The following is a 144179-nucleotide window of genomic DNA, read 5'->3' as shown; positions in this document are numbered from 1 at the left end:
TCCTGGTAGATTCAGGGGCGGAGATTTCTGTAATTCCTCCAACGCTCACGGAAAGAAAAAATGTACATAAGTTTGAACTATTTGCAGCAAACCATTCGAAAATTAAAACTTTTGGGCAGAAACTGTTACGACTCGATCTTGGCCTCAGACGAGACTTTGTATGGCCGTTCATAGTAGCCGATGTCGACAAGCCAATCATCGGGATAGATTTTCTGGCAAATTTCAACCTTTTAATCGACAGCAAAAATCAAATGCTAATAGATGGAAATACAAAACTGTCAACAAAGGGAACGTTTTTTTCAACGAGAAGACCAGTCATCACCGAAATAGAAACGCAACAGCCATATATGTACATAGTCTCAAAATTCCCTGATCTGCTAAGACCTAATATTGTAAATACTAAAATTGTAAATCATAATATTGAACATTTCATCACCACACAGGGACCACCGGTATATAGTAAAGCGCGCAGACTTTCGGCAGAAAAATCACGTCCGGGTCACCACTGTAGCTTTAGTGTTGTGGTTGATTCAGTAAACACTATCATCTGACTCCATATTATTTATTAATCTTACAATGATACACACCAAATCAAACGCGTCTGTTCGATCGCCGAATTGTTTTCGTTCCACTCCTGCTCTCCGCTCGAGTTGAGTTGCTCGCTCGCAGGAATCAGTGACTTCACTTCAACCCTTTTGTGTGTGGGGTTTTTTTCGTATTGTGTGTATTTCAATGTTTTTTTTTAATTTAAAGCTAGTTGAAATTTCTTTCCGGAGAGACGATGCTTATCCAATATTAACATCATTTTCTCTTGAACAGAAGGGGTTCGTGTCTACTTTTTATTAGCGATTTAGTTTGAAATTTACGATAAACGTGACTAAATTTGATCTTGTTGGTTTCTCTTATTCGTTTTAGCTTACTTTTCAAAATTCTTTGCAATTATATCTACGTAAATATATGAAAATATCTTTGAATTCGTCGAACATATTTATGATTTTCCTCTATCCAAATTTTCAATTCATTATAAAGGGTGTCCCAAAATTAACGCAAGATTTGAATTTGCCACCATTTTTTCCATAAATTGTTGGCAGCCATGAAAAAAGAACAATTTGACAGTTGAGAGTTTAGGGTTAGTAAAAATGGGGTGTTATTGTACCATACAGCTAGAGAGAGTGAAACATTTCAATTACTGCATAAGGCATTTCCTAGTCGCGTACTCTCTCATTTCGGTGATCAGAATCGGCACCCTAGATCGTGTGATTTAACATTATTAAATTTCTTCTTATGGGGCTATTTGAATTCAAAGGTATATGCCAACAAGCCCACAACCACCCGTGCATTACCGTGTTGCGATACCGAGCGCCAATAACAGTAACTGCTTGACCAGCCTCAACTTTCATTATTTTTGGAACAATTGTTCAATAATGAAAGCGCGTTATTGTATCGTATAACGCTCCATTTTTTTTAAACCCTAACCTCTCAGCTATCAATTGTTTTTTTTTTCAGATATGCCAACACTATTTTGCACAAATGGCAACAAAATCAAATCTTGCGTTAATTTTGGGACACCCTTTATAACTTCTAATTATTATCTTGCCAAGTATGAAGCCAAATAGCAAGACAGCACAACAAAACAATACTGGTGCCAACAAATTGCTATTTGTAATGCTAGCAAGATATAGTTTTTGTCAAAATTTAGTCTAGTTGAGACAAATATTTAAGAAAACAATTGTTTTTTGCATTAAAGCTATAGTAAATCTTTGAAAGAGATGATAGTTAATAACCTTTTTCTCAGGTAAGATGCTGCAATATTAATTGCGAACAAAAGCGAACAGCAAAATAAAACTCGTATATACTAAGCTTGATTGATGTTCTTTGTCAGTTTGCAACATTTCAAAAAAAAGAAAGTAAGAGAAAAGGAACAAAATATTTAACATGTAACTTCTTTTACTACATTTAGCATTTTTAAGCTTGAAACTTGTTCAAGAATTAAAAAGGTATAAATACTGTAACTTTTATTAAACATTATGCAGCAGCTTAACGAGGATATTAATTATATGAGAAGGTGCTTGGGAACAACCATATTACTTTCAGGAATGAATAGTTTCATCGTAAAAGATGCTACGTAGGATTTCTTGGATATAAGCTACATTTATAGAGTTTCCCTTTTTTACACTAATTGTTAATATATGAAGTATTTTTCAGTTAAATGGAAAAGAGGGAAAGTAGCTATTCAAGAGCTTAATAAATTGTATGCATGTATTTTATTTGATTGTAATTTAAAGCGTTTTTCAGCACATCAATTATATTTGCATAACAATCAGTTTTATGTACATGAGAAAGTGCGAGTGAGATTTTTATTTTCTCAAATTCAATATCTAAAACATTTTCATCACAATTGATCAAACTCAATCATTAAAAAAGATTGATTTATCATACAACAAATGAAACATGACAGGGACCTGAGTGTTCATAACTCGGCTTATTTGACGGGGTGAAGCACCCTGTTGCCTTTGTTTAGCAATATGTTCCCTTCTTAATGACTTTACTTTTTCAAACTATATGTATAAGTACTATTTATGTGATTTTACCATTTAGAAGAGATAAAATGGAGGGGAGTGAAGACTTTCATTCGTGAAAATAAGACCCCATGTCACGTGATAGATTTTAAAGCTAAGCATTGGAAGAAATCCGGTTTCTTTCTCTTGTTTCACGCAAAAACGTGCCAACCATTCGTCGTTGTTGAATCACATGACTTGGGGGTCTTTGGGTCAGCTTTTGCCAAGCCAATAATTGGACTTGCTCCCTCCATTTTAATTCCCGCTTTAAGGGTTTCACCCTTTTTCCCTCTCTTGTGCGTTTTTTTTTTTTTTTTTTTTTTTAAACTTTGACATTCAGAGAACTGGGCAGAAATTGCATTGATTATACCGGTCACCGTAATGCTTTGTTTTAAATGAACTGTCGGATTGTGCGAGATTTGATTTGACAGCTAAATGCTTATTTCAATACGTATATATTCCAGCATGTACGGAATCATTCAACTACGGATTTACGTCACAACTCCTCCCTCAAACCATCCCCGCGCAGAAATTCCGCCAACTGAGACTATGACGTCAATCCGAAGCTTAATGCAACCGATAATTTGCTGGAATAGTGCTCTTTTATTCTCTACAATACGCCGAGGCTCCTACGTACATTTTTGGATTTCAATCCTATAGGCTGAAAGGAACCTATACTTCAGTGTTGTATACAGTACACGCATACCGACCATTAGTGACATACCCAACGACACCCTATCCCCTGAAACCTTTCTCCAAAAAAAAAAAAAAAAAAGAAAGAAAAAATAACAAATGGACGCAAAAATTATGGACAGAAAATTGCTTTCCTCCAAGGAATCTTTTTTCCTTGGAGGAATTTTTCTTTTTTCCTTTTTTCAAGGAAGAAAAAAAAATTCAACATTTACTTCGCAGTCCCTTTCTTCTCGACCACAGCACCATTACAGATCGTCTGACATTGCGTTTTTGGAACTTCAATTTTGATAAATCGCTAGAAAGAGTTAAAATATAATATAACTCTCTAATTTTACCAAGCAAAAAAATGCTTGCAATCGCGTTTTAAAGGTAATTTATTTATAACACTAAAAAAAATATATATTTACAAAAATCGCAAACATAACGGTCACTTTCAGTCCCGCGCAATCTAAGTGCCCATGGTTGGCACACTTAGACTTTGCTGGATGTAAGGCACAAATTTCACCCACACCTCTTCCCGAGTGGCTTCAAGGAACATTCCATCCCGAAAGATGCAAGTTGCATCGATTGAGAAATAATTTTTGATGTTTTAAAAAAAGATGTATTATAGTGAGGGGCACTCTTTAAGTGGGGGGGGGGTCCATATTTACAATAACTAAACCGAAGTAATATGGCCACTCTCACATGTAACGCAAAAGATTGCGTTACTGAAGGCATGTTTCCAAAAATAGTTTAAAATATCCGCTTTCCGGTGTTACTGTGAAGTTGTTTTTAACTAAACATAAGAACCTGAAAAGAAAGCGATTTCACATACCTCTTAAAAGTTTGCAGTCTAAAAAAAACACCAGTTTGCACAGTAACTCAAGTTGCATATAAACTACTTGAAATAATGTTCCCAACTGCTCTCTGTTATCTTATATTAGTAAATGGCACCAGATACAGTCCTCACCGTCAGCCACTAAAGAGGGGTACCCATATTTACCCCTGTTCCCACTTTTACACCTTTTCCTCTATTAGTCAACTCGTTTTGCACTACAAGAGTTAAGTTCAGGCACTGAGAAGCAAAGGGATGTAAGAGACAAAATAAGGGTTTTGATGAAAACGACGTATTAAGTTCAAATCGAAATTAGATTTTCTTTGACACAAATCAAGCTGTATAGCAGCACATATAATGATACTATTACTATCTCTTTCCCCAAAAACGGAATCTCTCTTACCGTTTTACTAGTTATCTCCAAGCATTTAATTTTGTTTCTCAGCTCACTTTTTCATCTAGGTTAGTAACAACATCAGCTATGATATCATTACTTATGCTCTTAACATAATTGAAATAACCAAGTCATCAGAAATTCAATTTAATTCTCAATTATAGTAAAACATATAGTAATATTATGCATTTCTGCAATATTTCTGAATAAATTATGCAGAATGTCACATGTATGCAGCCTTTTTCAACAAATAAAGGCAAAATTTCAAGTAAAGACTAAGTTCTCACACTGTAAAAAAAATCCGTAAAATTTACAGAAAAAAACTGTCAGCCAGGACGCCAGTTTTCTTCCGTTTATTTTACAGAAATCTTCCGTATTTTTATTATTTATTCAAGCTGATTTATTATTTTATGAAGATTAAAAAATGAAACTATACTTTCATAAATCCATTTCAATATTTACTATACTACTACGAAATACATGTATACAAAGGTAAATTTATGAATATGCCTCTGTAACAGATGACAAAAAAACATAATAATAAAATATTGATTAGGATGCAATGAAATGGAAGTTGCAAACGATTTAAGACTTACTCGCTTTAAATAAATATAAGATCAAAAACTCGAGCACGAGAAACAAAATCCAAACACGCGGGCGAAATTTCGAAGATTGGAAGAAAAACAAAGTATAACCGGTTACAGATTCAAAAAAAACAGAGAAATCCTGTATTTTATTACGAACAGTTTTTTTCTGTAAAAAATACGGATAACTTCTTCAAAATTTACAGTTTTTTTTTACAGTGCAATCGAAAAAGCAGTAGACACGTGATGCTATTACCGTAGATATCACAATGAAACACGGAACGTTTAAACTTTAAACTCTTCAAAGCATAGAATTACGCTAAATGTTCCATCACATTTAGAGTGCACTTCAAGTAGCAAGGTTAAAAGCGTGACTAGAAACTTTATTAGGAGTTTAAACCAACACTTCATTGCTACAGGGCTTTACGACAGCGTTTCAAAGTAAATTAGATGTAGCGGTGGTTTATTCGAGATTTCGTGACCATCAGTAAAATCACTGGGCGGTGTAGGATGATGATTTATACGATATATTGTTACCTCAACATTTAAAGAGACAAAATACGCATTTCGAATTTAGTTTTGTGGTAAGAACCAATCTAGCTTGCATATCAAACAATCTAATAACTTCCATGAATAAAAAGCAGAGTGAAATTTCGTTTCTTTTGTTACATTTGGAGTCTTGGTTTGAAAATACTTAACTAGTGTCTAAGTAAGAAAGTGGTTTGTTTATTGTACCAATGAGCATACAGGACCGACTTGTAATGGCAAACATTGCAAAATATGAGTCTCCGTGTGAATTTGCTTTTGTGTAATGAAGTTTAAAGTAGCGCTATTTCACTTTGCTTTTGACTCATTGATTTCAGAGAACTTTGCCTTCGTTATTAGGTTTCGACAAAACTTCCTCCTCAAAAATACAATAATTAATCACTGTTTGCATGTAACAAGCTGTGTTTCGGTTAGTTCAATTGCTTTTGATGCCACAACCCGTACTTGTACGCTTCATCTTTCTTGATTCCGTTTTCAATCATGTTTTCTCCAGAGCCAGCTCCTTTAACGTAGTTTGCATACAACATGCTGGGTGAAAAAGATGGTTGAATCAGTTTTAAAGCCAAAACTCGTACTAAATGTTTTACACTTTTTCATCATTGATAAGACGGCTTCCCCACCTGTTTGCTTCGCTCGCCACCTACAGCGGATTAATGGCACCGGCGGCGAGGGACACTTGATCATTTTGATTTTTTTACCCCTGGATATCGCTTATCTTCAGTCCGTTAAGGTTTAGATGTGTGAAGTAGGTCGAAATGGCTTTCCCTTGATGTTCTGTACCCAACGGTACCCGTATTGACGAGATAGACATTTGCAGTCTGGAAAAGATAGGGCTACAGACACACACACAGACAGACGAGCACAGGTTTTGACTTGTTAGATACCGTTTTTAAGGATGCTTTCTCCAGAATACTTAAGTCCTTTCATGAATGCTTGAAGTTGGTTTCATGCAACGTGATCTGTAATAAAGTTTGTTGAATTTAATGTGCATGTTATAATTCATTTTATATATACGTTATTTCACACTTGTTTGATATTGATTTCATAAAGATCTTTAACAAAATTGTTTTTTATACTTTCAGTTGGACAACCGATCTTGCACCAACCGCACACATAAATGTTTATGGACACTGATATTTAAATACTCCCTTCTTGAACATTCACCAAACGTTATCTCTCGTATCTTTACATTCCATAAAACGGTTTTGCCTATTTCTAATTTTAAAGCACTTATTATTATTATTATTATTATTATTATTATTATTATTATTATTATTATTATTATTATTATTATTATTATTATTGTTGTTATTATTATTATTATTATTATTATTATTAATACATATTTTTTTTGTTTTGCTACAAAATTTAGTGCAGCTGGAAACCCTTTGTTTCCAGTTGTATTTCATATTGACGGAGTTGTTCCCCCCCCCGGCATTTACTATTCAAATTTGTTTTTGTTTTTTTTTTCACTTACGATTACGTTCTTTCACCATTGTTTGATATTAATTTCATATAATTCACAATTTCTTATTTACTTTTGCACCCCTACACAAACTAAGCTGGGTGGCTTTTTCTTCAGAATTTCCGTTCACAAATACATTTGTAGCTGTACATTCCGTATTAATATTTGAAACCTTGCTTAGACAATGAATTATTGAATCTAACTAATTCATTTTACTTTTTGTTTTTTTGACAAAATGTCTGGTAGAGGTGAATTGCAAGGATTGAGACAGCTACATTTACATGCCAACATAAAATACGAAGCTCAATTCCTAGCTAATCCTGTTATGAGTCCTGAACATTTCTTAGCTAATCCTGTAGATGCAGCAGTTTTAGAGTCATCTAGCTATAGCTACTGGACAAGCTAGTAAAAATTATGACATTATATTTTGCAGTATAAAGACGGACCATTCCTCACGCCTCCTGTTCTTCCTCTATTTAATATTTGAAAATTTACTAGTATGTACTATTTGTGCATGTCACATATTACTCGTATTTTTACTAAGTTCGATATTCAAGTTTAAAAGCTAGCGAAACCTGAAAACATGAGAAAATTTCGTTTAATCGTCTATTATCTAAAGTTCTATTTTCATTAAATTAACAAAATTCTATATTTTTTCCTATTTTTGGAAGCAGAATAACTAAGTGCGTATTTAGCCATCTGTTTTTCAGTGTAAAAAAGTATAAAGTTAAAGAAAAAAATAATAAAACAAAATATTTCACATATAGTACAGACAACTAAATAAATGAATAAAAGAAAATTAATAAGTACGTTATGTATGTAATAAAAGCCATTTTATAGCAGAAGTTAAATGCAAATTTTTTTGCAAAAGCTTCAAGAACATTTAAACTGACCCTTTTTACAGAATTAAATCAATTTGCTTCTGTATTAGTGTTCTAAAATGAAAAATAGGGAGCTTATAAACGTTAAAAACAGGAAAAAATAGTTTTGCATATGTAAATATTTTAATTGATTACTAAAAAAAAATCTAAATTTTAAGTAACTATCTTGTACTACGCATTATTTTTAATTTTCGATGTTTTATTGTTGTTTTTTCATTAAATGTTTAAAAAAAAAGAGTTAATTAATCTAATGTCATCTTCTCATATTAGTATTTTAATCTATTAGAAATATTTAAATATTAGGTACCTTTATGTACTTTGCATTATTTTTCATTTTATGTTTTTTGCTGCTATGTTTTGCAGCTAATTTAATTAAATAAGACAAAATATCTAATTAAAGTTTTACGTTTTCAGCTTGTTTAAACACACATATGGCTAGAAGTTAATTAAAGAGATTTTTTTTTAATCAAATATATGTTTCCTCAGCATATACAGTCAATTTCGATAATTCCCTAACGGTGACCTTATAGTGAGGTTTGATTGTATATAATGCGATACTTAAATGTTTTTTTTTTTTTATAAATATTCGTTCGTCAGTGTTTTTTTATCATAATTCATCGTGAAAAAAAAAAACAATGTTTTTGTTTCTGCTTATTTAATATAATGTTTTAGTCGATTATATTATACAAATTTCCTTTTAGAGAAAATGAAGCATTATTGACACGTTTTGACAATTTTTTGAGTTTCTCCTTATTAAAGACAGAAATTGAACAATTTACAATTACAATTTGAAAGCATTTGTATATTTCAACAATAATTTTACAAATTGATGACAGTTGAACTAGAAATGTGTAGTTTAAAAAAAATTATGTACTATAACCTTCAGAAATAAGTCTGGAAATGAAGTGTCCTATCATGAGTTCTTCGTTGCAGACATTAAACAATCTAATATCCGAATGAAAGTGAAACAAGCACCTCCAGGAACTTTTTGTAAGTCCCTGACTTAAGCACCCGTGTTATGTCTAAAGCTTTTAATGTAGGCATTAAAATTTATATATATATATATATATATATATATATATATATATATATATATATATATATATATATATATATATATATATATATATATATATATATATATATATATATATATATATATATATATATATATATATACATAGGGTAATTATAATTAAAGTTCCACTTTCAAAACGCTGTAAAAAAAAAAAAAAAAAACACTGGTCAGAATGACGTCAAACTTCAACGGAATATTATCGAAGAAGGGGGGAACTTGATGGCAGAAGAAAAATAAGTAGTTGGAATTTTTAGCAATAGATGGCTCTGCAAGTATAATTTAATAGTGGTCGACTATGAATGACAAATAAATCATAAAATGTTACCTAAGGTGTAAACTATACTTTAAAAAGCCGTACTACTCAGCGTGCACGAGGGTACAGGTGTGATACTGTTAGTTAAGTAAGCCCATCCAACACGGCAAAGTCGTATCACATCGGATGGGAAAAATCGGTTTTTAATTGTCCTGAGGCCGAAAACCGCATAAAAAGCGTCAGTGAAAATCAAATCGGTCTTTAATTTTCGTAAAACTGGCGCAAAAGACGTTCAATATGATGTACCCCCGTTTTCTGTATCAAGTTGAAATCGAGAAACAGCATGTTCCACGACTGATTGAAGTGTTCCCGGGGTCACGTTTAGAATGTGTAGCGTAATGCATGCCTTCAGCTCAGTAAAGTTTGCAATCGGAGAACTGAACACAACAGCCCTCAGATAGCCTCTTATCCAGAAGTCACACGGGTTAAGATCAGGTGATCGGGACGGCCAGGTCTTTCATTGAGACAGTCATAGTGAACTTCTCAGATGAGAAATGAGGGGAAAAAAAACGTGTATTTGGCGTTTTTATAACAACTCTAATGAGTCGTGCGCATGACAGGTGTTTTGATTTACATATTCTGATACTTGCAGCGCCACTATTGCTAAAAATTCCAACAATTTATTTTTTTTCTGCCGTCATTCTGACCAGTGGTTTTATTTTTACAGCGTTTTGAAAGTGGAACTTTAATTATAATCAGCCTGTGTATATATATATATATATATATATATATATATATATATATATATATATATATATATATATATATATATATATATATATATATATATATATATACTTGACATTCACTAAATTTGTCGTCCAAAGAGAACACTAGCTTTGACTTTTGTTTCGGACACTTTTAGAAGCAGATGTTGTAGATGCTGGAACACTGCAGATTCCTTGTCAAAGATGTCATAAATTGCTTCACAAGTTCCAATTTTTTGCATAATGTGTCAACATAATCTTTTGAATGCATACGAGTGACTCCCGTTTCATGCTGTGCTGTCACACATCCTCTTAGGCCAATATAATTTATGGTGGTGTGTTTTGATGTTACCGGTACTCCACAAACAAAGAATATGTTTACAAAAAGACTTTTCAACTTTTTTTTTTAATTAGGAAGAAAATTTAAGAAAAATAGTATGAAAATACATTAAAAAAATCATAAATGTTGCTCGGGTGTAAAAACTATCGTGACAGCCCCATAAACAAAGTTTTTGAGGTAAAACTAACCTTTTATTCATACTTGTTGCACAATTAAACAGAAAACATTACTATCGAACGAGAAACAAAACTTTTTTGAAAATTTGTTTCAAAGTTATTGTTACACAGTATTATTATTGAAAAAATGTTAGAAAAAAGGACATGAACAGAAATTCGTGATTTTAAGATCCGAAACTTTAAAAGCTAAATTTAACTTCTACTCCGACTATTGTTCTTTCAAAAAGTTTCTCAAAAACACAAGAAAAATGAGTGCAATTAAAACTCGCTGAAGATTAATGGACGCTATAAAGCTGTGGATCGCCGTGTTTTACGTAAAGCAGAAAAATAATGTAAAACTTGCGTTCGGGTAAGTAAAAAATTTGGCGAAAAGTAGATTTTTTTTATTCAGAATGATGTATAATGAAGATAATCAGTATAAGAAATCTTGCTTAATGCCACTTTTTGGTCGTTATCTTATAAAGCAATTTTCTGCAGAAATTAAAGTTGTTAAAATATTGCCGCATAAAATCTAATCCGTACATTAACTTTGAAGAAGGCAATATTTTTTGTCATCCTGCTAAGCATCGGTGATTTTTGTTTTTGTCTTTAAGCTACAGTTTTTTCTTTAATGATTTCTGTAGAGGGCTAAAGCATTTTTAGACATTTTCTTTATGAGAAATATTGCATAAAACCAGCAATTTTTGAATAAATAAATTTTTCGTATAATTGCATTACTATGTACGGCATTAAGACAAAGTATTACACATTTATTGATGTTTAAAACACAATTAAAAATATTTAATCATAAAATTTTAATAATAACTAACGTATTTTGCGCATAATATTATTTGATTAGATCCCTTTCCTACTGGAAGAAACATTTAAAGCGTATGCAAAATACGCTTTTTGGTAATAAATATTAGGTGAAATGCATCATTGGTATACTACTCAAAGAATTAGTTTACAGAACTTTAACAGAAAATCCAGTAATGCTTCAAAAATATATTAGAACAGCTGGAGTTTTTAAACGTTTAAAACGAATGATTTAAACGTTTTATGAACAGTCCTATACTTAAGTCCACAGCTGAAACTATACCATCGAATTAAATTTGTTATACAAATGAAAAGTTTTGCTAGGTAATGCTGTAACTGCTGATTAACGCAAACATTAATTTGGACGAAAAACGCAGACTGATATTTTTTTAAACCAAAAATGTGGTACAAATGCATACGTGAAAACAAAGTGGTTATCAATAATTATAGAGGTTTCCCTGTTGGGAAATGTCTGGCAAAGATAAGTGGTGAAATTGAGTGAAGTGGTCTGTTTTTAGTATCACCTATTTGGTAATGTTTGCACATGCAGTTTATTCCAGTCAGGAAAATATTACTACTGCAAATCAAAATAATGATTATACAAACAGTTATTTAAAAATTAACTAATTGTAATAACTTGTTCTGAGTCAAAAACTATTTCTGTTAGTACGAAATGATAAATTACTTGTTATTAATATTTTCAGCATTAATAGAAACCTACTAATATTCGATGCAGTATTTATTAGCTTAATATTAAGCTTTTTTTTATTTTAAATTATTTGAACAATCAATTAAGTTAACGCGTGGTTAAGTGAAATGGTTTCATTCGTTTACATATTTGATTATTTAATTAATTCAATTGTTTTCCTACATACAAATTTACTCATTTAATTACTCATTAATTTAGTGTTTCATTATCTGTTAGTTTATTTATTTATTTTTTTATTTACTGATTCATTCGATCAAAAATATTTTAATCATCAAAATGAAAATGTTTTATTCAAAAAAAATTTTTTTATTTTTCTTTCTCCCGGAAAAAAGGGGGGAAGGAATTTTGAATTTTTTGAAGGTGCAAATTAACTGCCATTATCGAAAATAATGTTTCTATTATAGTTAAATTTTCCTGAAACTTATATCATAAAATTAATAATTACTACTGTCTAGGATGTTCTTTTTTTCTGTAATTTTCACATTAATCTCAGTTTAAAACATTTAGTTTCGATTGTTTTAAATAAAATACTTATTTACTTAGTCGAATGCAATAATATTGTCATTTGTACTTAGCCAGTTGATTCATTTTTCCTTCTTAAAATTTTGTAGTTAATGTTATCGCGCATGAAAATTAAAAAAGTTATTGTTTTAATAATGAAATTTAATTTTGAAATAGTCGTTACCTAATAATAAAACTATAACAGTTCAAATAGTAGGAAACCTTAAAATAGTAGGAAAAAATAATTTTTGTTCAAAAAAAGCGAATCGAGATGAGTGGAGACGAAATGCTATAAAATACAATCTCATCATAGATTAGTTCATTTATGACCTTGTATGCTTTTTTTTTCTTCTTTCCCAATTTCTCACATCGTTTGAGGAGGTTCATTATTGTGTGGGCCATGTTGCTAGTAAAATCAACAGAACAGCAGTACGTTATGCGGCTTCGCCTTCTTTCACCAAGAATATTCAAAGGAACGGGGACTTGTAGAGATATGACAACGACAAAAAAAAGTAGGCTAGCAAACAGTAAAGGAAGCCACTAATAGGCCCGAATCTCCCTAAGAGCATAATGCATTAGCGTAGGAGTACTCTTTCGACCAGAAAAACTAACATATTTCAGAACGCCTGGGAAAACATCAGAAACATATTTAGGTCATGTATCTGTTGTGTAATATTAGAAGAAAAAAATCTCACATAACCTTTCTTAATGAAAACTAACATTCAAAATTGCGTTTACGAGTTACAAATTTTTTCAGTGATAGTTATTATAATACATGTATGTACAGTCGAGTCCCGACTTACGCGAGGGATGCGTTCCAAGACTCCTCGCGTAAGTCGAAATTTCACGTTGTAGAAAAATGTATGTATACAATTTTTTTAGAAACATAGCAAATGCTTCTAGACACTGCTGAACACCCATTAAACTGCTTTAAAGCATTTCTCAACTATACATTACATTTTCTTACATAAAGACTTCTACTGTTTTTAAACAATAAAAAAGCCGTTTTATTCAACATAAAATATTTTAAGTACTAGTACTGCACAATAGACACAGTAATAATATTTATGAGTTGAAAAATAAAGATGGTGATGATTTATGCTCTATGATCAAATCGTTATTCTTTTTTAAAAGGAATTTTTAAATACGATTGCTTCACCTTTTCTTTTATAACGTTTCCATTTATGGCAACATCCTCTCTTCCAGATTTCTTTAATCTACAGTGCAAGAGAAGCTTCCATTTTCATAATTCATGTTAACTTTTCTTAAGCCACTACTCTGCAAGCTTCAATATTGAAACTAAGTTCTGACCTATTACGGATATCTTTTTGTTTTGACTTTTAATTGTAAGTATGGAAGATTCACTTGTATTTTTTGTCGTGCTACCGTTGACGTTTGGTATTTGTCCAAGCATATCGAGAATACTTATCTGTTTTTTTCGGCAGAAACTTCCTTTTTCTTTCCATTTTCAAACTTTGGATGAAACAGCGCACTAAGGTGTCAATATATTTCATCACAACTTTAATAATCAGAATGAAAAAAATATGTATATATAATTGAAAGAGTCTGAGTGGTTATGCACAAACAATGCAATGCGTAAACTAGTTTGGTGTGCTGTCAGTGATGCTAAAGGAATGTAATAACATTCACGAAATCAATATTTAGTGTCCAATTACGAAGCCGATACTTCCTTCCAAAAACATTCGTGTTGTCGACGAGGAATTCGCGTTAGCTCTAAAATTCGTTACAAGTGAAAAATTCGCGTTATAGCCCTTTCGCGTAAGTCGAATCAAGTTGTAGCGGGAGTCGACTGTGTATCAAATATTACCACAGTTGATTCTAAACATAAGTGGTAAACAGACATTTTAAATAAAAGCATTCAATTACTTAACCTGAAATTTAACCAACAACAAACCAAATATACTGAAACAAATAAATGAATATATATTTTTAAAACATACAAACAAGCAAGTAAAAATAAATTAAATAAACCCATTAAGATGTCTACTGCTTACTGTTTTTTCTTTTCTTTTCTTTTTTTTTTAACCTAATTGGATTAATGGATGGTTTCAGACGCTAATGATGCTTTCATTTTGCAATGAGGGAGTTTAGAGATTATTGGATGTACTGTGATGGGTATTTTTAGAGACTCTTGTGAATGTTGTGGGACTGTTGTTGTTGAAATGCAGTGGTGGGAATACTTTTTCTGCGTATTTCAGTTATATATGTAAAATGAGGATTTTTTTTCTTTGGCTGGTCTGAAAATATTCTGAAAATGTTAAGCTACTGCTTTTAAGCTCGTAGCAAGTGCAGGATTACTGCTAGCAGACTAACCGCTTTAAGGCAGCAAGTATACACTTTTTGTTTAAATATTATTTGATTTTATTGATCTCATTTGCATATGAGAAAGGCCTTATGATTTGGAATTGAAAAATCTTAAAAATTTGTTTATGCAAAAAAAAAAAAAATAAATAAAAAAAATAAATAAATAAAATAATTAAAACTGCATGGTAGAGTTTTTTCTGATGTTATAGACAGAACTTTGGTAAACCAACAAATCGTTTTGCAAGAGCGAAGTAATTCAACGTTTTATTTTAAGTCAAAACTTATGAATTGGAAAACCTTTATCAAAAATACAGGTATAGAATGTTAGACAGCGGAGGACATGACATTTAAAAATTTTAAAAGATAAAATACATTTCTTTTTATTTAACTAATAAATTTTGTTGACATTAGTATTATCAAATTCCTTTTTAATAATTGCAGTAAACGGTTTTTTTTTTTTTTTGCAATAAATTGAATAGTAGCTACTAGTTTTGGCAACAAAAGAAAAAATCAAAATAATGCTTTAAATCTTTTAACAGATTAGACTCATCAGCTGAACTTTTAACGAAAGAGAAGCTTTTATTAACACAATTACTAAGCATTTTAAGTTAAGGGGAGAAAATGACGTCAGTATTTCAGAAAGGCACAGAGAGGAGCAATAGCTTTATAAGATAATTTAAGTAATTCTTCCGAACATCGATTAAAAGCTTTAGAGATATTAATCAAATAATTTGGTTTGAGCTTATTACTGAGATTAGGAAGGATTTTAAAGTTTCTGTTTTGAATAAAATCTGTGTTTCCGGTCAGGGTGTGACCGTCTTTAAAATATGCGAAGGCAAGATAATAAGAATCTAATGAGAGGGTCTTTCTTTTTTACTTCCTTTTACAAAAAAGGAAGTATTGTATTCGCGAAAAATTTTCACTCAAAAATTGGCCTTAATTTTCATTTTTCTCATCCCCAAATGAATGTTAAGTTTTTTTCGACCGGACCACACATGGATATATAACTAGGAACCTACAGACACCCGAAATATCCATTTTGACGACCCCCGAGTTAATTACAACGAATTTTCTCATGACGTCCGTATGTACGTATGTATGTGCGTATGTGTGTATGTATCTCGCATAACTCAAAAACGGTATGTCCTAGAAAGTGGAAATTTAGTACGTAGACTCCTAGTGGAGCTTAGTTGTGCACCTTCCCTTTTGGTTGCATTCGGATGTTCCTAAGGGTTTTTTTGCCCCTTTTTGGGGGGAAATCATTGTTAATTTCGATGTAAACACAAGTGGTATTATAATTTGTCGGACACTTGGCGATATATCGCCAGTCTTTTGGTCGCCAAGTTTGGTCGCAAGTTTTTTTTTTTTCTTTTTAATTTGGTTTCAATTTGGCCACTGATGGTGTTATTTAGGGTCTGGTGGGGTAAAGTGGTCATAAAATAGTAGGTTTTCAACTTAGGTGGATAATAAATACAATAAATTCTTTAAATACTTCAACTTTTTTTGTTGTTATTTTACATTGCATTATTAAAGAACACGTACATTGAATTTCAGGGAAAAAAATATTGATTTAAGTAGTTTTATAACATTTTCATTTCCCTTTGTATTTATGACCACTTTGCCCCATGGGGTGGGGGAAAGTGGTCATAGCATGGGGTAAAGTGGTTATAGTTAAAAATAGCTGCAAAACTGTTACAAATAACCCTATTATTTGTATATTTCGGTTATTTTTATAGTTATAAGTATATGTACGAGTATATGCGGGTATGCACGAGTATATACGTGTCGTGTAAACAAGAGTAAACATGTTCATGTATGAATAAATACATGTATACATCAGAAACATGCATGCATGTGCCTACTCAAGTATATTCGTGTATACACGAGCATATAAGCATGTATACGTGATTGCCTACGGGAGTGTATACGTGTCTACACGAGTATACACGAGTCACGTGTATATGCGAGTATATACGCGCAAAACGAACATAATTTGAGTGTTTGCACATGTATCTCGAGTATATACGTGCATACCTGAGTTTCTGAGTATGTACGTGTATAGTCGACGTATATACGCATATATAAGTGTACATAGATACACTACTAGTCATTAAAATTGCTACACCAAGAAGAAATTGCCAGAATGAAGCTACATTTTACACACGTGATAATAAAATTTACATTAGAAAGTGATTACAAAATTAAAGCAATTCGATCATTTATAGTTGGAAAAATCTCGAATAAATGGAGGTTTAAGTACCCTGTTAAGCCACCTCTAGCGTGAATGTACGATGTACTTGAAGCGAAACAATCGGGCATTGAGACATAACAGTCTCCTACGATATCCTGCGTCATCACGTACCACAGTTGCTGTAAACGTGCCACTCATTCGATCAAACTCATACGTGTTAGCACTCACGACGGGGCTCCCAGGAACCATTTTTTAACATGACAATGCTCGGTCAAACACAGCAAGGGTGTAAAGGGATTTCCTCTTCCGCATTATCACTTTCTCTGGTCTGCGTGATGCTCTGGTCTGCGATTTGTGACTTGTCACAAATTGAGCATATCTGGGATCACTTGAGACGGTAAATTGGACAGCCTGTAAGTTTGATCAAATTAGTGGCGCGTTTACAGCAACTGTGGTACGAGATGACGTAAGACATCGTACGAAACTGCTGTACCGCAATGCTCGACCGTATCGGTTCTTCAATTCCAACTAGAGGTGGCGCAACAGGGTACTTAAACCTCTATTCATGTGAGATTTTTCCAGTAATAAATAATCATTTTGCTTTCATTTTGTAATCGTTTTCTAGTGTCAATGTTGCCATCACGTGTGCAAAATTTTGTTTCATTCAGACTATTCCTTCTTGGTGTAGCAATTTTAGCAACCAGTAGTGTACTTACATACACATACGGGTATACACGAGTTAATTTGTGGATATATCCAGTGCGTGTTTGGTACGTGTCTACTAACGTATATATATGTGGAAGCAAGAGTATATACGTATGCTTACGTGTAAATACGATTCTATATACTTGTTAGACGTACATACGTACATTTACGTGTAAACACCAGTACATGTATCCACGTATATCTACGAGTATATCCGCTAATATACATGTATGCTTACATAATGAATCCAAGATCTTGGGCAAAATCTAAGTGGTGTCAAAGGGGAGGATAAGAAGCAAAGAATCATAAGGAACTTTTTGTCGTTGACGCGCTACATGCACACAAAGCCAGAAATCGATGGAATGAAATCAGGTCACAAATTTGTTACACAAAGATGATTTTACCCGACATTTTAGTTCTTAAGAAATATTTAGACAGTTGTTAAAAAGTAAGGCCTGTAGTAAGTCTAATACACGCATCGCAACAAAGGCGCAGCGACTGATGAAAGTTCTTCAAGAGTCTCGTAATTGCAACAGAGTGATTGCGACGCATGTATTACAGATGCCGGCCGCAAGTTTCATCAATCACTTTAAAACTTTCTTAAGTCGTTGTGTAAAATTGTCTTTTTTGTAATAAATTTGTGACCTGTTTTGCATTCATTAGTTTCTGGCTTTGCGTGCATGTAGCGCGTCAGCGTTGAGTTTGTGGCCATATGTTTCTTATGATTCTTGCTTCTTATCTTCCTAACACCTTTTAAAAATTTGCCCAAGAGTTTAAACTCACCCCGCATACATGTATATCATATGCTAGTATGTAAGTGTCAGCTCGAGTACGTACGCGTATATACGTCGTGTCTACCTGAGTATATAAGTGTTCATATATGTACGAATATAAGCGGGTATATACGTGTATAGTTGAATGTATATCTGTATAGATAAAAAATACTACGAGATAAATACGTGTTTATTGGTGCATTTATGTAAATACGTATATATACGTGCCTACACGAGTATATGCGTATGCATGCGCATATACTCATATATTAAACCTTGTTTACTGTAAAAACAATACATGTTAGATGAAATTAATACTTAATTTATATCTGCCTTATACTTAAAGATTAAGTGATTTTAAAAGAACAATATTCGTTAAGCCTAATATTATGACCACTTTACCCCATCTTACTATAATTGTTCTAAAAAATTATTCAAAATAGATTCAGCTAACTGCTAATGAGTATGAGTTCTTGAGACATGTAGGAAGCTTCCTGCGCAGTCAATCTGTTCATAATTCTAACAAACAAAATTTCCCAAGGAAGTTAAAAAAGGTGTTTATATTTTAAAAAAATTCATAATCACACAAAATATTTTTTTTCACCGAATGAAATTTTGTCAGTTGTAAAATTTTGTATTCAAAATGTAGTTTCTAACTGCACTACTCTAAAATAAAATTTTCACATTCATTCGAACATTTATTTCAAAGGTATAGCCATTTATTTGAATTATGACCACTTTACCCCATTGACCACTTTCCCCCACCAAACCCTATAAAGTAAACAATTGAATCACATTAAAATTGCCAACAATGGGAAAATGACATTAAATCGGAGTAAAAGGAAGTCATGTGATGCACACATCAGCTTGTCTATTTTAATAGGAGCCTAAATATGAATTTTATCGAAAACTGTGTTAAACGGTATCTAAAAATATTATCCAAAAAGTCCAAAGGATAAATACCCAAATGTAGTGTTTAAAATAAAACAAACCACATTGAAAACGAGGTTTGCTGAAATAATACGCCATATGAGGTAGTGAGAAGCAAAGGGATGCAAGTGGCAAAATTAAAAATTTGTAGATAACCAGTACAAATGGTAGGTTAACCCCTTATCTATCTTGGGGCAAGATATAGTACTAGTAGCCCTGGTAGGTGCTGCTGTGCAGCATGATTTAGGGAAAAAATCAATGAAAGCCTACCTAGGATCTGATTTTTAAACCCGTTTTGCTCAAAACTTAAAAATATCCACTTGCATCCGCTTGCTTCTCACTGCCTCATATGGAAGATATAAAGATTATTGTTAAAAGTATTTAACAGACAAGTGAAAATACATTTAAAGTTTTCATCTATGGGTTCTTCTGCTTATAATATTGCTGCATTTGCGAAAATTTTAAAGTTATTGTTTTTTGTTCTTTTATTTATTTTTTGAGTTTTTGCTTTTCTTATAGCAATGTGTGGTATGTTTTCCAGTCATGTTATATGTATTTATACGTATGAGGCAGTGGAAAGCTAGGGGATGTAAGTCACAAAATTAGCAATTTGGAGCTAACCAGTGCAAATGGTCGGTGAACATCTTCTCTGTCTTGGGCTAAGAGAAGGTACTAGTAGCTATGGTAGGTGCTGCTATAGGTACAGCATTAAAATTTTGGATGAAAAAAATTTCGATGAAAGCCTACCTAGGACATTATATCTTTAAACGCACTTTACTCAAACCTTGAAAATGTCCACTTACATCCCTGTGCTTCTCGCTGCCTTACATCGACAGCATTGTTTGCTCGTATTTACTGCCAGATGAAGGCATCCATATAATATGACCATATTTTCCGTAATTCTTCTCTAATTTGCTCCAATGATATATATATATACCTTTATGTTGTATGCGTGCAGCAGTTATTATGAACGAAATTTAGTTGCCTTAATCATAAAGCGGTAAAGCACACATTAAAAATATATTTAATTAGTACTAAGGTAAAAACATCAGTAGTGGCCAATGCTAATAGTGCTTCAATAGTATCCTCTTCAAGGTATATATTTGAAACGTAGGATTTTACGGCTCCCAATGTATTTAAACGTGCAGGAGGTAAATATCCCTTGCACGTTTGATGTTGTTTTGAATTCATTGAGAGAACTAGAATCCTATTTTTTTTTTCCCAAATATTAACCTTAAAGTGCTGAACTGCTGAAGCACTGGCCGCTACCGCAGCACTGGCCACTACTGGTGTGTTTACCTTAGTTCTTAATTAATTTTACCTTGATTTCGTGATTATATTACATCCCACCTTAGTTACACATATTCGCGGTTTGTGCACAACCCAAAGTATTTTCAAAAACATGATTCGCAATAAGGGCAACAAAAACTCGTAATTATTTATTAGCACAAATATTTTTGTCTGCCATACAGGCGTAAATAATCATTTTCGTACAGAAACACAACATTTTGAAATTACAAATCCCTTTCGCACGCTAGAACCGACATATTAATTTATCTTTTCTCAATAGCAATCTACTATCGGGTAAACAACAATTATTAATCTTACCGGTGCACTAAATAGAACGCGGAATTGTAAATATCAATTATCTTTCTAAACAGTGTCATAAATAAACAGCTTGTCTTTTCTCCGAAACGGTCTGCTTTTTTTTCAACAAACTGACTGTTGCTTTGTTATCCGACATCAATTACAAGCGGTGCGAAAAACCTTTAAGTGATATCAGTCTATTTGACAAAATCCAGCTCTGTCGCACGCAACTTTATGTGTCTACACTGACAGAGATGGGCTTCCAAAAGAATATACGGCTTCTCCGCGAGTAATTACTCACGGAAATCGATCTCTGTCTTGATGTAATGTCAGCCTTCTGGGCAGACTCGAGCGTCAACAGTATGATTGGATGCTTTTGACTACAGATTGAGATATATCAGCCTGTTACGGTTTATGAGCTAAAACTGTACATCTAATATCGACATTGCATACTTAACCGCCTGTCACTCCTAAACTCGATTTTATTTTACGGATTCCATATAGTGTTATAAAATGAAAAAGAATTAGAGGTTTTCTGGATTTTTATTTCGTTTTATTATTTATGAGAACAATTACAAAACCGGGGGACTAAGCAAACACGAATTGGGGAAAAAATTAATAAAATACCTTCTGAAAAGTAATAAAATATGGTCTCTACATATTACTCTCAAAGTTTTTTTTTTTTTTTTTGTGTATACCATATGAGGCAGTGAGAAATAAAGGAATGTAAGTGAAAAAAATTAAAAATTCGGAGATAAACAGTACAAAATAGTAGGTAAACCTTTTCTCTGTCTTGGGGCAAGAGATAGTACTAGTAGCACTGGCAGGTGTTGCTGTACAGTATGACTAAGGAAAAAAAAATAATGAAAGCGTACCAAGGACCCTTATCTTTAAACGCGTTTTACTCAAAACTTTAAAATGTCCTTTCAAATCTTATTGCTTCTCACTGACTCATTTAACTTTAGTGTTCATATTATATATGTACGACCATTATGGATGAGGAGGTTTGACGATCTGGGCAGGCATCATGTTGGATGGCTGCACGCCCATCCATGTCTTTGAGGGAGGCTCTGTTACAGTTGTGAGGTATAGGGATGTGGTCTTAGAGCCCTACCTTCACTTCTTGAGGGGCGCTGTTAGCCCTGAGTTAATTTTAATGGATGTTCACACAAGACCACATAGAGTTTTTCTGGTCGACGAATTTCCTGAACAGGAGGATATTCACAGGATAGATTGGCAAAGCAGATCTCTAGACTCCAATCCTATAGAGCACGTCTGGGACGCTCTCGGGAGGGGAATAGCATCGAGCAATACCCCTCTACAGCCTGAGTATCGCGTTGTTGAACGAGGGGAAAATATTGCACCAGGATCCCATAAACTGCTTCATGTCGAGTAAGGAGTCACACTGCGAGGCCTATACGTCTGTTACTGGGGATCATATCTCCTACTAACCCTTTTTTTTTTTTTGAATTTTGCAACCGCTGTTTTATACCATCCGACTATAACGAGCGTATTTTATGACAATGCGTGTGTATTTTAAATTTTAGATGGCTGTTTGGTTTGTATTGTTTCAATGTATGTACATACTAAATTTCATTGAAATCGGTATAGTAGTTCTGGAAATAATTGACCAAATCTGAAAATTCTCTTAGTTTCTTACACCAGTGTATATATAAAAATTTTACAACTCAAGTACAGAAGCAAACTTGTGTGCGTGATTTTATTTTGCGTGTGCGTGTGTGTGATACATATACAAAAATCGAAAAAGAAGTTTCATAAAATATTTCAAAATGACGTTTGGAGTAACTTTTGTAAAATTATGATATAAAACTAATGAAAGTTCCATTTTATTAATGCATACGTCTTTTTGTTCAATTAGAATACATATTAAACATCTGAACTGCTCATCTTTAAACTTAAATTAAATTGCATTTCAAGCAAATGCTAAATATTCTACTTAAAAAAGACGTTTTTCGTTTTTATTTCAAAAAAGAAAATTCTCTCTTTTGTATGCAACGAAGAGATCAAAACTCTGTGCGAAGGTGAAAAAATTTAAATCGAGTTTCTGATGGTATTTCTCTGCAGTGATATCACAAGCGCGTATTTGACTGACAGTTATTTAACAACACGTCAACCCACTTCGCTTCAACTTCCATTTCATAATCCGCACTCAGCACCTTATCTAAACTGCAGATTTCCTTATAACATATTCTCGACAGTGGCTATTGTCGGGAAAGTTTACCTTTCCTGCTATCTACACCTCTATTTCCAAGCGGCATAATACGTCTTCATTATTTAATCAAACTCATGCTGTATAAATTTCGTATTTCGTGCCTCTTGGCACCTCCAATTGGGGTCCGGCAATTAGAGGAGAGGTCACGTAACGTACATCTGCAATTAAGGCGGAAGGTCAAATTGCTGATCATAATGCCATTTCCGATGTAGAGCACGTTGCGTCTTATTCGTAATAATTGGGGAGGATAATGGCTTGTAGGAAAGGCTTAACAATGTCCAATCAATTATATAACATGAAACTTTCTAATATTTGTTTGAATCAAATTGCCACAAAGCCAAAATTCTTGAATTAAAAGCTTTTCTCTCTCTCTCTCTCTCTCTCTCTCTCTCTATATATATATATATATATACACATATAAAACAAGAGATACAATTTAAGACAATTTTAAAATAGAAATTGAAAAAATCAACGACAGTAAAAACTGAAAGAATAAATACAAAAGTGTACCGTAATGCCAGCGCAAAGCTACTAGAAACAAAAACCGTACAAACATATTTACACAAACAGTCAAAATACAAATGACAAAGCAAATGAAAAAAGCGAGAACATCAAAATGGAAAATGAAAAAGGTGAACCCAGGACCAACACTTTCACAAGGGCGTCTTGTTGGTCCTGGGTTCACCTTTTTCATTTGTATTTTGATTGTTTGTGTCAATATATATATATATATATATATATATATATATATATATATATATATATATATATATATATATATATATATATATATATATATATATATATATTATATATATATATATATATATATATATATATATATATTATATATATATACATATATATATATATATATATATTATATATATATAAATATATTATATATACCTATATATATATATATATATATACTAGCTGACCCAGCCACGCGTTGCTGTGGCAAAGAAGTTGGATTAAAATAAACTTGAACTCATTATTTTGATAGAATCAAATAAATATTTTTAATAGAGCTTAAAATAGTATAGCCGATTTTATAACATATGAGATTGATAATGGGCGTTATTCAATATAAAAACGATTCCTAAATGTTCCTGGAAAATTATGGGCAGCTGATGTGGCCAATTTCTGCCAGTATCATGTCAAGCCAAAACCCGGAAAGTTTTCCGATAAAAGTTAATAACCTTCCTGAAATCATCTCGGAAGCCTCTTGAAAAATTCGAAGATCTTCCCGTTTGAAGTTAGTCGTGTTTCTGGAACTTTAGTGTAAACTTAGGAAGGGATTCAAAAAAAAAGCTTAGCACCTTTCTGATTTATTAAGGAACTTCTATAAGCAGTAATGCAAACATAGCCAAAGCTTAGCCAGAACTGCAAGCAATTATCGAAAATTTTTACTCAGTAACGTTTCGGATTTTTTTTTTTTTTTTTTACCGTGCAGGCTGAAGAAAGTACTTATTGAATTCAATAAGTACTAACTAAATTTTCTATGGAAAAAGCACTATACTTACGCTTAGTAAATTTTGTAAGTATAACTTCGGCAAAAAAAAAATGAAAGTGATAGTAAATATCGAAACTGATTGTAAAATAACCGAATGTAGAAACTAAACGTAAACCACCATACACTTTTAGATTCTACACTACATTTTATTCACATTAGCTTTCTCTATAGTTTGTAATCAATAACTTCTTTACAAAATACACTAACTAAATAAAAAATGTATAAAAATTAAATTTTTTTCAATGAAGTAGATAACATTGACTTCGAACTATTGTTTCTATTGAAATACACCGCCAGCTCAGTCAATTCCAGCCGAGGACTGCAGTTTCGTGCTTATTAGCACTCTTCAGCCCGGCATAGGACTAACTGAGCTGGAGGTGGAAAAACCTCTTAAGGAAGCCAAGAGAGCCAAACAAACTGGTAGCTAACATAGAGTCAGCACTGACCACTGTATTTCATGTATTTCTGCCTTAGCCCTGGCTATAGGGCGTAACTTACTGAATATTGTTTCTATTATTTGAAAACTGAAAACTGTCTAAGCACTAAGTTGTGCACAATGTTCTTGATCAACCAGTCTTTTGCTAATACGAAAAGTATGATAACTTTCCACGTGTGAGTAGGCAATATTTCGTTGCCCATAAGAGAAATATTTATGTTTCAAGAACAAACCGAAAGAAGACATTTTTTGTTCTTTAAATCTATTTATGGTCTTTGCAAAAACTAAGCGAATCAAAAATAGAAGCCTTTCAAATGTGTTTGAAAATTATGACGCTAATAATGGATTACGTGGCAACACAAACATTTCTCCTTAAACTTTTCCGACAAATATTGTTGACTTTATGTAGAAACGTGTACCGTTGCGTAATTTAGGTGGGTTTAAATCGCGAAATAGAATAAATTGTTGAGCCAATTTTCAACCGGAAATCGTGTAGACGCATTCCTGGTGTATCCAGGGAATTTAAAAATTCATTTGGAGTGTTTACTGCTTTGTTTTCATCGACAACTTGTTCAGCATCAATGGAGAGCTTTTTTTTAAAGCCGTCAGTAATGGCTCATTATTCGCAATAATTGTAGCTAAGACAGAGTCATTGCTCTGTTGTTATACGTTGCAAATCAGTGTTAATTAAGTCGGTGGCCCAACTATCAAGTGACGGCATATCATAATAACTAAGTGGTAAATTTGAAATTGAAACGCAAAAACCTTCAGTTAAAGCTAAAGCTTCATATTCATCTCTGGTGTAAAATCTGGATTTGGACATTTGTGTGTTTGTTAAACTTTATGAAATACGTCTTCAAACGTGAAAGTAATATAGTTTCTCCTTAAAAAATAATGATTGTGTTGGATAGTATGTCGTCAAAATTGTTTTAAACAGTTGACGAATACTGTTTCTCCTTATGTCAAACCTGCATTAGAAAGTGTCAACTCCCAATGACTTTGTGCTACCAATAAATACAACTTGCGACATGCATCAGGATATGTATTTGACAGTCGACAATTGACGATCCACAAATATTCCTGTCTGTTCGGGAATGTTTACCGAAAACAAACCTGCTACAAAACCAGCGCGATTACAGAGGCAATTATGATTTTTAAAAAATTAAATTTATCTAGAAATAGACTCTCAATTAGTTCACTTTTCGTCTCAACGGCAGTGCAGAAATTGTCTGGCTATTTCTTGTACTGTATATTTTGATAGATATATATATATCTATATATATAAAAATCTCGTGTCACGATGTTTGTTCGGGGTAAACTCCGAAACTACTCAACCGATTTTTCTCAAATTTCATATCAATGTGTCATTTGGTCCAACTTAAAAGATAGGATAGTTTTTGTAATTTTTTACTGCAAATTTCATATTAATTATGCAATAATAGTGTGAATTAATTGTTTAGTTCTAAAAATTCTTAATAGATGGCGGTGTAAGTTAATTAATCGATATAACTCTAACATCGTATGACTTACTGCTAAAAACACCATGATAAAAAAGCTCAGAGATGTTGCTTAGAATTTCCATATAACGTTTCGGGATATTACAGGTTATTATTTACTTCCTGAGAAAATCAACTATATTTTTCAAAACGTTTCCTTGAATTGCTACAAATTGAAGATTTCACACCGTTGTGAAAATTATTTTTCTCCACCAGTATCAAGATTAACTAAACGTATTTAATAGGTGTATCGGTTTCGGAGTGATTGCGGTTTGTCTAGATTGACTCAACACCCAATGAGTGCGAAAAGTTATCTGGATCACGAAGCTTTGCAAGAGTTGCAGCGGAACTACATTCGAGCTACTTGCTTTAGAGTCTGTCTTCGCGTTGGCAATGCGTGTATTAATGCTTTGAGAGCTTTCTTAGAAAAGCAGGAAGGTTCCAGGCTATTATATTAATCCTGCGTTAGGCTTCTCTGCAGGTGCCAGAATCATAACTGCCTTTTTAACCAAGAAGACTACTGAATTCTTCAAAAATTTTCCAGGTTTATTTCAGGAAAGTTAATGAATTTAAGCGGAAAACAATTTTTTTCTTTATTTTGTTCCCCAGAAAATTTTTAATATCATTAATTCTTGCAAAGATACATTCGCAACAGAAAATTGCAGTGACAATTGCATCGTCAGGCATTGCTGCTACTTTTTTCAGATGGTACACGAACAGCACATTCAGCTTTAAAGTTGCCTATTAAATATTCATAACAAACAAAACACAATGTGTACAATAAAGAAAAAAAAGACGTGGTATGGCTGTAGTGTTGCAAGAGAGTGAAATTATAATTTGGGATGAGTGTACTATGTCTCATGAGTAAAAGCATTCATTCGAAGCACATCATAGGATTATGCAAGATTTGAATGGCAACGATAAACTTTTAGGCGAAATTGTCTGAATACTGTCTGGGGACTTCCGGCAGACATTACCAGTTATTCCGATGAAATCAACGCATGTTTAAAAAAAACGTTTTTTATAGCGTAATGACGAGATAATGCGATTGGCCATGAACATGCGCGTATAAACGCAAAATAATCTAATCGCATAAGTATTTTCTAAGCAATTGCTGAGTATTGGAAACGGTGAAATTGAACTGTATCAAAATATACAGTACAAGAAATAGCCAGACAATTTCTGCACTGCCGTTGAGACGAAAAGTGAACTAATTGAGAGTCTATTTCTAGATAAATTTAATTTTTTAAAAATCATAATTGCCTCTGTAATCGCGCTGGTTTTGTAGCAGGTTTGTTTTCGGTAAACATTCCCGAACAGACAGGAATATTTGTGGATCGTCAATTGTCGACTGTCAAATACATATCCTGATGCATGTCGCAAGTTGTATTTATTGGTAGCACAAAGTCATTGGGAGTTGACACTTTCTAATGCAGGTTTGACATAAGGAGAAACAGTATTCGTCAACTGTTTAAAACAATTTTGACGACATACTATCCAACACAATCATTATTTTTTAAGGAGAAACTATATTACTTTCACGTTTGAAGACGTATTTCATAAAGTTTAACAAACACACAAATGTCCAAATCCAGATTTTACACCAGAGATGAATATGAAGCTTTAGCTTTAACTGAAGGTTTTTGCGTTTCAATTTCAAATTTACCACTTAGTTATTATGATATGCCGTCACTTGATAGTTGGGCCACCGACTTAATTAACACTGATTTGCAACGTATAACAACAGAGCAATGACTCTGTCTTAGCTACAATTATTGCGAATAATGAGCCATTACTGACGGCTTTAAAAAAAAGCTCTCCATTGATGCTGAACAAGTTGTCGATGAAAACAAAGCAGTAAACACTCCAAATGAATTTTTAAATTCCCTGGATACACCAGGAATGCGTCTACACGATTTCCGGTTGAAAATTGGCTCAACAATTTATTCTATTTCGCGATTTAAACCCACCTAAATTACGCAACGGTACACGTTTCTACATAAAGTCAACAATATTTGTCGGAAAAGTTTAAGGAGAAATGTTTGTGTTGCCACGTAATCCATTATTAGCGTCATAATTTTCAAACACATTTGAAAGGCTTCTATTTTTGATTCGCTTAGTTTTTGCAAAGACCATAAATAGATTTAAAGAACAAAAAATGTCTTCTTTCGGTTTGTTCTTGAAACATAAATATTTCTCTTATGGGCAACGAAATATTGCCTACTCACACGTGGAAAGTTATCATACTTTTCGTATTAGCAAAAGACTGGTTGATCAAGAACATTGTGCACAACTTAGTGCTTAGACAGTTTTCAGTTTTCAAATAATAGAAACAATATTCAGTAAGTTACGCCCTATAGCCAGGGCTAAGGCAGAAATACATGAAATACAGTGGTCAGTGCTGACTCTATGTTAGCTACCAGTTTGTTTGGCTCTCTTGGCTTCCTTAAGAGGTTTTTCCACCTCCAGCTCAGTTAGTCCTATGCCGGGCTGAAGAGTGCTAATAAGCACGAAACTGCAGTCCTCGGCTGGAATTGACTGAGCTGGCGGTGTATTTCAATAGAAACAATAGTTCGAAGTCAATGTTATCTACTTCATTGAAAAAAATTTAATTTTTATACATTTTTTATTTAGTTAGTGTATTTTGTAAAGAAGTTATTGATTACAAACTATAGAGAAAGCTAATGTGAATAAAATGTAGTGTAGAATCTAAAAGTGTATGGTGGTTTACGTTTAGTTTCTACATTCGGTTATTTTACAATCAGTTTCGATATTTACTATCACTTTCATTTTTTTTTTGCCGAAGTTATACTTACAAAATTTACTAAGCGTAAGTATAGTGCTTTTTCCATAGAAAATTTAGTTAGTACTTATTGAATTCAATAAGTACTTTCTTCAGCCTGCACGGTAAAAAAAAAAAAAAAAAATCCGAAACGTTACTGAGTAAAAATTTTCGATAATTGCTTGCAGTTCTGGCTAAGCTTTGGCTATGTTTGCATTACTGCTTATAGAAGTTCCTTAATAAATCAGAAAGGTGCTAAGCTTTTTTTTTGAATCCCTTCCTAAGTTTACACTAAAGTTCCAGAAACACGACTAACTTCAAACGGGAAGATCTTCGAATTTTTCAAGAGGCTTCCGAGATGATTTCAGGAAGGTTATTAACTTTTATCGGAAAACTTTCCGGGTTTTGGCTTGACATGATACTGGCAGAAATTGGCCACATCAGCTGCCCATAATTTTCCAGGAACATTTAGGAATCGTTTTTATATTGAATAACGCCCATTATCAATCTCATATGTTATAAAATCGGCTATACTATTTTAAGCTCTATTAAAAATATTTATTTGATTCTATCAAAATAATGAGTTCAAGTTTATTTTAATCCAACTTCTTTGCCACAGCAACGCGTGGCTGGGTCAGCTAGTATATATATATATATATATATATATATATATATATATATATATATATCTATATATATAAAAATCTCGTGTCACGATGTTTGTTCGGGGTAAACTCCGAAACTACTCAACCGATTTTTCTCAAATTTCATATCAATGTGTCATTTGGTCCAACTTAAAAGATAGGATAGTTTTTGTAATTTTTTACTGCAAATTTCATATTAATTATGCAATAATAGTGTGAATTAATTGTTTAGTTCTAAAAATTCTTAATAGATGGCGGTGTAAGTTAATTAATCGATATAACTCTAACATCGTATGACTTACTGCTAAAAACACCATGATAAAAAAGCTCAGAGATGTTGCTTAGAATTTCCATATAACGTTTCGGGATATTACAGGTTATTATTTACTTCCTGAGAAAATCAACTATATTTTTCAAAACGTTTCCTTGAATTGCTACAAATTGAAGATTTCACACCGTTGTGAAAATTATTTTTCTCCACCAGTATCAAGATTAACTAAACGTATTTAATAGGTGTATCGGTTTCGGAGTGATTGCGGTTTGTCTAGATTGACTCAACACCCAATGAGTGCGAAAAGTTATCTGGATCACGAAGCTTTGCAAGAGTTGCAGCGGAACTACATTCGAGCTACTTGCTTTAGAGTCTGTCTTCGCGTTGGCAATGCGTGTATTAATGCTTTGAGAGCTTTCTTAGAAAAGCAGGAAGGTTCCAGGCTATTATATTAATCCTGCGTTAGGCTTCTCTGCAGGTGCCAGAATCATAACTGCCTTTTTAACCAAGAAGACTACTGAATTCTTCAAAAATTTTCCAGGTTTATTTCAGGAAAGTTAATGAATTTAAGCGGAAAACAATTTTTTTCTTTATTTTGTTCCCCAGAAAATTTTTAATATCATTAATTCTTGCAAAGATACATTCGCAACAGAAAATTGCAGTGACAATTGCATCGTCAGGCATTGCTGCTACTTTTTTCAGATGGTACACGAACAGCACATTCAGCTTTAAAGTTGCCTATTAAATATTCATAACAAACAAAACACAATGTGTACAATAAAGAAAAAAAAGACGTGGTATGGCTGTAGTGTTGCAAGAGAGTGAAATTATAATTTGGGATGAGTGTACTATGTCTCATGAGTAAAAGCATTCATTCGAAGCACATCATAGGATTATGCAAGATTTGAATGGCAACGATAAACTTTTAGGCGAAATTGTCTGAATACTGTCTGGGGACTTCCGGCAGACATTACCAGTTATTCCGATGAAATCAACGCATGTTTAAAAAAAACGTTTTTTATAGCGTAATGACGAGATAATGCGATTGGCCATGAACATGCGCGTATAAACGCAAAATAATCTAATCGCATAAGTATTTTCTAAGCAATTGCTGAGTATTGGAAACGGTGAAATTGAACTGTATCAAAATATACAGTACAAGAAATAGCCAGACAATTTCTGCACTGCCGTTGAGACGAAAAGTGAACTAATTGAGAGTCTATTTCTAGATAAATTTAATTTTTTAAAAATCATAATTGCCTCTGTAATCGCGCTGGTTTTGTAGCAGGTTTGTTTTCGGTAAACATTCCCGAACAGACAGGAATATTTGTGGATCGTCAATTGTCGACTGTCAAATACATATCCTGATGCATGTCGCAAGTTGTATTTATTGGTAGCACAAAGTCATTGGGAGTTGACACTTTCTAATGCAGGTTTGACATAAGGAGAAACAGTATTCGTCAACTGTTTAAAACAATTTTGACGACATACTATCCAACACAATCATTATTTTTTAAGGAGAAACTATATTACTTTCACGTTTGAAGACGTATTTCATAAAGTTTAACAAACACACAAATGTCCAAATCCAGATTTTACACCAGAGATGAATATGAAGCTTTAGCTTTAACTGAAGGTTTTTGCGTTTCAATTTCAAATTTACCACTTAGTTATTATGATATGCCGTCACTTGATAGTTGGGCCACCGACTTAATTAACACTGATTTGCAACGTATAACAACAGAGCAATGACTCTGTCTTAGCTACAATTATTGCGAATAATGAGCCATTACTGACGGCTTTAAAAAAAAGCTCTCCATTGATGCTGAACAAGTTGTCGATGAAAACAAAGCAGTAAACACTCCAAATGAATTTTTAAATTCCCTGGATACACCAGGAATGCGTCTACACGATTTCCGGTTGAAAATTGGCTCAACAATTTATTCTATTTCGCGATTTAAACCCACCTAAATTACGCAACGGTACACGTTTCTACATAAAGTCAACAATATTTGTCGGAAAAGTTTAAGGAGAAATGTTTGTGTTGCCACGTAATCCATTATTAGCGTCATAATTTTCAAACACATTTGAAAGGCTTCTATTTTTGATTCGCTTAGTTTTTGCAAAGACCATAAATAGATTTAAAGAACAAAAAATGTCTTCTTTCGGTTTGTTCTTGAAACATAAATATTTCTCTTATGGGCAACGAAATATTGCCTACTCACACGTGGAAAGTTATCATACTTTTCGTATTAGCAAAAGACTGGTTGATCAAGAACATTGTGCACAACTTAGTGCTTAGACAGTTTTCAGTTTTCAAATAATAGAAACAATATTCAGTAAGTTACGCCCTATAGCCAGGGCTAAGGCAGAAATACATGAAATACAGTGGTCAGTGCTGACTCTATGTTAGCTACCAGTTTGTTTGGCTCTCTTGGCTTCCTTAAGAGGTTTTTCCACCTCCAGCTCAGTTAGTCCTATGCCGGGCTGAAGAGTGCTAATAAGCACGAAACTGCAGTCCTCGGCTGGAATTGACTGAGCTGGCGGTGTATTTCAATAGAAACAATAGTTCGAAGTCAATGTTATCTACTTCATTGAAAAAAATTTAATTTTTATACATTTTTTATTTAGTTAGTGTATTTTGTAAAGAAGTTATTGATTACAAACTATAGAGAAAGCTAATGTGAATAAAATGTAGTGTAGAATCTAAAAGTGTATGGTGGTTTACGTTTAGTTTCTACATTCGGTTATTTTACAATCAGTTTCGATATTTACTATCACTTTCATTTTTTTTTTGCCGAAGTTATACTTACAAAATTTACTAAGCGTAAGTATAGTGCTTTTTCCATAGAAAATTTAGTTAGTACTTATTGAATTCAATAAGTACTTTCTTCAGCCTGCACGGTAAAAAAAAAAAAAAAATCCGAAACGTTACTGAGTAAAAATTTTCGATAATTGCTTGCAGTTCTGGCTAAGCTTTGGCTATGTTTGCATTACTGCTTATAGAAGTTCCTTAATAAATCAGAAAGGTGCTAAGCTTTTTTTTTGAATCCCTTCCTAAGTTTACACTAAAGTTCCAGAAACACGACTAACTTCAAACGGGAAGATCTTCGAATTTTTCAAGAGGCTTCCGAGATGATTTCAGGAAGGTTATTAACTTTTATCGGAAAACTTTCCGGGTTTTGGCTTGACATGATACTGGCAGAAATTGGCCACATCAGCTGCCCATAATTTTCCAGGAACATTTAGGAATCGTTTTTATATTGAATAACGCCCATTATCAATCTCATATGTTATAAAATCGGCTATACTATTTTAAGCTCTATTAAAAATATTTATTTGATTCTATCAAAATAATGAGTTCAAGTTTATTTTAATCCAACTTCTTTGCCACAGCAACGCGTGGCTGGGTCAGCTAGTATATATATATATATATATATATATATATATATATATATATATATATATATATATATATATATATATATATATGTGTGTGTGTGTGTGTGTGTGTGTGTGTGTGTGTACATGTATATATACCTTTTTTGAAAACATAGATTTATTTACCAAAAATTAATCTTGTCTTAGTTAAATCTAACATTGTTTTTTGACTCTTACGTCTTTCAAGGGTTCACGACTCTTTGAAATGAAAAGGCGGATCCATGTACGCCCGATAAACATGTCTGCAATATTTTGTAAATTCGAACTTACATTCTTGGTCCTTGAAAATGTGCCTATGTTTATTTAAAGTTGATGAAAATTCTAAAACTTCACTAGGACCCTTTTAATAGCGGAGGGAACCCGGATAGAACGTTAATTACTAACACCCGGGGATATAGGGAGAGAGTGGGCACAGTGAGACCGTTGTGTGACGGGGGTACATTGAATGGGTACAGTTGACGGACGGTTGACGTCATTGTAGCAGATTTTTTTATTACTTCATGAAATATACTTGGAGTTTAGGTAACATTAAGTGTGCACCTGTGAATTTTAGTTAATAAAACATTTTATTAGCTATATTTTTTTTCTGTTTTGCTGTGGAAGGCTTGAACGTTGGTGGTTTGAAGAGTTTTTTATTTATTTATTTATTTATTTTTTTTGACCTTATAGCACAAGCACAGTTTTTCGGGTACATCTAGTAATTAAATAAATAAAAAGTACTCGTATATACCATCTAGGATCTAGCCCTAATCATCCAGCCTCCATCATTAATTTATATTTTAAAATCAGATTACAATTTTCCTAAACACGAATTGCGATAAGACCCTACTCGTTGGGTTTCTTGTTTCTATAAACGGCTCCTATTACAAACATAATTTTAATTCAAGTTATCAAAACTCAAATTTTGTCTAAAGAGGATTGTGAAATATTATAAAGTTGAGAGGGGTCTGGTATTAAGTGTTTTTTGAGGAACATGGACACCACCGTCCCGGAGGAGCACCGCTAGCTCAGGCTGATGGTCGTTGCGGCTTGCGGAGTTCCAGAATTCAAAAGGATTCGGAGCGTAATTTTCAATCAGTTGATGATAGTCAGAAATTCGTTTGATTTATTAATAAACAAATAAATGTAAAGTATATGCTACTAAAACCAAAACGAATCCGAAAATAATTTATTAAATCAAAAAAGTACTAAATGACCATTGAATGTCACTTAACGAAGTGCTACAATGTTGTGTGGTGGGACGCTAGACCCACCACACCAAATTGTCTGTCATAAAAAATGATTCGGTGAGCTCTTTTTATAATTTTAACTTTTTTCTCTTTTTTGGCTAAATTTTTTTGCTTGGACATCTACGTTCAATGTATACCTTTTCTTGTAAACTGGAAAAATTACGGAGTTAAACATTTACTTAAAAAAACTGAATTTGATGATGCAGGCCAAAAAAAAAAGAAGCATAATAAATGAATATCTACGGTGTATATTTTTTCTACACTGAAAGAACAAATATCGTCACGCCGTTTAACAATGAGAAAGTACCAGACAATGGACTTTCTTATTTTCAGTTGATTAGTATAGTAAATTTGGTCATGTTTTAATATTTTGTTTGGGTTTTTTTTGACTAGATTATGTGAGACAAAAAAAAAAAAAAAGAATCAATAAGAAGTTTATTGCTTGCATTTCATAAACTAAGGAAAAAAGCTCCTTGTTTTAATATTAAGCCACAAAAGCTCGGATGAAACTAATGACATTTTACTAAATACTATAAATAGTTTAAAATGTTTCTTTAAGAACGCTGCAAGATATGTTTTACCACCACCATTAATTTTTGTATTACAAATAGTTTGACCTTTTTATACAATTTCGTTTAGGTTTAGAAAAAATTTGGTTCGATAATGATAAAAATGAAAATGTTTTTTTTTTCAGAAATTTGTGCAAGCTAAAGCTGTTTTTTTCCTTCCTTTTTTTTTGCAATGTTTGCGTAGTACATGCAAATTGTAATATTGCTGCTGCTTGTCTCTAAAAAATATTCATGCTTGGATTTTAGTAAAATAGTTTCTAAAAACCAGAAAAAAAAGGTGTTGTAATTCAGGTTTACTTAATAGCTTAATTTTATTTTTTACGTAAAAGTCATTCTTTGGAGTGAAATATTCATTTTAGCAAATGAAAAACATTTGTAATGAAAATAATTAAGCGCTAAAGTGTGAAATTACGATTTTTAATTTTGATAGTAAAATGTAAATTCTAGACAATCAATTATCTTTAAAATAAGAATTCCGAAATTACCTCAATAAATTGTTGGGTAACGATTCAAATTCCGTTGTCGTGCATTGTCAAATAATTTTTTTTTAAATCAAAGCACAACTATTGCATTTGAATTGGATTTTAATGTTATTGATGTGAAAGTAACAGAGGATTTCAATAGAACTAAATAAATATGAATATCTAACATATCAAATGACTTGTTTTACCCAATAAGACGATGATGTCAAATAGCACCTACATTTTTTCTCACATTTCATTGTTTTTTCCGTAGTCGGGTTTCAGTTTTTTTTAATTTGTTTCACGTGTTTATTACATTTGATTTTAACTATTTTATCATTTACTCGTATTTACGTCATGCATTTTACTTTTAAACTAGCCGACTTCGGTAGCAATATTGTTCTTTTTTTTATGCAAATATATGTTTCGGCACTTCTTGAATTTGGTAGCTGTGGCACACTTACACACACGCATACACATTTTATTGTATGAGGAGGCAGTGAAAAGCAAAATGATTTTAGTGACGAAGTTAAAAGTTTGGAGGTAACCAGTGCAAATAGTAGGACGACCTCTCCTGTTTCCAGGGGCAAGAAATAGTACTAGTAGCCCTAGTAGGTGCTGCTGAACATCCTGATTTAGATTTGTTTTTAAATAAAAGCGTACCTAGGATCTGAACTTTAAACACGATTTACTCGAAACTTTAAATAGTCCACTTACATCCCTTTGCTTCCCACTGCCTCATATGTATATACTATGTATAGATACATGAATCTACTGTTTATTATGACACGTAGGTTAAGTGAAAGTAGTTGACTCTAATGAGACACGAATTAACTACTAAACACTAAATATCCTCCGCATTATTTCTTTCAAATTTATAATCTTTGAAAAAACTGAAATTTTTTTAAGGAAACACCATTAAAATATCCTTGTTATATTAAGGAAGTCATGCGTTTTCTCGTTTTATAGTATATATTTCTCGTAAAGTTGGTATTTTGTGATATATAGCTTATTTTATAGCAAAAAGAACATTCTACAAAAAAATAAATTTTATAGGATATCCACTTCTGCCCCTTACGTAAGTCTTCCTTTAATCATTCTTTCTATTTGCTTATATCTGCAACCGAATGCCTCGTATTTTTTCGTATACACAGGAGACTGCAATATACATTTTAAATTCTAGTCGGAACAAACGGAATTTACTTCGATGGAACTTTAGAGATACGTATAAATAATAAATTGAAAATCGTAAGCCCAGGAATAAAAGAAGTAAAAAACAACTTTCTCATTCAGCATACAAAAAGCACAATTGGTCAGTTCTACAAACAGAATAACATTACAGAAATCACAAGAGAACAAGTTGAATAACAGAGTGCATGTCTATTAGACTATGTACTAAATCTATAAAATACGCTTCTTTTAGTAATACTTCAACATATGATTTTCGTATTGTAGTTGAACTTTGAAATTTTACTGTAAATATTCGTAGTTTAAGAATCGAAAAAATATTGCAAATGTACTAATGACTAGAAGAAAAGGGTAAATATGTAAGAGATGGTATTAACTATTATAGCTCAGTTCCTGAATATGAGGAGAGGCTGAAAAATAATGTTCAAATGCTTTTTCAATACAAAGAAAATGAAACTAAACTGGGGCCAGTATTTACAAACAATTCTTAAGCTTCAAAATCACATATATTACTTTTTAAAACATATTAAATGCATAATGATATTTTTCTCCAAACGGGAAAAACGTTTTTTCATTCCGTCTCAGTAATATGCTACACTCTTAAAAATTCAGGAAGATTTTCTGGTAATTGTTACTGTGAAATGGCGGACTTAACGCATCGCTGATTTTAACGGTAATTTATACCGGAAAAATAAGCCATCCCAGCTCCAATTGGTTGCTGTGACCTACCGAGGAAACCGTTAAATTTTACAGTAACATTTGATTTTTACGGTAATAGTTACTGGCAACATGGATGCCAGTAACAATTACCGTAAATTTTCGGGAACATTTTTAACAATGTACCATTTTTTCTGGAATCAAACACGCAGTATTTGCCATCAACTTATTCTCCGAGGTGTAAATATTGTCATTGCAATTAATCTTGAGTAGCAGACAAAAATAGAAATCGCAAAAAACTGCCGAGAATGGCGGATCCGTTTGAACTTCACAAAGCCTTTGCAGTTAAGCAAGAGTTGCGCGAATGGCCGTTGTCATGCAGCAAGATTATTTACGCCAAACTGCTTCTGGGGATTTCTAATCAAATACGAATTTGCGCTGTTTATTGTCTGTAAAAAGTTTAAAGTGATGAAACAAAGTGAAAAAAAAAGAAAAAAAAAAATTATACGCAGTCCTTAGATCCCCTCCATCGTATTTAGGGAAATCAGAAACATCAAACAACAATATGATTAAAAAAAATGACATTAGTACGACCAATATTCACTGGAATCTGAAACGCAGTGTTTGCTGACTTGTAACACTGTACACTCGTGATCATTTATATCTTTTGAAGTGAAATACAGCGATTAACAAAGGTGGTTATTATATATGTGCCTAAAGGGGGGGGGGAGGTGTTTCAAATTTTACGAGTTTTTATAGCGTGTTTTTACATATCGCAGTATAAACTTGCATTTGTTTTTTGATATATATTTTTCTTCGAATATCAATTTTCTAAAAGGCTGTTATGTTGCAATACTAGTTTCTGGTTAATCCCTACTCTATAGTGGTAGGACTTTGATGGTAAATATTTCAAAACTTTTGTGTAAGTATTATATTTTAATGCTGATTATGTCCCTTAATATAATTGTAGGGATCTAGAAACTGTGTATAGAGTTAGATTTTGCTGTTTTTCTTTCTATTTTTTGCTATTTTTTCTTTTCACTTAACACTTTTAATATCTTAACTCTGCACCGTATTTCAACATTTTTTTTAATTGGAAGTTTTCTAGTGCTAACGATTGCGAAAAAAGAGGTCCTGCAGGCTGAACGCTGACACGATGTATATATAGATACCAAAGGTAATTTCCGGCATTCCTGTTTTTTGCCTTATTTCACTCGCGCAACTAAAACAAGAAAAGAGGAAAAATTCTATTTGCTTTGATTTATTTTTAGCTATTAACATTTTTTTCCCCTAACGTTAAACTAAATATAGTGCACTATTACATACCATGCTGATTTCTAACAAAGAGAAAAAATTAATTAACTGAAATGTTGAAAATATCTATCTGTTTTGGAACAGATTTCGAAAAATATGTTATCATTAAAAACACAATAAGCTGCGAATGTGCCAAGGCGGAAACGAGTAATTAACAACTAGTGGAAAAATTTAATTGCCATTGATGTCATTACCCTAAGTAATCTACTGAAAACGATGCTTTTCAAATTATAGTAACTGCATGTAGCCCGCTTACAGTAAATATTAGTTCAACAATTTATAATACTTACGCCAAGATGTTTTATGAAATAATATATCAAGGTAAAATATTGCTTGATTGATACTTTTCGCCAAAAGAGCTTCTGTTGCATTTTTTAGCAGATGCAATAGCCTCTCTGTTTCTAGAAAAAAAATTATAATATAAAAAAAAAACTGATCGCAGTTGAGGCATAGTTCAATAGTACTTAATAAGAAAATACACCGTTAAATGTATTTTTTCAACACATTTTTTAGTAATATTTTACTGCATCATGACTTTTTTTTTCTATTCTATTTCTATTCAAGAGTCACAACTGACTACAACTGTATTTATGTCGAGGTCTGCATACTAGTGCCTTGCCTCCATTATTTTATATACCGATAGATGGCAGCACCATCACCGGATCGAACAGTTAATGAGAATTTAGAGCTAGTCCAAGAGCTAATAGCTACCTGGTACTAGCACCCCCAGAGGTATCGTTTCACTTGGAGGACATTGAGACCACGAGCATATTTAACGTCGCCCAGTCCCCTTTAATGACGACGGTGGGTCTTCGACCAGCGGGGATCGAACCCGAGCCCCTCCGGCCCCGAGTCCAATGCCCTACCGATCAGGCTACCACGGCCTCTTTTTTTTTTTTTTTTAAATTTATGTTTTCTCATTCTGAATTTATTCCTCTTCTTCTTTTTTTTTTTTTTTTTTTTTTGTTGATTTATGTTTTCTCAGGATCTCAATAAAGTCCTAATTTTATTCTTTTCTTAAGTCTCAAAACGAGGATTAAATCAACGCACTTGACGGCTTAACAACATTCTCTATGTTAAGAAACAAATCAATTGCTTTGTGTTAAAAGGTAAAACATAATTAGACAATATACGAAAAGCACAAGTTTATAAAGCATTGAATTGCAAACACGTGTTTCGCGGAGTGATGAAAACTTCTTTTCAATGCAAAAGTAATGGATAAATATAAATCTGACAAAAGTTCGAACGTCCTTGTAACTCCGAGGCACATATCTGAAATTTTTCGCAAATTCGTGCATTTTTTTATGTTAATTATCTTCCAGATTCTTTATCTTACATAAATATGCACATAATTTATCAGAAATAAAGTTCATAAGCTGTTTAACTTTCCTTTTAGTTTCTGAACGAAACCTTTAAAGTATTGTGAAATATTTGACACTGCTTCACTTCAACCTCTTATTTAATAAATAATTTAAATCCCACATCCACATTCTTTGACGAAGATAACACTGCTTTCCGAATAAAAGTTTGCAAATGTAAGTATCTGAGCCAAACAAAGGAAATTGAATATGTTGCCTTTTCTAGCATTATTTACTCCATCCAATACTATTTCTCTTTCTTAAGTCACGAAAGAAAAACATTTTGTCGATGTGCTCAAAATTATAAATAATACTTACAAGAAACAAACTAAGTACAAATGGATATGTGCTTTCTAATATTCATGACGGTTTTAGTTACATAGCATTTTGATCAGTTCGAGTCTCTTTGATATTTTGAACTCAAAATTGCTGATCATATTTCTATTTTTGGGTGAAATATTCGCAGAGATATATCGAATTAGATTTCATAAAGACTCAAGTTCGCTTGAAAAGCACTTTAAAATGATTTTTAAAGAAAATAAACATTTTTTTTTGTTTTGTTGCAAAGAATAAAAAGTTAAAAATGCTATTGAAGTAAACTGATCTCTTAGAAAACCTGTAAAGATAATTTCAATATGAAACGTTGTTAGAGGTCACCTTCAAAGTGTGTGTAAACGATATAACTATTTGTCATTTGATACAAAGATTTTTGAATTCCATGCATAGTAGTACAGCTTTTCTCTACCTCTGGGGTAGTATCATGCACCCACAGAGGGCATGATGTTCGTAAGAGTGAGGCGCGAGCATAACGAAAAAGCAAGATTCTTAAGTATTGATTAATTAACTGAAAGAAACGCGAAAATCAGTACAAAGTAAAGGAAATAACCAAAATTTTCAAGCACAAACGTACATATTTCTGCAGACACGTGTTTCGGGGATTCAAAGAACCGGCTTTTTAATGCAAACTGGTGAGCTTTTGGATGTAAAAAGTGCTTTTACCGGATGAGTTTATTACAAAAGCTCACTATTTTGAATTGAAAAAGGGGTTACTTTAAACCCTGAAACGCGTGTCTGATGTTATATATATATATATATATATATATATATATATATATATATATATATATATATATATATATATATATATATATATATATATATATGTATATATGTATATCTTCTATACATATAATAAAATAAGATGTTTGTGTGTGTGTGGCGCGCTTCCCGGGAAAACGGTAAGGCCTAGAAAGATGAAATTTGGTATACAGGTGCTGTTTTTGCCGAAGATGTGCACCTCGGGCTTCGATTTTTGATATTTTAATTAGAAAATAATTATTTAATGTTTTATGTGTTTTTTTGCACTTTTTACCTCACAGACCCCGAACCAATTGCACTACACGAGTATTTTTTGTATTATAGTGTAGGAAATTTAATTTCAAATATGATGAACGAAAAAATTTTGAAGATAGAGCAATTTTTGTATTTTTTATGAATTTTTGAAAAAACCTTTAATTTACATTTTTCCTGGGTTTTATTTTTTTCTAATATCATCCTGCGAGAAGTATCAAAGCCTCATTTCTAAGATTTAAGTTGGTGATAGTAAAAACATTTCGCCCTCTTCAGAAGAAAGAAGTTCTTAAAAATACGCAATAGTTTTTTTTTACAATTTTTTTAATGCTAACCACATCATGTCTTTCCACGCATCGGTCGAAAAAAGCGTTCTTCAATCTTTTCTGCCTCTGACGTCACTACATTGATTTCGATTCGATATCAGGTATCGAATCTTAATCGCTACATTGCTTATATAAATATTTTTACAATTGCTTACTATCTGTATTTTTAAATACATTTTTGCATGTTTCAAAGAACTTTTCGTTCTCATTTTCTTACACAGTTCTATTTCCTAACGATTTTTGGTTGGAAGTTAATTTGTTTTTCTTTTTTAAATTTACATTTCAAAAAAATCTGAAGAACGAATTTTCTTTGCATTATATCAAGCTGTGTGTTTAGATTCTTGTGGTTTTTTTTTTAGCGATGTTCTGAAGCTGGCCATGCTGTGACTTTGTACATTATTGTGTAATATAATTCAGCTCTTCTTTATCTTTTAGCAGTTTGGTACATTAATTTGTTCTATAATGTGTTAAATACGTCAGTTTTATTTTATTTATTGTTTGTATGGTTCTAATATTTTTCCTTCTGCAGTTTGTATTTTAATTGCGGTTAATTTGAACTAAAAGTATTTAGTTCTGTTCTTTTTCCTATTATTACTGGTTGCGTAAAGGATTATTCTGATTGGTTGTTTGTATAATTTTGTTCTTTTCAATGAGTTTAGCTATTTGGTTCTTCAATTTGTTGTAAAATATAGTTAAAATTGATTAGTTCTGATCTTTAAAATATTGTTGCAGTCTAACTATATGCTAATTTCTGGTTTTAGTTATTAATTGTTTGCCTAATTTTGGTACTTTTCCTTCAGCGATTTGTAGTTTAATTTGTTGTAAAATTAAACTGAAAGATTTTAGTTCTGTTCATTTTTCAGTTATTATTGGTAAGTAAAGAATTAATCTTCTTTATTGCTGTATATTTAATTTGGTAAGTTTTTGCGTTGATTACGAACTGTTATGTCTTCTAATTTAAAGTTATAGTTTTAAAGATTTGTAGATAAGTATTCTAAATCAACAGTAAAGGAGTTCTCTTAATTGATTTTTTAACATTGTAGTGGCGCTTTTAATTGTATTTTAAGAACTTCAAAAGCGTATTTGTCCCAAAATGGCTCCTCCTCGAAAGAAACAATGCCTCAGGAACCGTAACCGGTCAAAACGGCAGCAAACGCAACAAGCTCGGCAAACAGAAACTGATGAAGATGCATTGCATAGACGGGAGCAGAACAGGCTTTCAATGGCAGCAGCAAGAGGAACAGAAACTGAAGAAGCTGCATTGCGTAGACGAGAGAAGAACAGACTTTCAATGGCTGCAGCAAGAGAGACGGAAACAGATAATGATACACTACAAAGACTCAGTCAGGCAAGGATTGCAGTGTCTACAAGAAGATTACAAGTGTGGAGAAATAAAGAAAATGCAGCGTTTAAATATTCTGCAAGTGTCGATTATGCCTCTGATTCATGGTGTAATATTGGAGGGATGACAATACAGTGTGAACAATGTAATGCTCTGAAATGGAAAGATGAAGCAAGAGGGATGTGTTGTGCGGCAGGCAAAGTAAAGTTGCTTTCATTGGATGAACCTCCCGAAGAGTTGCGACACCTCTTCGGAAACCAACATCAGGATGCAAAGGATTTCCAGAAATATCTCCGAAAGTACAATGCCTGTTTCGCCATGACATCTTTTGGAGCGACTAAAGAAGTAAGAGAACATGGATTCACGCCCACTTTCAAAATACAGGGTCAAGTATACCATCGAATAGGAAGCCTATACCAGCAGAAAATGAACAAGCAAAATTTCTCCAAGTCTACTTCAGTAGTGACTATCAAAAACAGGCTGAACAAAGATGCACAAATATTTCAGATGTCAAACCAGATGTTGTTCTGCGTTTACAAGCAATGCTACAGCGAGAAAACAATTATGTCCGAAGTTTCAAGACTGCAATGGAAAATATTACCCCTGAAGCCAAACTGGTAATATATGCTGACAGAATTCCAACTGGGGAACATCAGAGAAGATTCAATGTACCAAGTGCGTCAGAAGTTGCAATTCTCATGGCTGGAGAGACTCACGGAACCAGAAACATTGTTTTAAATCTAAGAGATAGTACTATTCGGAGGATAAGCGAAACGCAACGTTCCTATGATGCCCTGTAGTATCCATTACTATTTTGGAAAGGTGAAGATGGATATCACTTCGAGCTGAAGCAAATCAACCCGCAAACTGGGCAGCTTATGACGAAAAAGATTTCGGCGATGGATTTTTATGCGTATAGGATTATGTTTCGCTCTAATGAATTCAACATTATTTTGAGAGGAAAAGAATTGTTTCATCAATATTTAGTTGACATGTACGCAAAGATCGAAGCAGAAAGGCTTAGGTACATCGAACTCAATCAACGCAAACTGAGGGTCGACGAATATGTTCATTTGAGGGATGCCCTTAGGAATGACGGGAACGTTGAAGACATTGGAAGACTTACCATTTTGCCGTCAAGTTTTACAGGAGGTCCACGATATATGCATGAAAGGACTCAGGATGCAATGACTTATGTGCGAAGCTATGGAAGACCAGACTTTTTTATCACTTTCACCTGCAATCCCACTTGGAATGAAATAAAAGAACTATTTCTTGGCCAGAAACCTCAAGATCGACACGACTTATTGGCAAGAGTATTTCCATGTGAAGCAAAAGATGTTGATGAATCTCATCTCCAAGGGTAACATATTTGGATCAGTACAGTGCTTCATGTACACCATCGAATGGCAGAAACGTGGGTTGCCTCATGCCCATATTTTGGTTTGGCTGAGAGAAAAGATTCATGCTCAGCGCGTAGATGAATTCATCTCTTCTGAGTTTCCTAATCCTCAAGAAGATCCAGGTCTCTTCAACTGCATAAGAACACAAATGGTTCACGGGCCTTGTGGAGTCATCAATCTAAATTCACCGTGCATGAAGAATGGTAAATGCAGCAAAAGGTATCCAAGAAAATTAGTAAAAGAAACTCAAACTGGAGTTGACGGATATCCGTTGTATCGTCGACGTAGTCCAGAAGATGGGGGATTCACTACTCAACTCGCCGTCAAAGGCAAGGATGTCTTAATTGATAACAAATGGATTGTTCCTTACTGCCCACTACTTTCAAAAATATTTAATGGCCACATCAACGTTGAATTTTGCAATTCCATCAAATATGTATGTAAATATGTAAACAAAGGATCTGATATGGCAGTATTCCATGTCAATTCCACTTCAAATCAACAGAATGAAGTGAGAGAATACCAAGTTGGAAGATACATCAGTAGTAATGAAGCTGCATGGCGCATTCTCAACTTTCCCATACATGAACGTCACCCCACCGTTATCCACTTGAGTGTGCACCTTGAAAATGGCCAGAGAGTATACTTCACAGCTGCAAATGCTGCAGAATGGGCACAGATGACTCAAGAGACCACATTGACATCTTTTTTCCGACTTTGTCAAGAAGATGATTTTGCAAGCACTCTTTTGTACAATGAAGTTCCCAAGTACTTTACGTGGAATAATAGCTCTAAGAAGTGGAGTCGTCGCAAAGTTGGCCATGAAGTGCCAAACCACCCTGGATTGAAATGCAGCGATGCACTTGGCAGAGTTTTCTCCATTCATCCAAACAACTCTGAGTGTTTCCACCTTAGACTTCTCTTGCACGAAGTTAGGGGTCCTGTCTCCTTTATAGCATTGGAGACAGTGGAAAGATATGTGTGTGCAACTTTTAAAGAGGCATGTCAACTTAAAGGACTTCTTGAAGATGACAATCACTGGAATGCAACACTGGAAGAAGCTGCTCTGACTCGGTCACCCGTAATGCTTAGAAATCTATTCGTTGTGATACTCCAAACTTGTGACTTATCAAATCCCCTCCACTTATGGCTTAATTTTAGAGAACACCTTTCTGAAGACATACTGCACCAGAGAAGAATTTCCTCTAACAATATGGAAATACAATTTGATGACAGCATTTTTAACAACGCGTTGATCATTGTAGAAGACAAGATGAAATCATCTGGTGGTTTAGGATTGCAGCCTGTTGGGTTACCTTCAGCAGATAGAAGTCGTGAAACAAGCGACCATGTAGAAAAAGTTTATAATACTGAGCTTCTTCGGATATTATTACAGGAGAATAAACCCAAATTGATCCCAAACCAAAAAGAAGCTTACACTGTAAAAAAATTCCGAAACGCTACTGGTTATTTCCGTGGAACGTCTCGGGATTTCACACGTTTTCACCTATTTCCCCGTAAAAACAAGTATTTTCACAAAAAAGTTTCCTGAATCGCTACAAGTTCCACGCGTGCAGACTTTCCACTGTTGTGGAAAATATTTTTAGCAACCAGTTTAATGATTGAATGATCGTGTTTATTAAGTGTATCGGCCTAAGATTGCTTACGGCTCTGTCCAGGTTGACTAAACTCCTAATGAGAGCGAAACAAGTCAATGGATAGCTACAGCTTTGCAAAGCAGGAATTGCGGGTAAGAGATATGGGATGTTCCTTCTTGCAAATGCAATCTTGGTGTTAAAAGGTAACCGCGTAAAAAGGCGGACCAGCTGGTCGCCGCAGGCGGCTAGTGTATATATATATATATATATATATTAGGGCTCGACCGATGGCATTTTTTGGCCGATTGTTCAAAGATGGCCGATGGCCGATGCTGTTGGCCGATGGCAAAAAAAAAAAATCAAACAGAAATAAATTGATAAGATTGTCAGGGATTTAAAGGATCATTGATTCATTTCACTTTACTTCCTTTCTACAAATAAGGAATTGTAATCACAAAAAAAAAAAATCAGATTTCGACTTAAATTTCTATTTTACGATTACCCAATTTATACTTCAAGTTTTTTCGCCACATCTGTACATGCATACGTACCTAAGAACATATAGATGACCGAAATATCCATTTTGAACCCTCCCCAGCTAATTATCGCAAATTCTCTTGTGATGTCTTCATGCGCATAAAATTGCGTCACTCAAAAACGTTATGAAATAGTAAATTGAAAACTCATACGTATGATCTAAAAGTTCGAGGACAAGTTTTATAAATCTTTACCCTGAATAGTTCACATTACCGAAGCACATCTATGTACAAAATAGTCAGCTTGAACGACTATGCACTTCTGCCAACGTTCATTTAGCTTTTTTAAGCACTCCTGGAAGACATTTTTCGCAACCTCCTGTAAGGCCTCTTGCGCTGCTGCTTTAACTTCATCGCGGGAAAGAAGGCAATTTTCATGGTGAGAATGCACGGTTTGATTGGTCAATACTCTGATATGACAAACAAATAAAATAACGTTTCGTCGGAGTTAGCTCCATGTGACTTTCACCAGCAAAAAAACATTTGCATGGACGCCGCTTTCTTCCGCCGGGAGAAGATAAAGCTGCATCATAGAAAGTAGCAAAAAATGGCTTCCAGGCGTGTTCCCAAAAGTTATATGAACACTGGCAGAAGTACATAGTCTTTCAAGGTGACCTTTTGAAGGTGGATGTGCATCGGTAATGTAAACTATTCTGGGTAAGGTTTTATACAGCTTGTCTCCGAACTTTCGGATCGTACTACGTACAATCTGTATAGAGTGTAGTTATGCTTCTCCTTTTTTTTTGACTGGTGTATGATGAAAGAAAAGGAACAACAGCCAAAAAAAAGAAAGAAAAAAAATGGATGAAAAACAAAGAGACTTTGATAACCAATTGATTTGCTTTTTTTTTTTTTAATTGAACATTCAACTAAGATTTCAGTAATATTGTAATAATGTATGGATTTAGGTACATTAAACATAGTTAAAAAACGTTAAATTATGTTAAATGAAAAATTATCATATAAGCTTTGTGCTACAATATGATTAAGGTGAAAAAACAACGTAAATAAAGCACAAATATTCGAGAAAATGCAGCATATAGCTATTTCAAGGCTACAATGGAGCCTCTTCATCAGTGCAAAAAGCTCACCAACACAACCAGAAGTTGCGAGAGAACTGACAAAAAACCAGGTGGACACCGGTATTTATACCAAAGAGAGCCAACCAATAAGAATACAGGAACATGACAACAAACAACCAATCAGCGAACAGCATGTACGCTCCGGGCTCAAAGCAAGGCAAGAGACAACCAATCAGAAGCCAGGAGACAAAAAGAGTGCGAGACACCAAAGAAACAGGAAAGGCAATTATAGAAATTGCTTCCAAATGTCATGAAAAAATGGAGTGCTGGAAAAATCATTGACAAGAGAATGAGAATTTTTCCAAATATAGTAAGCTTCCCAGAAATCGAGGTCATAAACCGAAGAACATTTACAAATAGTCTTTGCAGATGAAAAATCAAAATAGTGACCAGAAGTCCAGCAATGCTGAGCGATGGAAGAACGAACTGATGGAAACTGATAGTTCTCTTTCATTTTTGGACGTCTTTATTACTAAAAGTAATGATGAATTTATGACTTCGGTGTTTCGTAAGCCTTTTGCTGTTACACTAACTCCTCACAAATGTTCTTCTCATCCTCCAAACCTACAAATGGCCTCATTCAAGGCTTCTGTGTTCCGTGCTTTGAACATCTGTTCTTCCTCCAATTCTTTAAATTCTGAGCTTTCTTATCTTAAAGCAGTGGCTTTCGATCGTGGTTATTCTCCTAAGCATCATTGATTCAATTTATAATAAGTTAATCAAGCCCTCTCATTCTGAAAAGGTTTCTGCTTCTAGTGCTTCGCAAACTATTGTTTTGCCTTATTATCCAAAAGTTAGTCATCAAGTTGCAAAGATTTTGAAGAAATTTGGTTTCGATACAGCTTTTTCTCCAGTTAATAAGATAAAATTTACAGACTTAAAGGACCCCATTGATTGCCATAGCAACTGGGGCATTTATAGCATCTCCTGCAAGTGTGGACTTGGCTACGTTGGACAGACTAAACGTGCTCTCAAGCACCGTCTGAAAGAGCACGAAAACTATGTTAAGCATAAAGAACTTGCTAGTTCTTCCATCGCTCAGCATTGCTGGACTTCTGGTCACTGTTTTGATTTTTCATCTGCAAAGATTATTTGTAAATGTTCTTCGGTTTATGACCTCGATTTCTGGGAAGCTTACCATATTTGGAAAAATTCTCATTCTCTTGTCAATGATTTTTCCAGCACTCCATTTTTTCATGATATTTGGAAGCAATTTCTATAATTGCCTTTCCTGTTTCTTTGGTGTCTCGCACTCTTTTTGTCTCCTGGCTTCTGATTGGTTGTCTCTTGCCTTGCTTTGAGCCCGGAGCGTACATGCTGTTCGCTGATTGGTTGTTTGTTGTCATGTTCCTGTATTCTTATTGGTTGGCTCTCTTTGGTATAAATACCGGTGTCCACCTGGTTTTTTGTCAGTTCTCTCGCAACTTCTGGTTGTGTTGGTGAGCTTTTTGCACTGATGAAGAGGCTCCATTGTAGCCTTGAAATAGCTATATGCTGCATTTTCTCGAATATTTGTGCTTTATTTACGTTGTTTTTTCACCTTAATCAGTTAAATTATGTTGTTTAATCATTAAAAAAAATAATAAAACTTTGAAACCGTCAACAAATTACGCAATTAAAGTGGGAAAATTGCACGTAGACATTTTTCAGTCATCAAATTAAACAAAAAAAAGTTACAGATAAATTACAATATTAAATCAAAATAGGAACATTTTTATACTTATTTAAAATTTATGAATAGAAAAGTTTGCATTTTTCATGAAAGCTATAACTGTGGCATAAATTTTGCTGAAAAAAGAAATAGCCATGAAAAGAGCGAGGTTCTTTAAACGCCGCTACAATAAACAAACTCAATATTTACACCAAGTTAATAACTGAATACATATACTACTTCGTCTGATGTTTGCACACGTAATATTGAACAATTTAATTGTTTAATCTTTTATGAAGCTTTTCAAACAAGTTCAAATTAAATGTTTCAATTTAACAATTTTCTGAAATTTAAAAAATTGCATAATAGAAAATCCTTGAAACTTTTCTATAAAAAACGAAAATATCTTATTCATTGATTTTATATAAATACATAAAAATAGCTACTTACAACAGAAAAAAAATCGATCGCTATTATTGATGCAAAAATATGGCGCATTAAGAAATATAGGTGAAACAAGTATGAGAAATACGGCAAAATGACATTTCTTGACTAAAATAAATAATCGCTAAATATTTAAGAAATGCTTGAAACGACGAGGGAGGGTTAGGGGGAGTCACCCTCTGATTTTGGAGTAACTCACACTTCGGCCTCATTTTTACTTCCTTTTGCAAAAAAAGGAAGTATTTGCGAAAGAAATTTCACTCAAAAATCAGCGTTAATTCTGCTCACCCCTAAATGAATGTTGACTTTTTTTTTTTTTTTTTGAACCCGACCACCCGCGGATAAGTGCCTAAGATCGTATAGAACCCGAAATATCCATTTTGACAATCCCCTAGTTAATTACAACGAATTTTCTCGTGACGTCCGTATGTATGTATATCGTATAACTCAAGAACGGTATGTCCTAGAAAGTTGAAATGTGGTACGTAGACTCCTGGTGGGGTCTAGTTGTGCACCTCCTCTTTTGGTTGTAATCGGGTGTTTTTAGAGGGGTCTTTTGCCTCTTTTTTGGGGGAGGGGAATCATTGTTAATTTCGATGCAAACAATTTGGCGGACACTTGACGATAATTTGCCAGTCTTTTAGTCGCCAAGTTTTTTTACCAACTTGGCGACAAATTTGGCGATTTAAAAAATATATTTATTATTTTTTTTAATCTGGTTTCAATTTGGCCACTGTTGGTGATATTTAAAGAGTTTTAACTATTGAATCACATTAAAATTGCCAATAATGGGGAAATAACATTAAGTTGGGGTAAAAAGAATTCATGTGATGCACACTTTAGCTCGTTTTAGTACAGAACCGCTACCACCAACGCCTCGGAAGAGTTTCTGAATCTACTTCAGCACTTCCGAAGAAAAAATTTAAGTCCCTTTGATTTCCGAATTATGTCACTATTCAAAACGTCTTTAATCAATTTCTTACATTAATGCTCTAATGTCTTCTTAAACAATAGATAAAATTTGAAAAAAAAATCTCTAGTTTTATGAATGGTATTAGTTTTAAACAACTCAGAAGTACAACTAGAGTTTAATTTCAGAAATTGAGGGAGTGGGAGGAGGGGCACGCAAGTGTTCTCGGAAATTAAAAAAATAGTCATAAAAAATAGAGTTCAAAATAATAATAAACATTGAGCAGAAAAACCCTTTCAAAACTTGCACCCGAGTTTCTTTTGACGTGCAGTGGCGGATTTAAAATATAGCAAATGTTGCAATTGCGCGAGATGCCTCATAACCATAGGGACACCGTAGGAGTTACAAAAATTCTTCTGATAAATGTTTTACAACTTCTATGGTAGAGAAATAGGGCCCAAAATGTATTTCGACGGGCCTCAAACTTGTAACTCCACCGAAGCGATACAGAAAAGATTGCATTACTGTGATTCACATTACAAATATCGAAAAATTAAAAATTATCTTTGGTTCAACTGGAATCTAATAAAATGACACAAAAATCGGTTTCGCCATCTCATATTTGTTTCCATAGTCTCTAAATCGGCAATATATCACCAAATGATCGACAGTCTGAGACGCTATATTAGTTTTGCATTGAAATAAGTAATTAATAGCCACAAAAAATGAGTAAACAGGCTTTTCAGAACACGCGATCGAAAACAAAAAGGGAAGTGCACAACTGGAACGTACACACCCCACATGCGAAAATTTATCCTTCTACAGCTTACCATTTTTGAGTTATAACTTATGAGAGATATATACGTACATCCAGCTGCAAGAATCAAAGCAATAATTAACTTGTTTGGTACCTAAGAATGCAGTATTAAAAACTCTTTTAGGGGTGACTGATAGGGGTGTCATACTGAAATTTAAGCAAACAATTTTGTATGAAAACAGTAACTTTACTTTGTATTAAAAAGTAAAACAGCAAAGGTCATTTTTTTTTCAAAAACATCCGCCAATTCCATCGGCTTTTCGATGTTTTTTAAGGCCGATGGGCCGATGTTCCCTGCAAGTTAGCATCGACCGCCGATGCGGATGCCGATGGCTAAATTTTTGAACCATCGGCGCCGATGCATCGGTCGAGTCCTAATATATATATCTATATATATATTTGTGCTAGAGAATGTTGGTTATTTTCCTGTTTCTTCTTGATACAAACGTTATTTATTTATTTCTTGAATACAAAGTGATTTTATACTTTTCTATTGATAAGAAAATTCTTAAGGAAGACAATTTCAGGTTAAACATGAATATATTTTAGATGATTTAAATACCTAATTTGAGCAAGGTAAATGCATAATTTTAAAACAAAAGAAAAACTTAAACAAAACTGGCATGCTAATTGATCTAATCCATGATGACCATTCCTAATAATTAAGGTTTCATTAACAAATGTATGTTCATTGATATAGGTAAATAATTGCGTAAAAAATCATAATAAACATTGCAGTTCAATAATGTTTGCGGGATGTCATTTTCTAAAGGATAGTAAGCTTCATTAACAATGTGATAATTAGATTGTTCCTGGAATTTTTCCTATCTGAACAAGCGCTTGTGGAGTCACGACAATAAATGTGATGGAATATAAGAAAGCCAAAAGAAAGACATATTTGAAATATCCCCAGTTAAAAAGAGATAGATGAGAGAGAGAGAGAGAGATGTAAAATATTTTTCGCGATAGAAAAAATAAATTCCAAGATCATGAAAAATTAAGATAACACATACACTTTAGAATATGGAATACTCCTTGACACTTTTTAGAAGTGCAAAAGTCACTTTAGTGAAGAGACATAAGAAACTAAGAAGACAAAAAAAGTTGTTAAGTCTGTAAAGTAAATAGCTTTTTAAGAATGAAATAGAAGATTACAGATCATACGTGTATATTTTTCATCTTTCTGGTTTATAACGTTTGATTTAATGAATTACTTTTAACGTTTAGAATATTTGGCACTGTTTAATTAAACATGAAAGCATCCAAATGCAATATTTTTAAGACTACAATTGATTTTCTAAAAAAAAAAAGTTATTAAATCTAAAAAGTAGTAACCAACTTTCTATGAATGAAAAAGACGATGGCAGAAAAGGAGTACTTTTAATTTTTCTGTTTTATGACGATTGATTTTATGAATTTAAAATATAAAAAACATTCAAATGTAATATTTTACAATTTTTGTGTAAAAATTCCAATGTCTATTTTACTCTTTTTTTAACGATGCAGCTTTATTTATTCAAAGTACAAAGACTAAAAAGATTTGACTAAATATTTAAGATATATTTTTGATTTGAAATATGCTCGCAGAGGTGGTACAAATATTTATATACCTAGAAAAGTTGATGATACGTATGTATACTACATATTTACAATTTTCATCATTTATGCTTCAACTCATGATTCCTTTCATCAAATTCCTTTTAAAGATTGAATACAATTACCAAACAAAATAAATGCATTATGTACAAAAATTCTATCAGAGGTAATCTTCACTTGTCTGTATCACTTCCCTTTTGGATGGTCTCTTTTAGCGAAAAACCTAATTATGTATACATCATAAATCAAAAATTTTAATTTACACAAAATAAGGAGTTGTTTATTAAATCAAGATTCGGCTCACAGAAACTGATGTTTTCGTATAATATTAATTTACAAAACCGTGTTCATCTCTTTGGGCGCAATTCAAATATAAGTGACAAAAATGAAATATTTTCGTGTACGCTTGCGAAATCCCCATACTTATTTCAAGAGCAGGAAGAACGTCTCCAAACATCTTCCGTAAACAGTAGTGGCAGTGGGGGATGTCGGTGATCTCATTCTGACCCCGTATCTCCCTGTCTTCGTTGCCAAAGAAAAGCATGGAGGGTGTGGGGAAATTTATATTGATGTGGTTCCTCCCTGCCAAGGCCCCTGGAGTCCTTCCACTTGTCACAGTTGCAGTCCCCCAGGATAACCCAAAGTCAACAGACGTGATTTCCACTAGCTAGAGGGAAAGGGAGAAAAGGGAAAAAAAAGCTTCATGAGCAGAAGAATATGAGAGCAAGAAAAAAAAAGTACCTACTTGAGGCACTATCTTTAGCTTGTAGATTGTTGATCTGACCGACTCCGTCTAATCAATACGTGGCTGCCAAACAATGAAAAGATTAGTTCTTGTTTGCTTTTTTTATGTTACTGTGATGTGTCAGAGCAGAAATAATGCGACTCTACTTTTAGTAAGATATTCCAAGCATAGAGCAACTGGGATTGGATTATTCATTGCATACTAAAGACGGGGAAGTCATTTGTGATTTACAGATTTTGATGCATTTTGATTACGATACATATAAAAATGAGTACTTCTGGAAATTCCGTGAAGATAGGGCTTTTATATATATATATATATATATATATATATATATATATATATATATATATATATATATATATATATATATATATATATATATATATATATATATATATATGTTACGAAAATACAATGTTGAAACAGGGGGAGCAAGCTGCGACCCGTAGGTTGTGGTAGCAACTTCTGTATGTGGGTGGGGGGGAAACAAAATTCACCCTATTTCTGCGTGTACATTTTTTTTTTTTAACAAGATGTGAACACTTGAAGGAAGATGGGTAGTGGCGACAGTCTCAAGATTTGTCCCGGTTCAAAATGTTCATATTTCCGGTATTGCGAAAATATTTGGTGTTTACATTTTGTTGCATATATTGTTGTTACTATCGCTTGTAGCAGAAATCACGGCCAATTGTGCTTAGTTTCTGTCCTTATATCTTTACTTTTCAATCCGACCTGATAGCGTTTCTTCTTAAAGGCATAACAGAAATGTATATTCAATTTACTTCAAGATAAAAAACGTTCCTACTTTTAGAATTGTTATTTTTAGACTTTTTTTTCGACTAATGTAAAAATTTAAAGCATGAGAACATTTTTTCGTCTCCAAAGTACAAAGTTTTAGCTAAAAATTTTATTTGAAAATAGAATAAAATGCAAAATCGATTTTTAAAAACTTCGTAAGTTGTACACCCGAAAAGAAACACTTCTTCTTTAAAAAAAAAAAAAGGACAAAACCTTTAAATTGATGTAATAGGTACTAAAGTGGCCACCATGAAACAAAAGACACCACTGAACCCAACAAATTTAATTCTTTAAATGCTAGTTATAAAAACTCAAATTATCTTAGAATATTAGAGTCTAGTTCGTCATGCGTGAAAAAGTTCCAACTTTACATTTGTAGGAATTTTATGCACTCCGAAAATATGAACTTAATGAGACAATTTCTTTTAAATTTGGAAGAAAAACAAATACTAGCATGGTATTGGTAACTGATGTCTGCCAAGTTCCCGTTGCAACGAATACCTCTGAAGGTATCGGAACAAGTGTTGTTCGGTTCCTGATGTAGATCAAAAGCTTCGAAATGTTGATAGATTGTGCGGACACCTTTCATACGCTATCTGAGCTAAATCGGACGTCAGCGCCTCTGTTGTTCATCATACGAAAGCCGCACACATTTGATTTAAATTGGATAGTAATGGTAATACTACTCGGGCTTGGTGTCTCGTAGTTAGGAAAAATACTAAATTAATAATAGTAACATCAAATAATTTGATGGCTGAATTATTAAAGAAAAGAAACCACTCGGCAACGAAAGTGACACAAATCAAAATTTTGGTAAATTGTTTTAACTATTGATTACTAACTGATTGAGTACTATTGATTACTAACTGATTGATTAATTAATATATAATAGGATATAAATGAAATCCTCTTTCTTGTTGTAAAACTCTCAAAAAGTTAGTTTGCAACACTTATGCGTGAAGTATGCATTATTAATTTGGACAACAAAACTAAACAATAAACAATACATCATATTTCCTTTGCTCATACTGTAATATTTGAGACAATCACTTAAAACTACTATTGCGAAAAACTTTGACTTTCTTCATTTTTTTTTTTTTTTTTTTTTTTTTTTTTTTTTTGAGTTATGTCATTTTTGTTGCCCGCGTGAGATATGTATACAAACACATTTATGGCCAAAAGTGTTTGTTTGAGAAATGACTTTCTCATTTAAGAAGTCGGTACTGCCTATTAAATTTTGAAAGAAATATAATTTATGGGGATATATTTAAAATCTTGAAATGGTCCACTTAGATTAAATTTGTTTTCTCATTCTTAATATCTTAAAATTATAGTTGTCGTAAAAAATGCAGTTGTGAGCTATCTTAAAACCCATATAAAATTAATAAAGTAGGCGTACCTGACTTTAATTTATTTATGTTATTAATTCATTTAGATTATCTCCCGTTACTTAAAAACGCACATTTATTGTTGCTAAAAATTAAATTTGTTAGCGACTAGTGTTTCAGTAACATAATATTCTATAATGCAGTAACTTTCAAATATATTTAAAAAATGACAAAGGTAAAAGTTGTATCTTACTGATAAAAAAAATGAAATAATATTTTTTTAGAGTAGTGATTAGAGTAGTTGTTAGTGTTTGTGTGAATAAACCAAAACTAATAAGTTACAATGTAAAATTTGATATTTTAAAGTGTTTAAAAGAGACAATTTTAGGCATTTTATGAAATTAGAAGGTGCTGTTTATTGTTTCCTAGAACGAAATGCTCTGCAAAATGTGTGTCTTTGGTAAGCCTGCGAATTAGCAATATTTATCCACTATAATATTAAAAGCTGTTCGCGTCCGTCTGTCTGTCTGAAGATCGATCTTCTCGAGAACCGCCGCGAATCGAGAGTCGAAGGAGATACCGATCAATTCGAAATTTTCCATAGAAAACAATAGGACCAATCTCGTAATTGTGCGACTTTAATTAGCGGAGATATTAATTAAAACGTTAATTAACATAACGTTATTCAGGAATTTTTATTTATTTCCTGCTGCCATTTTGCATATGGGTGAGCAAGTGAAATTCTAATAATTGTTTTTCGGCTGCTGTCAGAATCTTAAAACAACGTTTCCATCTAGAATTTCATTTTAAAATAGTTTAAAATTGGTTGCTCTATTAGGACATAGCCTTTATTTTATCGTCTGTCCTTTTTTTATTTTTTACATTCAACGTTCTTAACTTTTTTCAGCATATGAAAGTTGTTTCTTTAGTTATGTTTATTAATTCTAGTGTAAGTTTATCATTCACCGGCCTCATATTTTGGTGCATTTAGGATGTGCGACTAATTATGCTTATTTTGTTGGACTTATTCCCGTCACATGGCTGAGTTTTCGAATTGTAAAAACTCTCTTTTTCCTTCCTATATCTTTTTTTGAAATACAGTTTGTATCGTTAAAAGAACATGTTAAATTAAGATTGTTTTGATTTCTTTAAAAGAAACAGAGTTGAACAAGAAGATTGTTTTTAAGGATTTTAACTAAAGCTTAATTGGAATCTGATGACTTTGTATTAAATTCATTATTATTGGTATTTATTAATTCTTGGTTCATTAGTTTCACGTAATAAAAAAAGTGTGTGTCATTTTTTGTAAAAAGGTTATTGTAATTGTACATACATATTTCAGATATTGTCTATCAGATTTAATTCAGTTTAAAGTGAGCACAGATTATAGTTGATAATGCATATATTTTCATCTTTTGTGCTAATTGAAAATACTCATAAATTGTATCATTGATAACTATGATTAACGTTAAAGAGATTTTTGCCAAAGATATGCTCTACTGGTGTTTTGCAAAACTTGCATTACGCGTATTTATTTATTCCTTAGCGCTTTAGAAACTGATGTCAGAGTAATACAAAAACATCAATTGGACATCTCTTTCATTTTTTATGTAGCCCTTGCAACGCTGGGCAGGGCACGCAACTAGTTCTATATTATTAAAATCTGTTCGCGTTTGTTTGAAAGTCTGAAGCTCGATCTTCTCGAGAACCGCTGCGAGTCGAGAGCCGAACGAGGTACCGATCGATTCGAAATTTTCCAGAGAAAGCAATAAAACCAATCTCGTAATTGTACGACTTTAATTAGCGGATATATTAATTAAAACGTTAGTTAACATCACGTAATTCAGAATTTTTATTTCTTTCCTGTTGCCATTTTGCATATGGGTAAGTTAATAAAATTCTAATAATTGTTTTGAAAGGGATTTTTTTGGCTGCTGCCCAAATTTTCAAACAACGTTTCCATCTAGAATATTATTTTAAATAAGTATACTTTCGCTTTTATTCTAATACATGAATCATAAAACTACTATTTAAAGCATTTTTTTCGTTTAGAAGTTTATTATAAAAAAATAGCTTCGTTTCTCTTTTATTCGAAGCAATGGTTTTTATTTTTTTCTGTTGTCATTTTACATTTCTGTTAATAAACAACATTTTGATAATTGTTTCAGTGGGACTGACGTCATCAAAATAACCAACCAGGTTAATTGGTTACTCTATTCGGACATAAGCTTTCTCTATCGTCTGCCCTTTTCTTTTTATTTTTACAGCGAACGTTCTCAACTCTTTTCAGCATATGAGAATTTTTTTTTTCTTTAGTTATATTTATTTATTGTTGTGTAAGTTTTTCATTACCAAACTCATAGTTCGATAAATTTTATATGTGCGACTAATTATGTTTATTTTGTTGGAATTTTCCCTTCACATATGGGTGAGTTTTCGAATAACTCTCTTTTTCCTTCCTGTTTAGTCAAAATAACACGTTAAATTAAGATTGTTTGGATTTCGTTAATGGAAAGAGAGTTGAACAAAAAAAAATGCTTTTAATGAATTTTTTTAACTGAAGCTTAATTGGAATCTGATGACTTGATATTAAATTAATGCTTAGTGGTATTTATTAGAGGTGAGCAATGTCGCTCTTTTTAATGATCCGTTCGTCAGAGAATCGTTCATTCTTTTGATCCGTTCATTTAACTCGTTCATTTGAACAACTTCGTTCATTTTAAAAAAGTTGTTGGTGTTCTGTCTGCACGACATACTCACGTATATTCGATTTTTTTTATTAGATCAGTCATATTTTTTGAAGGGAAAATAACTAAAATGATCTAAACGTAAGAAAATATGCCTATAAAAAATGAATCAGAAAAACTTTGTTCATGTTTAGTTACATGCAGCAATCATAGTTCATTTTTGTAAGATATTTCTCAGTTGCCGAATAGTAAAACAGGATTTCCATTCCGAAATTCGCAGATTCCATTTCAGCATTTCAAAAAATTAAGTTATTATTTTTTTTCAGCTACAGCACTGTATATATACAATATTACCAATAGACAATGCACAAATAGGTTTGGCAGATTTCTAATTTGTTCAACCGGGAGAACAGAATGTCTCCCTTCCTCCCACCACAGCGTCGAGTGTATCAAAAGTGTACACATTCCTAGCTGGTTTTTAGAGGGTAGTTTCATTCATTCTCAGTATTATGAATAAATGGTTACTAATTATAAACCTAAAACAGGGGTTATAAATAAAAAAGGAAGCAAGCAGATAAGTTTAAGCATTTTATTTCTTACATGTTAATATTTATATGCTAGTTTACTAGGAAGAAACACTTTGAATGAGGAATAAACATTTTAAAAATATTTTGTTTTTTTTTTTTTCTTTTGTAAAAATACTCATAAGCCTATCCCGATATTGATTTTTCAAGTCAATGTTTCCAATGAAAAGAAAATTTTTCTATTTAGTCTATCGCAGTTAGTTATTTTTAGACTTTTTGGTCATCTGTAATCAAATTTATCTTTTACCGGGACACGTAGTAAACCGGCCGGGACACCGGGCTTTTGTCTGAAAACCGGGACTGTCCCGATCTAACCGGGACGTCTGGCTGTCAAAATCCTATGTATAACGAAAAAAGTAACAACAAATATATCGGTAGCTCGACCGCAGTACCAAATACGTTATTTAAAGAAAAAAAAAAGACTCACTTAAAAATATTAAAGAGCTCAAAAATATTCCACAGTACTGATGAGAACAGAAAAAAATGCAACACTTTTTTAAATGGGGAAAAAAATTAGGCAGTAAAAATCTTTATTAAAAATATTTGGATATTGAATGTAAAATAAGAGACTTAGAAGTCGCCAAGCAAGTAAAAATTTAACCCAAATCAATATAGATAGTAGTTGATAGGGATGTTATAAAAGACAAAAGAATCGCCAGAAAAGTGATGAAAGGTATTTTTTGAAATAATTTTGGCGACAGAAAGCGTGAGAAGGATTTTAACAGGTGCGTGGGACTGGAAGTAGAATGTCGAAACATTTTGTTAGTAGGCCAAACAAGTTACACAAGATATTACTAATGTATGCATTGGAAAAATAGAAATGAACTGCAACTATTAAAGAAAAATGATGAATAAAGCAGTTAGTAAAAAGATCCAAATGAATATATTGTACTGGGGGCACTGAAAAAAGGAAATTTGAGATTGATTGCGAGTTAAAAATTTGAAGATGAAAGTATTTTTTTTAAAACGCGATTTTATCACCAGTGCAGCAATACAATGTTCCGAATTGCTCACTGTTCAGAAGAACGGTCGTTCATTTTTTAAGTGAACGAGCGGATCCGTTCATTTTAAGGATTCGTTCTTTTTGACCCGTTCGTTCATGAGCGACACATCCCTAGTATTTATTAAGTCTTAGTGCTTTAGTTTCACGTAATTAAACTTAACGCGTTTGAGACTGATGTCAGAGTACTACAAAAACATCAACTACTAGACATCTCTTTCATTTTTTAGATAGCCCGTGCAACGCCGGTCACGCAGCTAGTAATTGTATAAAAAAGGTGGGTGAGCCAAATAATTGCATGTAAACCAATTCAGACTAGCCCCAATTTTTATGTAGGAAGGCAAAAATTCACAAAATTATGGTTTTATCGCCATCAGAAACCCCAAATGATGATAAAGTGTTATCAGCAAACAGTTTGTTTTCAATATGCAAAAGTGAAGCAACAGTTGGTACAGTCATAGAAAAAAAAAACGAAACACTCGATCGTATTCAAAGACTATTGACACTAGAGACACGTGTGAGGTGTCATTGTTTCAGGAATAAAAAGTTCTACATAATTATATTAAAAAATTGTCGTTAAGGGGTCGTCTTCATATTAAAACGAGCATCAGCTTCAATTTTTTCAATGAGAACCCCCTTTTTTTATCACTTATTTGTGATTAGCAACCGTTTTTTACTTTGTACGCAAAGTTTTGTTTAATTCGATTCAGCCGTTACTTCAGAATCGAGTTTTGAAAAATTCCTCTCGTAATGTTAAAACGTATTTTGATATTTTTACTCATAACATAAAAACTAGATTGGGCACGCCAAAGATTGTTTTTTTATATCAAAATATGAATCGACCCAATAATAAAAACGCCCTTTACAACACCTAGAATGTAATTTTAGTTTTTTTTATGAATTATTTTAATATTTTTTGAAAAAAATATGATCTGAAACCATATTAAATTTTAACAGAAAAACAATCTAGACGAGCTTTTATGCGGGAATCCAAAATTTGAGCTCAAAATATTCAATAGTTTTTGCACTATTCTTAAAACTTCATTTTTTCTCACTTTAGGGGACCGTATACTATTTTAAAACAGAAATTATGAAAGTTGGTTTCCTCGTAAAAAATGAAAGAAAAAAAGAAATGTTCAACAAAATAAGCAAACCAATTATAACGTGGATTTTCTACATAAGAGTTAAGTCTACGAATTTTTTAAATGCATAAATTTATTCGTTGTCTCTGCAGAAGAACAACACAATATTGCAATCGTCAGTTTTTTGTGGATATCATTCAAACGTCAATGTGTAAATAATGCGAAACACTACTTCATTGTTGATTAAAGAATATTTTATAGAACTTTTTTTATTTAAAAGCTACACTAAAATACTTCTGGGTTTTTTTTTTTTTTTTTTTGAGCAATCACGATTGCTTATTGCTTTCATTTGACTGTATTTTTCGTTCCTTTGATTTTTCCCACCAGCAACCTCCACAGCATCACCGTCGACCGGGTCCTCACGATACTGCACCTCTAGCGAAAACCGTTTCCAGGTTTCGTCAATATCTTACACTTACACGCCATACATACACGCACCTACACATATATACATATATACACCTACACACATACACAAACACATACACACAAATACCCACACACTAATGACTGCACACAGACACAAACACATATGCCTATACACGCATGCACATACCCCCCCCCCCACACACACAACTACCCACACACTCATGCCTGCACACAGACACAAACACACGTGCTAATACACACACACATACCCCCCCACACACAAACACACACGCCTACATACACACTCTCGTGATTGAAAAAAAACATAATTTGAATTCAAGATGACAAAATTCAAATTATTATTATTATTATTTTTTTTTGCAATAGACAGTGTAGAATTAATGGCTCTTCCCGGTAATAATTTGCTAAAAGGAAAAATTATTGCCTTATCTAAATCGGGAAAAAGGACTCGAAAAATAGCCGACAGTGTTAAGTTTCGCCTTTAACAGTATCCAGATGAGTCAATAGGTAATATTTGCTCTTAGATAAGTTTACTGGAATTATTATTATTATTATTTGTAAAGTGTTTGAATAATTTTCAGTGTGGTAGGAGAGGAAATTTTAGTAGCAGTAGAGGGCCGCGTGCTTTGAACCTCATTCTGCACGAAAGTACTAGTTATAGCTAATTGTGAACTTTTTTTTTTTTTTTTTTGACTTCGTCAAAAATTTAATAAAACATTAATTTCCGTGTTAGATTAAGTTGAGTTTTTGTCTATTCTTAATTATAATTTAAATACTTTTTTTCTATTTATTTTCTCGGTCATTGTCTGTGCATTTCACATTAAAACTATTCTTGCAAGACAAAGATAAAATTTCATTTTATTTTTTAATAACGTGGAAAAATATCGACAAAAAATAGAGTTGTAAAAAATTATTGTTATCAACTACTAGATGCCTATCTTATTAAATGCATGTTTTTCAGAATTTAATATCTGAATAATTGTCTCCAACTTTATGACACTGGCACTCTAATTCAACTTTCTGGTCTTACTCTTTAAGCAAACAACGGGCCACACGGACCAGCTGCGAGGGCTAAATGTGGCCCGCGTCTCCACTAAGGTTTGGTTATCCCATTCGATGGCTGCAGTGGGTCCTAATAATGAGCACAACAGCCCTTCACCAAACACCTGGTTTAACCGAGCAATGAAGCAGGTGTCATGTCATTGAAGCCGAGAGTGCCTAAAAACTGGTGGATGAAGAAAATTTATCTCACCAGTGAGATGCCGTAAACATACAACAAATAAGTTTACTTTACCTACCAGTTTATTCGCACTCTTAGCTTCAATGAGGTGACTTCTGCATCCCGCCCGATTAGTTTCGATTCCAGTCTGCGAAATCCGTAGCAAGGATGAAATTGTAGTCTCTGGATAGATTAAACTCACCTGTCGGGTATGCTTCGTGTAATATTGCTATAGGTGCGATAGCCTTATGCTATAGGAAATGTTCATTTGCAAGTATATAGTACGCGAAACAATACCAAATAATAATAAGCTTTACATGAAATACACCACAATGTATTTTTGCTTTAGCCCTGGCTAATGGGCGGTAATTTAATGAAAGTACTAAGCTTTGTTTTCATGTGTTAAGTTACAAAATCGGAGAAATGACAAGAAGTCTGATTTCGGTTCATCTTTGTTTAAGCTAAAATAACTTTTGTCTTTTTAAATTACGGGTTGGACCATCTCGAATCCCGTTGCCAGAAACAGCATTGGGACATTACTTTCCTAAATTGCTTTTAAGAGCCATTACATGTTTAACTAAAACCGTCAGTTGTGTTATGTTTTTTTAATATTACCACGCATTATGATCTTTCGCATCAAATTTGGATTTGAAACAAATTCTCTTTTTTTTTTATTACAAAAAAGCCGCTAGAACAATTACCATGTTTGTTCACAATGTTAATTCATATAACCAAATTTTTACCAAATAAAGTTCGAGTATGAACAGTTTGCTCATTAACGGGTATTTATATTCTCCTGTTTCTGTTTTATTTTTCAGATTGATACTTCGTTCATTTTATGTAGATAGAGCAAATTTTCACGGAATAAATAAACCTTGCTTCGCTCGTGTCTCCAATCTATTTAATGCTGCGTCTTCCCACGTTGTGCGGTATATTTTTTATATTTTTGTGTGCGATGGCCCAAACTTCTGTCGATGTTCTGCGAAATTAAAAACGCTCAATTCCATTTGACATCAAAAGACTTTCTATTCATTCCAAAATAAACCTGTAACATAGGTGCAATACATTTATCAAACATATTCACATGATGATTCTAGGTATAAGGTTTGATATTTACATTTCTTTGAGGCTAATTTGCTGAAAGATTATATAAGCAATCCAATCCTTATATATTATTTCTGTAGCCTGTTTTTGGTTTCTACGCGAGATTTTCCTCAATTCTTGATCGATTTCTTTGATTTACACCTTATTTTAAAGCTTATCGTGCAGGCTACTGACGAAAAATAGACCCACGGTCTAAAAATTGTTTTTTCGGGCAAAAAAAACTGTTTTAAAGAACCAAAATGAGGTTTTCGGTTAAATTTATAACTTTAATTTGCGCTATGACCGACAGAGCTGAATAGCTTGATCGGCAGAGCGTTCTCTTCGTAACCAGGAGAATGCGTGTTCGGGCCCACGTCCGGAGAATCTGCATCAAAAAATTAGAAAAATGTCGCGCATTACGTGAACAATGAATAACAAATATGAGGGAATACATGAGATAGAAACGCTCTTAGCTGTTATGAAAACTTGATTCAACACTGAGCTAAATTGATGCTGAATTGTAAGGTTTTTTTTTTAAAGCTTTGGCTCCGGTAAGAGAATTAAAGCATAATGTAAGCGAAAATATAAGTATCAGGTTTCAGATTTGAGACTACAATGAAATTGTTTTTTGTTCAGTAAAATATAATAAATCGTATGTTGAAATATAGATTCTTCTCATGAGTTTTTGATTCTTTGTACAAATAAAAAAATTACTACCTCAATTTAAAGGGTGATATATATATATATTTCTTCTTTTTGCAAAAAAAAAAAAAAACAAATAGCGTATCACATTTTTACTACATTTGAAAAGCTACGCTTAAAAAAGAACTTAGTTCAAATTATTTTGTATTTTAACCGTGCTGTTAAATGATGAACACGTGCTGCCATCTAAGCCATAACGGTTCAAACAGCCTGCGATAACAAATTGTAAAAATTTTCAAAAATAAAAACACTTCTCGGCAAGAAAAAAAATTTAAAATTAACCTGTGGGTTTTTTTTTTTTCGGTAGAGCGTTCGGCTATAAACTATCTGAACTTCGGGCCAGTTCGGGCTGTCCGACATAATAGCAAAATTACTTTAATATTACGCATTACATGTACTCATAACATACAACAGATAACACCCGTAATAAAATAAATGCAGTGGGAATGCTATTTGGTGTTTCGACTCCTTTATGCAGGCTACAGTTATCATTCAGATAAGTTGACTGCTAATCGAAGGGTGTTCTTCCCTTTTCTTTAAAGCTTTGAATCCATCCAGACCACTGAGCATACTGTAAGCATAAAAAAAAGTGTTACATATACCTCAAGGGAATCCTTTTTGTGCAGAGAAACATTTTCATTGTATGCTGAAACGTAGATTTTTCTAATAGCAGTGTTTGAAATTCGTACAAATGAAAAAATACTACGCCAAATTAAAACTACGAGTTTCATAATCTTTAATTATTTATTCGAATACGATAGAAAACATTAAAACTAATATCAACTTCATTAGTAAGAAATCATTTTCTACTCCTCTGCTTTCGGCTGAAAAAAAAAAGCATTTTGTCTACGTTCGAAAAATTACATTTAAAAAACAGACTCAGTTCAACTGGATTCGGTTTTGAATTTTAAGTGTTCGATTAAAAGAAAAACAAGTGCGGGCATTTAAGCCGTATAGGTTTAAGAAGCCTGCTATGGGAAATTGTTAAAATTTCAAAAATAAAAACACTTGTTTTTTCAATCGAATTTATTACTTCTCTAGAATGTTTGTTTCAATCGCTACGTGAGATCTTCCTCATTCTTTAATCAAATTCCATGTTTTGCGAATAATTTTAAATCGTATCATGCTGGCTAATGACAAAACCTAGACGCATGATCTTACTATATTTTTTTCGGCAAAAAGCTTTTTTACTGTGTTTTATTGCGCATTCCTTCAATGAGTAGCATTCGAAAAGGAAGGCGCAGTTGCTAGATTTGTTGGAGTGTCGTACTGTTAATTAAAATGGTGCCAGTTGGAATCCGTGCCACTAAATATCTCTTTAATGTTTCTTTTTTTTTCGTCAGATGCTCACATGGGCAGGACTGTATTTGCCACAACCTGTTTTTTCACATGCAAAATTATTGCTTTCTCACGAGTCACTCAGCCACACTTTTAATGATATTCATATTTGCATTGAAAATACGTGCAACCAAAAGGGGAGCGATGATCAAATTATCACAACGTTGTATTTAACGAAGTTTTGTTACTGATGTCTTTAAATTACATGCCTTCTCTTGTGCGCTTACTTTTTTCGGTTTTTCTTCATAATATTCTTTTTTTTTTTTGAAATTTTTAAAGAGCCTTATGAAACGATTCGAAGTACAGTGCGGAGTTCCGCACGGGTCGACTAGTAGGTTCATATTAGAAAAGGCAAAAAGTTCCATTAATTTTAATTTGTCCTTATTCGATTTACTAAACAACGATCTATAAGATGGACCAGTCAAACCCGGTCCGTCATTCTTAGGTTAATCCTGATAGACAAAAATCTGTAAATATGTTAACTTTTTTTTCAAAAAAAAAAAAGTTTTTGACCGTAAATCGCTTTTTGGCGCAACATTATCGTCCCAAAAAGTATCGAATTACGGAAAAAAGAGAGAATTTCAAAAAATCATGAATTGAGCTGGATAAACTCGTTCTTTTCTTTGTTTTCATTCCGTTACTTGATAAGCCGTGACCTTGAAAGAAACGTTTTCAATGTGGTGACGGTCCCTAAAACGTTTTTCGTTAATAACTCCTGTTCTACTGCACGGAATGCAGTGAAATTTCGTACCCTGGCTGTTTTTTGCGGTCTAAACATAATTATGTAGCAAAAAATAGGGGTTCCTATTTAAAAATCAAGAGTTGGTGCTCGTTTTGCTTTGTATATGGTCCCTTATCAAAATTTTACCTACATAGTTTTAAAGAAGACTTTAAACCAAGTCGGATGACACCTTTGTTTCCTTTCTAGCATGTATAATGGCCGAATAATTAAAAGTGTTTCGTTTTTTTTTCTATGACTGTACAAAGGTTTCCTGTCAAAAATGCTTGATCTTATTTTACAATACATTTTGTTTATTCATGGTTCCATGTACTTAACTAGTTTAACTAAAATTGTTAATTGTTCTAGAAAGCTTGAGTTCGCAGCTGACCAATTCAAAAAACAAAATGTCGCTGTGAACCGACATTTTTTTCTTTGATTTGAAGTTTGTGTTTTTCCTTGATATTTAAAAAGCAGACTGTCGCTCAATGCGGCTAACGTACCATTATTAGGGCTCAGGTGTCTTTATTAAACGAGCGAAGAATCAGATGGAGGATATGATCCTGAGCTGCATACGATGCACACATGTGCACTAATTGTGTTCATAAATGAATGAAAGTCAGAAGTAATGGCGAATTAGTTCCCTGAATGTGGCAGTTTGTCTGCCTCCTTTTTTTTAATAGTAAGTATGGAAATTTTTAAAATATTTTTGAGTGTATCGAATGTTGTTGTTACGAATTGCCGTAAGAGGACCTATTCCTCACCTACTATTTAAGCAAGTTGTCTTGTACCTTTTGGCTTATGTTGTATGATGTTGTTATGTTACATCAGTTGAAGGGAGCCGCTGCAAACGAGCAACTGCTTCGTTATCTTCATTACCTTTTAAGTTTTAAATAAAAGTTAGTTTTAAATTAGTGTTGTTATTTGGAACCACCGATAAAGCTACAAGTACCAATTATATTATGGTGCATTACGGCCACGAATGAAGTCGCTATGAATTTGAGTAAAAGAGAATGTTCAGTGAATTGAAACTTCTACAGAAAATTAGGTAGGCTCATATCCTTCATTATTCAGTTTGTCTCAAGTTTCAATTGTACGAAAATAAGTTTAAAAAAAATGACTTCAGCCAAGAATTGGAAAGCGATAAGTTTCAAAAAGTTACAGCAAAGCGAGGGGTATTTTCCGAAGGTTAACTACTCAATTAGTCAATAAAATTAAACAAAAATTAAAATATGCATGTGAAGAAATTGATAAAGCAGAATTACGCGACGATTATGAACTTTTAATAGCAAGGTCTAACGGATTGACAGCGCTTGATAGCGAAATATTTGAATTTATTGAACTAGAACAATCAGAGAAATAATCAGAGAAAGAAGTAACTTTAAATGATGAATACGAAACTAAATGCCTAAAGTTATCTAAAAGAAGATTTCGTTATTTAGGAGATAAAATTAAAGGCAACCCAAATTTAAGTTCTTCTAACAACAACGAGTACAAATGCTAGAATTAATGAAAATTCTAGACAAGGTTCAGTTAAATTAGCTAAGCTAGTTATAGAACAGTTTTTAAGAGATCCAAAACATTGGCAAAGTTTTTGAAATAGCTTTGAAAGCACAATAGACAAAAATGAAACAATTTCAGAAGTCGAAAAATTCGCGTATATAAATCCCTTTTGATCGGTTAGGCAGCTAATGTTGTGTCTGGATTCGATCTTTCAAGCGAAAACTATGATAATTGTAAAGAAATGTTAAAAGATAGATTTGGCAAAAGAAATATCATAATTAACTCTTTTATGAACAAAATAATTAATTTAGAAGAGGTTAAGAGCTCTTCCAACGTTCAAGCGCTACGGAGAATTCATGACGAAATTGAAATTGCTTTTAGAAATAAAGAGGCAATGAATGTAGAATCTAAATCTTTTGGACTCTTATTAATGCCTATTTTGCAAAAAAAGCTACCTCATGATTTAATACTGCAATTTAATAAGCAGCGAGAAGACGGTGATATTGAAATTTCTGAATTCATTTCATTTTTAAAGAAAGAAGTGGAATGTCGGGAAATTACTTTAGCAGCATGTAATGATAATAAAGCTTCGACAAATTCTAAAGGTTTTAATAATCAAAAGAATGTTAATAAAAAGAACAATAGTGATATATCTACAGTTAATGCATTGAATACTTCCGTAAATCAAGTATGCATCGTCTATCAAAATACGCATGATTCATACAAGTGCAACTTTCGTGCAACTTGTTAAACGCAACAGCTTAAAACGGATAGCAGATGTTTTAAATGCTTAAAGAAATTTCATTTGAGTAGGGTTTGTAAAGATAATAGTATTTGTTTCAAATGTAATTGGAAAAATCATCATGAATCGATTTGTTTCAGAAATAATGACGAACGTTCTAGTTCAAGTACATCTTTAGAGCAACTTAAAACTTCGGAAAATTCTTTAGTCGCTTCTATTTCAAATAATGAATCTTTAGCTTTTAACGTAAATGCAAACGCTTTTCTTTCTCAAAACTATAATAATTCTTTGAGATCGAAAAATGTATTGCTACAAACGTGTACTGTAGTAATTTGTACAGAATCAGACTGAAACTGCGTGTGCAATTTTGGACCAAGGTAGTGAGCGTTCTTTCATAAAAGACACTTTGGTTAAATCTTTGAATTTGAAACCCATACGCACTGAGAAACTAGATGTTTTCGCATTCGGTACGGAAAAACCCATCGTAAAAAATTATCCTGTGGTAATAATTGAACTTTGCGACAGGGAGTTAAAAAACAAAATAAGATTAGAATGTTTGGTAACACACACAATTTCCTCATGTTCTGTGAAGGGTCCTAGTTTACGCTCGCTCGAAAAAAATGCAGTGCTTGGGACTAAATCCGGCCGATATTGTAGATAACGTCTCCGATTTACGACATTTGGAGGTACTAATTATGGCCGACAAATTTTGGGATTTAGTGTTGACAGCGAGAAAACGCATAAATAGAGATCTTCAGACCGTTAACTCAATATTTGGGTGGTTTTCAATGGGTTTAGTCAGAAATACATTTAAGCAAGTCAACTTTTCGAAGCATTCAAATGTATAGGTAGAAATGCTATTTTTTTTAAATGATTAAAAATATTTTGGGAATTGGATTCTATGGGTATAATTGAAGAATCTAGTAAATATTCCAAAAAATACGAAGATTTAACTCATCGCTTCGAAACAGATTTGCGATTTGTAGTCAGAAGATACGAATGTAAATTACTTTGGAAAACTACAACTGACGGTCTCGAAAATTATTTTGAGGTAACTGAAAGATGCTTTGAAACTTTAAAACAAAAACTGGATAAAAGCTCAGAAATATTAGGGAAGTATAAGGAAATAATAGAACAACAGTTAAACAAAAATATAGTTGAGAAATGCGTTAATGAAATCAAAGATACAGATTATTATATGCCCCACAGAGCAGTAATTCGTAATAGCGAAACGACGAATGTTCGTATCGTATTTGATGCATCTTCTAAATCTGAAAATTGTAAATCCTTAAATGAGTGTTTAGAATATGGTTCTAACTTGAATCTGTCTGTTCTTGATGTCATTCTTAGATTTCGGGAACATGAAATAGCATTTGGTGGAGATCTAGAAAAGACGTTTTTGATGATATGGATAGCTAAACAAGATAGAGAATTTTGAGATTTCTCTGGTTTGGGGAATCAAATGAACATGTCAAAATTTTGCGTATGTGCCGCACGCCGCTCGATACCAGTATTATCCCATTTATACTAGCCGCTACAGTGAAATATCATATTAAAAAATAGAAGAATAAAAACACTGATGTATTTGAAATGCTTATTCGTAACACACAATTGGGGTATATAGCTATTCTCAGCGGAGAAGCTTTTTACCTCTAATGATCCAATTTTTTGTTCCAGGAAAATACAAAGACAACACAATAGATGGTGGTGCCATCTATGGACAGTTCGAGAGAATTTAGAACCAGGCCAGGAGCCGAATAACTTCCTGGTCTGGCACCCCCAGAGGTATCGTTTCACTTGGAGGACATTGTGACCACGAGCATATTTAACGTCGCCCCGTCACCATTAGTGACGACGGTGGGTCTTCGACTAGCGAGGATCGAACCCGAGACCCTCCGGCCCCGAGTCCAATGCCTTACCGATCAGGCTACCACGGCCCTTGAAATGCTTAATTCATCAATTTATGTAGATGCTTTGTTTTGTGGTGCTAAAACGGTCGAAGATGTATACAAATTTTCTGCAGATACAGTAAATATTTTCCGTGACGCGGGAATGAATTTGAGAAAATTGAAATAAAATTTAAATGAACTTAATGCTTTGGTGGGTCAGGGATAATATTAAACAAGACGAAAATTTGAGTAAGAAATCTAAATTTTTAGGCATGAATTGGAATCCCATTGATGATTCTATCAATTTAGAGCTAACTGCTGTAAATGAATGTGTGAAAAGCAAACTAGACGACACAAAAAGGACAGTTTTAAGAACTGTAGCTAAAGTATTCGATCCAGTGGGATTTTTTAAACCTTTTATTGTGCGGATGAAGATATTGTTACGAGATATTTGGCTGTTAGGTCTAAACTGGGATGAAAATCTTTCTAGGGCTTTAAAAGGAAGGTGGAATAATTGGTGCTCAGAGCTTGAATTCTTAAAAAAATCTGACTTTTCCTAGGAAATTCTTCAGTGAGGCTGATTACACGGAACTGAGCATTCACATTTTTTGCGACGCCTCTCCCACAGCTTTTGGAGCAGTTGCTTATTTAAGATGCACAATAGTTAGGGGGGGGATTAAAACTTCCTTCATAAAAGCCAAGGGTAGAGTTGCACCTCTGAAAATTTTATCCTTGCCAAGATGTGAGTTAATGGGAGATCTTATAGGTGCTCGATTGGCGAAATATTTGAAAGGCATTTTTCCGAACTTAACCGAAAATCTGTATTGTTGGAGCGATTCAACAATAGTACTACACTGGCTAAGAAGATGTCCAAATGAGTGGAAACCCTTTGTTAGCAATCGCGTAGCAGAAATTCAGGCAATTTGCAGTCAAAATTAGTTTTTCTACTGCGATTAAAGGAATAATCCAGCAGAGAGGTTAACAAGAGGAGAACAAGATGAAACACTGGATTCCAGTCCACTATGGCGAAATGGACCTATTTGGCTTATCGAATCCGAAGAGTTATGGCCAAAGAAAATAGCTAATAGTCCAACGAGGGAAAAATGTCCATTGAAAGGAGAAAATCGCGAAATGTCTACAAATTTCCGCTAACAAGCAATCTGATAGTTCACTGTTTGATTTAGATGAATTCGGCACTCTGAAGAAAGTGTATCGTATTACCGTGTGGATAATGAAATTCATTAATAACTGCAAATCAAAATCTGAGAAGTTGTGTGGACCAATTGCAGCAGATGAAATTATAACCGCCGAAATATTTTGGAATAAAACCACGCAAATGGAACACTTCAGAAAGGAAATTGAAACCCTATCCGATGGAAAGAATATCGACAAAAATTCCAGCCTATATTTGTTGCATCCTGAAATTGATGAAAATGGTCTTCTGCGTTTAATTTGCGATTACAGTTCGCATACTGTCAAGAATCAGCAAAGCACCCATTGATATTGTCATCAAAGTACAGATACGTGGAACTTTTAATAATGGATGCACACGAAAGAGTATTTCATTCTGGAATATATGCCACACTAACACATCTCCGTGAAAAGTTCTGGATCATTAAAGCACGACAAAGAATTAAATTGGTTTTTCACAGGTGTTTGATTTGTAAAAGATTCACTTCGCGTCCAGGGGCCCAGGTTGTAGCTCCACTCCCAGCAGAGAATAATTGAGTCAAAACCCTTTGCAGTAACTGGACTCGATTACACAGGAACTTTTTACACTATAACAAAAAAATCGACGCGCCAAGAAGGAGTGATCCGATTGAAATGAAAATTGGTGGATAAGAAGACAATGCACAGAATAGTAAATAATTAAATTCTCAGAACAATTGAATAATTTATGTCAGAGTTACAGTAACAAGTTCAATAAGGTATCGACCCGCCTCTAGCCTGGATACAAGCTGAAGCACGGCGTGGCAACCACCGATAAAGCTTCAGGAGGGTGTATTGCTGTAGTTCCGGAAAAATTCGCTCCAATTGTCGGACGAGGTTATTAACATTCCTTGCCAGATGCAATCGCCATCCCATCATTTCCCAGACATGCTCAATGAGAGGGAGATCTGACAATCTGGCAGGCGACGGAAGAGTTTGACAAGCTTGCAAACAGTTCATAGCAACATGTGCCGTATGTTATCTGGCATTTTCCTGCTGAAAACCAGCCGAGGGTACTGCAAAAGGAACGGCAGCAAAACAGGTCCTAGGATGTCGTCGGCGCATCACTGTGCAGTAAGTGTACCTCTAATTACGACCAAAAGAGTACAGTTATCAAAGGAAACGGCACCTTAGACTATAATGCCTTGTTGAGGGTCAGTGTGACGTGTAAAAGTGAAACCAGGATCTCCCCTCTGTCCTGGGTGTTTCCAAACACGTCTTCGATGATCGTCATAACACAGTTGGAAGCGGGATTCGTCGCTAAAGACTATACGTCCCCAGTCGGCACCATTCCCACCTGATCGAGCCATGCATCACTGTAATCTCGCTCGGCAGTGTATAGGCGTCAGTGGCAGGTGTCATAACGGTCGGCGCGAGCGTAGATTTCGTTGTTCCAACCGTCTGTAAATGGTCATGATGGACACTGGTGTTTGGGTTGAATGTCTGATGGTTCATAGAGAGGAAGAAATCATGTGGCAGCTGATCGGACAATCACTCTGTCATCACGATCTGTTGTGACCCTAGGTCGACCGCTACCATCCTGGCGCTGAACTCTGCCATTTTCCACCCACCCTTGCCAGCATCTTCGAATCACTGCGACGCTTCGGCTCAAGTGACGAGCAATTCTCCGATTTGATCAACTGGCCTCTTTCAGTCCAATGATACGACCTCTTTTAAACTCTGACAGTTTCTCTTAACAAACACGAACCACGCGGCGAGGCATTTTTAAGATGTTGAAAGGTAATCTCAATCGCAATCAAACCGAAAGTTGTAACAACTGTTGAAGAACTGCTTTTTATATACATCTGCTGGATACACAGTTCCGATGCGCTGGGGATCAAACTATTGTGCATTCATGAGGAGAAGACACTTCGGCACGCCTTCTCGAAAGCAGAGCTAATTTTAGCGCGGGGGTGATCGCTACCGCTTGCGATTGACACAACCCTAACTTTGGCGGGCACTTAAATTTGAGAAAATTTCTTTGTGTTCTTTCCTTTCGTTTCTAGCTTCGCGTAATTGTCGTCTACGGGGAATCTTTACCTTTTAAACTGAAAATTTCAGAACTATAAATATTGTATTTACAAAAAAAAAAAAAATAAGGTATTTTGTTTTCCAAATGAAACATTTCTATTAAGAAAAGGCTTTCTGAATTTTGAACGATATACTTTTAAACACTTACGTCCTATATTTGAAATTGCAAGTGCGCTGATAAAAAAAAGGGGGGGGGGCAGAAAAATTTCATTGCCACACAGACTGTGGCATTGAAATGCTTAAGGGTTGCGTTCTTTTTGAAGACTTATTACATCTCTCTCCATCTCCCTCTCTCTTTTCTTGAGGGGGGGAGATGACTCAGAAGCTCTCAGGGGCTAGGTCTTTGATGCTTCTGTATGGATTGTACAAAATTTCGGATCAATTAGAGTGGATATACAATCAGTACATCTACAGTAGCAGTTATTTTTAAAAAATGCTGAAAACATTATTCGAACAAAAGTTGTCCCCCCCCCCCCAAACACAAAAAAAACCTGGTTGAACCAAAGGCGGGGACTGGCCAGTTGTTCCAGAAAGGATTTACATGTGAGAAATAAAAGTAAATGAGAAAAAAAAATCAATCTGAAATATATTAATGCAATTGATTATTAAAATCAAGATTATTTCTCTATGTATAGCATGAATGTTAATGTTTAGAAATATGTAATAATTTTCGGTGCGTTATAAAAAGTGACTTTGGTTGGAATACTGTTTTAAAATTGTAGGTTCATCGGTTGGGCCGTTTTAAAAGATGACGAGTACTCCCAGGGCGAGTATTTGCCAGCGCGGGAGGGGGGGGCTAATTAACTTCGTTTCTATGAACAGAAGGGGGCAGAAACGAAGTTAGTTATAACACTTCAGTACAACAGTAGCTTAACGTCCACTTGCTATAACGAACGCTTTTATTTGAACCAAAATGTGTGAAGTCACATTTCTTGTAATTCCCTCCTCCCCCCTTGAGACTAACTATCAGAAGTTCATGAAAACCGAACCCTCTCTCCCTACCCCTTTCAAGCGTAACATCATTTGTGAACGGCTCCTTAGATTTGCTCTAAGTCACCAAAATCGCAGTAACAATTGTTTTAAGGGAAAAGACCGGCTCCCCTTCCCCCTGGATAGCGCAAGTCACAATATTTTTAAGATCATGTATGTTTTTAACAAAGAATCATTTTGCACCCCGGCAAGGAAAGTGACACAATTCAAAATTTAGAAAACCGCACCGGCTACTGATTTAAATTCTAAATTTAATGCTCTTTCTCGACACAAAAATCTCAAAGTTAGCTCACCTAAATGGTGCGGAGGGAGGGGGGGGGGAGCAATGCGCGATACGTTGAACAACTGAATAGGTTGACTATAGCAACGTTTCTTGCTAAAAATTACGCCTTTTACATTCAGAGTCAAGGACGGATCCAGAGACGATTCAAGGAGGGGGCGATTGATTTCACACTTTTTCCCTTTTATAAATTCGCAAACCTCCGCTCCCCCCCCCCTTCCAAACACCATGAAAGATCGTCTCATTTCAGTTATCTTAGGAGGGGGGGGGACATTTTTTCTACAAAATTGCAGAGGAGTGTACCAAACCACATCCCTTACCTTAACGCTATCAAAGGTGGCCCATAATAGTTTCTCTTTTTTTTGGGGGGGGGGGACTTCAATTTTCGAAACTTTCCTGAGAAGAGCCCTTGCACCCTATAACCCTATTGAATATCACTAAAATCGTCTAAAATTGAGTTTTTGGAACTTTGAAATACTTCCTATATAAAGTTCGGATCCCTATCTCTTAAGTGTTAAGATATGTGAAACAATTTCATTTTCCAGACAGCTCAAGCTTCGTAAAACTATTGAAGATTGGCTAAAACAATTTTCAATTTCAGTATCAAAAATATGCCGTGGAAGAGTTCTGCATCTCGACTCAAGGAAGGGGCGATCGCCCTTAGCGCCCCTCCCTGATATCCGTCCTTGTTCAGAACTGTATTAGAATACGGGCAACAAATTTTTGCCTATTTTATGATCCCCACACGTAACGCTGTTCCGTAAAAGTACTAGAGGAACTGAATTACTTTTAGAGTAATCGCAAAACTTAAAAAAAAAAAAAAAAAGCATATATTTTTTCGTATTTACAAAAATAAATAGGTCAAAACGGTAACATAAAACGTTGTTTCAGGCACTCATTCAATTATTCTGTAGATAACCATATTGGCATGTGAAAAGCTTTAACTTTTGTTTTGTTCCTTTTTTCATTTCTGAAGAATAAAAGTTATATTGAAAAAAAAAATAGTACTAAAGTACTGAAATGTGTCACACAGAGTGCAACTTACCTACTGTGGCTTCCAAAGTTATTCGTACGCTTTAAATGTGTGTGGTTAAAAATGAAGTGCCTAGAAATTGAAATAGTAGTTCAATAATTTTTTATACTGTCTCTATATTACGTCAACCCGACATTTTTTTTACAAAGTATTCACTGTTTGAAATGGGCCAAAAACGAGGTAACATAGAAATATTTTCAGAAAAATTCGAAATTAAAGTTGTCGTCTGTCGTTTTCTTTTTTTTAATTATTTTTTCAATGCAGTGGTCAAAAGATTGTTTGGTATTAATTTTTGCTTGTTTACTTCAGAAATTCCACGAATTGTTTTCAAAATGGGTCGAATTCGCAAAGTAACAACAAATGCAATTCGAAAATGTATTCATTATATGCGAAGTAAAACAGTTCGAAACATTGCAAAAGTAGTTCATTTATCCCATACTACTGTGTAATACTTAAAAAAAAAACGCTTTAAAGAAGAAAATTGGATCGAAAATAAGGTGAGAAATGGTTGACCAGCAAAGTTAACAAAATGCGATCAGAGATTTATAATTAGAAAATGCGTTAAAACCCACGTTTGAGTTCTGTGAAAGTTTCAGCATAATAGAATGAAACATTTTCGTTCCAATTTCACCTGTAACTCTTCACCGTGTTTGCAGAAAATGTTTAGTTAGTGTGAAAAACAGAAAGTTTAGGATTTCCTTTGCAAAATCAATGATAAATTAGTCCGAAACGTATAGAAATACACTGCAAATCTTAATAAATGTAACACACCTTTTCTTCGAGAGAGAAGGTGGGAGGTGATTTCTTAGAAAATTATAGAACACTCGTCTTCTTCCATTGCGATAACGATGGCCAACTGGAAACCTTTCTCAGTGTTGGTTGAAGTCTCATCCCCAAAAGACGCATATAGAATCTTCCGATACCACGTGTTGGGGGCGTGGCCAAGTCTCAACTTCTGAAAAACGGACAATACTCATTCGTTGGACACCAAATTTTAATCATTTGCATATCTGGTCAAAACACTCATACATACAAAATTGCAAAGCAATTGGAAGATTGCTTCTTGGTGCGTCGATTTTTTTGTTATAGAGTGTATTACAGTGAAAATAGTGACAAACATTATTTGCTTTTACTTACGTGTGCAGTTACGCGTGCGATCCACTTAGAACTGGTACCTTCCATGAACACTGAATCATTTTTACTGGAATTCCAGTGTTTCATATCTCGACCAGGACTGTGTAATACAATTTATTCTGACAATGCAAAGTTATTTAAACGAGCAGATATTGAGTTGAAAAAATTATTTAAATGTATTGATCATCCTTGCGTTAAAGATTAATTTTCAAAAAACAATATAAAATGGAAATATATTGTGGAAAGAGGTGCATATGGTGGGGAGAATTCTGGGAGATAATGGTAAGAACAATTAAAACAAGCTTAAGAAAAATTGTTAGGCGCTCATCGCTCTCTCTCTCTCAATGAACTGAAACGGTATTTATTGCGATTGAAGCAATGATTAATTCTCGACCCATTACTTACGTATATCATGATCCTTCAGAACCATTTCCCCTCATTCCTGCACATTGGTTAGTAGGTAAGCGCTTGTTATCCTTCCCTCCAACGAGAATTTCAAAATATGATTTATTAGGATCTAAAAAATCCGCAGTTAAAAAATTTAAACATCAGCAAAATATGTTTAATCACTTTTGGAATAGCTGGCGAAAAAAATATCTATTAACGTTAAGATCTGCTGATGTGTGTCAGCAAACTTCAAAAAATAAGGAATTTAAGCCTAATGATGTTGTGTTAATCGAAGATGATCGTTACCCAAGAAATATGTGGTCTTTAGGGAAAATTACTGAAGTTTTTCATGGCAGGAATAACAAAGTGCGTTCTTGTTCGATCAAAACTAAGACAGGAATTATCAGAAGACCTGTTCAACTAATTTACAGTTTGGAGCTCACTTGAGCAAATAGACAGTTAAGTTTGTGCACAAAATTAAAAAAAAAAAAGTAAGCATATTTAAAATTATTTATTGTTTAACTGTATTTGAAACTGTATTGTATTAATAATTGTTGTTTATATTTTGACAAGGTAGTCATAGAAGAAATGTCATGTTTATTATTTATGTAGAAACATTAGATGTCCTATTTGGTAAGTTTATAAACTCTAAGTAGAGTTTGGGTGGGGAGTGTTACGAATTGTCGTAAGAGGGCATACTCCTCACTTGCTATTTAAGCAAGTTGTCTTGTACCTTTTTCTTATGTTGTGTAATGTTATGTTACATTAGTTGAAGGGAACCCCCAGCCCTCATAATACTAGCAAGAAAGAGCAACTGCCTCGTACCTTCATTCTCTTTTTAAGTTTTAAATAAAAGTTAGTTTTAAATTAGTGTTGTTATTTGGAACTACCGATAAAGCTACAAGTAACAATTAGTTTTTAGTTTAATATGTTTTTATATTTTAATTAAGTTTTTTTTTCAATTTGTTATCGTTCAAGAGTTCTTTTTGGCGTTTTTCACAGTGGATCTCAAATAACTAATAATGTCAATTTGCAATTCTTGGTTTAAGTGCTGACAAACATAATGTAATTTTAAATTTGTACATGGAATGGTTTTTTATCTACTTTTATGATTCATGTAATGGATGTACAAAAATGGAGTCAATTAAATCATAAATGAGCAATATTTTAGCATCGGAACCTTAATTTTGGTGTTACTTGGCACACTAACCTTATATAGGACGTATACGAGTTGCATCACGCCTCGTGTTTTCCCGTTCCACACACTGCATTTTTTTTGAACTAGTAATCTTTTAAAGTTTTCTAAATTAAGGTTTAATTTGACTGTTAGTAACAACACAAAATACCTAGCATCTTCAAAAATTTGAAGCATTGGTAACTCTTGTTTTGAAATCCATATTTGTTTCCAATAAACTATCCTGAAATGAATTTTGCCGTAGAACGTAGCCAAACTAAAAAAAATTGTTTGGCTATTTCAAAGGTATTTTACGTCAATTTAAAACTTAAAACTATTGCCGGCATGCGAAATTCACACTTTTTGTTTGAAAAACTAACAGCCAACAGCTCTATAATTTATTTTTAGCAGTAGAAGATCAAGAAAATTGATTAAGCGTTGAGTTCTTCTTTAGTTTCACTTTTCAAGAAATAGATATTGCTTTACAAAACACGTAGAACATACAGCAAATAAAGCTTATGGAAGATTAAATATTTTCAGAAAGCTATGCGCAACCACATGGGGTTCTAGATCTCGAACCTTGAAGAACACATATTGCTCTATCATCATACCCGTACTCGAGTATGCTACTCCAATCTAGGCTCCGGCTTCAACTACTACGAAACAACAAATAGATTCTGTGCAACATAAAGCCTCAAAAACTATATTAAGTGCCGTCTCCTCAACTAACAATGAAACGGCGGAACATGAGAGTGGTCTATCCCAATTGGAAAGCAGACGCAATCTTGCTATTGTCAAATTCACAAATAGACTCAGTCTTTAATAACTGGAATACTTCGACAAGGCTTAACAGATCATAAACTCTCCAGTTAGATAGACTGAGATGTTCAAAGACAGACAAATAGTAAGCATTCATCCCTTGATTTCCTACTGGAACCTCTTTTTCGAAGAACACTACTACCTAACACGACCATTCATCTGAACTTGCTCCAACCATGCGCGAAAAAGGAGTATGCCAATGGTGGTGGAGCAGGCATCCTTTTCACTCTTCCAAGCGGAGAAAAGTTCAATCTTAAAATTAACACAAGATTAATTTCCTCTTATTTCACCAGCGAACTCTTGGCGATCAAGGAAGCTATACGTAACTAATTCTCAAGGTGTGGATCTTGCTGAGAGACTAGTTTTCTTCTCAGACTCTAAATCAGCCCTAGAGGTCATCCGCAATAGAGGGACAAACATCACCTCCACCATAAACAACTTGCTTGATCGGATGCATTGCAAAGGGAAATCTTGCGTTTTGCAGTGGATACCCGCACATCGGAATGGGACTATTCGGCGCGGCCGTTTCGGCGCAACCGTTTCGGCGCGACCGTTTCGGTGCGGTCCATTTCAATACGACCTGTTAAAAAATCGAAATTGTCATCATGTAAATCTGCCAAACATTGCTTCAAAATTCAAGATATCTTTTGTTTTTTTAAGTTTTGTAAAAAGTTTTATGAAGTAATATTTTTAAAGGTGTATTTTGTTTTCTTTTTTATTATTAGTTGATAACATTTAAGTTTTAAAACATCTTCATAATTGTTCGAAGTAGATAAGTTAGGAAACAGCATTGACATTTTTCTATGAAATGTAAATAAAAAACTCATTCAATTTAAATTGATTTTTTTTTCGTTGCTGATCATTAATTTGTGCACTTACTTAAATATATTTTCTATAAAAAGTTAAAAAATGTCAACTAATAATAAGATGAATTTTTTAAATTTTTTATTGGAAAAAGTTAACGTGTTGAAAAACTCACACGTAACCCTGCTCTCTACAAAGTTAAGTTGTGTAGTGTGCTTTAAATACAGGATGTACAAGAAAAAACTTTATTGTGTAAAGATTATTATTATTTATTGCTTTTAAGTTTCATAAAGACTAATATAATGAACAAAAATATTTTAAGCTTTTTTTTTAAATAAAAATAAAATATTTTGTGTCTTTTTAGTTCCTGTAACTGTTCTATAGCACTAAACTGTCGACTGACTATTTCGTAACAGAAAAAAAGACAATAATAAAAAAATAATAATAATAATAATAAAACTTTTTTAAAAAAAAGTAATTTACAAAATATTTATAAATTGATTACTGAAAAATAATAGTGTTTAGAACTAACTTTAAAAAATAAATGATTTTTTTTGTCAATAAAAAAAAAAACAAACATTGCCCTAAATTTACCTTGATGTCCGTACATGGGTTTGTAATAGTTAAGTCGAGCTTTTTGGTTAGTTTGAAACGTGTTTTCACGTGAAGAAGACTTATGAAATTATTTCCAATAGCTGCTACAACAAAGAAATAATCACCACAGAAACACAAAACGGCTCAGCATTGATTTAAAAAAAATAAAAAAAAAAAAAAATCGACAAAGAGGTAGGATTGGTACTGGCATTATTTGCTAATTTTTCAAGATATTTTCTTTTATGTTATCGCAGTAAAACATAAGTGGATCACATATGCCCCCTCTTTTACCCCGCTGTAAATTTTAAAATAAATTTTCACTAGCTTCTAGAGCGCTAAATTCACATTCTTCTTCCAGAAATCTTTTTCCTTCTTTGAACTAAAATTTCTGAAATTCATAAAGTTCAGAATGCAAAAATCTGGCGCCGAAACGGCCGGCGCCGAAACGGTCAGCGCCGAATCGGCCAGCGCCGAAACGGTCGCGCCGAAACAGCCGCGCCGAAACGGTCGCGCCGAATCGTAACAAACCCCCCGCACATGTAAGCATCGAGGGGAATGAGTGTGCGGACGCCCTGGCCAAAGAGGCACATGGTCTTGACCAACCTCTCCCCACCATCACACTTGCAGATGCGAACGCAGTGGCCAGATGCAGATTTCTAAACCAGCCCTTGAAAAAACCTTTGATAATCGACTTCCTTAGAGACATCACGCCCACACTCGCCCGACTCAGAACAGAGCACTACAAGGGAATAAAAATACTTTCTGACGGGACAAGAACTTATCCTTACTGCAAGAACTGCCCAGAGACCCAACTCACTACAAGACACATCTTAGAATGCCTTAGGATTACTGCAGGGATCTTGAAACTCAGCTTGCTACTAAACCAACGCTCAGACAAGTTGGTCGAACGAAGTCGTTACAAATTAAATTATTTAATTCGTTTCATACACTGCATTCGATAATTACATAACTCTAACCAAGTTGAATACAAGGAAGAATTCCAGAGAAACTCGCCCCTTGCTGCCAGCCAGAGCCGGTCCGCTCCTAGCTTCTCCAACGCTGGTCACCCCCATCTGCCCTTCTCCTCCCCGACCCCTCGGGGTTCAGCGTTGCTCTGTGTTCGTGAGGAGAATTCCATAGCTCGCCTTTCTCGCCCTCTGGCTTTGGAGGGATGTCTTCGTGACACTACCAGACAGAGATCTGCTGCAGGAGACCCTCTACAGTTCTGAGGCACCAAAGCTGACGGGTGCGGTCCTTCGGACCTTCAACAATATTTAGCACAATCTATGGTCACGACATCATCGTCAAAAATAGAAAATGCTTTCTATGTGTACAATTAACATTAACAAAACTGAGACTGATAGATTTAACATAATGCAGTGATTCCAATCTTATTTATTTTCCGCGAATATATCGCTCTAAAACTACGGGAAAAAACCCCCGAGTCAATTAAAAAATCACAAATTTAGATATACTCATCCAAAAAATCGCGCTGACTAAGACTTTTTTAAATAAATTTAGGTACATTAATTTGGAGTAGTTAAAAAGTTGGAACTGCTCCAAATTAAACAGTCAAAACAGCCTCTGTTTTTGGGATTGTTTTGACTGTCTTCTTAGGCGTATAGTTAATGAAACGTGAAGTAAAAGTAAAAAGCCTCATTTACTATTTACATTTCTTTATTAGACATCATGATAATGATTCTCTGAAAATACTAGAGCTCAAAGCTGGCGTTCAAGAATATTTACAAACGCTGTTCCTAACAATGTTTTAATCAAAAGTTCTTAGTATAAAAATGAAGAAACCTTTTACAAAAGCACCTCGCGCATGTTAATGAATAAATAAACAACGATCAACCATGAAGCAACTTTCTATCACAATATATTTACAATTATGGCAAAAGTTTTCAAACACAAACTGTGTGCAATAAGTATTAGCTCTTGCCGAATAACTAAGACCTGCGTGTTTCAGAAGTGTTGCATGAGTGGTATTTCTCATATTTGCCACGCAAGCTAACTGAATGCATTATCACGCAACATACTAATTCATTTGCTTTCGAAAGCCAATCACATGCAACGCTCAAGTTTCAAGACTATTATTTGACACAAACTCACATCGAAAGCAAGTAAAGAAGAAATTTGACAAAATCGTCTTCCAGTAGTAATATACTTTTGGATTTGAATCTTATTTGCACTAGCAAGTCGCCGAAGTGTTTTCCTAGTGATCTTTGTAAAGTAATTTTCATCCTAATTTAGTATTGCGTTGCTACATAAATTGAAATTCGAATTGAATTGTCCTCAAAGAAATATCCAGGGCATTTTGAAGGCGGGAAAATACTCCTTGACAATCTTCAGAAGCTTAAAATTCGTTTTGGAGGGCGTGAAAAGTAGAAAAAAACTAGAGCAAAGTGATCAATTCCATAAAGCAACTAACTTCGTAAAGATGAATTGGAAGATGGCAGTAAAAAAAGAAAGATATGTGTACAATGTAGATTTTTAACGTTTATAGAGCATTTGAAATTTTGAAATTCAAAAAAAAAAATCAAATTTAATATTTTTAAGACCGCAATTGTTTCCCCCTCATCCCATTTTTTAATTATTAAGGTATAATTCCGATTTTTAATTTGTGAAATACACTTGCAGAATTAAATTATCAGATGTTCTAATTGTGTTTTATTATAAGACAACAATAATGGCAAACAGATGTTTCAATCTCTGAAGATGATAATTTTCAGAAAAAACCTAAATTATTCATTAAAACATTTAAAAAAAGTATTACCTAAAGCTATAGATAAGGATTTTTCCTTAACAATGAGTATGAAAATCGTGCTTTATTTGTCTACAGGAACTGGAACTGAGGAATCAGCTCTAAAACTAGATCAACATATTTGCCGGCATTCTCTAATTAACACCCGATTGTCACTGATTCCATCTCAACGGCTCTACTTACTTATTAAGCTAATCAGTTTAAGAAGTTGGCTTGCTTCAAAGTGAGACAAACTTCAAAAGATTTATGTATTTACTACTTTAAGAAATAATTTAAGCCAACTTTAAAACAAATAAATATTCATTGATATGTCAGAGCTAAAAATTTTAATTCGTTCAGACCCGTAGACTAACTTCGATTCGATTTGCTGAAACTGATAATTAAATATTGCATCTAGTTCCTAACAGAATGTAAAACAAATGTTCTAAAAATATATTTATTAAGTATTGTTTAAAATAGTTGTTATATAGTTAGATAATTTTACTTGTTTTGAACACATTTTGCATGGAAGTAAATTTAGAAAAAAAAAAAACATAAAGGTAATTCTTGAGATCTAAACGAGTCAGAATGTAGGAATTTACAAAGATTTAGTAGCACAAACTTGGACTTGCTGCTATGCACCATTTCACCATCTTCGTACCAGTAAATTCACACCAGTTTCTACCAGTAAATTCACACCAGTTTCTACTAGTAAATTCACACTCAAAGTCTCGCAGTATGGCCATGCGAAAATCTGTATCATCATATCGGTAATCTCTTAAATGTAACTATTAATAAGTTTACTAATTTACGGCTCAGTGAATTAATGAACGCATGTTGAACGAAACTAATTATACGTTATATTACGATTAAACCAGAACTTACGTTTGTATGTTCTGGCTATATAGTTTGTAACTTTTGGTTCAATTATTTCTTAGAATCCGAATCATTTTACTCAGTAGTAAAAAGAATATGAAAACAATCTAAATTTATCCTAAAAAATCTAGAGAAGTTACTGAGAATCCTTTATTAGCATTTAGACGTAAAATAAGAGAGAATTACAAACATGGAAAATACAGACACCTAAAAAGTAGGAATAATGATATTTTAAATTAAATAACCAAGACAAAGTTCGAAACAGACAAAGAAAAACAGCCAATAACAAAGTGCAAGACTAAAACGACTGAAAAAAGGGAACCAAACTTCAGTAAATTGACTTCAATAAAATACTCAAGACTCGTTATAATTGGCAATACAAGTACGAACTTAAAGGGGTTATATTTGCCTGTCTTATACACACCTGGCCGAAATATGTATTTTTCAAATAGCTTAGGGCATTAAGTGAATTATTCCCTTGTGAATTTGTATTCATTTTACTACATACATTGCTTTGTAATCCAAACGGAATAAAATTAAAATTAATTACTTTAAAATAGTAATTTTTAGCATTGTTAACTTTTAATCTCTATTATTTAAAAGTTTTTTGCCTTATTAGGACTCCGGTGTCTTTATTAAGACACCGAAGGGTCGGGTGGAGGGTATAATCCAATGCTGCACGCAAGTGCATGAACTTTGAGCAGGAGTGACAAAAAAAAAAAAAAATCAAATCCCAGCATGTGACGACTGATTTTTCTTCTTTTTATTGACGTAAATATGGAATTTTTGATAATGTTTTTGAGTTTATCAAATGTGGTTTAATATGTTTTTATGTTGACAGTAAAGACATTTTTAGTTTGATAGTCCTGGATATAGTTTTTACATGAATGATTTTTTTTTCCAGTTTTTTATTGAATGTTCAAAAATTTGTGCTAATTGAATCATAAATAAGTGCAATATTAGGCACTAAATCTTAGCTTGATTCTATTTAGCATACTTCACTTATTACATTTAAGTTAAGATTTAATGCTTTATTCAGGGTGTAGATTTTGAGGAAAAAATTCCTTCGAAACATGGAAATAGTACTTTTTGACCATTGAAAAGGACTAAAACTAACCATATCCCTCTTTTAATTTGTTTTCTGACTTTCCACTGTTGCATATTATAAACTACCACTGCAGTAAGGTAAAAATTAAATAACACTAGAAACTCCAATCATTGCAGACATCCAGTATTATATGAGGGCTGTTTCTATCAAGGCCGTATCTACAAATTTTTTTCGGGAGGGGCCCGGATTAGCACGTTGCCCAACACACACACACACCATATAGTATATATAGACACACCAAACGCATAAAAATGTTAACATAGAAGACTTTTTGTCTCGATTTTTAACGATTCCACTGTTTGGACTGTTATTTTTTTTAATTTATTATTTTTCTTATTCACCTTGTAGTGGTAAGGATAACACGAGGGTGTCCTTTTAAGTCGGATGTAGAACATCCATAATTTCAGGGGGTCCGGCGGTTTCTCCCCCCGAGAAATTTTTGAAAAAGAAAAAAAATCTGTATTTTGAGGCCTTATATTAGGTAATTGAAACAACGAAAATATGAAAAAAAAATAGGCAAACAAAGTTTTTTAAAAGTTATACATTCTTTTTCCAATCAAGATAAAACAAAATAAAAATCGCTTGCTCGACAAATCATGGAAATTAATGGACTGAGAGGAAAAACGAGAGAGGAGAAAAGAGAAGCACCCCGTCATCTGCTCATATCGTCATCTGCTCATATCGACTTTTAGTGAAGTTTTTTTTTTGATCACTCCCCCTACCCCTACTTTTTTCATTAACTGCCCTACAGTATGAAAATTGCACAAAATAGTTTAAAAGAAATAGTGTAGACATGCAGAAAATAAGAACGAAAGGGTAATATTCTGGTCATTTGGACAATTCATACTTTATTTTCTTGATGAGATACAAAATTGAAGAACTTTTCAAGGAATTTCAAAAACTTAAATAATTTTCAAAGACTCTCGAACAGTTGAAATTATTTGAAGCTCTTATAACTTTGTAAGACACACCCGTTTTAAGTTAATAAATGCAAAGAAATATTTCTCGAAACAAACTTTTTTTTTCAATCACAAGTAGTGCAGAAAATGAAAGAGTAGAGTAAGTGTTATTTTTTTTCTCATACTTAAGGTATTAACAGTATGCCGTAGAAGTAAAAAAAAAATTTAAAAAAAAAAAACAAGCAATAACAAAAGAACTCCCATGATACTGAATTCGGCATTAAATAAATGCAAGACATCAAACATATCACTCACAAAAATGATCTTGAAAATTATGCTACAAAAACGCGAGAATAGTGATTTTTGCATTTTTTACGCAGGATGTATCAAGGAGCTGAATTTGGCACATCTTGGTAACAAGATACTCGCCTAATTGGAAACTAGGGGCCCAGCCTTTGGGGAGTCCCCGGCTCGAAATCAGTACAGTGTAAGTTTTATAAGAGTTTTAGGGGGCAGGGTCGTGTACAGAGGGGAGAAGGGACACCTGTTAGTCCGGGCCCGAGCTTAAATGCGGCCCAATATCTTTAAACCTAGGGTTCAAAATATAGGTAAACAATATGGAGGGAGCCCAAAAAAGGTATTTGTAACAGCCCCAATATTTCTGTGCACGCCCCTGGAGGAGGAAGTGCACAGAAGTCAGTTGGCAGACTTGAAAAGTCTGCCGAACCAGACTTTACCAAAACTGACAAAGGGCCTGCCTTGACCCTGGACTGCCCTGAATTGAATTGGGAAAGAGAGCAGGAAGTCCTAATTAAAGGTCTAAATTTCAAGTGTGCCTTGCGGCTAATGAGAAATAGAATTGCTTTTTCTGTATTTCTTCAAAATATTATAAATCTTGAATAGTAGCAAAATTAAGAATTAAAAAAACTTCGTTATTCTCCTTTTCTGACATTAGGAATTTAAAAAAAAACCCTTCTTCTGTTTTACGGTACAAAACATTTCGGGTTTCGGGGGGGGGGGGGGCGTCAGGCCCCCCCCCCCCTCTGGATACGGCCCTGGTTTCTACACTCGATGAATTTTTTTCTTCCGCCTTCTAGGTTAAATTATGCCTTAAATACGCATGAATTAATTCTTGAGCGTTGAATAATGATATTTAAATCAATTATATATGTTAAAACAACAACCCATCTTGGGCTAGCAAACCATACGAGTATTTGGCGAGTTAGAAAAAGATGGTCGGAATAGCCGAGAACGAAAAACTTTACGTTTTGAGCCAGTTTATTCCAAACCACTTGGGCATCGTTGGGAAAAATACAGGGATATCATAAAATAATGTCTTTTTTGCTAACCCTGTACTATATCAAACAATAACGTCAATGCTATGTGGTCAGGATTTTTATTTAGACTTGTTGAATTTAAACTTTTATTCATATTTCAATTTGTAAAAAAAAATGCGACCAATTACATAATTAAATATTTATTTGTTTTCAATTATTATTGTGCAAATTTTATTTGAAACACTGAAATACAAAACCCGAAAAAGGTGCCATTTTAAAGTAAAATAAAGTAAAAGGGTAATTAAATTAATGAAACTGCATCTGCAGAATCTTCTGGGAATATATCCAATAACATTCAAATTTTCCAAGAGGGGATGACTTTAGTTCATTATCTTTCCATTTTTCTTCATATTTTCAATCTTAACTTTAAGCAAAAAGGAAAGCAGTTTAACTATGTTTATTACTTTCAAATTTGACAGTGATAATGCGTTCAAACACTTTAATAATATTATATTGCTTTAATTGTATTTATACCAGTACCAAATCCAGGAGGGGTTGGTATGGGGAATCTAAATTCCCTGGAGCAGAACTAGAAATGTTCGTTTTTTTTCAAGAAATGCTTTTATATTATAAGCACTTTTAAGATTATACAAACAAGATTTATAGCAAACAGACACACACACACACACACACATATATATATATATATATATATATATATATATATATATATATATATATATATATATATATATATAGTGGCTTTTCTGGCTTGATTAGAGTCGAAAACTTCTCGATTTTCATTAGTTCCATTTGTATTTGCGCTGATGAAGCGGAGTAACACTTATGTTATCCTGTAAATTTATTGTGATTCTATAATATTACCGAAAATTTTGTTTTTCTTCAACGTCTTCATAAACTTTAAACCTCAGAGGCTTTTTTTTTTCATTCATTTGTTATCAGAATATTTTATTTCCACGAATTCATAATAACAGGTTAAGATAGCACCTGTTTATTCAGTCCCGTAAAATATAAATACGTCTCATGTCGATAAAAAATATTTTTCGCCGACTATCAACTTTCTCCCCGATGATCAAGCTCCTGATTTCGCCGCTTGCCAAAATGGGTTGATGATTTTAATGCTCAAAACTTCATTTTAAATAACTACTATAACTAAGACCCCGACGGAATATTCAGTGATACTACACTCGTGCGTAGATTTATGAGTTCGAGTGAATTACTGTGATTAAATGGATCACAGTAACTCACTCGATGATTTAAATACTCAAGACTTCATTTTCAAGAACTACCATAACTAAGACCCATAACAGAAATTTTAATGATGCTAAACTCGTGCGTAGATATATGAGTTCGAGAGATTCTGTGGTTAAATGTGAAAAATTATGAAAATTGTAGATACATGCCGGTAAGAAATAATGTTTCATCAACTATAGCAACTTGCAATACTATTTATTACAACAAAACTGAAACGAAAAAAAAATATGCTAGGTCGGTTAGTTTTCTATAATATTATTAATATTCATTTGGATCATGAATGAATCTGTTATACAGGGTGTGCCAAAAATAGCTATACATTTCTATGAAAATATTAATGCATTGATTTCTATAATAACTGTTTGAAGAAATATTCCCCTTAAGAGAAATAATTGAAATCGTTTACTAGATGGTTACTGGTGGTAAAATATATGAAAAGTTGCGTCAGCTGTATCAGCAAAAATACAGAAATCAAATTTTGACCAAGGAGAGATGGCGCGTGAATTCGAAGCGGAAACAGATCAGTTCATTATGTAAAAATCAGGACCGGCAAGAATGCGAGACTTTATTGCTTGCGCGTACTCGCTGATTACAAAATGAAGTGGTCGGTTTTTGCTTCCAGTCCACGCGCCATATCTCCGTGGTTAAGCTTTCTTGTAACTCATTCAAAAAAAACCGGTAGCGAGGCAGATGAAAAACATCCTAAACGACAATCAACACCTGACGATTCATCTAAATTTATTCATTAGTAGCCTGGTACCGGCATTTGTTGGTGGCTATTTTCCGTTCTTATGTTTTATCCAGATTCCAATAAACAATGGATATTCTTTCTTCCAATTAGAGCATTTCTTCTAACACTTGTGAAGGAAATAAATAAATGTGTTTTAAGGGGATGCGGTACCAAACATCAAGAAAATTTTTATATTCATTTTAACTCAAAACTTTTTATGATTTTATGTTTATGATTTAATACAAGAAAAACAATTTAGCAAAAAAAGCCGTGTTAATTCATTATTTAATATAAAATTTAAAATTTTTAAATTTTTGAAAATTTTGTTAAAAAAATATCTCCTTCTACATTTTTTATCGTATCGAATCCATTCTTTTTTTAAAACACTATTCAAACACTTTTACATAAAACTAGGTTTTTTTTAAATATCAGAGCTATAGAAAAATATTTATGATTTTTTTTATACAGTATGTCTAAAAAATTGGTAAAAATCTCTTATTTTAAAGTTTGATTTAAAAAATTAAAAAAAAAAAAACTTTCACTTAAGAGTTTCAAAAATACCCAATTATGTGAGGCAAATACTTATAAACATGTGCAAAAAATTTAAAATTGCTATCTTAAATACAAAAAAAAAGCCTTTGCACTTTAAATACACCAAAACATGTAAAAATTAGAAACTGAGAAAAACGCATTTAAAGTTTTCAATGGATGTGACTACTGGAGGAAATTTAAAGGGATCACAGCAGACATGATGTTACGAAATCGGTTATAACTTTTTTCCCCTTTTAATATTTCAGAATACGATTTAGAACATACAAAGAAAACAGTTGAAGGATCATTTTAAGACTAAAATTTAAAAATTGAAAATTTAAAGAAAATTTCACATTTTTTCGGTATTGCATCCCCTTAATGAGAATGGATCATTAGCTTTGGAATACCCTGAAGTATCAGATATATATCTAAAAATGGTCGGAATAAAATAATATTGTTAATATATTCACGAAATGGAAATTCACTACGTAATGCTTTGAAGAACATTATTTGTTTTTTGTTTATTTGACCAAACTATTCGTTATAGCATTTTCTTGCCACTTGAGCATAATAAATTGATTAAAACATCTAAAAGCTTCATTGCTGAAAATAAATGCCGCATTATCAATAGCCAAACGCAAGCTCAAAACTGTTAAATGCTTAACGGCGCCGTTTTAAAAAAAGAACAGAATAACATTTAACGCACCGAAAAAGAGCCTAACGTAAGAAAAAATTAAGTGCAACTGTACTAAATAACTTTTAATTTAAAGTTAATTCATACAAATGTATAAAGTCTCCTATTATAGTTGAAACTTGGTTGTTGTTTTTATAAAGGTCAGAATCTCTAGAATGAAACGCAAAAAAAGCTAATTTTCAGATTGGGTACGATTGCTCAGACTACGAAATGCTTACTAGAAGTAGAATAAAAAGGAAAAAAAAACGACTAGGAGCACATGCTAAATAAGTTAATCGGGTGGCATACAAGAATATTAAATAATGAAGTGCAATTTTATGAAGTTCCTAACAAATAATTTTCTCACAAGTAATTACAAATGTAATTTCATTTTCTTTTGACTATTAGGCTATGTGGAGAAAATTCCGTGGGGAAAGCGGATAGTCCCGCAGCTGAAGCCAATGACGACACCCTTAAGTACCAACTCTCTATTTTATATAATTGAAACTCCGAAGTACGTATATTTTTTTAGAAATTTTATTTAACTGACTATTTTAATTACGGAATGTAAAAGGTATTTAATGTAAATTAAATTTTAATTCCTATGTAAAAAACGGCATAAAATGACAAAATTCTATCTGCAAAAAAAATCCAACAAAAATATGTACAAGAAAAAAAAACAAAGTTTCTCGAAAGATGTATACTGGCGGGACCACCGTGACAAAGCGCGAGCTCCATTCGTCGCCGCGCGTTCTTTCTACCCGGGCCCGGAACACAGTTGAGTGAGTCACGCTAAGCGATCGAACGTTTTGCTTCGTTCGCTGACAATATACTCGATTGCAAGCTTTTTTTCATTGAAAGAGCAAATTAAATTTTCTTAAAATGTGTTTACCCATGAATTGTTTTCCACAGATTAAAGTAAAAAGAAAAAAATAACAACAAATAATTTTGAAGCAAAATATTTTCTCAACAAAAAGTAAAATGGTGAAAATCTTCAAAATAAATTTTCTTGAAAACGTTGCTAAAAGCCTGATCAAAAAAAAAAAAAAAAAAAATCAACAGAAACAAATTATTAATTGCATATTAAACATGACAATACTATGAAAATGTGTTTACCAATAAATAGACAAGGTTTTTTTTTTATTGTTATCATTATTATCTTGTAATTTAAAAATCAATATACATTCCATCAAACGTTTAAGATAATATCGATACGTTTTCGAGCCTTTTAGTGGTAACTCTTAATTTCATTAAAAATATGTAATATAAAATTAAAAAAAGAAATAAAGAAAGGTTGAAAATGATGTCATTTTTTGATAGGTCTTAAGATAAAAATATTTCTGTGTACAATTACTTTGCACTGAAAACAAATCCCAACTAAGCAAGATTGAGTTAAATGGTTTTTCAAGAACATATATACTAAAGCATATTTATAAATTCAATAGATAGGTCAAATTTAGAGTTAAGACTTCCTTTTGAAAGACACATGAAAGGTTATCATCTCTTTCTCTATAACACAGTACTTATCAGAACAATTATTATTGTAAAATAACCACCATTAGTTCAAAAAGTAAAAATAGTAGGTTAAAAAGAGAAAAACATAGAAAACGTTATATACTTTACTCATGCATATAACCAAAATAAATAAATTAAATAATTGAATATTTTACTAAGGAAATAAGAGAAAAATTTAGCACTTTAAATTCATTCTCCTATAATTTAAACCAAATGTGCAGCTAAAGTTTAAAAAAATATTTTTTTCTAAATATTCATTAAACATTGATAATCAATTGCAGATGCACCGAATATTCAGTTGATATTTGGATTGGTATTACATTTTTACTTACAAAATACCAATTCAATATTTTAAACTTATGAAATTACTTTTATTCACTTGTTTATCCATTCTAGAAAGATGACATTTTAGAAAGTAATTAACATTAAAGTTATTCATGTAAAACTGAAAGATATTTGATGTTGTAGGTATAGCACTAGATTGTAAATTGAAGACACTATATAACTTGCAATATGCTGTCTGAGATTCAGCAATCGAATTCTTAACTTTCCTTTTAAATCGTTGCACAGATTTTTTAACTTAATAAAAACAATGATAATCTGAACGTTTTTACTAATCTTTACTGCAAGTGCAAAGCTGAATTTAAAAGATCGGAAGGATTCCTTTAAAAAAGCAATAGAGAGACTAACAACAAATTCAACCTGTAAGAAGTGTGAAACAACTGTCTTACGCAAACATTAAAACATAACCTTAATAAAGGTTACTAAATCATTTGAAGTAACATTTCAGATCACTTACCTTTATTTCAGTTAATCATCAATTCATTACTTACAGAAAGGTAAAAGGTCAAACATTTTCAGTAACGGTCGTTGGAAAACGTAAAGCAAAACATTGGATTGTTGATTTGAATCTCAATCGCTTAGACTGTAGCGCCACCTAGGTTTTTCTGAGTTGTTCCAGGCCCGGAAGGACCGAAGAAAGCGCGCATTTTTGTCACGGTGGTCCCGATACTGGGAAACTTGATCCGTAGCTTTCGAACGAGTACTTGCATACTTTAAAAGAAATTGGTGCTACGATATCCGTCTTTTTACAAATGAAACCCTATGAAAGAAAATTTAGCGAACCAGCTCAAGGCCAGGAGAAGTTATATATGATAGTACCCGTTTACACTGTAACCTGCAGTTGACCAATACGTCCTTCAAACTATCCCGCTTTACACTTGGTAAGAATGAGGTCCAAAATACTCCGTGAAATGATCTCCTCGCTTTCTTTCTTGTAGAGAACCTACAATGAGCCAGTTATTGGTCAGTGCACATGGGCTCTTAAAATAATGTCTTGAGGAAAAAACGTAACTTGCCATATTTGAAATATTCCCTTAAAAGTTATGCGTTTTAACTGATGGGGGAAAAAAACATACCGACCAAAATAGGAATTTAAAATTTTTCATATGAAAAAAAAAATAATTAATGAAATTAAAAAAAAAAGAAACAAAGATTATATTCTCTTTCTATAGATTTAGCATTTAATATTTAAATTTGCTTTTGAAAACTATTCTTGTAGGTAAATTAACGCAAATCTTCAAAAGAATCATCTCATAAATTATAATATTAATAATTATTGGAAATTTACTCATTTTTCGTACGAAGCAACCTTTTTCTTTATAATTAATACAACGCTCCGAGAGAATAAAGTTAAAATTAATCGGAATTCTTGAAAACAATAAGAAAGCTCCTGTTGCATAGAAATACCATTTCTCCCTCATCCCACACCGAAGTGCACACATTCAATTTACCGATTTCTATGAAGAAATTTTCCACGAACGAGCACAATGTCTGCCTTCTTAAGTAAATTACTTCAGAAGAAAATAAGGGACTCTCTTTGAGCGTGATCTTGTGAAATAAAGAGTGTCAATAATTAAAGATCATAAATAAACAACGAGCTATAAGATGTCGTCTTAATGAAGCTGTGAATTTAGTTTGATGTAAAAATGTTTTCTGCGATATCTTTGAAGCGGATAAATTAGAGATTGCTGATAATAATAAATCTTCACAAGGGGTATTAAAAACCTTTAAGTAATATCAAAGATTATTGATAAGGAAATGGTAGTGAATCTCACAGCCAAAAGATTTTTTTTTTCGCCTTTAAATATTGTGTTTAGCAATTACAAAGTAGCTATATATAAAGTTTTTAAACTGAGAGCTCAGTCTCTCTCTGTAAGTAGGATAAGTTACGATTAAAGTAATTATTCCGGAGCATTTGGATTATAAAAACTAAATTTTAAATGGGATAAATAAATGATTTTCTATCAAATTTAGCGGTTAATATGTTTAATTTCCAACTCTTTATGGGAAATGAAAAAAAAAAAGGAAAAACTATAATTTTACCAGATATCAGTTCACGAATTAGGGAGATTTTTCTTTTGCTTGACTATGTTCCAGATTTAGCAATGACATTTTAGACTAGCAATGACTAGCAATGACACTTCTAGAATGTGTTTAAGAGACAGTTTTTGTAAGGATCAGACAGACTAGATAGTTGACATTTTTGGTTTTGCTGCAATTTTCAGGATATCCTTATATATTATTTCTCTGTTGCTTGTTTTTTGTTCCTACGCAAGATCTTCCTCATTTCTTGATCGATTTCTTTGATTTATATCTCATTTTAAAGCTTATCGTGTTTAAGTTTAACTTGCGCTGCGATCGACAGAGCTGAATAAGCTAGATCGGTAGAGCGTTCGAATGGTAACCAGAAGAACGAGTGTTCCGGGCCGACCCGGATTTTGCATCAAAAGATTAGACAAATATCACGCATTCCATGAAAACATAAAAACAATAACTAGTGCAAGTGAGGCAGTAATATAAATGAGATTGATACGCTCCTTGCTGTTATGAAAACTTGATGCAACATGTAGCTTTATCGATTCTTTAAGTGTAGATTTTTTTTTTTTGAGAAATCACGATTGCTTATTGTTCTCACTTGACCGTCCTTGATGTTGTGGTTCCTTTTTCAGCTTGGACCAGGGGCCTCTGCAGCACCACTGCCCACCGGTGCGGCTCCTCTGGTCCTGAGCACTGTCCCCCGGAATCCATGTCTGCTGGGTGGTAGCGTCCATGTCCTACACACGCATGCTCATACACACTCGCCTCCGCGCGCGCCTTTACACACATACACACGCCTACGTGCACACACGTAAGCCTACACACTTACAGACACATACTCAACTATACACACGTAACCACCCAGGAGGAGGGACATGCTTGGGGGGGGAGCCGTTTCTAGAAACAATTACTCTAATGAGTAGGGTCTTTTCGCAACTCGTGATTGCGAAAAACATAATTTGAATTCAAAGTTTCAGAATTCAAATTAGATTTAATTGGGGGAAGTGGATCACAGGTCTTTTTTTTTTAAGCTTTGGCTCCGGTCAGAAAGTTAAAGCAAAATGTGAGCGAAAATATAAGTATCAGTTTTAAGATTTCAGACTATAATGGAATAGTTTTTTTGTCAGGGGAAAAAAATCGTATATTGAAATATAGATTCTTCTAATGACACAGTTTTTGACCCTTTGTACAAATAAAAAATAATTCTACCACAAATTGAAATTACGCTTTCATTTAGTTAAACTATGAATATTTATTAGAATAAGAAGTAAAACATTAAAATTATTAGCAACTTGATGTGTAAAATATCTTTTTTTTTTTCGGCAAAAAACATAGTCACATTTATACTACATTCAAAAAGCTACGCTTAAAAAACGAACTTAGTTCAACTGATTTTGTATTTTAACCGTTGTTGGAACACGAGTAGGGTCAAGTTTAATTTAATGGAAGGAGGACCCAAGCATTATTTTATGAAAGCTTTTATTGCACACATCACAAGAACGACGGCACACACAAGAACACGAGGACAACAGAAAGTACAAGAATGGATGACTAAAAGTTGAAGTGGAAGTACATTCTTCCCGCGCTCTAATAGCGCCCTCTATTCCGTAATGGGGGAGATGCAACATCCTCCGCCCACAAAAGTTAAAGTTTAACCTAAACTTATAAATTTAAATAACTAGACAACTAAACATTTGTTTTTAAATTTAACTCACAAAATATAACACTGAATTAAATTACAGTACACAATTAAAACATTGAAATGTAGATGTTGACATTAAAATATTTAATATATCAGCTCAATGTGTCGCAGGTTTAACGATCCTACCACTTCTGGTGGTTATTGGTTCTCTCATAATCTCAGAAATTTTACCTGAAGTTTCCAAGCGGTACAAACGTTGAAATGGTCGTACCAGTTCACCACTCTTGAGTTTTCAATCTTGCAACGCGGGAGACACCGTCACGCCCTTTGTAAATTTCAATAATTTTGGCTAAAGGCCAATCTACACGTTTTTTATTATCCAAACTGATTAAGACAATATCTCCCACAGCTAGTGGAGTTTGTACTCCTTTGCTGGTCTGCCTTAAAATGGAGAGATATTCTTTTTGGAACCTAATTTTAAGTTTTTGCTTAACGGCGTGGAGGTGCCTCGCACGTTTGCGAAGGTTTTTCAAGTCATTCTGCTCTAAGTCTTCGACGCAGAATTCAGTCTGATCCTGCAAAAATAAAGATGGTGTTATAGCTACTAAATCAGAGGGGTCCTCCGAGAGATAAGTGAGGGGTCTGCTGTTTAGCAGGGCTTCACACTCACACACGACGGTGTGAAGTTCATCATATTGGAGACAAGCTTTTCCTACATTGCGTCTCAGCAATTCCCTCAACATTCGAACTACCCTCTCCCACCAACCACCCCACCAAGCGGCGGTTGGAGGGTTGAAGTGCCAAGAGATCTTCAAGTCCGAGTGAGAAATAATGACACTCCAATCGATGTTCTGGAGCTCATTGTTTAGTCCAACGAAATTTTTACCATTGTCAGAGTAAATTGTTGTTACTCGACCTCGACGTGCGATAAATCTTCTTAATGCAAGAAGAAAACTTTGGGTTGATATGTCCGAGACAAGTTCGAAATGAACGGCACGGTAAACTGCACATGTGAAAATTGCTATCCAGACTTTATCACGATTTCGTAGGAGCAGAGGACCAGCCGTGTCGACACCGGTTGTCTCAAACACAGCTGACATTCTCACACGATCTTCAGGAAGAGGTGCAAACACAGAAGTGGCATGTTTTGATTTAAATCTTTCACAAATCACGCATTTAGACACGACAGATCGGACAGTTCTGGATCTCAGTATCCAATACTTCTCTCTTAAGATGGAAACGAGTGTCTGTACACCTGCATGATTATACGTTCGATGCGTATCTTCGATGAGTTTGCAAACAAGCTCGTGCTTGTCCGGCAACAGTATCAGTTTTCTAAAATAATCTTCGTTATCTGAAGAGTAAAGTTTGGTCTCCACTCTGAGGAGGCCATCAGAATCAAAGTTAACCACAAAGTTAGCAGGAATAAGTCGACGGTTTTTGACAAAGGTCTCTTTTTGTATCAAACGGAAAATTTCGCGCTCCGATTTGGAGAGCTCTTCTCTGCTCAGAAGTCCATGAAGAAGATTGTTTCTTTTACCATGCACTGCTGATTTTATATTATAGATGAATCTTTTCACGTAGGCCAAAATTCGTATGATGGTAGAAAATCTTGAAATTCGCTTACTCCACTCCAGGAAGTTAGATTCCAAATCGTTTAGAGTGATATTCGTCGAAACTGTTGGTGTTTTTTCTCTAGAAGCGAGTTCCAAACCATCTGATAAATCAAAGTCTTGGGTGTCTGGCCAGCATGCACGATTTTTCAACCAAATGGGACTCTCTCACCAGCAAACACTGAAGAGGGTTTGTGCATTACATCCCCTGGACGCGATGTCTGCAATGTTCATCTGTGATGGGACGGAATTCCACTCTTCTTTTGACGAACTTAAATGGATCTCTTTAACTCTATTACGCACAAATGTTTTCCAAGTTCCTGAGTTTTTTATCCAACAGAGCACAACTTTCGAGTCAGTCCAGTAGAAAGTTTGGATATTCTCAATATTCAGTGATGTTTTGACGTTCTGAACTAAACGAGTGCCGATCACTGCAGCCAAGAGTTCGAGTTTTGGGATGGACATTTCAGTTTTCATTTTGGTGACGGGATCCTTTTTTAGAGGGGCAACGCGTGACTTTGCCTGAATTAATTTAATCTGAACTTCATTACCGCATTCGATTCTCAAAAACACGCACGCTGCAAAGGCTTTCCCACTTGCATCACTGAACATATGCATTGTGGTAGTTGACTCATCAACTACACCCCCAAAGTAACGCGGAATTTGAATTAATTCCAAAAATTTCAAACTAGCAAGCCAATTTTTGAATTCCTCGATAATTTCAGGCGGCATTTTTCGACCCCATGTTAGCTTATAATTTTTCCACGCTTTTTGCATTAGAAGTTTTGGAATGAGTGTCACGGGTGCTGTAAAACCGATCGGGTCAAATATCTTTTGCGAAATTGACAAAAGTTGCCGTTTTGAACACGAATCGTTGATTTCAGTCGAAACATTACCGAGATCGCAAGATATCAAATCCCCACGTGGATCCCATAAAAGACCAAGTACCGAGCATTCTGTTTTTTCCCCGTTTTGATACTTTGAGGAAAATACCCAACCCGTGAGCTCAAACCCCGCTTTTGACATAATCTGACAAGCTGTTGTTCGAAACTGTTGAAGTTCTATCTCATTTTGAACACTAGCAACAACATTATCGACATAGAATCTTTCAATTTTACTGCAACTTCATTACTACTTTCTTTATCTAAATGATGATAAATCGTAGACATGAGCAAAAATAAACTCGAAGAAAGGCCAAAGACTACTCTAACAATGCCCATACGTTTCAATTTCGCGTTTTTCATAATCTTTCCACCACAGAAATTGCAAAAAGTCTCTGTCTGTAGGGGAAATTGAAATCTGCAAAAATGCTTTGCGAATGTCTGAAATGACGCTTAATCTATCTTTGCGAAATTTATTCAAAATGGAAGGGGTCATTTCAATATAGTTTGGTCCAGTAGCTAAGCATTGGTTCAGGGAAACTGAATTTTCGTCTTTTGCAGAAGCGTCGAAAACTGGACGTATTTTTGTCGTAAGACTAGATTCCTTAAAGACGGCTCTGTGAGGTAAATACCGGCATTTCTGTTCAGATAAGTTTTCCCCATTAACGCTACTCGGGACCTGTTCTATGATTCCCAACTGTTCCCATTCTTTCAAAATTTTGTCATAAGAATCAAATTTCCCTGAGGAAATAAGTTTAGAAGACATAGTATTGAGGCGTTTTTCTGCTTGAAATCGCAAATCAAGTAACTCTGGATGCCCTTCAACCCATGGAAGATTTACCTCATACCTATTATCACAAAATTTAACAGTTTTTTCAAAAAAAGAAACGGTTTCATCATCAATATCCTTTTTTGTTTTGTTTTCTACAGGGTCCCGTATACCTAGGACATTCAATGACCAGAGGTCACAAATTTTGCTAGCGTTTAGCAATGAAATTGCAGGCATGGCATAGTTAGAACAAGTGGCGTCGGATACCGATTTACCCATAACTACCCACCCTAGATAAGTTTGAACAGCGGTCAAGCCATTGAGTTGCTGACTAATGGCACCAGTTAAAAATTTTCCCAAATAATCAGCACCTAATAAAACTGATCTTTCAGAATCATTGGTTTCCACATCCGATAAAAAGATTCCATTTTTAGTGAAGTATTCGGCATCAGATTTATTTTTGGAATTTTACCACAAATTACATCCTTATCTAACAGTATCGCTTCACACGAAAAATTTCCCCGAATTTCCTGTAGTTCACACTTAAATGCGGAATGTTGAGTTTTTTCTGTTTCAACACCGCCAAACAATGTTTAAGAAATTCGGAGTGATCAGTTTTTAAGTTCAAAAATTCTGCGAGTTTACGATTTACGTAAGACCTTTGTGATGCAGAATCACACTAACAACGCACTATTTTTGTTTTCGAAGGGCACGATACTTTAATTCTAAGTGTTTGCAATAAAACATCTGTCGAGCCGGAAGAGCTATTGCTGGTGACACTATTAGTTTCTGTTTTGCCCGAAGAAGAAAAATAAATTTCATTTTCCTTACCTAAATTTGGACACAAAATTGGAAAATGTTTTTTCGCACAAACTAAGCACCGGACACTCATTCCGCATCTATCTGCACGACAGTTAATTCTAAGGCATGATAAACACGCTTTCATTTCTATTACTTTCTTTTTTCCTTCGTGCAAGGGCATTTTTTGAGCCGTAAAGCAGTCGCAACTGCGATGAGTTTTTTTCAAACAAAATAAACAGTAAAAATTCGATCCTTTCCTTTCATTTTTTGTTTGGGTTACAAGAGTCGAAGCCGTTGAAACTGGCGCGGACTTATGTAAATCGCGAGTATCATCTGTTTTATTTTTTATACTCAGAATTTTGTTTTATCTTATTCTACCGAACAAAATGATTTGGCGATACGTAAGCGTTCAGCGCTAACAACTTCAGATCGGAGAAATTGAATTAAAAGGTCGAGGTCATGCGAATTTGTATTACTGTTACGAGAAATTGAATTCATTTTTCTTTCCCATGCTATTAAAATTTGTTCAGGAATAGAGGCTTCGACTAAAGGATAAAGCATGCATGCGTATTTTTCCTTAGTCACACCCAAGTTTTCTAAACAGCGCAAATGAGTGTCTAACTGATCAACAAAGTTAGTGAAAGACAAATTTTGAGATTGATTTAGAACCAATTTCAACAGTTCGCGTACATATAATTCAATAAGCATTTTATCATCCGCGAAACGTGCTTTCAAGTTTTTGATAACTTTATAATCACTTTTAGACACTTGATAAGCCTGAACAAAATCAAAAGCCTTACCTTTTGTTGTTTGCATTAAATACGCAAATTTAACGTCATCCTCAATTTTTGGATCCTCGTCAATTTTTTGGAACATTCACCAAAAAGAAAACCATTGTTTAATATTTCCGTCGAATTCAGTCAATTGCAATTTCGGCAAGTTCATACTCAAACGTTCTGTTGACGGGGTGACGTTTCGTTCTTGCTGTACTGGATTTTCAAAAGTTTTTAAAAAGTCTTGGCAACGAACTTTCGCAGACGTGAAATTATCCCGGTAATTCTCAATTTGCTCAAGTTTATTCTCCACAATCTTGTCCGGTTCCGCGTTCGAATCCGGATTTGAAGAGAGGTAACTAATGACGAATTCGTCATTTTCAAAAAGACGCTTCGTCTTTTCCTCAAGTTTGGCATATGCCAGTGAAGCAGATTGGACATCGTTTGCTGTGAAGCAGTTATCCAACTCAGTTATCGTTCTTGTTACTGCTGAGCGTAGCACTTTACGTTGAAGCAGGCAGCTTTTTTCCATTTTACTTTTTTTCTTTTTACGTTGAGCGCCAGAAATGTTGGAACACGAGTAGGATCAAGTTTAATTTAATAAAAGGAGGACCCAAGCATTATTTTATGAAAGCTTTTATTGCACACATCACAAGAACGACGGCACACACAAGAACACGAGGACAACAGAAAGTACAAGAATGGATGACTAAAAATTGAAGTGGAAGTACATTCTTCCCGCGCTCTAATAGCGCCCTCTTTTCCGTAATGGGGGAGATGCAACAACCAATTGGTTAAATAATGAACACGTGCTGCCATCTAAGGCATAACGGTTCAAGCAGCCTGAGATAACAAATTGTATAAATTTTCAAAAATAAAAACACTTCTCTTCAATATCTCATCTTATACAATATTTCTGTGGATTATTTTTGTGTCTTTATGCGAGATCTTTCTTAATTCTGGAAGAAATTCCCCTCTAATTTTAAAGCTTATCGGGCCGGCTAAGGATGAAAAATAGACTTACGGTCTAAAAATCATTTTTTTCGAAACGTCCCTTGCTGTTGCGAAAGCTTGGTGCAGCCTGTAGCTCTTAAGCGGATTTTTTTAAGCAAAATTTTAATGCAATTTTTTATTTCAGCGAAAAAAAATGCATTAACCTGTTTTCTTTATTTTTTTTAACAAAGCTTAAAAATACTGGACTTTTCGGTGGAGCGTTCGGCTATAAACTAGCTGAACTTCGGTCTTGCCCGGGCGATCCGACATTATATCTAATTTAGATTAATAAATATTACGCATTACATGTACTCATAACATACAACAAATAACACACGTAAGGAAATAAAATAAATACGACGGGAATGCTAGTTGGCGTTTCGACTCCTTTTTTTTTTTTTTTTTTTTTCAAAGCTTTGACTCCGTGCAGACCACTAAGCGTAATGTATGCATAAAAATTATTAGATTTAAAGATTCAGTTCTCAAAGGAATCTTTTTTGTGCAGAAAAACTTTTTCATTGTATGCTGAAATGTATATTTTTCTCATAGCAGTATTCGACCTTTTGTATAAATGAAAAAATACTACACCAAATTGAATTTACGAGTTTCACCCAGTAAACCTTTAACTATTTATTCGCGCGTGAATACGATGTAAAACATTAAAATTATTATCAAGTTCATTAGTAAGAAATTACTTTCTACTCCTCTGCTTTTTTTTTTTTTTTGGAGGGGGGGGGGGGCATTTTGTCTATGTTCGAAAAATTACACTTAAAAAATGGACTCAGTTCAAGTGGTATTTGTTCTGAATTTTAAATGCTCGATTAAAAGGAAGACATGTGCTGGCATTCAAGCCGTAACAGTTAAAGCAGCCTGCTATGCGACATTGTATCAATTTTCAAAGATGGAAACACTTATTTTCAATCTAATTTATTATTTCTCTAGAATGTTTGTTTCAATTGCTACGCGAGATCTTCCTCATTCCTTAATCAAATTCCATGTTCTACGAATAATATTACAGCGTATAATGCTGGCTAATGACAAAACATAGACGCATAGTCTTTTTTTTTTTGGCAAAAAGCTTTTTTTTTCGCTTTTTCTTATTGCTTGTTGCTTCAATGAATAGCATTCGAAAACGAAGGCACAACTGCTCGGTTGGTTGGAGTGTCGTGCTGTTTTTTAGAATGACGCCAGTTCAAGCCCGTGTCAATAAATATATCTTTAATGTTTGGTTTTTTTTTTTCGTCAGATGCTCACATAGGCAGGACTGTATTTGCCACATCGCGTTTTTTTTCACATGCACAATTATTACTTTTTCACGAGTCACTCAGTCACTTTTTTGATGACATTTATGTTTGCATAGAAAATACGTACAACCAAAATGTGAGCGATGACAGAAACGTTGGATTTAATGAGGTTTAGTTGCTGATGTCTTCAAATTACATGATTTCTTTTTTGTGTTTACTTTTTTCCGTTTACTTTAATTCGTTAACTGTTTTCGATTTTTCTTCATAATGTTCTTTCTTTGAAATTTTTCGAGAGTAAAATGTCACATGTGAAACGATTCGAAGCACAGTGCGGAGTTCCGCACAGGTATGACTAGATTCCCTTATTTAAAACTACTAAACACGTGTTTTTTTTTACTTTTGCAAAAAAAAAAAACAAAGAAAAAATCTTTTAGTTTTTGGAGGTTAAAGTTGGACTTTCTTCGTTTTTTCAAGAAAAACATATCAATTTACATAGGCCAATACTTGTTACTTTAAGAGTGAACCGTGTCACTGGAAATTGTTTTGCGTTTTACTATATCCTCGATATCTTGCGCCAACAGTGAGCCACAGTAGTACACATTTCAGTAAATACATACCTTAGAGTAGTATCCAAAAAGAAAAATATTTGTGTGACAGACATTTGTGGCCCACCGAAATATTTGACTCTGAAATTGCAGAAATCACAAAATTGCATGACTTTTAAGGTCATTAACTGCGTGCGCCAACAATCAGCAGAACACAATCAGTTAACAGACTTATGGCTACTGTTTCAACTTTTACATATAATTTGACTCTGAACTTTGTTAAACGAGTGTTTTTTGGCGCTTGAGAAAATATGCCAATTACCTGCTTTTAATTATTTTTTACTATTATTTGTAACAATATTATAATAAATGTTCGTAAACTAACTTAAATGGTCGCAAAAGACAACATAAACTTGGAACCAAATTGAAAATTAAGTCCATAAACTACTCAGTATGCAACAAAAACTGTATATGTCTAAGTTAAATAAGCACCCTAGTGAATGAAAATAAAATTAAAAAAAATAACAAAGTCAAATAGCACGAATATCAGATTACTGCACACACGTGTTTCGGAGTAACGAGGAACGTCTTTTTCAAATCAAAAGAAATCATCTTATGGATGAAAAGGCATCCAACAAAAGACATACGCTTTTGTCGGATGTCTTTGATTTCTTTTGATGTGCTTTCTGGAGATGATTTTATACCAGTTTCCTCTCCTTTCATGAAAATATTATAATCGTGCGTCTTTTATTTGTGAAAAAAGCGTTTTTTTCCTGTTGGAAAGGGGTCCTCTTTGAAATACATTCAAATTCGTGGTACTTTTTAAAAGGTTTTTTGGTTCAGTTTGGATCTTACCCTCAAGCAGATTCATAATTCTCAAACGTAAAAGGGAAGACCAGATGTTACAAGAAAAGTCGCCTGGCCAAGTAGCCAAAAATTCACTCGTTGAGCAAAAATTTGAGTCAGTTTATGTAAAAGTTGAAACAGTAGCCATAGATCTGTTACTTGATTTTGTTTCTATGACAAGAAAGGCTTCTTCTCCAGGTAGTTTCATGTCTGCTGACTCTTGGGGCAAGCAGATAATCATCTTGATAGTCATGCAATTTTGTGATTTCTGCAATTTCAAAGTCAAATATTTCGATGCGTCAAATGTCAGCCACACAAATCATTATCTTTTTGGATACTACTCTATGGTATGTAATTACTGAAATGTGTACTACTGTAGCTCATTGAACCACTGTTGGCTCAAGGAGATTTCGACGGTCAAAGTTGTAGAAAAATTTCTTTTTTCGTACAACTTTGAGTGGCCCCTGACCTGCGAAAATAGTCAACCTACTCTTATTATGTACTAACGGATATCGAGGATATAACATAACACAAAATTATTGCCAGTGCCACAGTTCGCTCTTAAAGTAAACGAGCTGATGTGTGATCACACGACTTCCTTTTACTCCAATTTAATGTCATATCCCCATTACTGGCAATTTTAATAAGATTCAACTAGTCGACCCGTGCGGAACTCCGCACTGTGCTTCAAATCGTTTCATAAGGCATTTCGCTCTTTAAGAATTTCAAAGGAAGAACATTATGAAGAAGAACCGAAAAAAAAGTAAGCTCACAAGAGAAGGCATGTAATTTAAAGACATCAGTAACAAAACCTCGTTAAATACAACGTTGTAATAATTTGATCATAGCTCCCCTTTTAATCGTACATATTTTCAATGCAAATATAAATGTCATTAAAAGTGTGGCTGAGTGGTGACTCGTGAAAAAGCAATAATTGTGCACGTGAAAAAATAGGTTGTGGCAAATACAGTCCTGCACATGTCAGCATCTGACGGGAAAAAAAGAAACATTAAAGAGATATTTATTGGCACGTATTCGAATTGGCGCCATTCTGACTAACAGCCCGACACCCCAACAAACCTAGCAATTGCGCCTTCCTTTTCGAAAGCTATTCATTGAAGGAATGCGTAGTAAAAAACAGCAAAAAAGCTTTTTGCCAAAAAAAATAATAATAATAATAAGATCATGCATCTGTGTTTTGTCATTAACCAGCATGATACGATTTAAAATTATTCGCAAAGCATGGAATTTGATTAAAGAATGACGAAGATCTCACGTAGCGATTGAAACAAACATTCTAGAGAAGTAATAAATGTGATTGCAAATAAGTGTTTTTATCTTTGAATATTGAACTATTTCACACAGAAGGTTGCTTTAACCGTTACGGCTTAAATGCCCGCACATGTTTCTCTTTTAATCGAACACTTAAAATTCAAAACCAAAACCAGTTGAACTGAGTCCGTTCTTAAGTGTAATTTTTCGAACGTACACAAAATGTATTTTTTTTTTCAGCAGAAAGCAGAGGAGTAGAAAGTAATTTCTTGCTAATGAAGTTGATAATACTTTTAATGCTTGATATCGTATTCGCGCGAATAAAAAATTAAAGGTTTACTGAGTGAAACTCGTAGTTTTAATCGGGCGTAGTATTTTTTCATTTGTACAAAAGTTCGAACACTGCTATTAGAAACATCTACATTTTAGCATACAATAAAAATGTTTTTCTGCACAAAAAGGATTTCTTTAGGTAAATCTAATACTTTTCTATGCTTACATTATGTTGAGTGGTCTGGATGTAGTCAAAGAACACAGTTCGATTAACAATCAACTTATCCGAATGATAACTGTAGCCTGCATAAAGGAGTCGAAACACCAAGTAGCATTCCCACTGCATTTATATTATTAGGTGTGTATGTTATGAGCACATGTAATGCGTAATACTAATATTAATTTGATATTATGTCGGACAGCCCAAGCTTGCCCGAAGTTCAGATAGTTTATAGCCGAACGCTCTACCGAAAAAAACTTATCAATTAAACCGAACAACTAAGTCCAGTGCTGTTAAGCTTTATTAAAATATGAACACACACAAAGGCTTTTTTTTTTGCCGAAAGCGACGTAAAAAATGGAAAACTGCATTAGAACTTTGCTTTAAAAAATGCTTAAGAACTACAGGTAGCATCAAGGTTTTGAAACATCAAGAGGCGATTTCGAAAACTTGAATTTTCGACCGTAAGTCTTTTTTTCGTCATTGGACAGCCTGATAAGTTTTAAAATGAGAGGGGATTAATATATAAGATAAGATATTGAAGAAAAATGTTTTTATTTTTGAAATTTTTTACAATTTGTTATCGCAGGCTGCTTAAACCGTTATAACTTAGATGGCAGCACGTGTTCATCATTTAACAGCACGGTTAAAATACAAAATAAATTGAACTATGCTCTTTTTTAAGCGTAGCTTTTCGAATGTAGTAAAAATGTGATAAGTTATTTGATTTTTAGCAAAAAGAAGAAAAAATATATATTTTACCCTTCAAATTGAGGTAGTATTTTATTTATTTGTACAAAAAGTCAAAAACTCATTAGAAGAATATATATTTCAATGTACGATTTATTATTTTTTTTCTGAACAAAAAACAATTCTTTTGTAGTCTAAAATCTTAAACCTGTTACTTATATTTTCTCTTACATTATGCTTTAATTTTCTTTCCAGAGCCAAAGCTTCAAAAAAAAAAAAAAAAACCACGTGCAAATTCGAAGTAATTTAGCACAAAATCACTGAATGTTTTTATATCAGCAAGGAGCATTTCATGCTCATTTATTCTATTCTCTCATAGCTATTATTCATTTAATTCAGTGTTCATGTAATGCGCGATATTTCTCTAATTTTTTGTTGCAGATTGTCCGGACGTGGGCCCGAACACGTAATCTCCTGGTTACGAAGAGAACGCTCTGCCGATCAAGCTACTCAGCTCTGTCGGTTATAGCGCAAATTAAAGTTATAAGTTTGTTCGAAAACCTTATTCTGGTTCTTTAAAACAGGTTTTTCGGCTAAAAGAAACAATTTTTAGACCTTGGGTCTATTTTTCGTCAGTAGCCAGCACCATAAGCTATAAAATTAGCCGTAAATCAAAGCAATCGATCAAGAATTGAGGGAAATGTGGCGTAGAAACCAAAAACAGGCTACAGAAATAATATATAAGGATAGTTTACTCTCTAAATATCACCAACAGTTGCCAAAGTGAAACATATTATTTTTTAAAAAAATCGCCAAATTTGTTCCCAATTTGGCGACAAAACTTGGTGACCAAAAGACTGGCGATCTATCGCCAAGTGTTTGCCAAATTATAACACCACTTGAGTTTACATCGAAATTAACAATGATTTCCCCCCAAAAAGGGGCAAAAGACACCTTTAGAAACTTCCGAATGCAACCAAAAGGGGATGTGCACAAATAGACCCCACTATGAGTCTACGTACCAAATTTCAAATTTCTAGGTCTTATTGTTCTTGAGTTATGCGACATATATACGCACATCCGCACATACGCGCATACGCACGTACATACATACGTACATACAGACTTCACGAGAAAACTCGTTGTAATTAACTCGGGAATCGTCAAAATGGATATTTCGCGGGTGTATACGTTCGTAGGCACTCATCCACGTGTGGTCGAGTCGAAACAAAAACTCTACATTCATTCGGGGGTTAGTAAAATGGAAATTAAAGTCGATTTTTGAGTGAATTTTTTTCGAGAATAAAATACTTCCTTTTTTTGTAAAAGGAAGTGAAAACTGAATTACGGACAAGAACTGCTTAACACTAAAAGTACGGAGGGACCTGTGTGACCTTTTTTGTAGTTTGTTGTTTAGTAAATTGAAAAATATTTTACTAAATCAAACGGAACTTTCTGAATTTGTACAATATGATCTAATACGAGTGTTTATATAATTATTTTATAATATGCCTCATAGCAGTGGGGAGCTAAGGGGTTCTTTTACACCTTTTTGGGGGAAAATCATTGTACATATCAATGCAAACTCAAGTGGTGTTATAATTTGGCAAACACTTGGCGACATATCGCCAAGCTTTTGGTCGCCAAGTTTTTTCGCTCACTTGGAGACAAAAAAACTTGGCGGTTTTCTTTTTCTTTTTTTTTAATTTGGTTTCATTTTGGCCATTATTGGCGATATTTAGAAAATAAACCATTGAATCACATTAAAATGCCTAATATAATCTGTATAAAACGTTTTTTTGCATCAGTTCCCAACAAACGTGGGGCAAAAATATTTAAAGTGTTTCTTTGCTTACTCCAAGGCACTACTATTATCATTAAATTAACGTAAAAGGAAGTCATGTGATACACACATCAGCTCGTTTTTTTTTTTTTTTTTTTTTTGTGCCCTAAGCTCTTCATTTTACCTTGAGGGAAAGTATTTTTTTTTACATGAAAAGTCTAAATGTATTAAGCATAACATGTTAGAATGAGTTTAAATATATATATATATATATATATATATATATATATATATATATATAATGACATAAAATATAAAAAATCACATCATCGTCGCAACTAGTTTATGAATCTAACTCTTAAATCCTACTGGCACCACACTTAGCATTCACACTAATAATTTAGAACAATGATTTTGCGACAAAAAAGGTATTCTTTGATGCACACCAGACATTTTTTAAACGGACACCTTGCTTTAAAAAATATTTCATAATTTTTTTTTCTATTCTTATATATGCATATATATCAACTGAAAGAGTCAAAATATCTCAGCTTCTAATTTATCTATCAAAACCTTAAATCCTATTGACATAAATATTTATATCCCGTGCAATTTCCAAAGAAAAAGAAACATTTGAAATGGTCATTTGAGCTTGAAATGAGTTTTCATTTTTATACGACACAAAAGCGTTTTATTGATTGAAAATACCCAAAGGGGTATGTCACATAAAACGACTTTAATGATCTTTGCCTTATCGTAAGATCATTAAAATAGGAAAAACGTACTTTCTACTTCGATAAAATAAAATATTGAAAGCGTTCTCGTACATAAGACATGGTCACAGCCTCCAGCTAAATACCTGGTGAATAATTTATTTCCTATTCGAAAAACTGAAACTTAGAAAGTTTAAAGGAAAAAGAGTAGATTTTCTTGCTTTGAAATTGCAACATACAGCATTTCCTTCTGTGTAATATACTAGTGTATACAAGGGGTGGGTTATTATTCTTTCATTTCGTTTTGAAAAAAAAATCGTTTCTTAAAGAAACTTCGAATCGTGTAAACATTCCTTTTAAACGCAGCTAAAGCGAAGTGTATAAAAGAAAAAGTTATGCTTTAAAGTAATATTTTCTTTAGATTTCATTTCCTTTTATAGCATTTCTTTTACGATCTGAAAACGAGAGTGGATTTAATTTAGTGACATCTCGGGGCTCTAAACTCAAACTGTTTTTGAACTAAATTAAAATACAATGAATCAAACATGAATCAAATGAAAACTCTAAAACTGAAATGATCAATAACTTCTTATACGGAGTTCTTATCTCTTAAGTATGAGGAAAAAAATTCCGCATTTTGTCCAAAATGTATTTCAGACTTTTGTAATGCGAGCGTTGCTCCTAAGCGTACCTACTCTTTGACTTGAAAATTTAAGGACTACTATTTTTATTCCCTGCACAACTAGTTATTATTGATAATAGAATTATTGAACAGGTGAAACACTTCAATTACTTAGGATGTGACATCTCCTTTGACCACGACAATGATGTCCAAAACAAACTACATAGGTTTCAACACTTATGCGGAACCCTTACAAGAATCCTAAAGGGAAAAACGAGAAAGGACACACAACTGAAATTCTATAAGGTTATGGCGGTGCCAACCTTACTATACGGCTCTGAAACATGGACTTTGAACAGTCAAGAAACTAGTAGAATTCAAGCAGCAAAGATGAAGTATTTGCGATCACTGAAAAACTGCACTATCCTAGACAAAATAAGGAACTAGACAAAATTTAAGTTCGAAATGTCACATATTGTAGAAATTATAAATTCAAAATTGAATATATATATATATATATATATATATATATATATATATACACTGGTGTGCAAAAATTAAGGACGAGACGGTTTTTCAATATAACTTTGTACAAAAGCTTTCCAAATCAACACATTTGATACCGTAAGATCCCCAATACGTAAGGACATGTGTAATGTAAGAAACACTTACTAAAAGAGAAATCAGAGGAATAAAAAGAAGCTTTATTGAAAAAGTAGAATGGAGCGCAATGCGACTGAAGGCCGAAACATCCCTATGATGGGTGTCCAGGAAGAAACATCCGGTCTTTAGTAGGGGATATGATCTCCCCCGACTGCTAGGCAGGTTTCACAGCGTCTGCCAATGCTGAGAATGAGGGTGTCAATAAGCTGTTGAGGCATTAATGCCCATTCGTCTTGCAGCGCCAATCGAAGCTCCCGAATCGTTACTGGTGGTAAGGTACGAGCTGCCAAGCGTCTGCCTAGAAAATCCCATACATACTCGATGGGATTGAGATCCGGAGATCGTGCCAGCCAATCCATACGTTCAATATCCTCACTCTCTAAGAGCTGTTCGGCCGCTACTGTGCGATGAGATGGTGCATTGTCGTCCATGAAAAGGAACTGCGGACTCATAGCGCCTCTAAAAAGACGCACATATGGAAGAAGAATCTCGTTACAATAACGGGTCCCGTTGACTGAACCTGCGTAGAAGATGTGAAGGTCTGTAGGACTACCAACCATGATGCCTCCCCAAACGAGAACACCGCGACCTCCATACCTGTCCCTTTCAATGATGTTCGAGGGATGATTGCGGTTTCCCCGCTCTCTCCAGATGAGTATGCGATGAGAATCGCTACTCAGACTGAATCTGCTCTCATCTGTAAAGAATACTCGTCCCCATTCATTGTCTCTCCAATTCCGGTGTTCCCGGCACCACAGAGAACGCCTTCTCCGATGGGCAGACGTTAGAGGTACACAACGTATAGGGCGTCGTGCAAACAGACCACCACCGTGCAGTCTTCTGGCCACGGTAAAACGCGATATCGGTCGTCCAGTCCCCTGTGTCGTGTGTCTAGCGATTTCTCCCGCTGTCTGCCGCCTGTTTCTTCTGGCCTGTAAGACAATATACCGGTCATCTAAGGGTGTGGTTCTTCGTGGACGACCACTACTGAACCCCCGGATAGCTGTTCCTGTAGTTTGAAATTGTCTCCAAAGTCGTGAAACGATGCTGTGAGCAATTCCGAACTCTGAAGACACACTTGTCACACTGCGGCCTTCCTCCAACTTCCCAATGATTCGACCTCGGGTAAAAGCATCCAGATGTCGTCTAACAGATTGATTAATCGCCATTTCTCGCTGAGGCAGCAAATCGGTGTGATTTTAACTGCTATACGGCGTGCAATCTCTTTGCCAGAAATACTGATCTTACACCGACAACATGCTTTATACTACTCAGACACTCCCTCATTACGTCTGCCTGCATATCTGCGCATGTGCCACCGTACATCACCTTACTTAATCTCCTGATTGGTCTTTCTGTCCGCTCTGCCTCTTCGTTCAGCTGATATGCTAAATTTTCGACTTTGTCTTTAATTTTTGCACACCAGTATATATATATATATATATATATATATATATATATATATATATATATATATATATATATATATATAATCCATTTTAGAGAAAATACATAACGTTGTTATTGTTGGATTTGATTGATACGTTCATATAAAAAATATATTTTCCGTACCCAATGTCGTTCAGGTATTGTATACAGAATTATCAAAAACATTTTTAGCATCAAGAGATAATTTTTCCATGGAATTGTAAAGCAAATTAAACAAAATTTGACATATTTAAATGGTGATGTTGATTGCATATATGTGATAAAAATGGGTGTTTTTAAAAATTTTAAAATTTGACACACATTTTAATATAAAGACGACCAATTGACAACAATTAGGTAATGGCATTATGCAGAGTACAATTATTCTGAAAAACTTACACTTTACACTTGTCTGTAGTGTTTATAAATCTCGATAACAAACGAATGCTTTTTTTTCCCCGCCATGAATACCAATAGTTACCTACAAAAAATAATACAATAAACTAGCCACTTTCTAACTTTGGTGCATACCTACTCAAACCAACACATTACCGAAGCATAAAACAAAAAGAATACCGACCTTGAACCATTTGCATTTCGATAAGCCTAACCTCACCCCACCATGTCCTAGATGGTTCTTAGTTGTCAGTGCAGTGGTACAGGGGAATTAGATGAAACGCGTGTAATCCAACGGATTTGCAATGACAAGATGCATGTTTCCGGAGACTCGAACTCTGAGCAGAAAGAAGTAGTCCCTAGTCAGCTGTAAGTTTTTGTTTATTTTATTCACATTGATGGTTGCTCTCACTGGTTCTTCTACTCTGTACTGGTATACATTTGGAGATAAATGATTGAAGAACGTATTTCTGAGTTAGGGTGCTTGAAAATGGCTGAAGAAAGGCAAATACTCTAAATATTGTTTTATTAATATTTATTAATCTCTTTAAAAGTTTATATGAATTGTTAATAGAACATAAATAATCTTTTTCGATTTTTATTTTTAAAAATGATGCTTTGTTTTATTCGCAATAACTAACTATTTTTTCTGCAAACACTAATGTCCTTAACGCGTCCCGTGTAGTGACAATTTTCGAATTTTAAACAGTTGATTTGTAAATCTTCGTTAGATACCATATAATTCAATGAATTTGCAAAGTTATTAATAAACAAATCCAAATGCTAAAATAGCTATATTCTTAAAATTTCTCCAAAAATCAGTGTTTTTTTCTCATTAAATATCCATTCACATTATTTAAATACCAGAAATAGCATCCACAGCATATTTTTGGGGTTTATTGCACAGTAATATAATCATTGACCATTCAAGCAAAATTTCAAATCTATAGGGGCCATTCCACGGAAACAGGTAACTTGATGGTAAATTTAAAAAAAAAATTCATGAAAAATTTTGCTGTTTATGAAAAGTTAAAATGTTAACTTTAATGTTTTGAGTAAGATATCGAATTTTCTTTTTTCTGGATTGGCAACACAGCATTCTAAAGATAGAGTTAAGTTGCGAGCATGCGTGCTTCATTTCAGAGTCAAATTTGAAACTCTGACTCTGTTTTAAAAAATCGATTGAAATTTTTGAAGTTAAGTTTAGAGGTAAGTCTAAACTTTATTGTTTTCGTATTATTAAATATTAAGATCCAAGATTCGTATTAATAACTAAACTAGCACATACAAAAACCTTAATTTTTGTGTCCCGCACGTGACGCAAAAGATGAATATTTGTAGTTAGAACAAAATGAAGGTAATTTATTTTGTGTATTGTTAGTTATAAAGCTAATTGTTGCAGTTCTCGTATGTTATGACAGTTTTAGAACTTTAAATAAACTTTGGTTATAGAAAATTCTGAAAACAAAACTGTCCCGCACGTGACGCATTATACAAACAGGCATAATATAAGCAGTGACAACTTGAAAATATTGAATAAAACATTTTCCACATAGTTAAAGATTCTAAGATATGTTATTCTGGAGTTAGAACTAATTTTTATTTTACAGATATACGACCATTTTTATGCACTAATCAATCGTTCATGAGGAACATATTTTTAATCTTGAAAGTGTTTAACATCATTACGGAATACCGATGTATTATTTTTGTTTTGAAAATAGAGAGATTATCTAAAACACACATCCAAATAACGCAGTATGAATATAATAATAACGAAAAAAAACTTTTTTTACATACTGGTAGACAATTGCTAAGGACGGATTTCAATGTGCTATGTAGCGCGTAAAAAATAAGTGTAGTTCAATGTCAAGTGAAATAAAAGAATGCCAGAACTCTAGAACATTGCAATGACGTTAATCTTTTGTACTTGGAAATCTAGAAGGCGTTGAAAAGTGCTCAAAGGATGAAACGGTCATTTTGGGCTGAATACGTAAAAGTGAAAAAATGTAATTACCGCCCCCAGGCGTTTCAGCTGAGATGTCAATATGGGATATGACTACCATGGAAAGTGATGCAAGCTTCAACACGTCATATGATGCTGTACACAACATTATCTAGCAACTGTTGGGGTAATTTATCCGATTCTTCTGTCAGTCACGGATAAGGGTGTCTTTGCTTATTGGAGGGCGTTGTCGACCAGCAAGACTGCTCCTCAAAGCGTCCCAAACATTTTCAATATGATTTAGATCTATAGAATGTGCTGGCCATCCGATGGATTGAATATTTTGTGTGAGCTAGATACTCCTGGACGGCGATTGTTAATGACATGTTACGTTGCTATCCATTAAAACAAATTTATCGCCCATAGCACCACAGAACACGTGAACATGAGGCAGTAGAGCAACATTAACGTATCACTAGCCGTCATAGTCCTGTTTGGAAGCACACAAGCGACATACGGCCATTGATCATAATCCTACCAATACCATGACAAAACTTGTAGGATACTAGTCCATTTCTTTTATGTTTGACGGCTTTTATTTTGTACCACTCTCATGCCAGGTTAGTTGTCGTCCACAATTAGACGATAGACTGAACCTGCTTTAATCTGAGAATAGTATACAAGCCTAGTCGAATTCACTCCAAATGCGATGCTGAAGACATCATTACAAACGAGCAAAACACTGACTTGTAGACAATGGGAGGTACAAAACAAGCTGACGGGCATATATTCTTACTGCATTCAAACGTCTGGCTACTGTTTTTCGGGATATTTGTTTGCTAATAGCAGCAGGAAACTGCTTTGCTACCTCAGTAGCTGTGTTGCACTGGTTCCTTTTCATTGCTAGCACTAAGTACCATCTTCTGCTGACTTCGAATTGCCTATACGACCTAACTCGTGATATTTGCTACACATTACATTTGTTTGAAATTATTTCCAAACTCTAGAAACAAATCTGTGGCTGAAGTCGAACTCCCTGGCAACACCTAAATTTTTCTGTCCTTCTTCGATGTTTCCAATCACACGGCCACCCCCAGCTAAAAAACGACTTCAAAAAAACTGCAGATGAAAAGAAATTTTCGCGTATATTTGAAAAATACTGCAGTTGTTTTGGTGAATGCAAAATGCTTTTATTTTATCTTTTTTTGCAATTGCAGTTATTTTGCAGATTTTTACTATCGAAGCAAACTGGACCAACTATTTGGTGATTTTTTTAAAGTTTCAAACGCAACTTCATAAAAACTACACTTTTGTGAAAGTAAAAAAAAAGTTATATTTTTCTCGACCATATGCTATATTGCTTCGGTGTTTTTAATTTTTTCCTTTTTGTAACATTATTTCATTTTTTAACTGAAAAAATAAGTTGTAATTTTAATTATTTATTCCTTTGAGTTACGTGTTACAAAGCAACCACCTTTCGAAATTCCAAAAATTGTATGTATGCAAGTAATGTATTTATCCATTTACATGAATACTGAACTTCAGCCCCAACCAAAACTATAGCAAACAACAAAGACTATGACAGATAGGCATACTGACGCCTAAACAATATTTTAATGAATTTACATATTGATTAAACTAATTAATAATTTGGTATTATTGATCAAATTCAACTAACATAATTTTGAATTATTTAAGGACAAGCTTAAATTTGTAAAATAAAAAAAAACCTCCATTTTATTTTTATTTCCCCGTAAAACTTTTTTTTTTGACTTTTTGAATAACAATTCAAACAATCGTACTTTTTACAAAGTTGATTTTTAAGTGAAGATATTCTAAAAGCTAATCCCCGCCTTTCGAACTTAGAAGAACGTTGTCTATTTTTTCTTTCTTTTTTTTTTTTTTTTTTGCTATAGTTAAAAGGTTTTGTGTATTTCTTGTAAATCTAATATGGATCTCAAGAATGTTCTCCTTTTCCCATGAGAGAAGCTTGCAATGATTACTACTTCCTTAGTCCATTTTTTAAAACTCACGTGCTTTGTATTCCTATCTATTGTCCCTCATGTCAAACGTTAAAATCCGTCACGTGCAGAACTTACGTACCCGCCCCGCCATTCTACAGGCATAGGCTATACTAACACAGGTCTCTTATCGCTTCTCAGAAATTCCTGCAATCAACTTTTCCAGATGTTTTTATCGTTTTACTGAAAAGATTTCAATTGTGAAGAAAAATTAGGTCTTGTTAAGCAGCCCTAAGTGTCGTGCTAGCTGGAGTTTCATAATAAAACATTGCTGTTTAATCCGGCTCGACTTAGCATTGAAATGATATGTTATGTATTCGTCATTTTAAATAATTAACGTGATATCTGGAATGTCGTGAAATTCGGCTGTTGTAAAACGAGGTCTGACTGTATGACTCCTTAAAAAAGTACTATTAAGTAAATTTCATCCAAAAAAAAAAAGAATGATAACATTGAAACTTTTAATCTTTGTTTTTTATCTATTTTCTATTGTATTTATTTGGTCACATATTTTTATCATTTATTTATTTATTTATTTATATATTCTTATTATTTATTTATACATTCTTATTATTTATTTTTGAGAAATCATGATTGATTTCACTTATAAACTAATTTTTGCCGTAGCGTGACCTTAGATCTTTTTATGCACGGGATGATTCATAGATAGCGAGTCACACGGTCGATTGCTTTATATGACGAGTGGACCTTATGTGAGCTGTTGTGACGTTTGAGATATTTGATCTCTTTCATGCTCCTTGATCACACGCCGCACCTAATGAAATTCATTAAAGCTAAATTATTGATGATAAAATAAATGTGCATGTCTGGCTCAAAACATAAATATATTACTTTTATCATTGACACTTGTAAAGTTATGCCATATTTATTAGCTTTTGAATAATGTAGGTGAAAATATGGTTTTCAAAAATACCAATTTCAAGAGGGATTCGGATTTAAACAATGTCAAATTAGTCTCTTATAAAAAAAAAAGGAATTTAAAATTAAATAAGAACACATATCGCTTGAAACAATGTCCCGGAACCTAAGTACAAACGCACCGGAACACCGCGGTCGGGGCCGAACTACTAGCCGCGCCGCGGGGTTCCCCAGCAAAGAACTACGAAGGAAGGTAACCACTTTAGCCCTGAAAGCGCGCTGTTTTTTGCTCCGCTTCGAAATCAATTTATTTGTGCAATTTTAAGTTTCATCGTTCAAAATCCCATGCGAAAGGACTGAAATATGACTCCGGTTTACAAAAAGGTAAGACACTTGAAAATTCACCTGTTATTATTTGTGTAATTAACTTTTATGTAATTAGTGCATAACAGATTAGGGTTAGCTTGAAAATTTAATACCTTATTGGAAGTTTTTAATTTTTGTAATTTTTATTTTTTCACCGATTGACTTAAAACTTTGAGCGAATATTCATGTTATCAATATCTAGCCATGAAAAAAATTGTGTTATGATATCTCAATATTAACCAGTTTAATTAACTTAATTACTTCGCACCACGTGGTCGATTTCGACAAATTTCATGATTTTTTTATTCTTACAAACAGTTCTATTTGTTATTGTGTCTCGAAAGTTTTTGTACTACTTTCATAATCATAGCAATGTATTTTCGTGCAAAATTAGGCTGGAAAATTTCAATTTTAATATACTCCAAATTGATAAAATCTTAATTTGTATTTCGGAGGAAGAGTTCAAGTTTTAATTAGATGTTTTATAAAACGCACTAGGCACATCTATCTGTAGTCAATTTAGGCATTTCTATTAAAGAATTGTCTAAGCTTTAATTTTGAAGTGGTTTGGGATTTCTATCGCATTAATCCTATTTGTTATTAATTGTTCACAAATATTTTTAATTTGGTGGGTAACGTTTTTTCAGTCTTTTTTTAAAACTCAAGAAAAACTGCAGTTTTCATTTTATGAAATTCTGGTGGTATTTGGAACCAGAGAACAGCAGAAAATGAACTGCAATTGAACTGCAGTTAATCTGCAGATATATATTTTTAAATTCTGGTGTTATTTGGAACTGAAAAACTGCAGTTCAGAAAATTTCAGTTAGACTGCAAAAATACTGCTGTTTTTTTATTTTAAAGTTCTGGTGGTATTTGGAACCGAAAAACTGCAGTTCAAAAAGTTCAGTCTTTTTGAACCTCCGTATTGCAGTTGAACTGTAGATTAATGCTTTGTTGAACTGCAGTTGCTCGGTTCCAAATACCACCAGTTTTTTTGCAGTTTAACTGCAGTCGATTTTTGGCTGGGCCCATAAAATCATCTAAGGGATATCGGGAAGACGTACCAAAAAATGCAAGTTCGTCAATTGATTCTTTCCCATAAAACGATTGCTTTTCAATAAAAATGGTCATCACGCGTTTAATTCTTTATATCGCTTATCAGCACTATCACGTGACCAACAACGTCGTGAGTATAAAATTTGCATACTCACAGCTCGTCTTACTGGGTCACAAACATATACTAATTTCCATATTTCCTTGTCTTCCATTTTGTGGTTGCTAACGCTGCTATTGCCATCCATCCTTAGCAATTGTCCACCAGTGTATTTTCTATGGAAGAACTTCTTACGGAACAAACGTATTTTCTGCTTTAAATATTTAGTTTTTCCTTTTCATTCTTTTTCTTTCCTTCTTCCTGTTTTTTAGTACTTAATTTTTGTTTTTGTAGAAAGCAGACGATAAATTTATTATTTATTAGCTGGGTCGCCGGGCTTTGCACGGTGTACCTCGGAAATAAAAGTTAATACGCGTGTTCAACAATCAGACTTGAAAAAAAAAATAATAAAAAAAAAATAAAATAAAATAAATCTGCAAAATTTCCCTCACAGATTACTGAAAAATAACCAAAAAGAATAAAACCTAAATCCCTTGGTTACAGAAGAAGCCTCCAACGCATTGCAGACATAACGCTGTGCGGAGATTTTGAGTAATTGTTTTCATTATCCCGATGGAGTTTTTGTTCAGAATATGCCTTTATTATTAACTTTATGAAGTTAGGACTAAATACTTAACTATTTACAAAGTTTTTAAGCTTATTTGGCACAAAAAAAGGATTTAAATAATATATTAATGCACAGAAAATGTGAAAAGGAGGAGAAAGAAAGCAGCGTTAGAACAACAAATTTCTAGAAGGAAGAAAATAAAAGTATTAATGAAATAAAAAGGAGGAAGTTTATATATATATATATATATATATATATATATATATATATATATATATATATATATATATATATATATATATATATATATATATATATATATATATATATATATATATATATATATATATATATATATATATATATATACGGTACACTTTTGTATTTATTCTTTTATTCTTTCAGTTTTTTTAATGTCGTTGATTTTTCATTTTCTTTGAATTTCTATTTTAAATTGTATCTCTTGTTTTATATATGTATATATATATATATATATATATATATATATATATATATATATATCACGAAAAGAGTAGGCTTTGATACAAGGCTTACAGAAAATAGTCTGAAATAGTCTGTTTGACTACGACGAATTCCTTAACAGATGCACTGTTACATCCAGAAATTGTCCATTCATTTTGTACACTAAGAAAATTTTTAAAAAAATCCTTTCTCAGGAATAATATGATTCATCCAGAGATAAACTTATGATGTAAACCTGGTCAGAAAAGGCTACTTCTCAGTGAAGTTTTGAATAAATGCTTGTGAAATTACAAGAGCAAATCTTTAAAATATATTCCATTTCATATTCATTAGTAGTTCATTTTGTGCATTGACTTAGTTTCTGACATTAAAAAAATATGCTCTTGCATGAAATTTGCAAATTTCCCGCACCCTGACAACTCTGTCTCGCACGTGACACTATACATCATATTTTTTTCAACAGTTTAAATTATCATTTCTTAGGAAATTATATGTGTTTCATTTGCATTGGAGCCTTGATTTTAAGGCCTTTAGTTTGTTTTGCCGTCGCATTTTTATTAGAACAGAAATGTTAACTAAATCCTGTGACGAATGGTAAGAGGTTGACTTTAGATTTCCCGCACGTGACACTTACAAACTAATTTTTTTTCAAGCAACAAAAATATGTAATAAAAAAAATCACTACGTCTGACGTCTCGTTGTACTAAATGTAAAGATAAGAAAAAGTGATATCTTCAGTTTTTTAAAAATATTAAGCTGTATACCAAATTTTTGGTGAAATAATCGAGTCCAAATGTCCCGGTGTGTGACGGTGGAATGGCCCATAGGGTTAATACTTTCCTTGTTACAGTTGTTTTTGTGTACCGTGAACGTGGGCTACTTTGTCCCTAGGGTTTTTACTAACCAAAAAGTTAGGATTTACTTTGGCGCAGTCTTTTTGTGCACTGTAAAAAAATTCCGAAACGTTACTGGTTATCTCCGTGGAACGTTTCGGGATTTCAGAGGTTTTCACCTATTTCCCCGCAAAATCAAGTATCTTCGCAAAAAAGTTTCCTGAATTGCTAAAAGATGCACGAATGCAGACATTTCACTGGTGTGAAAGATATTTTTTGCTACCAGTTTAAAGAATGACTGAGCATGTTTATAAGTTTTATCGGCTTAAATTTGATCACGGCCCACCCAGATTGACTGAACTCCCAATGGGAGCAAATAAGTCACTGGATAGCTGCAGCCTTGCGAGGCAGGAATTGCAGGCAATTATTTGCGCAGCTTTGGCCATGGTCGCGGTAATGCTTCTGCACCTTTCTTGGTAAACCAGGAAGGTTCTAATCAAATACATTAAACCTATTTAATTTTTGTCGAAGGTTGACGACTGGCTTTAACAGGGGATATTTCCCAGCATTTCAGGAAGGTTACTCACTTGTATCGGAAAACGTTCCTGGTTTTTGTAAGAAATGTTACTGGTTGAAATTGGGCACATCAGCTGCCTATTATTTTCCAGGAACGTTTCTGAATCGTTTTTACAGTGTGTTAAAAGTAGGTCATAAAGACACACTTTGCTTGTTTCATTGTTATCTGCACTAGCTGTTATAGGATCAAGAATATAACTGCTAATAATATTAGTTTTATGTATAATGTGTTGCTGTAATGTAATGTACTGCAATGTCTTTTGTTCTAAATAAAAAGTCATTGTGGTCCCATCTGCTTGGGCTCGCCCAAACATCTAAGGCCGATAAATCGTGCAAACGGTAGGTGCGGGCACCTCAGGATGTCAAATGTAAAACTGTTAATATAATTACTCTTAGTAATTGCAACTGTTTTTTTTTCCCATATTACAAACACACATGATGCAGTGAGAAGCAAAGGGATGTAGTCTAGAAGGGTAACACAAGAAGGTTTTCGTATTCCATCAGCTTGGTTTCGATTGGGACAGAAAGTCCTTAGGTCCAGCAGTTTATCTTATTTATCAGGTGTCAGATTGGGAGCTCATTCGTATTAAAAATACACATATAATGTTGTAGATCTTAGTTTTATTTTTCTACGCGCTGGCAATCATTTCCTGTTTTAATGGGAGTGCCGTTTCCCCAGACTGCTGTTAGTTAAGAAATAGTAATTTGACTCATATTTTAAAAGATCTGCAAGTGATCAGGTACGAGCTATGGATTGTTCCCGATGTCTAAAACAAATAGGGAGCTTCCAAAAGCTTTCTAACTACCATTTCGTATTTAAAACTTGTTATGACTTGTTATGAATTTTTAGGAATTGTTAATATCAAGTAAGTAGTTTTTCATAAGCAATGAGGCATTTTTTTTTTTTTTTTTTTTTTTTTGATTGATTCACAGAAATTTTAAATTTGTGTGATACTTTACGCGTCATTCTGGTAAATAATCTCTAAAAATCTTTAAACAACATTTTTTCTTATTCTTTTAAGGTTAAACAATGAAAGTGAGTTTAAAGTGTTCATATTAGTTAAAAAATAAAAAATGAATGCATGGGACAAGAAATGACAAAAAAAAGAGAAAAAGTTTTCATTACTTTCCTCTATGAGTTGACCACCTATCTAAGTTGACCACCAAAATACTGCACCGCAAGTGGTCAACTTACACAGGTTTCACTGTAATAATATATGAGTGCGGTACGTTGTTTTTTTTTTTTTAAATAATATACTATCATGTTATACTTGCCGTCAATTACAAAGTATTACTAGATAGTTTTATTTTCCTCAATAATGTTCAAACTCTGGTGTTCATTCTGATCTTAATAAAAGAATATATAAATCTAGTTTTATGCAAATATATGCAGTGATTTTCTGTCCTTTTTCCGTTTTCACGCGAACTGAATGCATTTGCAGCTTGTAATCTTACGACTAGTATGCTTCTAAGCTCTCTTCGCGAAAATCTTGTAAGCCCAAAGATTTGGAATGACAACTTCTACATGTTCGCCTTGTTGAACAATGACTTTTGGGAACAACGGATAGTAGATCAATACTGCGTTGAAAGCTTTTGTATGTATAATTTCTTAAAAATTGATTAATATTAAGGCATACTGCACTGGAAAAGTGAAATATTTAACCACAGTAAATAAGTTATAAGATGAAAATATTATTTTCATCATATATATATATATATATATATATATATATATATATATATATATATATATATATATATATATATATATATATATATATATATATATATATATACTGGTTATCATAAATTAAGGAAAAATCACAAAAATGACGATTACTCAAAAAGTTACATGTAGAATTTTATGAAACTTACACACAATATGCAACGCACAGTATGATATATAATAACATAAAAAGAAATTATCAGACAACTATGGCAGTATACAAATTAAAACATCCCTAAAATGAACGAATCAAAAGTGTCAGTTTGCTATAGGAAAAGTACCTTATATGTGGAATATGTTCCCCTCCAGAAGCAATACAGCACATGCAGCGAAATGTGATGCTGTCGATTATGCGGTCTATCAGTTCCACGGGAAGCGGACGCCATCGTTCTTGCAGTTTCAAGCGCGGCAAGGGTCTGAGAGGCGGGTTGAGAGCAGCTAGACGCATCCCAAACGTGCTCGATAGTATTCGAGTCCGGGGATCGAGATGGCTACTCCATGCGGATAATTGTAGCCTGTTGAAGATAATCATCTACGATGCGAGCTCTGTGTGGTCTTGCGATATCGTTCTGTAACATGAAAGCATAACCAGTTACTACGGCATATGGGCACACATAAGCATCAAAGATGTCATCTCTATAAACCTGAGTATTCAGGGTTCCTTTTGGAAAGAAATGGAGGTCTGTGCGTCCACCTAAAAACACATCACCCCAAACCCAGACACAGCCTCTTTCGTAACCATCTCTTTCGCGGATGTTTGACGGATGATAACGGGTTCCAGGTTATCGCCATATCAAATAACGCCTACTATGGCTTAATAGACTAAATCTATACTCAGCCGTAAAGAAAAAAGCCCTCCATTGATTTGTCCCGTGGATATGTTGTCGTGCCCACTGTAAACGGTCCCTTCCTTGGCAAGGTGTGAGTGGCCCACAAATGGCTTGTTGCCTCGCATACAGACCACTTTTGTAAAGCCTCCTGCGTAATCTTAACGTTGACACCAACTTTCCAGTGGATGCAGCAAGGGAGGATCTGAGATTAGTCGGAGTAGCGGCTCTATTCCTACGTGCACATAACCTCGAAAATTGGTCATTGACGCTCGTCGTAGACGTTGGCCATAATAGGCTGAACCTCCTGGAGGCCGAATCTGTCGTTTGAAATTGGCTCCAAGGTCTATGTACCACAAAAGAACTCACTTTTAGCCATCTGGCTACTTCTGTCTGACTTTGCCCTGCCTCTAGTCTCCTAATGGCTCTCCATCGTAGTTCTGTAGGCAAATGGTGCCTGGAAGTCCTTGTTACAAAACGACTATCTCGGATTTCTTATGGCCGTATCACAACGCAGTTTATAGGCTTGTTCTCAAACGTGGACTTCTTATGCTCATCACAGATGACGCACTCCGATTTCAGTGCCACTAATTTGCATATTACAGTTTTATTGAGCAACTCTTTCTCAGCAACATGTTTAATTTTTACACGGATGCCTTTTTTTTTTGAGAGAGAGTTATCGCAATTTTTATGATTTTTCCTTAACTTATGATAACCAGTGTGTGTATATATATATATATATATATATATATATATATATATATATATATATATATATATATATATATATATATATATATATATATATATAATAGCGAAGATTGGATTTAAAAATATCCCGCTAAATATAATACATTTTCAATGTGTTCTTTCATCCCGGTTAATGAAATATCTCGCTTGTTAGAATATTTTTCTTGGCAAAATGGCTATTCCATTAAGCGGGCTCGAATATAATTTGCGGAAATGTTTTTTTCCCCATTTTAACAGTAAATTTCAACACATGGGTCACATTTGGAACACTAAGTTTCAATTGCGGCCCAAAAGCTATAATTTTGGGAATGTATAAAAAAAGTAGGTAAATTATATAGTAACTGCACTTGATATGCATTAGAAAAGTGCAAAATTAAACATTAAAAAAATCTGCCAAATACACCCACGCAGAAGATTAAGGAAAATCATCAAAACTTAAGTATGGTCACTTTTGACTCACTTATCTTATATGTATTTAAACAATATGTTCCCGAAATAATATTGAAACAAATAGACAAAAGGATGCTTGAATAACTTTATTACTAAAGAACAGTAATGCATTTGAGATAGTTTCTATTTCATTTCTCTAATCGTTGTTCCAAGTTCTTGTAAATATCATTGTATCAACGAAAATATCAATGAAAAAGAAGAAAAAGTAAGGAAAAAAATAAATAAACAGTAAAAAGTTTCAAATGCTTTCTCTTGTCTGTCATTATAATCCTGATATCAGGCTCTCATCATCTTTAAAGTTATTAACTTCAGCAGAACAAATCTTTTGAAACAAAATAGTTTGTAAAAGTTTATGAGTACAACATTTTAATAAAAGCATAAAACATATTATTTGACCTTTTGTAAAATCAAAAATAGGGATAACAGGATCTTCAACCTTACATAGACACTCGAACCAATAATTGAAGCCCCCGAATGATTAAAAAAAGCTTTGATAGTTTTCGGGAGTCTTACTTATGTTCAACACTTCTTGTAAATATGGCCATTACCCGATTTTATATTGTCACCGAAGCCACCTGTTCCCTGCTATCGACTGTTTTTCGTGTTATTTATATATTTTTTCCTATCAAAATAATGTCTGCTGATGGAAGAACTAATCCTAAATTCAGAACAGTAGTCTTGAAAACTGTTTGAAGTTATGCAATGGGAAGTAACTTGGATGAATTACTCACCACTACAGATTTATCGTGAACCTGTCTCCATTAATGTTCATGGAAGGTCTTTGACTGGCGAGTATCAAACCCTCGATCCTTCTGACTTGAGCGAAGTTCCTTACAGATCGATCTACATCAAACACCCGAATCACCGATTGATGTTTACTGGTTTTAGTAACGGATGGTTCGAGTGTCTGACCGAGGTTCAACTTGGCTGGTGATTATGGCCGTTATTAAGAGCGGCGTATTCCAATAAAAAATTCATTTGCATGTTTAGGCCGAAACCACCAAAACCTCGGAATCAATCGGTAGCCTTTCGTGTAGTTTACAGTGAGAATTTTTTCCTTTAACACTGGAATTACAGGAGTGGTTATTTTGAACCCAAGCTGAATTATTTGGCTAACTGCTCCTGTATTTTCAGCAAAAGTTTAATCCTTCATTGACTTTTCAAAAACCATCGTAATGTGCTACAATATAGTTTTCGATAAAACTGTAATTCTTTTTTAAAATCTGAACTAGATGGTTATACCTAAAAGTGTAGGCGGTGCTACTTTGCACCCTTTTGAGAAAAAAAAAAGAAAGGCAAATACATTTACTGCTCCTGAAACTGGGGAAAAACTCAAAAATGTCTCTTAGAAAATACCATTGCAAAAACATAGTATTTATAATGTTTTTGTACACTGTAAAAAAATTCCGAAACGTTACTGGCTATTTCCGTGGAACGTCTCAGGATTTCACACATTTTCACCTATTTCCCCGTAAAAACCAGTATTATCACAAAAAAGTTTCCTGAATCGCTACAAGTTGCACGCGTGCAGACTTGTCACTGTTGTGGAAAATATTTTTAGCAACCAGTTCAAAGATTCAATGAGCGTGTTTATTAAGTGTATCGACCTAAAGTTGCTTACGGCCTGTCCAGACTGACGAAGCTCCCAATGAGAGCGAAAAAGTCAATGGATAGCTACAGCTTTGCAAGGCGGGAATTTCAGGCAAGAGATATGCTTGGTTCCTTCTTGCATAGCTTTAGCCGTGGTCGCTCTGATATTTATGGAGCCTTCTTAGTAAAGTAGGAAGGGTCTAAGCAATTATACTGAACCTACTTAAATTTTCGAGAAGGTTCTAGAGACATGACTGGCTTTAACAGGGCAGATTTAGCACGTCTTCATAAAGTTTCAAGGTTAATTTCAGAAAGGTTACTGACTTTTAGCGGAAAGCGTTACTGGTTTTTCCAAGATATGTTACTGGAAGAAATTGGGCACATCAGCTGCCCATTATTTCTCAGGAACGTTTCTGAATCGTTTTTACAGTGTACATAAAAGGAAGCATTAGCCACTAGTTTCTGAAATGCAACTGAAAGAGAGATGTTTTTTTAATGTTTTTTAAACTTCTTTAAAATGGTTCATTATGTACCATTCTTAAAAACTTCCCATCCTTTAAATAAACTGCATTTATTACAAATATGTTTATTTTAAAACTAATTTTTACAAACATGCAGCATTATGTAGGAAACTATACAAATTTATTCTCAGGGGTTTAAAATGACCCCCGCCGTATTTTTAGGTATTAAAAAACATATATTATTACAATGACGAACCGATGCTAATCATGAAAGTGGTTTCGAGACGTCTAATGGCGGGGAACGTACCTGGTTATTAAAAATTTTTTGCAAAAAGAGGGGTTAGTTTTCCTGTCAAACAGCGCCTTTATGTTTGCAGTGGAGATTGAAACCGCATTCACAGGTTTAAATATCAGGGAATAACTACAAAACATGTTCAACAAGAATACAATGTCATATATAATTGAGTAATTTCTCTTGATCCGGAAAAGTTAAATTTGGTGTTTTAGAACTGTAAAATGAAATTATGCAAATCAAAATGAATTTCTTAAAGTATATAAGGATCTTATTTTTATATTTAACTGCATAAAGTTTTTACCCAATTTGACGTTGAAATCAGAACTTCAGCTTAAAATATCAATGAAAGAAGCTTAAAATATCAATTGAATAAATAAATCAAAGTTAAAAGTCACAAAGAAAGCGTCACAAAGCTAGTGTGGAGCGTAATGTGTGGTTAAGGAAAACGATAAACTTTTATGAAATATTTTTTTTCACAAATTAAGTAAAAATAAGTAAGTTATTTTTTGCGTAATAAACATTTCCTTAAAACCATACATTTTCTTTCCTTTTTATGTTGAACGGACGGTTTCGTACTTCAATTTAAAGTTTGCGCATATATAGGCTAAACTATAATGTAATTCATTAATAAACATTATCCTAATGAATTATTTATGGATGCTCGAAGTAGCACTAAGTTATGCAGCAAACTTTAACGGAAAGTAGCTCTTTCCCGTTTAAGGTAAATCACTTTGAAAAAGTAACGTTTATAACAGTGTTGAAATTCAAACTATCAGAAGAAACATTTATGTTTTTTTATCAAGAAGAAGGTTTTAGATGAAAATATTTTAAATATACCCAAATCACTTTTTTCATATTCGTTTCAGACACTGCACACGAAACAAAAACAGCTTTAATTTAATAAGTCTATTTTTTAAGTAATACGGTGTGCTTGTGTGTACACTAAAAAAATTCCGAAAAGGTACTGAGCATTTTCATGTAACGTCTCGGTATTTCAATGGTTTTTATACACTTCCTGGAAATATCCAGTATCATTGTCGAAAAATTTCCTGAATTGCTACAAGTTGCATGAATGCAGAATTCTCACTGTTGTAAAAAATAGTTTTAGCTCCCAGTTTAAAAAATAACTGACAGTATTTACAACGTGTATGAGCTTATATTCGATCGCGGCTCGTCCAGAATGATTTAAGCTCCCAAAGGGAGCGAATAAGTCTTTGGATTACGTAACTTGCTGGAATTGTAATGAAGTGTTATGCTTGATACTTACTTCCATTTCTGGCTTAGCTTTGGCCGTGTTTGCAATACAGCTTTTTGAGCTGTAATATTATCCTTACCTAAGATTACTCTGAATTTCCAGCGACGCAACTAGCTTCATACGGGAATATTTCTGGATTTTTCTGGATAATCTGAGGAAGGTTACTGAATTTTAACGGAAAACGTTCCTGGTTTTTGCGAGATATGTTACTGGCAGAAATTGGGCACATCAGCTGCCTGTTATTTTCCAGGAACGTTTCTGAATCGTTTTAACAGTGTATGCAACTTTGTAATACATCACTAGTAATTTTTAAACGTATTCAATTGTGTGTTTAAGCAACTGCCCTAAATCTGATACATTTCTTATATATTTTCTCGTATTTCAGAATAAGTCGTGACCTAACGGTTGCAGACGATTAGCCAAATAGGGTCCCCCATGTCAGCGAAAGCCGTAGTGTACAATTTTTTCATCATGACCAGTAGCCGATAAACCCCTGATCCTTCATCTCCAAAGAATATGCTCTTTAATGGGAACTTCAAAGACTTTCACCTTGAAAAATTTACCGGGAACCAGCCACCATTAGTAAACATGGAAGGTATTTGACTGGCCGGGATCAAACCTCTGACGCCTCTGTCTTTATCTCGGCACCTAAGTGACTTAAGCCTGTAGTTTCGTTACTACCAATAGTTTGTGAAACGAGCTCATGAACTGACGATTCCAAAACCTTTAAAATATGTTTTATGTTGTCTTTAAAGAGTGTTTCTTGTTTTTGCACTAGCATTGCTGAAATGCTTTGAAGACACTTAGCAAGGTTGGACAACACACCAGGTGGGAAATTCTGCTTAATGGCGACATGTTGCAATAAAATAACTTTACCTCATAATGCAGCTATTGACTTATTGATTTAATAAAGGTAAAATTTTGTTGTTGACACAAATATAAAATTATCAGTTGATTTAAGTTTTGATTCAGGTACGCAAGGATTTAGGTACATATCTAGACGAATTCTTGTAGCAACAACTTCCAAACGAACTGTTTCGTAATGAAATTTAAAAGAAAATGGTTTCCAAATAACTAGTGGCAATGTTCAAATCACCAAAACTTATAATTACTTTGTTATCATAATTATTAATTTTATTATAATTCGTTTTTTAATATTTGTTTTATAATAAAAGAAATTAACTAATTATCTCGTTCCAGAAACCATACGTTTTAAGAAAACAAAATCTTTTAAAGTTAAAAAAAAAAGAAAGAAGAAAAACATTTAAAAAAAACATTTTTTTTATTTGTTATGTTTATGGATACATAATTTTCTTCTTTCATGGGCTTTCTTTTTTGCATAGTTTTATAGAAACATAAAATTATTCTTCAGTTTTCACCGAAGTTAATTCTTTGATAATAGTTTTTTGTTTCTGTTTCTGCAAAAAATGTATCAGCCGTTGTCTGTATTCATTTTTATGCGAAAAGCATAACATGAAATTAAACGTGCACCACGTCGTAGGTCAGTAATCTCACTCATATTTTCTCATTTTGCGAAGGAATCAATAATCCCTTCGGTGAGTTCCCGACCTCACATGTAGCACCACACCCTATCCTAAGGGAATTATATGCAAAACTAAGTTTTACATGTAAGAAAGAAAAATAGAAAACTTAATCTTTGTTTATAATTCTATAGGCACGTTTTTTAAATGACCGATTCTAATATTCCGTGAAAGAATACCTGTAAAATAATAATTTACTAGTTTACATAGCAAGTGGTTCATGTACCTTTAAATATGTACGTGAAGAAATCATAATTATTTCTAGTGTTTTTAAGTAATCGCTATGAGACTGTACATGAGATTACGGCACGTTTTTGTATATGTGTCGTAATCTCATGTACAGTTTAATTATGTGATTGCTATGGGACTGTATATGAGATTATGGCACATTTTCGTATATGTATCCCTTCCAGAAGTCACAATGTTGGTTCATTACTCCAGATTTCTCTAGTCCAGAATTTAAGATAAAGGCTTGATGATCCCGTCACGTAAGCGTTTCAAATGCACAGTACTGGAAAAAATAATTGCAATTTCAAGTTTAAAATATTTTCTGAAGCATAATACACTCATTGTTTTCCACTTTATATCATAGATTTTTATGTCGTAATGTAAAATTAATTTACGGACAAGAAAAAATTATGTTATTAAACACAAGTAATTATTAAATTTCATAAAAAAAATATAATATATTTTTTAAAATGTCCATGTTTTTGGAAATAAGAATCCGTTCCGGCTCCTTTCAAATAAAGTGATATGGAAACACATTTTAAATTTACTCTGAGCCGAAAAAATAACCAGAGTGCAACTAAACCGAAGAAATTTCTGCTTTTGAGCCGCCTCTTGTTTTATTACGGTAGCCGTTATTTTTAGGTATGAAATCCACGAGGTTTTGCAACACTTCTTTTGTTGTTTCACTGCACCTAAGTTCCCTTATTGTTTATTTAAACTTATTTCCTACATTTGTGCTAAAAAGCAGAACAGCAGAAAAACAAGTTAGGAATCAGAAAAAAATGACTTAACGAATTAACTACAGTAGAAATGATCAAGAGTCACATCTGTTTTAAATTACATACAACAGTCATTTTGATGTAGGAGCATTTAAAGCTAATTTAGAAAAGCTAATTTCTCCAAGTTAAAGAATGACGTTAATTTATGCCTTTAAGCTCAGATTTCTAATATATTACATTTTTGTGAAACATATCTAACACGGGTATAGTTAAATACTTAGATAAAAATACACAAAACAAGGAATTTGTATCACTATTGTGTTAAACAAATATTGGGAGCCGGATTACCGAACAGGCCAGCGACGTTAGGCCCTCCAACTTTTATGGGCCACAAAAGTCTAAAATTCTTTAGTCTATTATTTGAGAACGAGCTAACTTGTGCGAAGCACTCACGCTAAACAGATGCATTTTTAAAAAAATCGTTTTTTATACGGTATTTTTTTCAAAAACAGAGACGGTGTGAATTGTTTTTTCATTTTTTACCGATGGTGGTGGAAAAAAAATATTCCTGTTTTTTGTAATTTTATGAAATATTTAAGGAAGTAAGGACGAAAAAAAAAAAAAAAAAAGGAGATAGTGTTAGGAAATATACTGAGATTTACCATGTTAATATAAAAGTTCTTTTCTGATAATATTCAACAACACAACTGTGGTTTAGAATCCTGAAATGAAATTACATTATAGTATATTCTTGGATATTTAGATCAAAATTTACCCGAGTAAACGTAACTTAAAAAACGACTCATGGTGCTATCGAACCCACGATCTTCGCGTTTTCAGCTCGACTCTCAAACCAATTGAGCTGTAAGGCTTCACTTGTGGGACTTTATACATTAAAATAATGCTTAATAAAAACTGAATAAATTGAATTTTTTGTCTTTATATTTTTGTGGAAAGCGCTAAAAAGAATATTGAAAATGATACCTTACATATCAAGTTTGATGAATTATTGAGAAAAATGTGGCGGTGTCACAAAAAAAAAAAAAAAAAAAAACTCTTGAGAAATTAAGTTGAACCCGCTTAATGGAATAGCCATTTTTCTACGAATAAACATTCTTATAAGTGGGATATTCCATTAACCGGGATCAAAATAATACATTACATTGGTTTGGTGCATTGAAAATGTATTATATTAAGCGGGATATTCTTTTAACCGATATTTTAAAAAGCGGGCTCGTCTGAAATATGTATGATAAGAAAGAAAATTAAGCTTTTCTGCTTCTATTTATTTACTTTTCTTACGTGTACTAAAGGTGTGGGATATTCTACATCCCAACAAATATTTTGATCGGATGGAAGTCTACATTTACACACCTTTGAAATCTCCACTCCTGGTTTTCCATTAAGGTTTATGTTTTTAATGTTTGACTACGGAGAGCGCAGTAGAACTGTTTGTCCTAGGGTCCCCGAATATCTTGATTGGGCACTGAAAATGTTACATCTAAAGGTTCAACCCGTCACACATCGCTCGAAGCTAACATAAACGCGTGACAAGCACTCACATGTTTACCTTAACTAGCTGAAATGCTGTTACTAAACTTCACAGCTGTTTACCCATCTAGTGAATCTTCCTTGAAGTAACTGGACTACATACGGCAAATAAGACTGGAATAATCCTTGTTTCAGAATCCTATGCATTGTTTTAGAAGTGTACACAGTAGAAGTAAAGTTGTGCATATTGAGCATAACAGCAGTTCTGATCTAAAAGTAGAGAAAAACAAATCGAACTCGACTCAGCGTTTTAAATATAGGCAAAACCAGTTCTAAAGCTGTGGCACCAAAACATATATTTTTTTTTTTTTTTTGCTACTCAGTATTATCTTTGAAAGGGATAGTTTTACATTTTTCTTGAAACGGCTCGGTTGTTGGGCTTAAAGAGAGCGCTATGACAGTCTGTGGTTTAGAAGCTCCTTTCGCGCGCATTGGCTTGTGAGTCTAGCCACATAAACTACATTTTGTTTTCTCCAATCGGGTAGTGGATATTCATTCTAGCCACACATGTTAAGTAATTTAGAAATGCACACAAATCAATGCAGATGACAGAACTACAATCATGTATTCGGTTATGCTCTCTGGTAGAGTGACGCGTTTGGTTCTTTTCAGCATAAATGAAAATTTGCAGAAGTAAATTTGATTCCGGTAATATTTTTGAGTTGTGAATCAGAGTTTGACAAAATAAATGTATATTTACCTATCGTCTAAAGAGTTTAAGCAAAACCACAAGAAAAAAAGAATATTTTAGTAAAATTTATAAAAGTTTTCAATGTGTTATAGCCACTGCCTACTTATGGAAGTCACCTATGACCTTGAACTTTATCCACTTACTTTTGAGAAAAAGCCTTGAGATGCTTCCGAGTTTTGATGAAGATAGTAGAGGGTGAGCAAAATAAACACAAATTTCACTTAAAACTTCTAGTATGGGAGATTTGGGTTTGAAAAATCCTTAGTTCAGCTTTTTAGATCAGTAAGAGCGTTACTATTTTATGGAGTTGTATTTAATCTTTTGAATAACTTCTTCATGTTGCCAAGATTTTCCTATTTTTAATTAATTTGTAGGTTTGTTATTAAATTTAAAATTTACTATTTCATTTTTTTTTTAATTTTAAACGCGTGATAAGAATCGAATTTGTATTTTATAAATTTAACCAGGTCTAGAAATACCTTAGATGTATATAAGGCTCCTAGTCTCTTTGAAGGATTATCAACAAACGAGAACTTAGTAGTACCTAATAGTAGTGACACTGAAAAAAAATATAATGTGAATTTAACCCTTGGTAGTGGGTTAACAAAATGTTCTCTTTGTAGGTCAAGAAAAGATGCTCATCGCTCTCGGTGGCTATATCATTTCAGAAATGTTCTACTACTTTACGTGCAAGTAAGTGGTGCTACGTACTTACAAAAGTTTCAGTAAGTAATATGTTTTTCTACAGAGAAAATAACAAAAACTTAAAATGTGTATTCTAATTATCTTGATCTACGTGAAACATTTGAGTGTATTCCCCCAAAGTAGTACAGTAAACTCACAGTACAGTACTTTATTCCGCTATTCTTAACGCTATCGCGATTCATACACATTGTATGATTCAGTTGGAAGTTTTGGAAATTAATAGTATTGCAAAAAACGACAAAAAGGACATGCGGGTGTTTTTATACATATATCCTATCGGATAAAAACAGGAATACGTCAAGTAAGCTGATCAAGTTTTATATATTTTAATGATAAAACTGATATCAAAAAAGCAAGCTTTCATTCTGTATAAGTGTATCTAGTCATTGATTTTACTGTATCTCACTAGCATTTAAAATTGATTGCAGCAACTTTTAATGATACTTTACAGTTTTAACGGTGAAAAAGGTCTTGTATTGAAGCTGAAATCTTTTTTACATGCTTACCAGGAAGTCATACGACAATGTAATAACGAAAACATCTAAATAAGTAGTTACAGAAAGAACGTAGTAAAACAAGTTTCTTTACACATAAATTATTTTCAATTGTGTCTCCGTTATCACAAGTTTTGCAGATTTACAGGTGTATAAATTATGTAATGAGACTGGCAGCTGAGCGGCGCGCAATTTGCTCAAGCGCGCTTTCGACGATTGTAGTGGGAGATATAACGAACCAAACGCACCGCGCAGCAGTCGGCTCCGAGCTCTGGTCCAGGGTGCTTATTCCAAGCTCGAAATTCACCTTGCGAGATTAGTTCTGATCGCCTCACTAGATGGCGCTATAGGGAAAAAAGCGGTCTCGAAAGGAAATTCTCGCAAGTAGCGATTCCAATCGCCAAAAGAAGGGGAAAAGTGACTTTTCGGGCGCTTATTTGCGGAGCGAAATCTCGACTGCCCTAAAGTAGGTGAGATTGTGCGATTTTTGTGATACAATTTGGGAGTTTGTCTTTCTGAAAGGTATTGGCTCGAGGAAAACGAATTTGTATGTTGCCAAACTTGGAGATGGTGCAGGGGGCAAGGGGGGGGGATTAAAACTGCACTGGGGGGGGGGCAAGTGGTTTTCCGTTAAATTTTTGTGATACAAAAATGGGAGTTAGTTTTTTTGAAAGGTATTGGCAAGCAGAAAACAAATTAGAATGTTACGAACCTTGAACATAGTGAAGAGGAGGGAGGAGGGTTAAAACTGCGCTGGGGGGCAAGTGGTTTTCCGTTAAATTTTTGTGACACAAAAACGGGAGTTAGTTTTTCAGAAAGGTATTGGCAAGCAGAAAACAAATTAGAATGTTACAAACCTTGAACATTGTGAAGGGAAGGGAGGAGGGTTAAAACTGCGCTGGGGGCAAGTGGTTTTCCGCTAAATTTTGTGACACAAAAACGGGAGTTAGTTTTTCTGAAAAGTATTGGCAAGCAGAAAACAAATTAGAATGTTAGGAACCTTGAACATAGTGAAAGGGGGGGGGGGGGGAGGGGAAAAGTGGTTATCCGTGGAATTTTTGTGATAAAATTACGGCAGTAGTTGGTTTTTCTGATAGGTATTGGCACGAGGAAAACGAATTAGGATGTGGTCAACCCCAAAAATGGTGCGGGGGGCGGGGGGGGATATAACTGAAAACATAAAATAGGTATATATGCAACATTTTTCGCTTTATAACAAGTTTTCAAAACTTAAAATGCTTAATTTAACTAATAACAACATTATAATGCACAAACATCCGAATTAAATTGCAGACATGTGTTAAGAGCTTCTTTTTCAATGTAAAATGTTAGTTTGTGAATGAAAATGCATTCGGCTACGGTTGATAACTTCTATTGATTCCACTTTCTTGTAACCAAACCCATCATTTAGGAATTAAGGTAAGGGTGGGGGGGGGGGGGAATCGAGGGCACTCCAAATTTTCAAGATATAATGCATTTGAAATAATTAAGGGGCTAGGAATTTCCTACTCCCTCTTATTTTTTTGACCGTTCGACGGCCTGCACAAATGCGTCTAGGGCAAATTTTATGTAAAAAGCGTTTATAAATTTTATTTTTCTTTTGTACATTATCCCACTTAAAAATTTAGTTTTTTCACAAAAGTACTAGTTGTTTCTGAAAATTGTATGAATTTCAAATTTACACAGAATATACAATCCCTTTTTTTTTGCGTTTTAGTGGGGGGGGGGGGAGTGACATCACAAATTACCGCCCGGGGGTGTCACCCATGCTAGGTACGCCACTGACGTAGGTAATTTTTTTTTCCTTTTTTTTTTCTTTTTGTCTTCTTTTGCTATGTAATCCTCCTCCCCCCTTTTTTCCTAAATTCTTTATTTATACCTACTGTCAATATTCAATTTCAATTGAATTCAATTTGTAAGAACATTTATTTTCCTTTATTGAAATTTGATATTGATTAACTAATTACAAAACAGTAGAAAGGCTGGTAATTTCTGGGGAGTTGTTTCTAAAATTTGATTTTCCATTTCGCCAACATCAAAATTAGCAATATTATATAAATACTGTATTCGATTATACTGTATGCATTTGTAAATTGGCTGCTATATAATATGATGCATTTCAAGGAAAAGAGAATGCTTCAAAATGCTCCTTTTTTTCTTTTCTTCTTCAATTTAGGATCTTTCCTTTGAGTTGAACTTTAAAGTTCTTTATCAGCTGAAGAGAAATAATGATTGAAAAATTTATTCCTTTTACGAATATTTTTCAATATACATTTACAGAAGCAGAGTATTTATTTATTTTAAACTGCTCTTGTAACCAAGATTGCTGTTTTGACTTTTTAATCTTGAAAATAAAGATGGAATTGTGTAATCATAGGTACAAGTTGCTTGTTTTGAAAAAAAAAATCTAGAAAAGTACTGTTCTGATGATATCTTAAGATTGGGTCTTGGAAAACAATACCTAGAAAAAATGGAATTTGAAAACCGGAATATTGAAGAAGTAATACTTTTTATTTAGCATAAAGGAGAAGAGAAAAAAAAATCTGGAACATGTCTTTGAAACTGAGATTGTTGTTATAATTGCAACTGGAGCGGGGGGGGGGGGGGGGAGTTGGTTTTCACATTACTGATCCTAATATGGAAGATTATATATTCTGTTATGTCTGCTCCCATCCCCAAAAGCTCAATTAGCACAACAAACGTTTTACATTTTGTAGGGGTGGCCCCTCCCCCCGAATATCCGGAAGAACTCCCCCTCCAAAAGCAAGAGCCCCCCAAATAAAAAAATACCCCTCAAGCCCCTTTAAAAATTTCAATGGCGCAGTCAGCGCCATTCCCTAACCCCCCCCCCCCCTACATTTTAGTGTTTTTTTTATTCAATTTGAATTAGCAGATTTTTTCATCAAGACTTTTGGATGCCTCTAAACCTTTCGCACTCTGCGCTTCATTAGACACGGCAACAACATAATATTCAATCCACGATTACGAACTATTTATATTTTTTTCATCTGCATTTATGACGGTTAAGATTTTTTTTTTAGTATCATTATTTTTTTTAAGTTATTATTATTATTTCGATTATAATTTCTTGGGAAAAATATATTTCATATAAGACATTCTTACTAATATAGATGGTGTTATATAGTAAATCAACAAAATTTACGGATAATTTTTATCAAATTTATGTATTGGCTGTTTTAACCTCTTCGATTTTTGTTTTAGACACTGTAATATTGAAATATGCAAAAAATACGACTTACTTTTTGCCATTCGACTAAGCTTTTTGCACCGGAGCCCTCTGCCATTTTTCCTTTGTGTACTATTTTTTTTAAAATTCTCGGAGAATTAATTTTTAAGAACATCTGGATTTGCTTCAAGAAAATCTAAAATTATTTCGGTGTGATTCTTTGTAACGTAAAACGTATTCTTTGAAGAATAGCCATTAGCGTGCCAGTCGTCAAAGTTCGCGCTTTTCCGTGCAAGAATTAAACAAAACAAAACTAGCTGCACTGAAAGGACATTGGTTGGAAGAAGTCATGTTTACCTCCTGGCCGACCAAATTAATCGAAAAAATCGGCGCCTCTTCGAGAGACAGCTGCGAGCTGTTCAGAATTCAACGTTGCGAGATTTTTTCGACAACATCGATCACGTGACGGGAAATCTCGAAGTCGAAACGTAAGTAGTTTGGAATGACCACCCAGTGTGTATCGCTTGGGTAGGATATTTTTAGGGGGATAAAATTTTTAGGGGTTTTAATTTTAGGGTTTTATCAGGTAAAAATGTTTTTCTTTTACCTTAAGAAACGTAATTTTTCGATTGTTTCATTTATTTTTTTGCTTACATACATGTTTTGAGCCTTTATAGCCCATGGTTTTGATCAGAAATGACTCAAAAACGATACGAATGCCTTCACTCACTCAGCAGCGAAAAATAGCAATGGTCACGTGACCTTTTAATCTCACTTGTGACGTCACAGTCGAAGGATCACGTGACTTTCTGACGTCATTTAAGGGTTTTATGAATTGCGTTTAGGGAGGAAACATTTTTAGGAGTTGGCATCCTAGCGCTTGGGCACCAGACCCCTTAGTCAGTTTTTGGTCACGGTGAGAAGAGGATGAAAATGGAGCGTTCGCTGGAGCAACGTTATTCAATCAAATTTTGTGTTTGCTTGGGCAAATCGCCAACGGAGACACTTTCCCTGATCCAGCAGGCCTATCAGGAGGAAGCTCTATCAAAAGTCCAGGTTTTCCGCTGGCACAAGGACTTCCGGAGCAGTCGGGAGAGCACAGATGACATGGAGAGGGTTGGTCACCCTGTCACAACAACCACCGAAGAAAGTGTGGCAAAAGTGAAGTATCTTCTCGAAAGAGATCATCGTTTAAGTTTAAGGATAATATCGGAAGAACTTAACAGGAACCACATGTCAGTGAGAAAAAATTGTGACCGAAGATTTGAGAATGCGAAAAGTTTGTGCAAAATTGGTGCCACGCGTGTTGACTGACGAACAGAAACAGCGTCGGGTTGACTGTTGCCGTGAGATGTTGGACTTGTAGAAAACGACCCGGACGCTTTGAGCCCGTTTTGAGGACATCGACGACATCCAAGTGACCTTAGCCAAAATGCTAAAGAACATTCCGGAAGCAGACTTCAAGAAGGCCTTCGAAGCGTGGAAATCTCGCTGGCAGCGGTGCGTTGATGCAGGGAGGAGGGGAGTATTTTGAAGGATATTCAAGCGCTGTACCGATCAGATGCATAAAACATTGATTTTGAAACCCGTCTCATTACTTAATTTACACACCCTGTATGTCCTGCCACCACGCAGACAGATAAAAATCGTGGGTTCTTTCAATTTCTCGCCAAACTTTAAAAAAATGGCGCTTTTTTTAAAACTTCTGAAGACTTTGAAGACCTTATAACGGGGATACGAGGGCAAAAAAAAAAAAAATGCGTTAAGCAAATTGTCTGAATATGATTTTTCGATTGCTACCTATTAAGTCCTTTTCATTATTACACTATTACTGTGATTCTTTAGTTAGTATACACTACCCTACACTACACTGCACTCCAAGGTACCCCGTTCTTTCTACTACACGTAGTTTAACAGGTTGAGTGACCCGTGAATACAGCTTTTTTTTTTCTGTTTTTCTTCTTTGAACCAGGCAAGGAATCGGAGCAACCCCCAATCTCGCACTCCAGAAGCATTGATTTGGAATCGAAAATTTGAGAACGTTGTGACCACGTCAGATTTATCTTGCGTCAGTCATCATTAGGTACACGAAGGCTCTTTGACCTGCTGGCATTAAACCCGTGATTCCATAGTTACGAGTCCTACACCTTACCGATAAAGCTACCAATGTTACAATTGCATAGTATAATAAATACTTCTTCTCGATTCATTAGTAACATCATAAAACTCATCGATGCTGCATTGAAAGAAGTTTAAAACCAAGCTAAATGTGCGTATTTTTTTTATATTATTTATACCCTATGAAGAAAACGCTTAAATGAAACGTTCAGAAATTGCGGTTAGGATGTTAATATAACTCCCCCAGCCCCTCATGCACACGCACACCAGGGGCGGATTCAAGGGAGGGTCAAAGGGTCAGCTGACCCCCCTAAGGGTCAGCTAACCCCCCTGTGACAAGAATTTTACTATGATTGTTATTAAACTTCAATTTTTTTAGAACCGGAAAAATGGTACATAGAATCAATGTTAACCTTACTTTGCTTGTTTATGCAAAGTATTTCTTCTCAGTGCGTCATAATTCAAAAGATTGACTTGGTTGGTTTGCTGGGCAATTGCTATTTTGAGTTTTTTGTTCATTTTCAAAAGAACAATTATCTTTAATGAGTTTAACGTTTTTTTAGAGTTATCTTCTACCTCAAACCACATGTCGTTTGTGCTATTTTTATCTGTTTTATAGCTGTAATATATAGTCAAAACTTATGGTAACGTGACCAGCCTGTTTGCCTGAAGAATTATTGAAAAATTTAGGGGAGGCTGTAAATTGAAAGGGTTTTGATCTCATTTGGGGGACGATGCTCTATAGCATATGAGGGGATGCACCGACCTCCTTGGGGGGTGGTCACACCTGCTTGACAGATACATTTTTGTGTACGAGGAAAACACTGACCATTGAAACTTGACCCCCGTAACAACATTTTCTGGATACGCCCCTGACGCACACCTAAGTTTAAAAATCGCTTACATTTTTTTAAAGAGAAATTATTAAACAAGTTCTAAACAGCAATACAGAAAACATCTTTCGTAACTGTAAAATCCTGAAAGCAATCATAAACTTTCACCTTTAGAAATACAAAAGATAATTTTAGCGTGAGCAGAAAATGGATATATTTTTATAATAGTCTAGACGAAGTTCATCAAATTACAAGATACACTAAAATGATATCGTGTAATAACTTGCTACCTTTCTCTGACTTTCTTTGAAAAACAAATAAAGCTAATAAAAGTAATTTTGAGTTCTAGAAAACTGAGCTTTCGGGGAAATTGTAAAAATGGCGACTGCGATTTCCATGCCATTGAAAAGAAATAATTAAGATTTTTCCAAAAGATAAAAAAACTTTTCTATAATATATATCAAGAATGGCTGAAAATAAAAGCGTTGCGGCTTGACATTAGCAGTTATTTAATAATAGTTTCATGAATTAAATATCTATTTTCACTTTAAAATTACCCTTTTGTTTTTGGAAAGTAATCATTATATTTTCTGTACTATATGTCTCCTGTTCAAAATATTCCTTCATTAAAAATATTTGTGTAAAATTTGTACCACTTTGCTAAAATTGCTGTATGTACTTCTTAATAATTCATAAAAATAAAAAAAATCCCTAGTAACACTAAAGCTTTAATATCATTAAAACGTCATTAAGGAACTGCCGTGACTTTAATGATTTTTATCATCCGAAATTCTTCACAAAACTTTGAAGAAAAAAATCCCCATTTCTTCCATCAAAGCCAACTACTTAGGATCAATAACAGCAGTTTTAAAAGGATACAACACATGCCCATTGAACAGATAGCCTTGGTAACAGCTGGATGTTATATTCTACTGGCATTGATCAAGGAATGGAGCTTCATTTACCATTTCATTTAAGTTCATGCTAGCGATCCACCTTTCTTATACGATTCAAAAATATAACTCATGACATAACAAACACAATGAAATATAACACAAGCATGAAATGTTTCCAGTTAAAAATCTTTGGATATCCTTAAACATCAGCTAGATGTTACATATCCTACTATTACAGGGCTACTGCAGAAGAATCATTTGTTTAAGAAACGCTATATATTCAAAAGAATTTACACGTGATGCGATGATATATGATATATGAAAATGACCACGAATGCATCAAGATTTGGAATTGTGTCAACCAGGTGGTAGCACGGAATGCAGCAATTTAAAGAATAATAACAAAACAGGAAAAGCGCTTTTTTACTTCCTTTTCAAAAAAAGGAAGTATTGTATTCGCGAAAAAATTTTCACCTAAAAATCGGCCTTAATTTCAATTTTGCTCACTGCCAAATGAATGTTGAGTTTTTTTTTCAACCCGAGCACACGTGGATATCTAGGAACGTACAGAAACCCGAAATATCCATTTTGATGATCCCCGAGTTAATTACAAAAAGTTTTCTCGTGACGTCTGTATGTACGTATGTATGTGCGTATGTGCGTATGTGTGTATGTGTGTATGAATGTCGCATAACTCAAGAACAGAATGTCCTAGAAAGATGAAATTTGGTACGTAAACTCGTAGTGTGCTCTAGGTGTGCACCTTCCTTTTTGGTTGCATTCGGGTGCTTCAAAGGGGGTCTTTTGCCCCTTTTTGGGGAGGG

General features: G+C 33.7%; 1 protein-coding gene across 1 annotated transcript; it reads left to right on the top strand.

The window, feature by feature from the left end:
• The first annotated feature begins 45016 nt into the window (after positions 1–45016).
• LOC129218210 (uncharacterized) lies at positions 45017–142251 on the top strand. Its single transcript, XM_054852427.1, has 3 exons — positions 45017–46522; positions 140565–140747; positions 142246–142251. The coding sequence occupies exons 1-3, from the start codon at positions 45017–45019 to the stop codon at positions 142249–142251; spliced, it is 1695 nt and encodes a 564-aa protein (XP_054708402.1).
• Positions 142252–144179: the final 1928 nt, after the last annotated feature.

This window comes from Uloborus diversus, chromosome 3 (genome assembly GCF_026930045.1).
Source record: "Uloborus diversus isolate 005 chromosome 3, Udiv.v.3.1, whole genome shotgun sequence".
NCBI classification, from domain to species: Eukaryota; Metazoa; Arthropoda; class Arachnida; order Araneae; family Uloboridae; genus Uloborus; species Uloborus diversus.
Note: the sequence above shows the minus strand (reverse complement) of the source record. Positions and strands in the feature narration are given on the sequence as shown.

What these genes read in the sequence shown, in the direction of transcription:
- LOC129218210 (XM_054852427.1), top strand. Translation starts at nt 45,017, where the DNA reads ATGTTGATGAATCTCATCTCCAAGGGTAACATATTTGGATCAGTACAG. An exon ending in ACCAAAAAGAAGCTTACACT is followed by an intron (nt 46,523 to 140,564) that starts GTAAAAAAATTC and finishes TCAAAAGTCCAG; the next exon opens with GTTTTCCGCTGGCACAAGGA.